The sequence below is a fragment of the Caenorhabditis remanei genome, chromosome X (assembly GCF_010183535.1).
Source record: "Caenorhabditis remanei strain PX506 chromosome X, whole genome shotgun sequence".
Taxonomy (NCBI): Eukaryota; Metazoa; Nematoda; class Chromadorea; order Rhabditida; family Rhabditidae; genus Caenorhabditis; species Caenorhabditis remanei.
The window spans coordinates 9,511,682-9,642,703 of record NC_071333.1 but is presented as its reverse complement, the minus strand read 5'-3'; the positions used below and the strand labels follow the sequence as shown (position 1 = coordinate 9,642,703).

The 131,022-nt window shown below is 37.9% G+C and overlaps 14 protein-coding genes across 14 annotated transcripts; 4 read left to right on the top strand and 10 right to left on the bottom strand.

Annotated features, from left to right (window-relative positions):
- Nucleotides 1-2,629: 2,629 nt before the first annotated feature.
- GCK72_023868 (uncharacterized protein) lies at nucleotides 2,630-5,406 on the top strand (the record flags this gene model as incomplete). Its single annotated transcript, XM_003109517.2, has 10 exons — nucleotides 2,630-2,677; nucleotides 2,859-2,900; nucleotides 2,950-3,014; nucleotides 3,751-3,828; nucleotides 3,877-4,417; nucleotides 4,463-4,609; nucleotides 4,657-4,733; nucleotides 4,971-5,120; nucleotides 5,171-5,253; nucleotides 5,312-5,406. 10 exons carry the CDS (start codon nucleotides 2,630-2,632, stop codon nucleotides 5,404-5,406), a joined length of 1,326 nt encoding a protein of 441 aa, XP_003109565.2.
- Nucleotides 5,407-6,250: 844 nt separating this feature from the next.
- GCK72_023867 (uncharacterized protein) lies at nucleotides 6,251-11,702 on the bottom strand (the record flags this gene model as incomplete). The annotated part of the gene is made up of 12 exons (XM_053735600.1): nucleotides 6,251-6,319; nucleotides 6,610-6,682; nucleotides 6,729-6,774; nucleotides 6,823-6,965; nucleotides 7,367-7,524; nucleotides 7,791-8,332; nucleotides 8,385-8,512; nucleotides 8,571-8,702; nucleotides 8,945-9,053; nucleotides 9,141-9,219; nucleotides 11,349-11,605; nucleotides 11,654-11,702. 12 exons carry the CDS (start codon nucleotides 11,700-11,702, stop codon nucleotides 6,251-6,253), a joined length of 1,785 nt encoding a protein of 594 aa, XP_053579166.1.
- A 26,265-nt stretch (nucleotides 11,703-37,967) lies between these two features.
- On the bottom strand, nucleotides 37,968-42,068 carry GCK72_023866 (uncharacterized protein; the record flags this gene model as incomplete). Its single annotated transcript, XM_053735599.1, has 3 exons — nucleotides 37,968-38,058; nucleotides 40,292-40,461; nucleotides 41,997-42,068. 3 exons carry the CDS (start codon nucleotides 42,066-42,068, stop codon nucleotides 37,968-37,970), a joined length of 333 nt encoding a protein of 110 aa, XP_053579165.1.
- Nucleotides 42,069-60,197: 18,129 nt separating this feature from the next.
- Nucleotides 60,198-79,246, top strand: GCK72_023865 (uncharacterized protein; the record flags this gene model as incomplete). The annotated part of the gene is made up of 23 exons (XM_053735598.1): nucleotides 60,198-60,286; nucleotides 61,505-61,586; nucleotides 61,658-61,802; nucleotides 62,212-62,295; nucleotides 62,491-62,599; nucleotides 62,648-62,738; nucleotides 63,962-64,072; nucleotides 64,450-64,566; nucleotides 65,266-65,334; nucleotides 65,495-65,644; nucleotides 66,028-66,169; nucleotides 66,597-66,694; nucleotides 68,759-68,878; nucleotides 69,340-69,408; nucleotides 69,461-69,586; nucleotides 69,633-69,758; nucleotides 70,106-70,189; nucleotides 71,938-72,075; nucleotides 77,776-77,880; nucleotides 77,925-78,163; nucleotides 78,212-78,728; nucleotides 78,782-79,129; nucleotides 79,181-79,246. 23 exons carry the CDS (start codon nucleotides 60,198-60,200, stop codon nucleotides 79,244-79,246), a joined length of 3,225 nt encoding a protein of 1,074 aa, XP_053579164.1.
- Nucleotides 79,247-83,203: 3,957 nt separating this feature from the next.
- Nucleotides 83,204-84,192, top strand: GCK72_023864 (uncharacterized protein; the record flags this gene model as incomplete). Its single annotated transcript, XM_003109522.2, has 4 exons — nucleotides 83,204-83,596; nucleotides 83,664-83,801; nucleotides 83,851-84,031; nucleotides 84,113-84,192. The coding sequence occupies 4 exons, from the start codon at nucleotides 83,204-83,206 to the stop codon at nucleotides 84,190-84,192; spliced, it is 792 nt and encodes a 263-aa protein (XP_003109570.2).
- A 192-nt stretch (nucleotides 84,193-84,384) lies between these two features.
- GCK72_023863 (uncharacterized protein) lies at nucleotides 84,385-87,205 on the bottom strand (the record flags this gene model as incomplete). The annotated part of the gene is made up of 7 exons (XM_003109556.2): nucleotides 84,385-84,579; nucleotides 85,441-85,580; nucleotides 85,628-86,391; nucleotides 86,441-86,574; nucleotides 86,619-86,754; nucleotides 86,819-87,074; nucleotides 87,127-87,205. 7 exons carry the CDS (start codon nucleotides 87,203-87,205, stop codon nucleotides 84,385-84,387), a joined length of 1,704 nt encoding a protein of 567 aa, XP_003109604.2.
- A 2,288-nt stretch (nucleotides 87,206-89,493) lies between these two features.
- On the bottom strand, nucleotides 89,494-90,099 carry GCK72_023862 (uncharacterized protein; the record flags this gene model as incomplete). Its single annotated transcript, XM_003109439.2, has 2 exons — nucleotides 89,494-89,705; nucleotides 89,754-90,099. 2 exons carry the CDS (start codon nucleotides 90,097-90,099, stop codon nucleotides 89,494-89,496), a joined length of 558 nt encoding a protein of 185 aa, XP_003109487.2.
- A 381-nt stretch (nucleotides 90,100-90,480) lies between these two features.
- GCK72_023861 (uncharacterized protein) lies at nucleotides 90,481-91,899 on the bottom strand (the record flags this gene model as incomplete). The annotated part of the gene is made up of 5 exons (XM_053735597.1): nucleotides 90,481-90,592; nucleotides 90,647-90,703; nucleotides 91,151-91,318; nucleotides 91,611-91,782; nucleotides 91,830-91,899. 5 exons carry the CDS (start codon nucleotides 91,897-91,899, stop codon nucleotides 90,481-90,483), a joined length of 579 nt encoding a protein of 192 aa, XP_053579163.1.
- Nucleotides 91,900-92,620: 721 nt separating this feature from the next.
- On the bottom strand, nucleotides 92,621-94,738 carry GCK72_023860 (uncharacterized protein; the record flags this gene model as incomplete). Its single annotated transcript, XM_053735596.1, has 11 exons — nucleotides 92,621-92,809; nucleotides 92,854-92,996; nucleotides 93,048-93,235; nucleotides 93,283-93,657; nucleotides 93,707-93,766; nucleotides 93,809-93,904; nucleotides 93,954-94,166; nucleotides 94,220-94,336; nucleotides 94,382-94,572; nucleotides 94,616-94,662; nucleotides 94,708-94,738. 11 exons carry the CDS (start codon nucleotides 94,736-94,738, stop codon nucleotides 92,621-92,623), a joined length of 1,650 nt encoding a protein of 549 aa, XP_053579162.1.
- Nucleotides 94,739-97,949: 3,211 nt separating this feature from the next.
- GCK72_023859 (uncharacterized protein) lies at nucleotides 97,950-98,998 on the top strand (the record flags this gene model as incomplete). Its single annotated transcript, XM_053735595.1, has 6 exons — nucleotides 97,950-98,015; nucleotides 98,065-98,190; nucleotides 98,238-98,420; nucleotides 98,466-98,564; nucleotides 98,653-98,739; nucleotides 98,846-98,998. The coding sequence occupies 6 exons, from the start codon at nucleotides 97,950-97,952 to the stop codon at nucleotides 98,996-98,998; spliced, it is 714 nt and encodes a 237-aa protein (XP_053579161.1).
- A 670-nt stretch (nucleotides 98,999-99,668) lies between these two features.
- GCK72_023858 (uncharacterized protein) lies at nucleotides 99,669-101,529 on the bottom strand (the record flags this gene model as incomplete). Its single annotated transcript, XM_003109567.2, has 8 exons — nucleotides 99,669-99,762; nucleotides 99,820-99,905; nucleotides 99,983-100,117; nucleotides 100,372-100,500; nucleotides 100,548-100,688; nucleotides 100,757-100,855; nucleotides 100,977-101,123; nucleotides 101,347-101,529. The coding sequence occupies 8 exons, from the start codon at nucleotides 101,527-101,529 to the stop codon at nucleotides 99,669-99,671; spliced, it is 1,014 nt and encodes a 337-aa protein (XP_003109615.2).
- A 3,839-nt stretch (nucleotides 101,530-105,368) lies between these two features.
- Nucleotides 105,369-108,133, bottom strand: GCK72_023857 (uncharacterized protein; the record flags this gene model as incomplete). The annotated part of the gene is made up of 10 exons (XM_053735594.1): nucleotides 105,369-105,494; nucleotides 105,550-105,820; nucleotides 106,030-106,124; nucleotides 106,202-106,810; nucleotides 106,861-106,960; nucleotides 107,041-107,187; nucleotides 107,236-107,329; nucleotides 107,757-107,876; nucleotides 107,928-108,001; nucleotides 108,102-108,133. The coding sequence occupies 10 exons, from the start codon at nucleotides 108,131-108,133 to the stop codon at nucleotides 105,369-105,371; spliced, it is 1,668 nt and encodes a 555-aa protein (XP_053579160.1).
- Nucleotides 108,134-111,841: 3,708 nt separating this feature from the next.
- On the bottom strand, nucleotides 111,842-117,331 carry GCK72_023856 (uncharacterized protein; the record flags this gene model as incomplete). The annotated part of the gene is made up of 16 exons (XM_053735593.1): nucleotides 111,842-112,026; nucleotides 112,075-112,186; nucleotides 112,325-112,441; nucleotides 112,488-112,611; nucleotides 112,658-113,272; nucleotides 113,321-113,448; nucleotides 113,496-113,632; nucleotides 113,678-113,762; nucleotides 114,244-114,485; nucleotides 114,548-114,706; nucleotides 114,768-114,857; nucleotides 114,907-115,068; nucleotides 115,115-115,178; nucleotides 115,224-115,340; nucleotides 115,688-115,774; nucleotides 117,296-117,331. 16 exons carry the CDS (start codon nucleotides 117,329-117,331, stop codon nucleotides 111,842-111,844), a joined length of 2,460 nt encoding a protein of 819 aa, XP_053579159.1.
- A 1,098-nt stretch (nucleotides 117,332-118,429) lies between these two features.
- Nucleotides 118,430-120,057, bottom strand: GCK72_023855 (uncharacterized protein; the record flags this gene model as incomplete). Its single annotated transcript, XM_053735592.1, has 5 exons — nucleotides 118,430-118,476; nucleotides 118,528-118,654; nucleotides 118,934-119,025; nucleotides 119,167-119,291; nucleotides 119,867-120,057. 5 exons carry the CDS (start codon nucleotides 120,055-120,057, stop codon nucleotides 118,430-118,432), a joined length of 582 nt encoding a protein of 193 aa, XP_053579158.1.
- Between the last annotated feature and the right edge of the window lie 10,965 nt (nucleotides 120,058-131,022).

Below are 131,022 nucleotides of genomic sequence, written 5' to 3'. Positions count from 1 at the left end.
GTCAATCTGAAAATATTATTTTTGCTTGATACCTGCTGTACCACAAAAATATGAGCGCATCGGTTATCACATTCGTCATCACATAACCCTCATAAAAAGGTATACGGTTGCCTAAAACTTTTGTTTCTTTCTGTATCAGAATTATTTCCGGTTCATCCGTTTCTCAAAATTTTATCCAACGTATCGAGTGTCTAGATTTGAAGCTTCAGACAACGCAGCCTTGATATATTTGAGTCTAGACTCTAGACATGTTTCACACGAGATGAAAGCCAGGAACATGTAATCAATGACCAGGGATCAGCAAAGGTCAATTTTTAGTCCGCATCTTTAGTTTCTGTGACATTGGTTCTACTGGTTAAAATGATTGGAATGCAGAAAGAATGCCCTTTTTCATTTTTGAAAAAATCACTCCAGGATTCCAACAATGTTATATTAAATTCTTGAACACATGTATAGTAGTCATCCTCATTATTCAGATAGTATCTTTGAAAAACTTTTCTATTCGACCTCGTGCCCTCAAATCAATCTATGTAATTCTTCTTTTTTTCGGTTTCAGAAATCGGTTAGGCTCTCCAGTAATAAAATTATCGGTTCCTGTCTGTACTTCTATCTAATTATTTTTTATTTCTAATGAGTTCGCGTGATGTTGCACCGGTGCTTGGTACGAATATCTCCAAAAGGGTCAACAGACATATTCATTTTTATATGATTGCTTTTTGGTAGAGAGCAGCAATGTGTGATTGTTACCAAGATAGTTCATTTGGGCGCGAAGCCTTCCCTCAGAGTTGGAAAATTTGAATTATGATCTACATGTCAACAGTCCAATTAGATTTTAATGAGTGGAGATATTAATGCGGATGCGCGAACACTTTGCTCATCGATATTGAAAAACGATTTCAAAATCGACATTTTTGGAATTTGAGGGATATGCACTGTACGGATTATATTGAGAACATGTCCTTGAGTTATCAATGCATGTCAAAAAATCAAGCTTTGTACACAAAGAACAACATTTGAGTCTACTTGTCTTTTTTTCAATTGTCACAAATTGTTTTTTTTTCAGTTTCTCACTGAATGTGAGCCAGAAATATCTTTGACCTTTTTGGAAAAATATGAGCATTCTTGATTTTTTCGGCAATTGGAAAATGAATTTATCTGTCTGCGAACGTACTGTTCAAAATAGGCTCTAAGCGCGATAACTAACGTGCCCTGTTTTGAAACAGGATTTTGTAATTTCTTCTTGAACCTGAACGTTACTATTGAATAGTGAACAGCTATGTTCAAATTTGAGTTGTTTACGAATGAAGGAGCAGATCATCATCCATCATACAAGTCTGACAATATACACCGCGACCCACTTTTGTACATTACAAAACAATGCGATGACCATCAGAATTTGGAAGCTTCTAACGAAGTACTTATTATTTTATCAGATTCCGTTTTTAACTAGGAAAACCTAATCTTTTCATTAAGTCCAGAAGCTCAGATACTATCAATCACAACAGACATTAATTTGATAACGAGTAAAGATTCTTTCAGTTCTTTAAAAACATTTTCTATTTCGTGATCTAGGTGGCTTTTACTTTGATCATTGCAGTTGCCAAAATATCCAAGCTGAAAATGTAGGTCAATTCTGTTGTGTTATCTCTTTCCGGTTTTTCTGAGTTTTGAAGTATACGGTACAAAAAATAAATCTATAAACATACCCATTAATTTTTATGATTGGTTTATTAGTTGGGCGGGCGCTACCTCGATAAATTCGATTGTGCATTCTACTTTTCGAGCCGCCTACTTTTTTGACCGCCCACTTTTTGGACCGCCTCTATAGCTGGTATAAATAGTTGGAGAGCCATCCTAACCTGTACACAATTTTTCCAAGCTTCCAGTTGTTGCCTCATTGACTATGGAAGCCAACGAGGGATTTTCTCCTAGAGCCATTCCAATTGCATCCCAATTCTGCTCAATTTAGATTTTGAATTTTTTTAAATTCAGGTTGATATTGAAAAATTACATGGTTACGTTAAGAAGAGGTTTTCTGGAAGTGTTGAAAACAAAGTTCTGCATTTTTCTTCCAATTTAATTTGTCAAGTCGAATCTATCTTTGAACTGGACGATTTAGGAAAGCATTTTCATAGTCTTCCTGCAACGTTTCATTTGTTTTGCCTAATTTTCGTCTTTTAATCATCAGTATCAGTGAAAATTGTAAAGGCTCCTTCCGTTGATAGCGTCATTGAAAAGGTTATTTCTTTTCATGTATAGAATATTCTTTCAAAAATTACATATCAGTCTCCTGAAAACAGATTTGACTCTCTCTGGTATCAAAATATCACAAAATTTAAGAAAAACTTATGAAATTACAAACTTTTTAGCTATAGTTCCGTTCACTGAACTTGTTCTTGAAATCCTTTCAATTCAAAATTAAAATAGTTTATCATCTACAACCTTTGTACCTCAACCTAATTCTGTTATCATCCTGTTTTCCGATAATTGAAGCTCCTCGTTTTGTTCTTCTCCTCAAAGTTCATTTACCTTGTTCTAACCACGCCATACAAACATTGATGTTATCAATTTGAAATCATTTAAGAGTCGTCAAGACAGATAACAAAGTCAGTTGTGCATGCGACAAGCCATGGGAGACGTTTTGAAGTTACTACTTCTATTTTGTATTGTCACTGCGGTAAGTATCAGTTTCTCATGGATCTTCTCAGAAATACTTATGATGCATTAGATGCTTAAGAATAACATAAACTACATTTTTTTTTGTTATCTTTCAAAATCGGTATGTATGGGAAACTTAGAAAGCAACACCAACTATTAACTTTTCAGTTATATTTGAAATTATATTTCTTAATTTACAGGTGGCTGGATCTGCTTTTCCAAGGAAAAATAAATGCCCTGAGGTAAGAAAAACTGTCGTTGAGAGAAAAATTCCAAAATGACGTGTTAAAGGGACAATACAAGTTCAAGAATGCCTGCTTCCAATGCACACCATGCGGAGACTTCATGTATGAACAGTAAGTTTACAATTTCTTCCGTCCTGATTCATTCCTCAACGACATTTGAATTTCTCTGCTGAATTCAACCCGTCTCTAAGTAAAACATTGATGTCAAATTGCTGATAACAGGAAAGTTTTGTCATGCACATATACACTCTTTCTTTAACACAGGTTGGTGTCATATGGTGCCTTGAATATTTTCTGTTATTGTATGCAATGTGATAAAATCTAATAGAAGTTTAGTTTCAAAACAGGAGTAATATCTGTTACTTTTGACGATCATCAGGCTTCTTTATGACTTCTGATTGAATGGAATGGTTGGAGGAACCGAGATGAATCAAATTCTCTCCAGTGAAACAGACAGTTGCGGTTGCTTCAGTTTTATATAGCCTAGTCGATCAGCTAATGTAGAAACAACTTTTAATATCTTTCTGCATCTTCCATTGGAATAGAAATACCGACTTGCTGGTTCAGTTAGCTGTGGCTCACTTACATACTTTTTGAAATTTCTGTTATTCTTGTGTTTCCAAATAACCATCTTCTGATAAGATACAATTGAACCTTAAGTATCCAAACCCATGACACTGGACACCAAAAAAGTTGTGATCATAGCTGATAAAAAGACACTGCATATTTCATCATTTTTGAGCACTAAAATGCATACCTTATCATATGATCAGAAATGTATTTTGTCCATATTTGTATCTCAACTATGTTCCGAAAAAAAACCAATTGATAAAAACACAAACTTCAGAGAGAAATGCTCGAAAACTTCAAACACTGTTTGCGGATGGTGCGGAAAGAAACCAAACTTGGATAACCTCTCACATGAGTAAGTTATCGATCGTTTGGATGAATGTCAAAGATCCCAAATTTACAGAATTCTTGCCTCTTATCAAACCAAATGTCTTATGTCTAGCTTGGAATTCATCGGAATGACCAAACTCAAGGACGAAATGATCAACGTCTTCAATGATGACACTGAGAAATTTTCCAGCAGAGATACCATCATTAATGGAGAAAACTTGGAAGTCATTGATGCTGAGGAGGATCGTTTCAAAATAGCCAAGGAAAGCTTGAACGGTTTTGAAGACAGCGAGGAACAAGAACTTCCGGATCCAACTTATGAGGAAGGAAAAGACTCGGACTCTGCTGAAAATGAGGAATCGAGAAAAGTTGACCCGTCAGTTAAAGTTGTAAAGTTGGATAAGGAGGAAGACTTCGATGACCAAATGGAAGACTTAGAGGAAACCGATGCTGAATACAAGACTAGATTGGAGTACGAACAAGAAAATGAGGATCTTTTTGGTTCACTTTACAGTGATTACTACAAAAAAAAGAGCGCGAGAGAAGAAGATCAGAAAAGAAAAGTAGAATCGGTTTATCCATCGTGGGTGAGAAAATATGATATGTCTCATGAAGTGAGTTGGAATCAAATGCCTTAAAAAATAATCTTTGAATTTCAGGTAGTGGTTAAGGTGTTAAAGGATCTGGGACCAAAACAACCAATTTTGCCTCATCCCCGTCATTCTTTCTCCTCATCGGAAGAATCAAATGAACGTGAAATCAAATGGGACAATTGGGTTGATGATGAAGTTAAAATACTTGGAAAGGTATAATTGAGAATATATTGTTGCGTAAAGAAATTTCATTTTTTTAGAATGTTGAGATTGTTGAAGCCGAAGAGATCAGCTCAGATGACAATGAGAAGTACGATGCCTATGAGAAGAAGCCAATGTACGTTTGGGTATTATAAGAGTATATTGGGCAGTTAACGGGAACTAGGGAAACTTTGAGTCGTTCGAAAAATACTTTGAGATTGTAAAATTTCTCAGAAAAAAAACTCAATTTCGAGCCAACATTATATATATATATATATATTCCGCCAATCTTGAGTTTTAGGTTTTGTATACAAAGTATGACATAATTTTTTTAAATCTGTTTTATCCCATATTTCAAAAAAAATCTTTGCAGGAAACGTTTGACTGATATCGAGAAAAGAGATATTATCAGCCGTTTGACTGAGAAGTTCTCAGCTGACCATGAATTGGAATACCCTGCTCGTCCACCACCACCATTCTTCAGCCCAGTCATGTTTGCTTGTATGGGATTTGTCATTATGTCGTACGTTCTTAAACTGAGAAAGTGCGGTTCTGGATAATTTGTTATTTTAGTTCCTTCATGACTTTTGGTTACATTCAATTGCGTCAAAATAACGTTTTCAACGGAGTTCCAACCGATGCGGAAGACTATCAAAGTATGATTTTCTATTTATGATCATTATAATTGATAAGATCTGATTATTAATCTTTCAGTGATCATCGACGCCAGCAAACGTATCGAGGAGCTTGAGAAGAAGGAAAAGCAAGCCAATCGCCACGTTCATATCAACCCAGTATTCGATGTCTAATTTGAATATGAGTATTCCCTGTTTGTATATGTAACCCTCCCGCATTCACTTAATTTCTGGAATCCCGTGCAATTCAAATACAAATTTCGCTTTTTTTTATTGTAAAATCATTTTCTTTTTTATTAAAATTCATCTTTATCAATAAACTTTTGGGAATTGGGAAATAACAATTGAAACCATGCTTATATCTCCTAAAATAGGAGGAAAAATACAAGGGAGCCAAAAAGATGAAATGGGTGACAACACCGCCTGAGGCCAAGAAACTTAAGTAAAAGAGCGAGAGGACAGGAAAGTGAGAGAGATAGCATAAAAAACCCGAAGCTGCAAGAATGGCTAACATGTTCAAATAAAAAGAACAAGGGACCGTTGGACGGACCTAGGAGGCGGAAGCACGGAAAGAAACATGTAAGGTATGACATATAGAGATTTAATAACGGATATGAAAATTATAAAACAGGTAACACAAAGGATATTGATGGTTTACACATAGTTGGAACTAGACGCTAGACTGGACAGAAGCCGTGCCTCTATGCGGTCTACTATTAATGGAACTGATAGAAATGGTGCTTGTTGGCTGTGCTTGACTGCGTTTAAGTTCGAGTTCTGCATAGTTAACACCCTCGTGAAATGCAGCAACCGTGGCCCGTTTCTTCTGAAGCGATGATAAGAAGGATGAGCAAAAATAGTTAAACTAAAAGAAAAACAAACTGAAATGAATGTAAATTGAAAGCTTTGATTGATGAGAGCATGCACACCAGAGTTAGAGCCTTGAGAATGAAATGAGGGGAGAGAAGCGATTAAACAAGTATAAAGCATCACACATAAACACGGCCATTTTAGTGTGTTAGACGGTAGACATGCGTGGATCGAAAGCCATATAAGCATCGTGAACTGCCTGGTCGTACGCGTTTACCTAAAATGGTTTGATATTGTGATAAGGAACAGTTTTTTGAGGGTACAATAAAATTAGAAGGATATAGTTGTAAATAAAGAGATGTGAGCAGGGAAAATGGAAAATTATCACAATAAAAGGGAGGAAACCGATAGCCTAAATACCTTTGATTACTATGACAATCATTTGTGAGAAGGGAATGAAATTGATTAGCAAAGGGATTCAAGGGGGGGGGGAAGATTTGGAGTTGACTGTCAAACTCAGACGACAGCTTCGCGACTCAAATAGACGCCATAGGCTGGATCGCATACCTCTGTTGGGTGTTGAGCGAACAATCGTGGAGCATCTTGGGTTGGGTCGAAGAATTCTTCCCGAGAGTTTAAGCTGTAATAACTCATGTTGAAAATGGGTTAGTTGATTCAAAACTTACTTGGCTTTTGATTTTGGCTCCTTGTAGTCGGCATGGTCCTTTGTCCCTAAAAGTAACTTTTTGTTGGAACAACCGCCTCGAAGCAACAACTCACGTCTTCTAACACAAACTGCAATGATACAAACGAACACAAGGATCACTCCAGCAGCAGCAAAAATGTAGATCAAAACTGGGGACATCATTCGTCCCACCATCGTACTATCCCCACCCAACAGCGCATCCATAGAAACTGGGATTCTGAAAAACAAACAAACACTAGTTAGTTGCCATTCATTCATTTCTTTTGTATTATCCATTATTACTATTCAGCCATTTTCCCATAAAACACTTTCTTTTAGTCACAAATACTTGACGTCTTCATAACCATAACGAGAACCTCCTTCCTTTGACAGACTTATTGTGTCTATTTGCATATCCCCTTCTTTTAAAAGAAAGCCCCCCTCCTAAAAAGGATAGGTTGACCCCATGTGGGATTTGACCCCTTCATGTCTCTCCCTTTTTTGTACACAATAATGCGACTCTCCTCTTTCTCTCACTTGAATAGGTAAATAGGAATGTGCATTTGGCATAGACCATAGGGCATATCTTATTTGAATAGTAAGGGTCCCTACACATCGTTTGCTCATAAATCTACTCACTGTTTGGATCCAAACTGGTTTTGGAGTTTGAGAGCGATTTGACGGTATTGGTCCTCCTCTCGGACTGGAGAAATTGTTAAGCGAGCAATATAACAGTTTGGAACGGTGTTATTGGTGACAGCAGAATCGAAGTGGAAGTTTTCCCATGTTTGACCAACCTGAAAATATCAGAATATTCAATATCTCAGTTTCTAAAAATTACAATATCCGAATTTTTGTCAAATTAGTATCCAATTTTTTTATTACTTCTAGGTTGAGTTTATACCGGGAATTAGGTTTTGTTTATTCATATGCATATATGCATCGAATTTAGGCCGAAGTCATTAAGTTGAGAAAAGAGAAAAGACGCGCGAGTTATTAGAAAGTGCACTCAATATCCCTTCTTAGTCTTCTTCTTCGTCCCTCTTTTCCTAATTATGAATACCTGAAGGTCGTTTTGATCTATGCTAAACACAATCTCGCGTGGTGGTCGTGGCATTGGTTCGGCACAGTAATGCACAAGAACAGTAGCATCATTTCCTCGTTGTTCAATACTTGGTGGAGCATCAGAGTTGCTTGGGGCTCCGATAACATTGACGTTGAGACTGGAGGTTCCAGGGGTTTCGAGGCTTGGAGAACATTCTGGTTCTCCTTGACTGACTTGGGAGCAAGCGGCACACCAGTATTGTCCAGAATAGGAATAGTTGGAGATTCGGAGAGAGCAGAGTGCAGTTAGTCTGACAATATTAGCAGATCTGCTTCCTTCTGGTGCCATTTCTTGGTATTGTCCCTCTAATCCTTGTGGACAGGCAGCATCCACCACATCTCCATTTTGTTTTCTCATTCTCCAGTAGACAATTGGTCGTGGATTTCCCTCAACTTGACATCCTAAGTTCACTTGTTGATTCATCTCAATTCTGTTGTTAGCCAAGAACGGAGAAGACGATTGCAATTGTTGGAAGTTGTCCTTCAAAAGTTTTGCAGATGCTGAAATGGAAAAGAAGTTTGAGAAAGTCTACGATTCAATTTATTTTCCTACAGTAAGGATCAATTTGAACGGCTTGCGACAGTGGCATGTTTGAGTCGTCGTGAAGACCGTTATTGGCTTGACATTGAATTGATTGCCCGATCATTTCCGTTCCAATCGTAATTTCGGCGCCTGTTCCGCTGTAAATTAATGGATTGCGGATCGATGTTGCCAAACAAGATGCGAAATGCAATTTACCTTGGACTTCCATTTTTCAACCATTGATATTGGGTGGCTGGTGGGTTAGACTTGACATTACATTTGAGAGTCTTTCTTCTTCCGCTCTGTTGGCACAATCCATCAGCACCACGGACGCATTCAACAAAGAATCTGTAAGCATCGAGTATAACCTAACCGCTATGTATAATTAGTTCGTCTATGAATAGGCACAACGATTCTCTCTTTTTTGTAACCAAACGAAATTGCACTAATTATTTACAACGTGACCCTCTTTTGACAGTCCGCGTACTGTGTACAGCCGTTTTTTAATAACCACTTTTCGGCAACATCAAAAACGTGTTTCTCTTCTTTTCTTCTTCAAACTATCTTAAGAATAGTCTCATTTCTCTTACCTATATCCCTGGTTTCCAATCAACACTGGCGATTGTCCGTTTGAATCGACAACATGGGGCTGTCGAAGATATCTCACATCGACAATTGCTGGAGATGAATCGACGGTACCTAAAGAAATGACAGTATTGCATCCATTACGCAATATGGTCCAGGTGCTTCTCGAGAGCACTTCCATTCTTTTTTTTGTCCTCTTACCTCCGTTAAGAGCCGCTTGGCACATGATCGTTGCACCGGTCCAATTAGTGTTCACAGCAATATCCTTGAGTGTGACAGCCTGAAAACGAACCATTGTGGAAATTACCATTATGAGTCAGCTTATGTCCTTTTTATCTAATTTTCTTTTTCCATTCTATTCTTCAGAAAACTCTTTGTGGAAAATGAGTGACATTGAAATGAGATGTGTGCGTGTGGGTTACACCGGCCGAAATTGGACATTAGTACAAAAAAATGTCGGTGTGGGCCGCCACAAAGAAATGACGCGTAAAGTGACATCGAATACATTTGGAAGTGGCGAACTGGACTGAACACTTAGACACATCCGTTACGGTTTCAGGGCAATGAGTCGGAACACTTGCTTCTTTATTTCATTTTGTCTTTTTTTCAGATTTCAAATGAACCCTCACATCTCTAAATATGAACAAAAACTTCTCAACCGTTTCTATTTTCCTAATATTATGTTTGCTGAGAACAATAGGGAGGATGGTACGAACACTCCAACGATAACATTTGAGAGCATGGGAACTAAACTCTTATCAGTGAGGCCTAGCCTCTTTTGGGCAATATATTACGTAATATTCCATGTGACCCCTCATCAGATTATCGCGCTCGATTGCGGTCCGGAGAGAAAGATGCACCATCTGATGGTGAGGGACGATAAAACTGTTAGCAAGTGGTCTTTCCCGACCTTCTCTCCCTCTCAAATTTATTGGAATTTTGTCGAGAATTCTGTCAAGAATTGTTTCACGAATGTTATCAAGACGTCGGCAACATCAAAACTTTGGTTGGCTGTCCCCCGCTTCTATGTGGAAGGTTTTTCTAACTTTCCTTTTTTTCTCTCTGCTTCTTCTTCTCCAAAAAAATGTATTTTGATTAGAGATAGAAAGTGCGTTGATCGGAGGACTAAGTGCCTAAACACGATAATAAACAGTTTCCGTTCCAATTAATCGTTATTATCAAATCAGTGGAAGACATTGCAGAATTAAGTGATCCGTGAAATCTTGACACATATATAGAGTTAACTCATCAAAATTCTCTTCCCGGTCTGTCTGTTCCCCATCAAAACATTCCTTATAGTGTTTGAGCACTCTGAGAAGGAAGCGAAGAAGGAAGCGGAGAAGACGGAGGTTATGAATATACACGCGCATCTCGTTTCTCCGTTACGCAAACATGAACGAAGCCCTCTTTTCGAAACTCCTTCCACTAACCGAATATATGCACCACTATTTAGAACAGACTTTGTCATACACTATCCTCCCATATGTCGAATAAGATACTGGTAGTTGAAATCGAAACTGTGTGTTTAGCGGAAAAGCAACAAAACTACTAACGAGAACAATACGATGGTTTTTAAGACAAAATGTGACCTTCTACATTTTCGATTTAAACGAAAAATTATTGAAAAATTCGAAGCATCTCCATCTAAAAGATATGAATGACCAAACATATTGACAGTGACGAATTGGAAAGATGATCAATCACGTAATGTGTCAAAAGCGGAATTTTCGTCTTTTCCGCTATTTCTATCCATTTATATTTAAAGGCTGAGATTAGTCGGACCACCGTGGTCCGTCAGCCGTCTTAATCCTACTGTGCGTGGCATGAAATGACCAAACAGACATGAGGGTAAGACCTTTGTGTTACATGCACTATGCCGCCGCCACTAGCCTTGACCTTTCCACAGATAGGCTTAATTCTTCTTAATTTCCTACTTCTGCGGAGAGTTACCGGATGTCTCAACTAGGCCTACTTTCATCTTTTTTCTGGCCAAGTGTAAATTAGAGACTTTCTAACGGGTCGTCAACAGCTTAATGATCTGATTTATGAATGTCATGAGTACGGTAGTAAGGGAAAGTGTAAAACAAGATGATGTCAGTGCCTCATTTTTTGAAGATTTACCCCCATTAGTCACTGTAGTGACTTGATCGATTTGAGATGCCAAAGCAAGAGAATAAGAGGAGGAAAGAAGGAAACAAGAATCACACAGATTAGATTATGTCGGATTTTGGCGTGAAGAATAAAGAGGAAAGAGAAAACTGAAGGCCGTGAAATAGAAAGAGAAACATTTGAACGTTATTTTTTATGAAGTGGCTATTGAGAAAATACCCGAATTCCATTGGAATATTGTCACCTTCAGAAATACAAAATACGAAACTACTACAACTCAAGTCGTGGTCAAGTACTTACCGGAAATCCAACACGACGAGTAATGTCTTGAGCTGAGTTGAGGATATTAACCATGTCGGTTATGTTCTTCTCAAGGCAATCGGTGCAAACGAATCGGAGTTGGGATACTGGTGCTTCGGAAACGCAGTAAATTGCTTCCTTGGTGGGTGTTCCGTGCATGGTCCAAACAACTTGATTGAGCTGTTCTGCATTGGAAACTGGGTATGGGGCATCGGTAATTTTGACTTGAGCGACCATGACTTGTGACATCATTTGAGCTAAAAAATTACTGGTTAAGAGATGTGACAGTACTTGATAAATCTCACCTGAGCTCAAGCCGAGCAATGCTAATAGAATAACTATTGGTAATCCCATGATCTAGAAATAAGAAAAACGTTTAGGTGAAAGATTACAAACGTTGCAAACGACTAGGAAGGAAACGATGAAAGTAAAAAGTGTAAGAGTAGGAAATGTAAGAAAATCAAATCAAATCTTCATGCTTTGGTTCGTTCGAAAAAAAAATACAATCGCATGCAAATGCCGAGGGAAAAGAAGAGAGAGAGAGGGACGAATGCGCCTTTGGATAGAGAGAACATACACACAATGAGACGGACTGCTGGCGTGAGGGCGGGGCGAACGGAAAAGGACGAGATAGGGAGGAAAGAATGAGACGTGCCCTTTCTACCTCACCATATACGGACTATTCCGTCGGAAAGGACCACGAACCGAGATAAGAGGCTCAAGCGGAGGAATGAATAGTGGAGAGGGGGCGAACTGTTTGTGGCAGAATGAGCGGGTCTGACGGATGGGTGGACAGGTCATAATTAAACTGATAACAGACGGAGTACGTTAGACCGTGAGGTTCAGAAGTTACTTGATGGTAGAGTTTTAGGTCCATAATGTAAGTGACATTAGCAGACTTTTGGGATCCAACAATTTTAAGAATTTCAAGAATGTTCTGGAATTCAAAAATACGTGTCTCATTTTTCGAATGTCTCAGAATCACAATCATCATCATATGATTTGCTTTCAGTTACGGTATGACCGTTACCTGATAGGAATCTTATTTCTCCCCGTAATGAAATTATAAAGGAAACATTGAATTAGAGAACCGTTCCAATCAAATTCGAGATTTTGAGAACGATAAGACGCGCAAAAATAGCGTAAAATTTATGAGACTGCCACATCAAATTAAAGACAAAGTTGTGTAGTTTAATTCAAAAATTTGAGAAATAGTTATAAGTTTGTTTACCTTAGCAAACATCGTTGTCCTTTTTATATGACCTCATCTCTAAAAAAGTAATTCTACTCATTAGAAAGTAGGTTCCACCGCGTGCGCCGTTTAAGGGCAACCCATGACTGATTCGGAGATCGTTTTTCTGCGTTTTTTTTTCACTGTCTAAATTGAAAAAGGGCAAGTGGTTTGAATAGCAACCGTTCTTCGTTCCCAGACGGTAATTTCAATTCGACAGTAGGTAAACGAAGGTGCACTGTGGCAATTATAAAAGGACCCAAAATAATTATGAGGCGCATCATTGTTTTCATGGGTGGTCGGAGGAAGACAGACATTGGCAACGATATAAAAAAAGGTGAATAGAAAGAGAGATTCGAAAATGATTGGTTTCGAGGTGTCGAATGACCGAAGATGGCATGGGAAGGCCAATCAAACTGAGGATGATGGACGGACGGTTCCGAGAAGTTTGCCGGTGGTGGCTTCTGTCTGCCAATGTGAGTGACTTTGTGTACGAGTACAATTAGTCACAATTATAGCTTTCAGAAAAAAGAGAATAGGGGAAAGAAGACGAGGAAAAGCAGATAGAAAAAGAATGGATGGTTGGCTATGAATAGCCGGAAAATGTGATAATTGTTGGAAGCGGAATTGTCGGACGGCAAGTAAATGTATGCATTATGATGACGCAACGCTAACCGTTGTTTTTGTTGCAATAACTCATAGGTGGAACGATGATGATGTGGTGGGAAGAAAGAAAGAGACCGCTTGACAAAAAAGTCAAACATATCTTTATGAATAATCTGATTGCCGTAAATATTGACGGTGAATTGTAAAAGTGTGCATTCTGTTGGAAAATATACAAAGGTAGCCGAGTTGTAAATTTGTCAAAGCAGCCAGACTGATGATGACTTGGGAACCATGTTTTGAGGACAGTGGTATTGTTGAACGCAGTTCAAACCCGCAATGACTCAAAACTTTATGTTGAAGTTGCAAACGAAAACTTTTAGGTTTCAAATAAAACGATCTCAAACATTTTTTGTCAGTAACTTAAATTCATTTTCTGAAACTTGATGTATAATAATTTCCTAAAGTAAGTTTTCATCTCTTTCCAAAAACACTAAATAATGAATTGAATATCCATGAGAAATGTGACACACCACTCCTACCAAAAACAGTCCCATTAACGGCAATACATCACTATTGTCTAGAGGGAGATGATTATCTTAAGGAAAAAGGTGAGATGTACTGGACAGAAGAAAAAACCAATTCATCATACTCAACACTTCATGGTCATTACTCCAAATTCTTCAGCTCATCTTTTCGTGTCACTCTTTCTTCCAATTCATGAGACCAAACGAGATGTGCGTGAAATTCACACTTGACCATCTAGGGCTGTTGTGTCGTTCAACGTCGAAAAGGCCTATTTTTCGCGCAGAAAGTGTCTGATTCTTACGCCTGATAGTGATCTCGGCGGTCGATTTCATTTGTACGAAATCGGCAATCGGTGAGGGATACGTTGAAGGAGGGATTGAATTCCGGGAGTAATTCGGACGAGGGGAAAATGAGATTTACGACTGACCAGTGGCCGAAAGTGCGTTGCAGACAAGTGGGGCTAGTCCGAACATTTCAGAAAAGGAGGAACATAGTAAAAAAACAAAGGTTTCCGATTTGTGATTACTTACTGAAAGAATAAAAACGGGTTTTCAGAAATTTGAAATTCCGACCGTTTTTTGTCCGTCGTCGTCGTCTTCGTATACGTGTTTCTGTGTCATGTATGTTGTCTAATTCACACCTACAATCGTTCACTCCTTGTTCATACATTGTTCATATAGTGAGAAAGTGGAAGTGCGTGAAGAAAAACTAAGGATTCACACCTAGGCAAATATCCCCATCCGGAAGAGAAGAATAATATTGCAGAGGTGATAAAAGCTGTGCCATTTTTTTTAGTATAATATATTAGGCTGTGCAAATTTCTGTGAAACAATTACTTCCACTTTCAAAATATTTCATTTCATTTTATTTGAATTCCTAAATACAGGTTACAGGAAAAATTGAACTGTTGAAGCCATGGAGAAGAAAAAGAATTGACACCTGAAAATTGTTTTTTTTTCACAAACTGTTTCTGAGAACAGAATCTTTTTCTGAAGGCAAGAAACGATAAATTGTGTTTGCGTTTTCCTTCGATTCTTTCGATGTGGTTGTATCATTTGATGACACAAAACCACCGTCCATGAGTTTTGTTGATTCAATTCCAGAATAAATCGAAAAAACCGGTTTCTGGTGGGAAAATTGAAAACTGAATGAGATGTAAACGCTACACCTGGGAAAACGTTTTCTTTTGGGTTTTAATTTTTTTATTGCAAATCAGAAAATAGAAGAAAAAATGAAAAAGGCTAAAATCACATGAAAACGACAGGATTTGATGAGAAACCATCATAAGGTAGTAAGAGCTTTAAGAATGAAGAAAATTTTAGACCCATCTGAAATTCAACGGTTTGTTTTAAGTTTTAGCATAGAAAGGAACTGAGGTGGCGCGGAGAGAATTAGCATAAAACATGTCTTTAAAAATTGAGGACTAGCAAATTATTTAAATATAGAAATATGCGCGACATGAAAATACCCTTTTTTCTGAAAGTACTGTCAAGGATTGTAATCCTAATTGAATATTAAAAGCTATGTCATGTATCAAATTTGGCAACAATTGAAAACATTTTAAAAATCCTAGGTGCAAATATAAATTGAGCGGTGAGTGATAAGTCAGTGAAAAATCAGTGCATGTGAAAGAGCGAGCTTGGCATTCAACAGATTGCTTACTTAGTAAGTACAAAGAAAACAATTTTAAAAAGAGCTAGAAAATAGGGCAACTATGAAACGGAAGGCAACAAATACGCTGTGATAGAAAGCGAATGAAAAGGCGGCTGTTTGGCAAGGCATTTGGTGGTAAAAACGGAATGGCTGGGACGGACGGAAAAATACAGTAGGGAATTTTAAGATCAGAGGAATGGGTGGGGAAGATGATGAGGTGTTTAGACAATGGCCCATCGAGGGTCATCTTCAGTTTCGGAATCGGACAATGGAATGGAACCTGGTTGGGCTTGAATCACACGAGCACTCGAACCTTCTCGATCAGGAGCCACCACTACGGTACTAGTGGGATACCGACGAGGTGATGCGGATCCACGATAGGACGGATAGATCTGAAAAAGTGAATATTGAACACTTGAATTCACCATGATCAACCTACATCGGGACTTGGCGACGGTATTTCGTAATATTGTGAGCTCCTCGGCGTGTAGTAACTGTGGCTCGATCTCGGTGAGATTAGTGGTGATGTGCTATACATTGGTTGATGTTGTGATGTGGAATGGTGCGAGTGTGGATGGCTAGTGTGATAATCCCGTTGGTACCCGGTTCCTAGACCTAAAACTTTAATTAAATCAAGCGAGTGAAATGCTATGATACCATAGGAATCATTCAGATGCTGGTTATATGATGGTTGGAATGCAGACTCGTAATGTGTAGGCATAGTGGAAATCAGTGGTAATCGACGAGAACGTATGGATGTAGGCATAGGGTCATCGTCTTCACTGACATCTTGGGGTGTGGAATCTAATAGATTTGATATTTGGAAAGATCACCGACTTTGTGATTACCTTGGTATCTTCTGAATTCCCTCTCCCTTCTATAACTTTCAGCAACACTTGAGTCATCCGAATAAATTGGACTCCTTGAGTATTGATTATGGTTCTGGTACATTTTATGGTGTGAATGTTGATGATGTTGAGAATGTTGAGGGACGATTGGTGGTTGATGATCTTGATGGTGATATTGAGGGTCATGAGAAGATCTTGAGTGTTCCATTGTGTTGTAACGATTACGCCTAATTATCGGGTCACGTATCGACATCTGATATTCCGATCTCGAAGATGGTGGTGATTCTAAAATATAACGTTCTATGGAAACAACATGTCCACCTTCCACAACATCGATTAGGTTTCTATTGTTTTCTTATTCTCGGCAAATTAGGAAACCTTCTCACCCGCTCATTCGCAACGCATCGGACATAAAAAGCGGGTCAATCCGATAAGTATCAGAATGGCATTTTTTAGTGGCGGCAAAACTGCGTAGATTGTTATCTCGAGGAATCTTCTACCTCATTCGCCCTCTTTTCTTCCCTCTTTTCTTCCTTACCTGTGCGATATCTGGGTGGATGACCGTATCGTTCAGCAGGACTCGGCGGTGAAGCACGGGCCATGCTCCGATATCGAGGTGAAGATGGCGATCGATTGTCTTGAGCCAGCAAATGCTCTGTCTGAAATGGATTGATTAGAACCAAGTTATGTTAGAATGCAAAGGATAAAATGTCTAGGAACAACTACACAAAATCTCAACTCATTTTTTTGAGTGACTGAGTTTGAGGGATTAGAAAAAAAACATTGAGATCAAAACCATGCAAAAAGTATAAGAGATTGAACATCTGTTTTTGAAAACTTTTGACAAACTTCCTTCTAAAATTTCTGGTTAGTTTTGAATTTAAAATTTCATAACTGTCCCTTTAAAACTAAACATGCTGAAGAAAGAGAAATGAAACAACCAAAAACAAGCAGAAAAGCATGCAGGAAAAGAGAAAAGAATCTACTGATTTCTATAAGCAAATGGCTAAAATCGTGCAAAACTATGGCACTATCAGCATCAAAAAACCAATTATTAAACATTGGGTAAGGTTTAAATAATGCACACAGGTTAAGGAAACTGATCGAAAAAATATCAATATATACGCGCATTATGACAATAGGGTAAGATAAAAATATACTCAAGCTTGGGCTGGGCGTTCGATTTTCTACAAACCTCATCATATCGAGAACCTCTATGGCGACTGTAACCGAAGCGGTGCGAATAGTTCTACAAAGAGGTTTGACGTGGATTAGATAGGGAGAGAATTTGTTAGAACATGTATGTGAATAATCGGTTTTTCTGTTCGTACTCTGTTTTAAAATGTTGGAAATTTTTTAAATAGATAACAGTGGATAGGGTGGCAAAGAGAGAACACATAGCACAGTGTTACCTTTGAATAGGACGACGTGTTTAGAGTTATTACAGAAACGGTATTCAAGACGTTCACTGAAGGAAACCGGACCGAGAGAAGGGACGGTACTCAGAAATAATCACACAGAAAAAAAATTTAGAACATTGAAAAAATGGAACTCTAAAAGGTGACTGTGCACTGTGCAAGATTTCTAAAAGGGACAGAACTGAAATGTTTTGATTTGGTTGAGGACATATCTGAAACGAGAGATTGGTTGGGGCGTTATTCCATACCTGGTGTGGATTGTGATCGGCGGATGTGCCCCGTCGAATTTTCGAGAACATATCCGACAAGCGTCTGCCTGCCGAGTTCATTTTGTCGCTGAAACAACACAATTTTATATTTATGGAACAGATTCGAGCTTGAGTTTTATTAGTTCTATCTGAATATAGTTTTTCTAGCTGATAAGCAGTGTCTTATTTTAAATGTTTGTGCTCATAAATTCACTGCAAAAGGCTTGAAAGGTGTTAAAAGTGCTTACTGTTGCGGATCAACACTCTGATATTGCACAGGTGTGATGTCTCCATCAGCTTTTCCAGACTTGATGGTGTCGACGAAACTGTTGAAGAGTGAGTACGGGCGCTGAATAATTCCAGGCTCTTTATCAAGCTCCATCTGAAGCATTACTTGACCACCGCCACCACTCGACCCTTGTCCTTGTTGTGACGACGACGGTTGTTGCTGTTGCACGGTTATCGGTGCCGCTGACGCATACTGTTGTGGATGTGTGATAATTGGAGTTGTCTCCTCTGGCGGTTGTGGAGTATGAGAGGAATGTTGGGACTCTGCAGCTTTAGCCGCTGCGACCAGTGATCGTAGCCCTCCACCAAACAATCCTTGACCTCCGATCTAAAATTTCAAAGTCAAAACTGCTCTCGTGAAAATGTTGCCACTAGGGTGGTTTGATACATGCCAGTTTTCTCAATCAGGGAAAACAAACGTTTCAAACATGTGCTAGAAAAAAGTTCTAAAAAAGAGAAAGCGAGAAAAAAAACTGTTGTCTAAATGGGAGTTGATGTGAACCTGTGATTCGTTTGAATCTTTCGAGAACCAGTGAAACAGCGCATTTCGTCGTTTGCGTAGAAGCTCGGCGGCACGCTGTCGTTTGACTGCCTCTAGCTAATTTTCACCTCATTTCAAGCTTTGCCTACACTTCAGAGAAAACATCTAATTACACACTATCTAGTATAGAATCAACTTAGAAATTCAATGAAAAGCATCTATTTCACACATAAAATAATAGTTTTTCTTCGAAAGGCTGGTTAATGCCTTATCTTACACTTAAACAAAAATCTGTAAGTGAGCAGGAATTGAAAGCTTGAGTAAATTAACGATGACCTCACATACCTCCGTCCCGCTTTTTCGAGCACGATAGTTTTCCAGAATCAATAATCCGGCGTAGATTTTTCCAACTGTCAGTTTTTGGAAGCACAGTTCTGGAAAATGATATAAATTTTATTCCTGACCACTGAAGTGTTCAATTTATACCATGATTTGGTGGAACAACAAGATCGACCATATTCTTTTTTGCTTTCAAAGGCCAGATTTTCTTGAGAGTCAGTCTCAATTCCTCATCAGCCTCATCCATTTCTTCGACTGGTCTCATTTTGATGCTCAAACTTTCACGAATCAGTGCAAAAAGCGTGGTCGTGAAATGCACTGTTCCATCTTCTGCTACCGGCATATTCATTCGAATCAGATGTTTGTAAGCCAACCGATACGGACATTTCTTTCCAAAACCGACTGGAGGTGCCATAATACGAAGCATCTCATACATTTCAGTATAATGAATTCTACCGCTAAAATATGAAACATATGACACAGAAAGGTTTATAAGGACACTCACGTTGCAGCTGGATCATAATCTGCCCAGACTCTGATGAACTCGTCAAGATGATGGGGACCCAGAATTGAAGAATCTCTAGTGAGGTAGTCAAAGTTATCCATAATAACGGCAACGAATAAATTGAGCATCAAGAATGAAGAGAGAAAGACAAAACTAGTGAAATAGGCATACGATACATTACTTCCACAGGTTTGTCCTTTTTCAAAGTTGATTTCTGCTGATCCAGCTCTTGCACAATCTTTTCCTTGTACTGCGGCCATCATGATATCCTGCCAACCTTCACCAGTAGCACATCGGAACAGTAGGATGACAGCATTGAAGAACGATTGAAAGTTGTTGTGTCTGTTTATTTCAGTTGCAGCATTCAACCAGATGTTTCCGAACACTTGCATTCCAACAATGGCGTAGATGAAGAATAACATTCCAATCAGAAGACATACATATGGCAGAGCTTTGAAGCTTTGAACGAATGTCCAAAGTAGGATTCTGATAGTGTATCCTTGTTGAAGAAGACGGATAAGACGTGCTGCACGGAAAAGTCGGAGGAAACCGAGTGACACAAAGTGACCACCGAATTCAGTAACAAGGGCATCAGTGATAGAACCAACGACGGTGACGAAATCAAAACGATTCCAGCCATCGCGAAAGTAGTTCTGAAAATTGATAGTTAGAAATATCCCCCAAGCCTTCTGACACTAAAACTTACTCTAACACCAAATGCCAAGATCTTCAGAATACTTTCAACGGTGAAAACAGCAGTCAATGCAGTGTTGAATAACCTCAGAATTTCTTCATAAAATAATGGATTGTTGTAGTATTTCATCATGAGAATAAGCGTGTTGCAACAAATCATTGTCATGATAAAGTATTCAAACGGTGGCGATGTTACAAGCCTCCATATCCTATACTTTGTTGAATTCTTATCTTCCGGCATGAATAAGGATCTTGGTCTTGCATTCAATGCAAAATCAATACATTGCTTCTGGTTCTTATCCAAATCTCCTTCACTCAGTTCAGCTTCTCCTTGTTCTTGGAACGTGATGATAATCAAAGCGACGAAAATGTTGACGAAGAAGAATGGGAACACAATGAAAAACATCACATAGAAAAGTGCGACTTCGACTCGAAAAAATGGACTGGGTCCCTGATCTTCGAATGTGGTGTCCATACTGTTTTGACGGATACCAGGCCATCCTTCTCCAGTTGTTACTACGAATAAGGTTAGCATGGCATTGATGGTATTGTCGTAGTTGAATGGTCGAAGTCTCCATTCTCGTTGTTCGACTCTTGGAGGATCATTTTGGTTATCATATACAAAGAATTGCCCGTGACATGTGTTTGCGAATTTCCGATTCTTGTCGGTGCAGAAGAAGAATTTCCCGTTGAAAAGCTGTACGGCGATTACAGCAAAGATGAATTGAAATAGAAAGTAGACTATGAGAATGTTGAATACATTTTTCAATGAGTTAACAACGCAATCGAATACAGCCTGAAAACCAAATTTTCTGGTTGAGAACATTTCATTCTATTTTTCACCTTGAGCTTTGGAATCCTTTTGATAGTTTTGAGTGGACGCAACACTCTCAAAACTCTCAAAGACTTGATTGTATTCAAATTTTTACCAGCACTTCCTTCGGTACCCCTGAAAAAAGAGTTCCTTGATTCGAAAATCTCCTGTCAAATGATAACTCGGAAAAAGCTATCATTCAGCAGGAGAACACACGAAAAATTGTTGTGCAATAATTGGGTATAAAAATGTGAGGCGCTTTAATAAATCAGAGGAGATTTTTTAGTGTTAGTTTGGAGAGATATGGTTGTGGATTATCGATTGATTTGAGAAGATGGGGATGTGGTTTCTTGATTTTTTTAGATCTTTCCGTCGAAAGTGTAATGGGTCATGAAATGTTGGGTATTTGGAGGAAAGGAAAATCTGATGTGTGTGAAAGGCGAAGAATAAAAAACAGAAAAGCAACTATAAAAATTCGATGATTTTTCTCTCAAACTTACGTGTCTGTACTTCTAAAATAAATATAGATTAGAAAAGAAAATATATAAGTTTTAATATTAATGAAATTCGAAATAACTCACGCAAAACCAAAAGCGAAGAGAGCGCATGTCACAACGATTCCGTCAAGAATGTTCCAGAAATCGCGGCAATATGATCCAGGATGGAGTAATATTCCTTGATCGATTAACTAAAATAAAATATAATTTTAGTGTTAAAACTTTTCAGATATGTACCTTAAGAAGCATTTCACAAGCAAAGACACCCGTGAAGCAGTAATCCATATACTGCAAGACTTTATTTCTAGGATTATCTTCATCTACTGGATCTTCTGCAGCAAGTGAGACAGAGGAGAGACAGATGACTGTCATGACCATCATTTCGAAGTATTTCGTACAAACAATACTGTGAATGAGGACTCGAAATGGATTGGTGGGAGAGAGAAAGAACATGGAACTGTATGGAACCATTGGTTTTGGACCACCGAATGGTGATTCTTCTTCTTCACATTCTTCATCCATATCTGGAAAATTGATACGAATTTGTCAATAATACCACCTGGTTCAATTTACCATCCATAGCTCTTGCCACTGCACACATGTCTCCAGCTGTTTTTCCTTCCATATCAATTGTACAGTGATCTCCTTCCTGGTATTGTTCATCAATTTCTTCAGATTCTTCTTCAATTTCATTTGCTTTCTCATCGGCTTCTTCAGCTGCTGTGAGTTCTTGAGCGTTTGCCAAGTTGTCGACGGCGATAGCCAAGAACACATTCAGCAAAGTGTCTGTAATTTTCAACAGGCATTCGGAATATCTGGTTTGGTTTTAAGACGTACAGTTACCGAAGAGCACCAAGACAATAAAGTAGATAGAATATGGCCATCCACCACTGTAGATACCTCCTTGGGACTCGATAGCAAGATACATCACTTCATTCCAGTCTTCACCAGTGAGGATCTATAACAAAACGTGATATTCTAGATTTTCACGTTTTTAGAACTCACTTGAAATACAGTGATAAGAGCAACAGGAAATGTATCGAAATGGGTGTATGGATGCATTGTTGGAAAATTGAATCTACCTCCGAAAAGTTGCATTCCAAGTAGAGCAAAGATAAGAATGAACAAGAAGAGAAGGAACAGAAGTGAAATAATACTTCTCATGGAATTCATGAGAGACCTGACCAGATTACGCAGAGATACCCAATAAGAAGTGAGTTTGAAGATACGGAGAAGTCTCAAAGCTCTCATCACAGAAATACCGAATGATCCACCGTATACTTCTGCCCAAATGACTTCAGCGGCTGATCCAACGATAACAACACAATCGAACCGGTTGAATTTTGAGGCAAAGTAAGTACGAGAACCCATAGCGAAAAGTTTCAAAAGCATTTCAACAACGAAAATTCCGAGAAAGACAAATTCAGCATATTCTGAAAAGAAAAATAGGGTGACACTCGGAACAAAAATAAAACATGTTATATACGTACTGAGAAAGTCGGTGAACCATTGTGGTTGGCCATAATGTTCACTAGCGACGCAACACGTATTGAGAAAGACCAAAGTGATAACAGACCAGTAGAAGATTTGAGTTTTTACCATAATACGGATTTGAATTCTAGAAATAATTATTGATGGACATTAGGACAGGGTAGATGTAAACTAACCTTAATTGCTTGATAAATTTTCCAACAGAGTGACAACATCCTCTTTTTTTTCGTTCTGCTGAAAAAGCAAAATTATTTTACTGAACATATCACTCAGAATGTCTATTCGAAAAAAAAACTTTCGAATAGACAAATGAGATAAGAGTCAAAAACAGCTTGAAACACTTCACTTCAAACGACATGCCTTGATTAGGAAAGATTGAAAAATCACTGAATCATACCGCAATGAAAAGTTCTGATTTCTAGTCTACACATTCTCGAAAAGCGAGAAAAATCACAAGAAGAAAAAGAGACGTTTTGAACCATGCTAAAAAGTGTGCTGTGATGGTAGGACAAAACTTCTGAAAGTATTCAAAAAGTTTGATTAAAACACTGTGAGATCAGTACAAATAGAAAATCATTAAAAAGAAATAGAAGAAACAAACTTGCTCCAATTGTGTTGTAAGAAAACGTGTCGTTTTACAAACCGACGTGCCGAACGACTCTGTATCACCGCAAGAAAAACGCGATCATGCAATCAATCAGTCAATCAATGTAAAGAAATCTCAAAAAACTTGTCAGTGTTGAATTAAAAGGCATGCGAATGAAAGTAAAATGTCCTTGCCGAATTCGTCCTCCACTGCTCCACCTTCGTCGACGTATTCTTCTTCCATCTCGTCTTCATCTTCTTCGAAATCTTCTTCTGTTTCTGTGGATTGTTGTTTTGAGGCTTGTTTCAGTTTCTTGTTGGCAGCTCGACGTCGTGCTTCCATGATTGCTGCTTTCTCCTCTTCGGTGGTACGATCCTCTTTCAAGATAACTTCTTCAGCAGTCAAGATCCATTCCAAATATCTTCAACGTTTTTAAATAATCCTAACTGAAAGTTATCAATTGATAACTTACCCGTTAAGCTCTCGTTCAATCTGTTGTTGTCTTCTGAGCTTCAAGAATTCCCGTCGATTTTCTACACGTTCTCTTTCTTTTGCAAACTCTCTGAAATTGATTGATGTATGCAAACTAGATTCAATGTACCTAAGTCATACCCAGACAACACTCCGAGAACAAGATTAAGCATGAAAAAAGATCCTAAAACAATGAGCGGGATAAAGTAAGCCCAATTGTAAGTGCTTCCTAATGAATCATTGGTATAATACATTACAGTGGTCCATCCTTCCATAGTAATGCATTGAAACACAGTGATCATAGCAAAACCGATGTTGTCAAAAGAAGTAATTCCTGAAAATTGAAATATTCTTCCACTGATTTCTTCATTCTCTGAACTGACCATAATTAGGTCCTATCCATTTTTGCAAACAAGTAGTTCCTTTGACATCACAGTTATAAACACCCATTGGGGAAGTTTTGTTGGTACATGGCATTGGTTTCTCGGATACGTTCTCGATTTCACCGCGCTCGTTGTAGCATGCGCTGTGAAATGCACCCGAGTAGAATTCCAGTCCGATGATAGCAAAGATGATAATAGCGAACAAGACAAGCAATCCAATTTGGAGCAATGGTGCCATTGCACACAAGATAGACTTGAGGACGACTTGTAAACCTATTAAGAACATATGATTTTCGTATTCCAGAAGAAATCACTCACTTGGAATTCCAGAAACCAATTTGAGTGGTCGAAGCACTCGAACGGCTCGAAGTGTTCGAAGATCGACCGTGTCCACCGGTTGATTGGCGGTTTGGGTGACGGTCCCAAATGGTAACATTGTTACAACTCTGAAAACACACAAGTTAAAAAAAACCCTATTTCAATACCAATCTCACCCAGATACAACAACAATGAAATCCATAATGTTCCATCCTGATCGTAAATATGAGCCCTTATGAAGGACAAATCCGAAAGCTATGATTTTTAATACACACTCTAAACAAAAAATTCCCATAAAGTACGGTTCCGTCCGTTCCAGCCATTCCGACAATGCCTTTTTGTCGTTTTTTGGAAGATGTTGCTCCATTGATAATACCACACAGTTGCCTATAATTGTCAATAAGATAAAGTATTCGAACGGTCCCCATTCTATGATGGCCTTCGCGTTTCTGCGTATGATGTTGTCCTCGGCGAAGATGAATAGGGACGACGGACCCTGAAACATTTGGTTGTTGACTTTCTGTCAAAAAACTGGGGTATTCCAAGTTTTGTTCCAAACATTTGTGAGATGTGTCAGCAAATAACCGATACTCTCCTCTTACATAAAAAGTCACACATATCACACTTGGGATTTGAGTTCCCTTTTTTTCAAAGCCCAACTTTGTCTTTCTGTTACTCGTTCTTCTCAACCAACAAGCCGAAAAAGAAGTTTTGTTTATTCGTACCCAGTCAGACAATGCAATCAAGACAATATACATATAGAATTGAAATTTTGCAATAATTAAGTTTTCCCTTTTTGTCCAAAATTGCAAAATTCTCTTCGAAGTCTTTCCTATCTGATTATTCTTGTTTGTCACGCAAACTTTGGTTTGAAATTGGGGAGAAAGAAAGTGCAGACGACCGAAATTGGTTGGTCCATGTTTTCAAATCTGGGAACCTGGGTTCCACGCAGTCGGACCAAAAAAAGGATTTGCTAGTCAGGATGTTTAGTGCAAATATGTAGATTGTGTGTGTGGGCTCTCCGTCCAAACTTTCCCATCTTTCTCTTCCCACCACTCGACACAATTATTCAATTTGTGGGTACTGGAAAATAACACAAAAGTCTAGTCATTTCTTATTAAACACTCCATACATATTGGGTACCCTTCTCACACCAATCCTTCCATCCCCTCTCACATTTTCTTCCATTTTCATTCAGAAACCATTCCATAGAGGATTGATTGCAAGTGCGAAAACGGAAGGAAAGATGAAGACGAATAATTATGAAAACCCATAATGGGATGAAAAGAAAATGGAAAGAGAAAGGGGAATGAGATGCGCACATCCCTCTTCTTCAGCTCATCCCTTCGGTCTCTTACGAGAAAATGTTGCTTTTCAAAATAGCATTCTGTGAAAGAAGATATATGTGAATGAAGAGCTTTCTTCACTCCTTCATTTCTAAATGAATCTGAGAGCACGGAAAGGACGATAATGAAAATGTATAGAACCCCCGACGGCATGAAAGACACGCTATTGAAACTAAACACGTATGTGTAGGAGTTTCTTGCAGGATACTGTAGTTTTTGCGTGGTTGGAAATCTATCCGCTGGTTATTCAGGAAAACGAGACGACTAAAACAATAGACCTGGCATTGAATATTCATACAGAGCTCCAGGAAATTGATACCTGGGGAAAAGTCCTGGGGCAACTAGACGAAAAAAACGTATTTCACAAACCCGATCAACATTTATAATCCTATCTACATGAATACCACAATCAGTAAAAGACATCAGTCTAAACATTTCGCATGCTCCCGAATACCAGTCCCAATTTTTCAGTTCATTTAGCAGTAATATCACTCGGCTCGTTTCTTCTCTCTTTCCCTTTTCGTTCTTTTTTTCTCTTTCCCGTTTTCTTTTTTCTCCTAGATTTCAACCGAAAACGATTCTGCGGCTACGGCTTCAGCTTCAGCAAGAGCATCAACCGAATGGAGAGAAAATTGCGTAGTAGTTGTACTGATTGAATTGTTGGTGGTGTAGAGACACTGCGTGAGGCACTCCGGGTTGAAGCAAGAAGAGATGCAACACAAGACCTCGGAGTCACAAAATTGTGTTGTCACTACACCCGGGTTGAACAATGACAACAACAATTGCCAAAAAAAAAGAATTTGAAGAAGAAATAAGAAAGGATTGGAACTGTATCAAAATATAATATTCAATGATACCAATCATTAAAGCAACTTTACTAGTGAGGAACAATAATTTCAGTCGTCCATTGCATTTTCGAACACAACAATTCCATGAGCATCGCCATATTTCAGAAATTTCCGGAATTCAAGTCTTAGTCCCCGTCTTCCACTACTATCTATGGTTCTTGATAAACACTATTGCGAGAATGCAGCGCAAAAAGTTCCCTTGGGAACTTAAAATGCATCTGATGTAAGTCAAGAAGCAAAACGTTTTCGACGTTAGAAGATGAGGGAGAGCACAGAAAATGCACCTTCTTGCATGTGCTCTTTCAAAGAGTAGAAACTACAAATCGGTCCAATAAACCATGTTTCCGTGTTGAATGTACCATGTTGAATGAATCATCACAATCCCGAACAGCTGTTCTCTTGACACTCCCAGGTCTCGGACGGAAGTTCCCTCATTGAAATTCACCTCAGCACAGGATGTTGTCTATATTATGCAGACGGCCTCTTTTCCGGACTTGTTTGTCTCCTCTCAGTGCTCTTTCGGCCCAGTGTTTGACGGGAAAGACGATTAGAAAAATGGGCTTCAGTCCCTTGTTGGATGCTACCTTCTAACACAACGTGCTGGTATTATTTTTCACCCATCCCTTCAATTTCTAGTAACTTCTAGAATTTCATGTCATCATTGGCCGCCCATTCTTTCCGTCTCTTTTTCGCTCCTTGTTATAGCATTTCGTAACGAAAAAGGAGCAAAATGAAAAGAAAGAGAAAGAGAGTGACCTTTTTCTAGATGCAAGCAACACACGGTTTCCGATGAGAAACGTAGATAATTATTCTCAATTTCAGAAAAGAAATTGGATGGAGTCAGCATTTCTACCCAATACCCCCGGAATCTAGCGAGTCGACCGAAAGGGCTTTTCAAGACAAAATGCCCTTCATCTCAAATGCATAAGCAAGTTGTCAACGATACTGGGTTTTTTAGCTCCTCATGTTATGCTAGAGCACACTGTGTCGAAACGTACACATTTTTGAATAACAAAAGAACACGTTGACAATGTTTTGTGCAAGACGACAAGGAAAACGGCCTCGGGCGCCGCTGTCGCGCTGAATGGATCATCATCTACATCCGTCAGCTTTTTGCACTTGAATGAATGCCATTGTCGGCGACAAAACGACTTGCGGCACCAATGCAACAGAGGGCTCATCAATTTTTCAACGCGGAAAAGTGAGGGCAAAAGTGCATTTCAAATATGTACAGCCGACGGTTTCTCACTCGTTCACCAAAACAGTTGAACCGGAAAGTTTCAATCTAGTTTAGGGGCACATAAGTATAGGTGCAGTCAATCACGTCCGGTCCTGGTGGTCACTACAATTTTTTCATCTCTCTCCTTTCGGTGGGCAGAGCTAAGGATCTCAACAAAAATATGTACATACTTCAGTCAAATACACCCACTTTTTATTCATTATTCATTAATATTCTGGTTTCTTGTGATATTGGGAAAAGTGGCGAGGTGGCCACTACCTTTTTATATAAAAACATTTTTTGTGTTTCAAACCAGGAAGATTTTTGGATTCGGATGGAGGATGGAATGCGTGACTCTTTTTCTTTAGAATTCCAGATTATTCGAAAACGAAAAGAAATGACGGGGGCTGGCATTGAACACGCGAAAAAATCTGGATAATCTGTCATGTATTATATCTAAAAATGCTCTTTCCCAAATGACATGTAAAGTGATTATCGATGATGGTGATCATCGTCATTATTTTCCCTCTGTCAATCTCATTTGTCTCAATTGAAAGCAAAAACAATGTGAGAAACGAACGACATGTCATTAGAGAATGAAAGGGTTCTAGATTAATGATGGTGGTTTAGAAATTGAGAAAAGTGTTTTTCCCTGCAAATTAATTTTCTCGAGAGTGGTCTGTCTGGGTCGCTTACTGAGACTGTAAGTTATTTTCTAGCAGATTTGATTTTGATGAAAGACGGAAGAGTTTAACAGTGAAGTGTGTTGCAATTTCTCATTGACTAGTCGCCTTTCTTGTGCTCCGGGGACCTTCTTTTTTTCGTTTTCTGTTTCTGGCGGGACGTTAGCCTTGAAACGTTGTGCTTGGCACAAGCAACAAGAAACACGAGCCTTTTTGCCCTGCTCTCGGGTAATATGAAAGAAAATTTAATTAGACGGACTCGCCTGTTGATTACGTCTCCCTACATACACACACGGCAAAAATTGAAATGCAAGAAAAACTAAAAGGGACCCAGGCATCTGACCGAGGACCACGGTTGGGAGGAAATTGTTTTCTACTAAAAGTCAAAGGTTTCTTCGTTTTTGAAAAACCGAAACTTTTTTGGAAGTGAGTCCTACAGTAACCTTTGGTGACTGGGAACATTTTTTATGTTTCAGAAAGACAAAGTTTTACGGGATTTTTTGAAAAATAGCGTAAAAACGGAAAAAGATCGTCAAGGATCTGTATAACTAACCTTTTCTTTGACAGGTGCATTTGATGAAAGTGTTGTCTTCCGGACAAACGCGCCAGACTCTGCTTTCTGCTCTCTTCGGGCTTCTTCTGCAGCTAGTCTGAAAATTTATATAGGTTAGGTACAGTAATCACATATTTCGGCATATTATTCGAATTTCAAACTTTTTGATATTATTCTGACACGATGACACTCAGGGATTATATTTTTTTTAGTATACTGTAGTATTTAGAATTTTGAGATTTTGAGAATAAAAAAACAAACCGGTCAGTGGGAACTTGACTTGATTTGATTAGAAACGAGAAAAAAATTCAGAACTGGGTGAGTGAGTGAATTGAGTTACTCAATCTAATTTGAACACAAGAAAAAACGGATTTCACAACAAAATAAGACTCTGGTTTCAAGGTTTTCGTTTTCTGTTTTGTAGGTACCTACTTTTCCAAAAAATCTGAACTGATTTGAAACGTGGGAAAGTGGATTCAGAAAACCTAGTCTGACCAGAAAAATTAGGAATCACAACATAAATAATGAATCATGCAAGAAATTCACAGTAGGATGGAAGAAGGGGGTGCATAAAAAGAGGGGGAACATTAGTGATTTGTCTTAATGTCAATTCGGGGGCAGAGGTCAAGTGGAGGAAGACAAAGTACCTTGCAATCTGGTCTATTCCCAGCATCGCTGGGGGGACAGATTCCTGTAGTGTCCTATCTTGGCCGACGGACTATCCCGCATGTGATGGTGTGCATAATGGCGGTTCGTGGTGAGACGGGTGGGGACCTGCTGTTGCCTGCTGCAGCTCTCTGGGAGGGAGGATAACTGAGTGAGGCGCTGATCCACGGGGGGCTGGGTTTCGCGAGTTTTTGAAAATGGGAGGCGGGTGTCCACGTCAAAGTCTTACTTGGGAGTCGTCGAGTAGGCGAGATCAATAGGAGAGGGAGAAAAGAGAAGAAGGAAATGCAGTGGCTAGTTGTTGGCAGCTCTCCCGACAACGACGCTATAGGCGAAAAGGGGAGGGTACAAACGACTAAGTCACTCATTGGAAGGATGTACACGAATATATAGATATGTATAAACATTCCTTCAAACATCTTAATAATCAAGGACGCCCCTTTTCGGCACGCCACATGCAGCACGCACTTCACCGTCAAAAAAGAATCAAGACAAAAAGTGTCCCTCACCGCTTATAAATCTGCCCCCCTCTCTTCCACTCACACACACACACTCTTCCCTTCTAACTCTCTACCAGTCCACGCCATAACATCTCATATCCTCATTTGCTTTGTTTTAGTTAACCGTTTTAGGCATTATTCAAACTATTTTTGCTCTCTCATAATCACATCCTGTTTTTCGCTTTTATAAAATTCTTGGCTTTCTTTAGCCATCCTAAAATTTTATTCGCTTCAGTTTTCCGCTAACCACAACGACCGAAACAAGTCCCGGGAGACTTCGAAACGTGGAAAAAGATATCAATCTTAAATTTTACAATTCTCCCTCCACGTGCACATGGGAACTCGTACAAAGTGCTTGGAACGAAATTCAAAAATGTTTCGTCAGGGAAGTTCTCACCCGATAGAAGTGATTGAATGCATAATTTCTGAAAATCGCTCAGTGGTTGAATAAGGATAGTCAGGTATCATTCCTTATAACTAATGACTATATAATTTTCAGAAAAAATTTGTTCGTCATTATCGGCTTTAAAGTATGGAGAACAATAAAACGCCAAGAGCATATGCCAAGGTTAGTCCTTATTATTTATGATTGTTTCAATATTTTTTATAATCAAATAAACTATTTTCCTTTCTTGTGCGTATTCTTTACTCATCGTCGGGTTGATTCATTCTTTGAGAATAAGTTATGACTGTATAATCCGACATTTTTACACAATACATTATTTCCTTAATAAATTCAACTTGATAATTGCACAGTTTACGGATTATTATCAAAACTGATCAAAAACTGCAAAACAGTCAGCATTATATCAATTTGAAATAAACTGTAAATCTACCCATCATTCATCAACTCAATTACATCATCTAGTCTTACAAAGTTAGTGTGTTAGATGCATAGTTCATCATTTCACCTGTTTTTAAAGTCTCAATTCATTAGTTTCATTCAAATGTAGTTTCATTTTTGTCTTCAAAAAAAAACCTAGTGTTTTGAGACCACCTTTGACTTTTCAACTTTACTAAAAAATCTGTCCAGAAATACATCTTTTGTGAAGAAGCTTTGTTTACTCTAAAATTAGGCCCTTTGTATCACGGTTCACTGGCTTGAAGTTAGCTTTTTTCACTTTCAACAAAAGATGTACATTTCATACGGAGAAATGAACTACAAAAGAATGCGAGTCATGATAGAAATGAGCTATATACTAGAATAAATATGAAAATAAAAACAGAAAAAGACACAAATCAGAATAGCAAATTCGCTACAATAATTCAAATCATGCATATTTGTATCAAATCAGAAAAAACAGAACAAAGCGAGGTATTTTAGAACCCAGAAAAATAAATTCAATAGTTCGAAAATAGGGAACAAAATTTGTTAAGTGCAAAATTCTAAAGTTAAGCAATACTTGTTAAAATCCGTGTGTAACTAGCGGAAAGTGAGAATCAGTTATTTCCATTTTTCAAAAAATATTTATTTCAAAGATTTTATTTCGAACATCGATTTCCGACTCCAAATACTCCTTACCTATCTCTTCTCTTCCACATATAACTGTAGTAGAGTAATGCGAATGTATTAGGTTTTCGATACGCTTGCTTATAATCTGGAGCCATAATTTCGCTAGAAAACAGTAATAGAATGAATGAATAGTGAAGAATAGAAGGTTCGGACCACTTAGTGAGTAGCCGAATGCAATGGGTTGGAGGTGCCAAAATGTGGGATAGTAAATTGGTAAAGCTGGACGAGAGCAAGTGTCAAAAACAATCATCCAATTGTATAATTTGACGCGATTTGCTGCATTTCCAGTCGGTACAGAAAGAAAGAGGGCCTTCTCTCCCCTTTTCGTTCTATTCTAAAATCGTCTCTTTTTATTGCTAACGCAATCTTGCTACTACTGTAGTTAATGAGCGAAAAATTTTTGGAACGGGAAAAAATGCTCGCCAAGAAACAGAACAATAATCGTTTTCTGGGGTTTATGTGTTCAATAGCATGATCATATATTCATGTCTCGTCTTTTGAAAACGATGCTATAGATATATGTGGTATCCCTAAATAGGTGTGATGCATTGATTTAAGAAATAGAGATGAAACAACAACAAGAAAAAAACACAATGCACATGCAGAAACAGAACAAAAATTATGATAGTCACAAATTCATGTTGAAAGTTTTTAACATTCAGATACAGCAAAAACGTGAGCAAAATTTTAAAAAAGTTCAAGAAGAAAGATGGTTAAGCAAGACAGACAAAACCTTCAGTTTTCTGACTGACACTTTTCAGAAATTTTTAATGTAACCTTACGTATGAAAATAATTAGTTGAATCCCAACGTTATTTTATTAAAACAAACCATACCTCGGCAGAGCTGGCCATACTGCCATCTGAACCGCTTCTTTAATCATTTCACCCGGTCTTGGAGTGCGAATTTCAAAAAGACGATCATTGATGGAAATTTTTCTAGGCTGAATCGGTGATGGTATAATTTCCGAGGCAGCAATGGGTATCATCCATGGTTGTAAACGATCGAGTGATGGTAATAGCCTAGTGACTGAGCCATTCGGCTTTGAGCCACTGGCGCCAGCGGCACCATCACCGTCGTGTCCCATACAGGAGTCAATATGCTCCACAGCTCCTGCTGTACCTCAAGGCCGCATGGCGTAAGTTGACATTTAGATGGAAGAAAATGACAACGGTTTGAAGATCTGAATATCAAGTTAATAGAAAAGTCAGTAGAAAAGAAGTTGGGAGAAATGAAGGCTACTCGAAGAGAAAATGTGAGTGGAATAAAAATGAGAAGTACCAGAAGCAAAAATGATTACATCCTCTACTAGACATCTGGTCATTTGCTAGCGATGGCCGAAAAAAAATTATGAAGAAGCTTTGAGGAGACAAAAATTTGTGGCACGGACTTTTTTTATTACATGACCCCAGCCTCGGGTTGGTATTCTGTCGCCGCATTAAGAAAGAAATAATGAAGATATATCTAGAAAGGAAAAAATAGAATAAAATTGTAAAGAAACGGAAAGAAGAATAAAAGAAGAAAAAGGAAAACAAAAACGAAGTTCTTTTTTTTTCTTCTTCTTTCTTTTTCAATTCAATGTAGTTGCTTTAGTTCAATTCAGTTCAATGTGCTCGGAAAGGCGTGAATTTCTTTCTGCCGTGAGAGCAGAGCACTCATCAGATGAGTTTAAAATGCATACATTTTTTATATTGAACACACACACACACACACACACGAAAATTGTTCACATCTTTTGAAACACGAGCAAAAGTTAACGTTTATATATTCTATATTCCTTTTTTCTCCAAAAAAATGGGAGAACAAAGGGCTCTACGCAACGGCTAATTGGTTATGGACCACTCATCTTTCTTTATTTTTTTCACTCCAGAAACAATAATTCTTTCTTTTTATTTACTCCCTCTTTTGAAAAACATCAAAAAACCATATCACTATAGTTCAAAGAAGCTAAACGTTTATTATACTTGTAAGGAAAACAAACCAAATGACAAGTCTCTAAAAAACCATTTGACAAAACGACGGAAATTCAAGACAAGCCCTAGGACATTTGATTGGCTCAAGAGAAGAATAACAAGGACACTTGTTTGGGATCTGGGGAACTTCGATTGTTTTATGATTTCGTTTCAAAGACTTTTGAAGCCAGGAACAATTCAATTCTTCAAAAATGCATGTTTTCCGTGGGCAGAAAACGTGTGTCAGTGTTGTGAGCTGCTCCAAAAAAACAGAAAAGGCCACACAACAAAAACAATACAAGAATTGAGATACGGCGTTGAGTTCTAATGAAAAAAGTTTGGTTGGCCGTGAAATGAGAATTGGGTTTGATTAAAATGTGTTATACGCTATTTAAAGCTATTTTAGAAATTCAAAGAAAGCCGAAAGATCTTAAAAGATAATAGGAACTGTCGTAAAACATTCAAGTTGGAAATATGTTTCCGTTAGCAAAATTACGTTGCGAACATCAGAATAAAAATTTTGTATATGAGATTTGTCCGTGCATTTGAAGAACCTCCACCTACGTGCTTCAAAAAATGGGAATGAGCTCAGAAAGAAATGGAACGAAATCAAAATACGTCTTGGTAGTATCAGAGAATCATGTTTCTCTTTTATTTTCTACGAGCTCTTTTTCAAGAAGAAAAATTCACTACCAGAGACGTCATTGAACAAAAAAAGAGAAGGGAGAACGAGGAGGGAAAATGAAACACTTCGTAGACATTGCAAGCGGGGCATTGACAATAAGGCATACATAATTGGTAGTAAATGCCTGTCGAATGATTGTCAGAATGATATATCACAAAATAAATGCGGTCAAGCCGGGATAGAATCGGAAACGGCCCGTCAAATTTATTTATTCGTCGTTTACTCTCCCGCCTACTCTCATGGAGTAGAATTTTTGAGAATGCTGCACTTATCGAGCTACTCAAGTACCTCATTCTTCAGAAGGACTTTCAAAATTCGTTTAGTCTCTGTCTATCTGATATCAAACACTTGAACAATAATTATAATTGGAGAGTAATATTCTAAAATCAAACAATTAACAGAATGAGTGTTAAATATTCAGATAATTTCTGTTTCAATAGTTGAGAAAAAATCAAAATTTGATCCAACGTTTGAAAACAAACGAAAAACTTACATTTGAAACAAATCACTAGCAAAAAATGAAACACGTTTCCATGGTAGATAATAACCATAGCTTACATACTCTTATCATAAACTATTTGACTCACTCATATGGGTTTTAGAATTAAATTAGGATTACTTGGTTACAGCTGTAAACTTAAACACATATTTCTATGATGTAGTTTTTGATATGACGTTTTGATTCTTTTTAAAGTTTGAATGGATGTTAATTATTTGTCACCAAATATATTAAATTAAAATTACAGAAGTTTGATTCAATTCTAAAAACGATCAAAACACAATTAGAAGAACATTTATTCTTATAAAGTCGTTTATGTCAAGAAGAATTTGAATTCAGACAACGTTGTCTGGACTCAGCTTAAATTTCAAAAAAACAACAAACCGAATCAGTGCAAATGTTTGATGCCAAAAACGAAAAACATAAAAAAGGAAGGAAACTGCTCATCGTAAGATTAAAAAAGGAAAGCAAGAACTAATTTCGTTTGGTAGAGTAGAGCAGAGAAACAGACATAAGAGAAGTTTCGGAAGAAAATTCCAAAATGCGTAGTATCTTGTTTCGGGAAAGCTCAAGAAGTGGCAGAAGACCTAGATCATACTTCTTCTTTTCCCACACACGCTATGAACTAACTAATTGAGGCTAAGAATGATATGGAGATCTCAAAGAATATGAGCTGGTAGCGCTAGACGCGCCAGGTGAGCAAGAATGATGCTCCGTTTGTGATGTGAATTTGAGGGTGTTTAGATGAACACGCAAACGTTATTCATGAAATGAAAGAAAAGAGCCTTCATTCTTACATCTTGTCGTTTCAAAAGACGAAGGACACCTATACTGAAATTCTAAGTCGCTAAGGTTTCTTGATTGGTTTCTTCAACGTCAGCGGAACATAAAAAAGTAATTGCCTTCATTCTCCTGATTTGTTCAGTTTTTTCTCAGACCAGTTTACAAACAAACGAACACAATCGACGTTTTGAAAAAGACCTCCCTAAGGGTTTACCTATCAGGGCACTCTCATCTTATTTTCCTAGATTTATCCTGGTTTATTTCTTCTATTTTTCTTTCCTTTTCACGCATATTGCACAGAGAACGAAATGTAAAAATAATGAAAATAATCTGAATTCTAGTGACAAAATGCAACAAAATTAGTAAAGACGAGTGAAAAAAGAGCCGACTAACTCGGTTATGAACCGGCACGCAGATGAAAAAAAAGAAAAGAGGGTCCCTAAAAGTGGGTGGAAACGATGAAACGAAGAGTCAAAAACGGAAAAAAACGTCTGAGAAAAGATGGGTCTATGAATTTAGAAAATGAATACAGATAGCAATAATAAGTTATTTGCTCAGAGGTGGCGCTCCATGAATTAAATATATTTAGAAATTCTTATATTCGGAAGTAGAAAATTTAAAGATCTCGAAAATACTTTTTTCGACGGCATCACTAAACAAATAGAATATTTCATGCCTTATCTAAAGTCATTTCAATTTTGGCCTTTATAGGTAGAAGGTTTGATATGAAATCAAACAATACATGTCAAGTTGAAAACACGTCTTATCTTGTTGAAAAGACACGAAAAAAGTTCCACTAATTGTTTTTGAGATATTGGATGAGAAATATGAATATTGCGTGAAAAAAGAGGAGGCAAGGATAAGTGGTTCGTATGAAGATTGCCGGAAAAAGAAACGGAAGAAAACGTATTCGTCGTCGTCGTTGTGCAATGGGAGCTCTGCTTCTGCTCTTGCTCACAACGGCGATGGACGATGAAACGAACTATTCCAAAACACCGATAAGTAACACAATTCTTCTAATTTATCAGAAATAAATCCGTATTTCCGGATGTCTCAACTTCTATTTTTTTGATTTCTGACTTTATATATATATAGCAAGAAAACGGAAGAAATTCTAACATATATTTAAACGTATTTGTGTGGAAGTTATTTGTTGACAGTAGAGTCTGCTTTTCAATTTTTGATGAATACTGGATATTCAGAAGCTGACAAAACAACTTCTTAAAATGAGGAAACAAAATTCAGGTCGTAGAGCGAAGAGAAGCATATTTTGTCAAAAGAAAAAAAGAAAGCTTGAGACTAGTCGGTAAATGGCCAGGAATGAGGAATGACCAATGGGTCGCGTATTTCGGTTTTTGAGAGGAAAATATTGAAGGGTCTTGATTTTTCCTATTTCAAAAGATTTGCAAACGGAAACTCATAACACTCAAGTACAATGGGTGTCCAAAAATTTTGAAGAGCTATAAGAAGTTATTGACATATATCCCACGATGAGAATCTTGAAAAGTATTTTGGAACCAATAGTGGGCGTCTATACTTCCGGTGTTATGGTCTTGAAAGGAAATTGGTATCGTATTGATGATGCTACAAATGGAAAAATACATAACTAGGAGATGTATTTTGAGAACCAACTTGTAAAATATGCTAGACTCAGTGACTTGAAAGAAACTTGCTTCTGAAATTCAAAATCTCTTGAAGAGATGGAAAAAACACCAAATCAGATCTAAAGAAACAAACACGTACACACAGACAGACACAAAAAAGCATTCAACAATAGTTAGCGTTTCACAAAGCGAGACAACAAATATAGCTGATGAGAGCAAAGCGAGACTATGATATGCTGCCGCCTCTCCATCTTTCGGCTGCTCCCTTTTTAAGAAAAAATGAAAAAAGAACACTATGGTCCCAAAGCATATTCCCTGAGTGTCATCATTGTGTCTTGAACTTTTAAATACCGTTTTTTGTTTAAAAAAAAGACTTACTGGCTAGGCGATGGCAGCTGTCTACTTGCCTCCTTCATCCTCGTCATTAACAGTGCACATGTCTTATGATCGCTGACATCGACTACTCTGAAATTGTTAGAATTAACAATGGAAAACAAAACATCCGAAGTTAATTTTTTAACAACTTCCCTTTTATCTTATTATGGGTCTGACGGTTTCTTAATAGTTTTGCTATGAAAGATCACATACACAGTAGAAACACTTTTTTTAATGAATAATATAACGTACACTAAAATAATAAAAACTACTTTGTTCAAGACCATACAAGAATCACTTTCGAAGTTCTCAATTCCACATTTTCCAAAAATTAATGTTAATGAAATCTGCTAATTCTCTAAGACTCATAATCTATGACATCCCAGTCGTGTGAACAGAAAGAATATAAGAATAATTCATTTGAATTCCCGCTGAATCTATTTTCATCATTAGTGTCCTCCATTCCATCCACCCAGAAATGTTTGAAGATTTGAAATTATTCTATTAACCTTCGAGGAGTTTCGAAAAACAACGCCGGTCCAATTAACCCCAGCAAAGGTGCACTGGACATTCGAGCATCCTCTGTACGAGGTAGCAACGGATGGCTCTCGTCTTCCATTTTCCTAAGTTTTTAGTGAATAACAAAAAATTACTAGTTTGAATATAATAGTCATGACTGACAAAATTTGAGAGGGTAAGAATAGTGGAAAAAAGAAGAGTATAATAGAAAGTAAGAACACGACAATCAATGGTCGGGGGGTTTTGCGGTCGTCGCCCCAAAACGGGTCGACGCGGGATTACCGCGCGCCACTTGCTCTTCTTTCCCATTTTCTTGCTTCAAATTTGTCAATGTGAAATTGTTATGCAGGTTTAGTAACTGGCCCTTATAAGTATTTCATACTTTAATTTTAAAACATTTCTTTGAGAAATTTGCATTTCAAAATGTCAAATGATTTAACCGGATATTCTTTAGATGAAAAGTATTTCAAAGTTGTACGTCAACTTTCAAACCTGGAATTACTATTTGCTATGTGAAACCAGTATCATAATTTTGATTAAAATTATACTAATCTACACTGCAACTAATTTAGTTTAATAAGCATGATTGTCCTCAAATTAGCAGGATACTCAAAAAAGCTTCACCTTTTAGGAGGACGATGACCTTTTTTAGGAGTGGCCGGTGACTTCTTACGATTGGGGGCTGGGGACTTTTTACGTTGAGCCGCCGGTGATTTTTTACGGTTTGGGTGCGGGCTCTTTGGACTTTTGGATGTAGATTGTTTTTTCCGGACTGGAGCAGGAGTTTTAGATCTAGCAGGACGCATAATGAATATCGATAAGAAGGAATGATAACTTCAAAATAAAATAGTATCAGTCTCAGTCTGATGTTTCCTCATGCTTCGTTTGAAACTTCTGCCTGATTAGAACTGACAAACAATTTTTTCTCAACATGTGGGAAACGGTGCGGGTAAAAATTTCTCAAGCATAACATTTCGACATTTGACTTTCTCCACCTCTTCATTATTTCTTAGATAACTAGAAATGTTTGGTAAGACAGGGTGGATCGACGTCAGAGAGAATGAAGGAGATAAGATTTAGAAACCCACTCGCACTCATATTTTGTTCAGCCCACGACTGGAACGTACTAGCAATTTCTTTTCAGTAATCCCTTTTCAAGAAAATATTCATGATGAGAACAAGCGATTATTTGAGTATAGAACACAAAAGAAACAGGAACTCTTAATGGATAAAAAATAAGTATAAAAAAAGAGATCATGAAGATGAGGCGAAAGAGGAAAGTACATCATAAATCTGAGGATAGGGCAAAAAGAAAGCGACCGATGTGCCGGTTTTCGTTTAATGGAGTCTTCTCGCTCATTTATTTTTTTCATTTTCATTTCGTGGCGAATGTCAAGAAAGGCTCCTCAAAACCAATAATCCGTGAAAACTCTCTCTTTCCTCCATCTCCTCCTTTATGTTCATTTGGGCAGGATGAGCCAACGTTTCATTGGGTGAAACTCAGAAATATATAGGAAAAAAAGCCCTAACGATTAGAACATTGAACCGCGGATTCGGAAATATGAGGCTATTCGGACTATGTTAAGCTTCCCAAAACGGCTTGATAGATGATATCGTAAAGTGTTTTCAAATTTTTTGCGTTGAATACAACTGGTACAGTCATAGGTAGTGAAGTTTCCCAAATTTTCGTAAGAAAATATGGGGTTTGGTAGTTTCAGATATCTATAAATGTGTTCATGATTGCCCAGACCACAGATAGATTTTCATGATATAGAAAAAATCTATCTAAAACGCTTGAACTAACCTTCTGCGATGAGGGCTGGAGAACTTTCGTTCGTCGTCGATGCAACTGGAATAACTGGTCGACGGAGAGCGACTGTTAGTATGCTCTCCTCGTTCGCTGCTCGATGCAGCTTCTGGAGCAGATAACGAGTCGGCAGCTGTTCGACCGAGTACTGACGCCCGACGGGCAGCCTGGAAATATTGGATTAGTGAGTGTTAACAGAAAAAGAGTTGGAGATTTTCAGTAGAGGTAGAGCTGGAATCAGTTGGATAATCCCGGACTCCACTGATAACGAAGTGATAATCTGCTACGCAAAGTACCAAAATGATTCAGTTTTTACAAACCTCGTTTTTACATTCTTAACTTTATATTTCTGATCCACTATTGGAAAAGTGAGAAAAGGAGAAGAACATTGCACACATTTTTTACACTATTTAGTAACAGTTCTAGAATTGAAATCACTGATTTGTCCGAGAAAAAAATGTAAACAAAAAAAAGCCACCAGAATTGCTGCAATCAAATCTGGAGCTCAGAAAACACTACTTCTCTCTTATTTTAGACACAAAAAATTATGGACTTAATGAATATAAATTCATAAGTGATGCGAGAGTAGGTAGGCGTGTTTCTCCTCGTTTTGTTGGAAGCGCACGCCTTTTCCGCTCTACAAGTTTTGAACAATGGTTAAGAGATTTCGGTTGGCCATCGAAATAAAGAGAATGAAAGAGCACGAAGTGCTTGCAAATATCGGCAGCCACCCCGACACAAAACTTTTTTCCTCCAATTCCCTATGTCCGCAAGGGTCCGTTTTCGTTTACCAAGTTGATGTGCATTCTAAGTTTGAATGCACCTTTACGTACTTGTAATATTCGGTTACAAAACGGTCGAAAACTTTTGGAAATATTAAAAAGTATAAGATTAAATGACGAGACTGGTGAAATGCAAATCCAGTAGCTCGGGAGGGTGAACTAGGTCCGAAACCGAAAGAATAAGAAAATGAAAACTAGTGAAAAAGCATCATGTTACGTCTAACCGGCACCAATCTGAAATGGAGTAGGGAAGAGGAGAGTGAGAACTACGGTGCGGTGCTGTTTCAAATTTTTTTTTGTTTGTTTTCATTCGACCTCTCAGTAAGGTGGGAATTTTGAAATCTAAGAGAATCGGGGACATCGTTGGAGCAAAGAGTGAGGAGTGGTTGAAAAAATAGACACTACTTGTGGAATACGGAATTAATGAAAAATACGTTCTGAACTCGGAACTTTCTCATCCGTAATAATAAGTATCGTTTTTCAAGAAGGCTAAGCTGTACACTGCTCTAAACAACTTATATCCAGAGGCTTGCTTCACTCATGCTGAAAGTTGTACGTCTCAATCTATCTTCTTTCGATTAATGATTCAGTTTCATTTCAATAGAATGTTATTTTTTTCATTTTGAACGATGACATAACTTCTCTGTGGAAAATTTACTTTTAATAAAGAAATTCCAAGAAAGTGGTGAGAAAAAAAACAAACATTTTCAGATTTTTGTAGAAAATTGGTTTATGAAAAAGATACCAACTACAGAAGCAGATTAAAAACATTCATTTTCTCGGAAAATGTTGATTATTTGGGGATTGAAAGTTTTCTGGCTACCTCTGGATTACCACATTATTTCTAACGACCTGGTAGCACTGAAAGCAATTTCCACCTGCTTTTCACCTGCCGAGTTGGCTCAGTATTCAACGGATACCTTTTTCAGCTCTCGCATTGTGATCAATATTTGACGCTGACGACGAATATCGGGAGATGAAAGTAAATGCATAATTTTCAAGCAAAGGAAAACTATGTCGACTGACTTTGGGTTAAATACAAAAAAAGGCGGTATGAAGTCATTAAATTACAGTAGTCAGTGTCAATGAGCCGGGAGTTGAAAAATGGTGTCACTTTATTAGTCGGCGTCCTTTGTTACCCGTCGAAATGCTAATTACAGTTAAATTAGATTGTAAATAGCTAGTACGAAAAAAATTTTGAACGTCATCCTAAATGATTATCTTCCCTAGAAGAAAGTGAGACTATAAAAAAGTATACAACCTACACATCTCTCAAAATGTTTACCTATCTCTCGAGACTAGAACATCTTCATCAGACAAGCCATTCATGCAATCCGAAGAGCATCAAAAATTATAATATCAAATAACGATATAGCAAAGAATTTTTTTCTGAACAAGTTCTTCTCACTTCTGGAGTAGGGATAGAGAACACACGAATACCCATATAATCCTTCGAGGTAAGTTTCTTCCCTTTTTGTTAGCCCTTTGAGGCGCAATTCAATAAGCCCATACATTGCAACTTTGCAGTGAACAGAAATAGATACTGAGGGGGTTCGATGAAATAGAAAAACCTGGGTGAGAGTTTTTGAAGCGTGGCTCCATGGTCAATAATTTTCTAAAAATTGACACTTGAACTCTACAGGGAGGATTAGAGACGGAAATAGTTTTTTTTTTAATTAAATTTTGAATTGTAAAGCGTTTATTTCCAGTTTTGGCACTTTCACCTAACCTTACGTAAAGCTGCTCGCCTCATTCGTTGTACTAGAGAATATTATGAGATGCAATATACAAAATATGACTATTTCTATACCTAAATAAATAAGCAAAAAGACAACAAGGGTTGAAAAAGCGAGATGAAGCGTTTGGACAGGAGAGGCAAAATCTAGTGCCGACGATTACAGAGGGTCCGTCTAATTTGACCAATTAGTCGTGTGTCCTGGCCCTTTCGATATTCAAAAATTCAGTTGACAAGGCGGGAGAGCAATTAACGAAGACAGCGATCGAAAAGTCGGCAGCATGAAAAGAGCACCCAATGGCATGAATTCAATCTAATGACATAAAGAGAGGTGGCTACGCGGCGTTGGACTGGATTCAGATAGCAAAAAGGAAGATATGAAGATGAGAAAAAAATGGCGGAGGGAGGCGTTGAATGGAATTCATAACGAGTCAAGACTTAATCAATTTGAAAAATTAAAAATAGCTGTGGCTCCCTGCTACTACTACTATTATTCTACTTTTTTTAGTCACCAACAATATCCGCCTATTGTATGATCATGCATTCATCAATTCAGCTGTTTTTTTTGAGTTACTCAAACTTCATCGGAGAGAAAGAGCGAACGAATATAATAGAAAAAAAAACTTAATCCGTTATGTGCATCAAAAAAAGTAAAGTGCTCAGATTAACTTGTCGCATTTATATCAAATAAAAGTTTAGAACTGTGCACTAATCAGCTCAAAAAACAATGAAAATAAAGCTGTAATATACATGAAAAAATCCTACTGATTTTCGATGGTTATACTTTTTTTCACGTCTGCATAAATAAAATACGCATTGTGGTTGTGGTGGAAGCCACAGAAAAATTGAGGAAGTTTAATAAAACACGAATTGAAGACGAGTGGGGTTGGGGTCGGGGGGCACACGGGAGAAAAAGGGACAAGGGGTTACGCTCTTCTGGTGACATAACAAGTATGAGCGGCTAAGAAGTAATGCAACTTTTCTTCTTTAGAAAGACAACTTTTCACAAAAATTTGAAGGATTTTCTTGTCATCTTTTTTTCCTGGGTATATTCTACTTTGGTTTTTGTGTTTCTGCAAATCTAGTAGGTGCTATCGAACCTCTCAGATTTCTGTCTCCGAGTAAAAGTTCAAGACGTACTGTGATAAATAATTGATGGACGACGTCTGTGTAACGTAGTGAGTATCCTGTTTCCCAAAAGGTTGACCTAGATTTTCTGAGCTTGAACTTTCAAAAGTAGGAGTTTTCTAAAGAACAAGGAATCACTTCTACATAATCAATATGACCAGAAAAAAAACTTCTGAAAAAAGTGACTGTCTTGAGGAGATCTAGGATTTATGAAAAGAATATGCAAAAAGTAAAGTTTTAAAATAACATGAATTGATTGTGAACTCCTATTGTTATGGTTAATCTCAAGTGAGTTTGATGTTAGCAGGAAGTCACATTCATGTTGAACTTTAAAATGGAAATTTTTGAGATTTTGAAAGTGAGTAATAACATAAAACACTGGGACATCCTAAGATTTATGGAAAGTTTCTGTTGATTAATACTATAAATATGTAGCTTGCAACAATAATTACCACTTATAATTATCAACTTTATAGAAAACTTATAGGTGAAGCATTGAAAAGACTAACCTGCAATACTGAACGAGAACGCCTAACCTATTACAATTGTGTTGAAGACGACAACGGTCATGATGTCGAATACTATTATGTGAAAAAAGTGACAGCTTTATTACTCCACGCACAAGACTTATCGTTGCGGCATTGACACTAACGACAATTGGTGGTTCGTGGTCGAAAGAGCACAAGGATGTTAATGCTGTACTCGTCTAGAGCACACTAGTCTACCCAAAGAGATTTATGTAAAACGAACGATGAGAAAGTTAGAAAGCGAAACTAGGAAGAAGAACAAAATGTGGAGAGCTAAGAACTAAAACATCGTGTTTACCTTTCTTATGAAATCCAACATGGTCAGTCATGTTTCGAAAAGCGCATGGACAGAATGGACGGAAATATTTTAAGGAAGAATGGCATCAGAGTTTGAATTCGAAAGTCGACTGACTTGCGACTTTTCATTGTTCACCGAAAACCTCATTTCCAACATTCCTACCTTCCGGTGCCTAATCGTTCTTGCTTTCATATTCCCCCAGTCTCTTTTCTACTTCTTTTCTACCTCATAACCCGTTAAAGTCAATTCATAAGTATAAAGTGGGTGGGAGCAGAGGAGACAAAATTTGGAAACTCAAAAATTAGACAATGAAATACCACAACACGATCGTGGTCGTACATTCTTGTCGGTGCTAGAAAACGAGGCCCCCCGAACAAGAAAAAAAACGAGCCGGACGCCGTACACGTTTTGATAACCAGCATTTTCTGGGTGGTGGTGTCAAAGGAGGAGAGGCAAAAAGAAAAAGAAAACAAAAAGATTTGAAAACGCGGAAAAGGCAAGAATAAATACTTTTGCGGAAGAGTGAACACGTAATGTTTCTCATGGGATACTCGCGCTTGGCCCCTCAAAAATAATTTGTGGCGACACAAACACTTCACCTGATAAGAGAAAGCACAGAACAGGCTTACCTCAATAACTGCTGTCGGAAAATCAATTGATGGTCGTGGAGTTGCATCTTCATAGCCAGAGTAACCTATAATATAGATTCTAGAGATACATGTTTAAACACTTCACAACAAAAAACATGTATCTAGCAACACAAGAGGCTTACCATGGCGACGTCTACCATACGTCATTTTTAAAGCAAATCGATTTAACTATATTTTACTGGAAGATTCTTAGAAGGTGTGTTCAAATCTAGTTCTGTGACTGGAGGAGATCTCATGCCTAGGTATCACTGAAGGTCCCGTTTTTGCAAGAAGGATAATTGCATAGTAAGACCAGTAGGTCGTTCAAAACGCAATAGATCCTATGAAAATGTGCACGCTATTCTCTATTTCCTATTCCTATCTCCCAAAACCCGTAAGCCCCCAATCATCTGCTCCAGGTAATTCTATGGAAGCATAAATCGATATGTACATCATCACGCAACCGGTATCCGTTATGAGAAATATAATTCTATCCAAACAAGAAAGGTAAAGTAAAAAAAGTCAAAACTCACTGTTAGAATTGTCATCTCGGCTTGGTCGTTTCGATTTGGTTGGCTCTGCAAAATATACCTATATGCTTGGTGAGAAGAGAAAAAAGCAACAGCAATATCGTTGCTAGGGGACCGCCCACTACAAGTGGCTCTTGAATCGGTATAAATCTTCTACTTCACTCACATACACACCGAATTTTAACTATCGCTGCCTAACAGAGCCGACAGGAAAGAGCAGTCGTATAGAGACGTAAAATCAATAAGATACAATGGGTTGTGGCCTGTTAGAGATGATGTTAATCATTTAATGCTAATGAAGACTCAGATTTTGAGAGTGAAGAAGCAGAAGCTATCTGGCTCTCTGGCTTATAGTAAAAATGAGTATCTATTGAGCTTGCGCTTTTGGGGAAAAATAAAATATGAAGAATGTATGAGAATATCATACGACTAAAAACTCAGGTTATGTAATCACAACGCGCTCGAAAGGGGAAAAAGCGACGAGTAAAAGGGTGTGCTTCCGTTGTGGAGAATGTGATAAATGTACTTAGGAAATTGATTCTGCAGTTTGGATATCTTGTGGCCGTCTTATTTAGTGCATTACCCTAAATGCGCTGGTTTATTTTAACTGAAACACAAATCTAGAATATTCTTCTCGCAGCCATATATATATCGCAGCATCAGAGCTCAGCAGATACACAAAATGACAGGAACTGTGTGTCTTTGTGCCAAATTTTTCAATAGAAATCAGGTCAAGCTTGACATGTTCAAAATGAGATTCCTGACATCAGGCACAAAACATAATTGTTATTTCTTGTTTTTGGACAAGCCCCTCTTCTGTTCCTATGAAAGCGATTTGTATTACACGGACTTTTTGATCCTAATGAAGACGATGTTGATGAATGAGTTATAGAAAAACTAGATGAATTTCTATTTAACTGAATCGAAGTTCTTGGTCTTGGTGGTCGTATCATAGCGAATAGACAAAATGCAAGTTCAATACATCATGGTGGATGATGTATTCAAATAGAAAACGCATTCTATTGCTTGTTTTCAATTGAAACCAATATTAAGCCTGTTGACATTTTTCTCAAGAATTCTTCACCAAACCAATTGAGATCACAATGAAACGAGGCACCAACAGAAATAATGCTCCTCTGTAAACCTTCGAAGTTTTCAACTAAACTAGAAATAGTAGGAAGAACATAAGATACCGTAAAAACTGTATTTAAGGTGCCCCTCAATTTGAAGTGTCCCTTTAATAGTGGTGCCCTCCGACGGAACGTTTGAACAATAAAGGTGCACCCTTTAATTGAGGTGCCCCTCTAATACAGTTGCCCTCCAGCGATTTAAAATTTTCTCTAATGTCATCATTAACTAACTCCGAACTGTTCTCTCACATTACTATTTCAGCATTTTTGTTGTTAAAAACTTAGTTTGCTATAAAAATTCAGGATTTTCTACGTTTATTACGTAAAAATTCGATGAATTCGGCATAAAAAACAAATAAAATCAAACAAATTCAAGAGTTAGTTGGGCATCGAGGTCGTGCGACTTCGTCGATGAAAATAGAAGAAATGCACCCTCTATTTGAATTGCCCCTCTAATAGAGGTGCCCTCCGACGGACCCTTTGAACAATACAGTTGCATGCACCTCAAATACAGTTTTCACGGTAGTTAACTTCGTATTTGGGAATTTTGGAAAATATGTAAAAACAAGATACAGTATAAGTTTCTCACCATCGCATACAAATAATTTTACTAGTCACTACAAATTCAATGTAAAGCTGTGACCACAATAACTTTGAATTATATTTTTATACTTACATACTACGTTTTCATTTTTCCAAATCAAAACGTGATCATCCAGAATTGATCAAAAGTTTCAAAAATCCGAATCAACTGGTTTGAGTTTCAGAGTATTTTAATCCCCCAGTTTTCAGTAAATAAATTATCAAAAACTTACGGTGAACATTTGCAGATGATGATCGCTTTTTAACAGCTATCGGCGCCATGGATTGGCGCCGCCTGGCAAAAGCCCTGCCCACCATTTACTACTTTACTCTTCCCATTTGGGCCGTGTCTGACAAATTAAACAAAAACAGTAAAGCGATCGATAGAAAAAGTGAAGGCGAATGAATATAATTGAACAGGAGCATAGAAATGTTTAGATTTTCGAGAAATTCGAAATGAAGAATAAACAATTAGGAGAAGCAATAAGAAATAGAACATTTTGTTGAGCAAGAATTATTTTGTTCTGAACTACAATTTTTTTGTGGTAAGAGATAAATAAAGAATGAAAAGGTGACGATGATAAAACTCTCAAAAGAACTCAATATAAAAGTTACTTCTTTCTCTCCGAATGTGCCCACACATTCCATGGAAAACGGAAATTGGCTGTGACACCCTACCCTGCCGGTGATATTGGCAAGTTTCTATTTCGAAATGTTTTGTTCAAAAATGATTACAAAAAACACAGATATCATTCCGAAAATGAGAAAATCATTTAAAGACAGAAATAGGATGAAGTTGGGAACAATTTCATAGTAGGACAAGGAACAAGGAGATGTCAACACTAACTATTCGCAAATGATGGTCAAGCATGCAACCTTGGAATTTTGTAAGATTCTTCATAAAGAGAAGTATACATTCCGTACATCTTTTTCTAATTAACAAAGATTTCCCATTGGAAATAACATAAGTTTCGTTAGCAATTTAAGTAACCATCTAGAGGATGACTTAATTAGTTAAGAAATTCACTATTTTCCAATTTTCGCAAAACAAACTAACCAGTAATAACAATGCGGATTTGTGCAGCTCGCGGGAATACCTCTACAGAAGTTTTCATCTGTTTTCTTTTTTGTCTTCAAAAAAATAGAGATACACCTGAATACTAGATCTACTTAGACCCAGACATACCTCTACGTTTTCAGCCAGGTGATAAGTTTTGCCGAAACCCCATAAAACCTTAAAAACTCAGATTTGACACACTCTCTCACACTACCAAAGCTTTTTTTGCACCGTTAATGTGTTAGAATCAGAAAAGGCCAGGTGAGAATAGTTTTTTTTTCTCCTCATATTCTCATTTTCTCGCCGACTTGCCCCGCTTGAAATGATCTTTTAACTTCACGACTCTATCCAAAATAATGGTATTTCAGAATTAAAAGCACTTTTGGCGGGAAAGTCAGAGATATAGAAAGATTGGTATGAAACATGGACAAGAACATTGTTGTCAGATGCAGAGTGGATTGAAAAAAAAACTTGAAAAGAGAAAAGAGAGAAAAGCAAAGGAATAAAGTGTGGATGAGTAGGAGACAAATATGAAGAATATGGAGCATTTTCTTCTCCTATCGGATTACATCTACATATTAGTAGACTCCGAGTTTTAAGAATAAAGAAGAGTTCTGCTCTTGTTTCTATTTCTTCTTTTTCCATGAGGTTCATGTTATTAATAGTGTCTTCACGAGGTGTCCATGGCAGCAAATTGCGTCGGAAGAAAGCGGGATTAGTTCTGCTGCTGCTTCTAGCTACATTTTTTCTGACAGAACTAAACCCATTGGTGTATATATCTAAAAATTCATATCTTCTAATGTTATGACTTGTTTTTCTGGAAACTCAAACAACTATTGGAATGATTGTAGTAATGAAAGTCGTCACATTGCTTTTATTTATAAAACCAAAGTATACGTCAAAACTAGCTATTTACTATCTTACAAGGGAAGTTTTTGGAGACGGCTATTTCAAACGACCTATAAGTTTGATTATAGGTATTTTCGACCACGGGGAGTCAATTTTTGCAGTCGAAACCTGCTAAATGTTTCTGCGAGCCGAGTTATGAGATCTAAAACATTTCAAATTGTTAAGCTTTTTCACGTGGAATTCCAAATCGATAAGTAGTATACGCAAGATGTTTTCATATTTGCAACGTACAAACGCAGGTGAAACTCTGGGGAACACAAATGGAACCGCGCGGTGAGGTATACACCGCCGATTCGGAATTCCATGTGAACAGGCTTACCCATATGAAAAGTTTGAGAGTTAATAACTCGGCTCGCAGAGACATTTAGCAGGGTTTTACAGCAGAAATGGACTCTTCGTGGTCGAAGATACCTATAACCAAATTTAGAGGTTGTTTGAAAGTGGCGTCTCCAAATACTTCCTTTATTAGTAGTTTTATCTGTGAAAATACCAATTTTTTTGATTAAAAGCTGAAGTTTGTAAAAGCAAGGTACTTATTTAATTAAGTAGCCAGCGGTTTGTATAATCAGAAAAATTTTCTAAAAAACATAAAACTCTCAGGGAGGTTTGAAATCTCAACAAGAATGAATATTCCGTGCATGTTTGATCCATTTTCTGAATTTCATTAATTTTAAAGTTTTGTTCTGATGACGCCATTGTACTTTTCTTTTGGAAATGTTTTTTTTCTGATAATGTAAAAGTACATTTACTATTGTTGGAATTCATGAAACATAATGGTCATCGCTAATCAAAAAAATTATTCTCAGTTGACTTCAAGATTTTCGCCAACAGAGTGATACAGAAATGCTTCGAGTTGATAAGAAAAAAGGAATCTGATTTAGTTTTCCGCGGAAGTAATTTATCTTTGGATAGAAGTCTATTAATCTGTGATCCTAACAATGTTGCGATTTCAAAAAAAAGAAGTCAAAAAGCAAGCATAGAGCACTTGCGAAGATGCGATATCGTGTAGTGTTACATTGTGCTTGTGTTGTTCTGTCTTACTAGAAACAACTGAAGCGATACAATTAAATTCAGATGCCAAACCTCAACCAGAATAATGAGTATACACATACACACACAATCCAAGAAAGGATGGGACAGCCGGCAGTGTGAAGAAGATATAAAGTTGGGTGGCGGAAAAAAGAGTTTCAAAACAAGCTTGGAAGTAGAATGGAAATGAAATAGATATAAAAGTAACATACTCTAAACTCAATTCTTCTTTTTTTCCAAGTTTATTATTTGGGGGCGTTACCTATAAGTTGCCTCTTTATGGAATTTACTACAAAACAAAAATAATTCCGTTGAGAATTTTTTTATTGGAATTACAAAAACAAAAAAAGGGTCAACAGATGGTTTACACTTCCGTGGTAGCAATACAAACTAGTTAGAAATTCAAAAAAAGTTCGAAAAAAAAATCAGAGAGTAGGACACATTAGGTAAATTAAAAAGTGCTGTTCTAAACTTCTGTGTTAGAATTGTACTTGATTTTATGATGGGTTAGACCACATCAGAGAAAATGAAATAGCAAGGTCAAAGTTTTCAGACCATCGTTTTTTGAATTTACTTTATTGGAATAGAGAGCACTTTCAAAATGAAATGTTCACTAGGTTTGTGACCACTCAACGTTTTAAGACCTACCATCTGCTTTACAGACCATGTTTCACAGATCAAAGTAAATGAAATAGCGAAATAAACCCTGCATGTGTTGTTGTTACGAACGCTGTATACTTATTGAAATCGAGTTAATGTAACTATATTTTTATCAGATTCGGTGGAATTCATGTCAACAATCATTTCTTAATTCAATATTTTTACGGTAGTATTGATTAAACAATCGACTGGGAAGGCCCAGCTTTAATCCTGATGAGGAATACATTTAGAAAAAGTAAACTTCTATCGATTTCAGCTTTTCAGCATTATAGTGGGAGTTTCTCAAGTCAAAAAAGTTCTGGAGACTAATTCAGAAAATAAAAGAGAAAAAAGTTTCAATTCCTGAATAAGTTATACCCTTTTCGTATACGAAGAAAATGAGAAGAGCATAATAAAAAAGCATGATGAACACATAGGCTTGACAAAATATAATAATAGCATCAAAAATACTGACGTGAATGAGAATGGAACGAAGACGGCGCGGGCGAAAAGAACGGAGCAGAATTACTCCAGAATATGTGGGGTTCGTCTAAGGCGTGGAACACTATGTATATTGTCACGCCAGCTATCGAATTTGTGAATATTTTTGTGATGAATTGGGTTCGGACCGAATTAAAAAAATGAAATTGAAAAAAATGTGCAGTTTCAAAAAACAGTGGAGTCTGGAAAATTCCTTTTCTCATAATTGTTCGTCGTTTTCTGTGAATGGATGACTCTTTATTCAATGAAAGTTTCAGAGGCACTCATGTGTAGTTAATTGTAACGAATAAATGAGAGTTTGAAGAATAACGAAGGATAGAAACAATTACGTATCATGGTCATAATTCGAAGCACGATGTCTGACACTCTTTTCAATATTTTATTTTTCCCACAGCTTACCTTGGAATGGAACTGTTGAACTGAATGGAATAGTAGTACTGGTAATAGTCACAAACATTCCGCGGAGTGAATAGGAATCACGAATTCCAGAGACATTTGTAGTGCGGCACGAAAAAGTGCTACATAATGAGTTATGAGATGTGCATAGCTCGAACAATACGTTCTTTGCGACAACTCTTTTTTTTGCGTTGCTAGCTCATTCACTAATCTACAAAAAATCTTCTCCACGGAAGTGTTTCCTCCAGACCCCTTCGTCTAACCCCAACCAAGAGGACGCAGTACTTTTGTTGGCGTCGAGAATAGAAGAAAAAGAGAGCACTCATGAATAATTGAGGTTTACCTGAAGGTTTCCTGTTCTTTTGAAGAGTTGACGTCCCGGAAGATTGAGATCGGTAAGAGAGTTCGATGTTGATAGTCACGGATTCATCTGATATTGATATGAATAAATTGAATGTGAAAATAAAATTGATTGTATACCTCCGGATCGTTCAGCAGAATGAGTGGATCTCCCACTGAGTTTGGGTCGTCTATGAGAAGCTGAAAGTAATTATTATAGATCAAAATTTGTAGCAAATTGTCAAAAATTAGTGAAATCAGAAAGAAATTTGAAAATAGTAAAATTGGATTTCAAATTCCGAAAATCTCATGAAGTTTTTTTCTTATAGAAAGTTGTTTTAAAAACTTCATAGTAGTGTGTAATTATGTAAATTAAGGTTTGCAAGTAATAATGAAAAGTTCTTGTACAAAAAAGCAGAACTAATGTTTTTGAAAGAATTTCTTTGAAAAGACAGATAGTAATTTGGTAAATTTTTATTTTCAAAATACGACAAGCTAAAGGAAATCGGTACTTAAATAACCTAAGCTATTGAAAATGCTAGGATAGAATGGGTTCCTTTTACGAGTGTCCAACTCAGTCATAACTCTATAAAAACTATGTTTTATTACTCAACAAGACTTGAAGCATATACAAACGATTATATTGTTAATAACCCTTATTACAGATGAAATCCTTTACCATTAAAACTTACGTGTTCTGGATAATGGTAAATATCTGTTGGTACGATTCACAGGTCGATATGATGAACGATGGAGAGGGTTCATTTGATTGTTTGCGAGTTTGCAGACAAATTAAAAAGTGGCAAAGTTTAGAGAATGGGTTACTTGGGACATATGGTTGCAATAAAGGATGTCGACTTGAACATTGTGGACACAAGATTTACGACATATCGGCCTGTTGCAAGGGTGAGCACAGATCAGAAGTGATGGGCCATCAAATCGAGAACAGTACTCACGAAATAATAAATTCCTTATATAAATGATAGGTTCATTTCTCAGAATCATACTGAAATAATTTGTCAAGAAATGAAACTTTCATTTGTTTACATTAAAAATGAGCAACAGCGTGATTTTATTATTCTCACTGAAAATGTTTCTCCCATGATAATAAGTATGTACTCGCTTCTCTCAAATTTCATTTCATACTTGTTTGCATATACATTCGCTCTTATCAGTTAAAAATTCCTTCCCCTTTTTGTGTTTTTTCTCAACCTACTGAATCCAGTTTTCTGTTTTAATCTGAATTCAGTTTCTATTTCAAATTCAAAGTTTTTTCGGCGAGATGTCTCTCCTTTTACTCAAGCCGAGCTAACTCAATTTGGGTGTTTCCCGGGCATTGCATGGCGAGCCGATTTCGAAATCTTCTCAACACTTCTGAGGCAATTCCCCCTTTTTCTATGCAAAATACATCTAGCTTTTATTTTACGTTTTGAGCCTAAATTTTGTTTTCAGAATATAGTTGATAATTAAGGTATTATCTACTGGGAATTCAATAGTAGCTTCATCGTTTCTGTTTTTCACAGTTCAAATCTTATTGCGAGTCGACATACCTTCTCATGGCCATTGTTCTTTAAAACAAGCTAGTGCGCAAATCGTGCAAGTTCATGCGGATGTTCGGTAGCAGTGATGTGCAAAACGATAGAACAAACACTAACCAAAAATACGGTTTTTCTGTGTGTTCCTATATTTGCCCAACCCCCATCTTTTTCACTTCTCTGACCGTTGTCCTGGATTAACTCCTGAATTGAATTTCGTAGACTCGATCCGTTCTCCTTCTCCGACACTACTGTTTTATGCCCCCGTCTATTTTTCTTTTTCCGTTTTATTCCCATCGTCATGTTCCAACTTTAACGGCTTGTTGTTTTTGTTGACAGGAATGAGGCAGAAGAAGCGTCCCGCACATGGAAGGTCTTGAAAATGCATTAAACTGGTAATGCGAACCCTTCAAAATAGGTGAAATTGTCTTATTGTTTTCTTTTTTTTCGAGAATATTTTGCCTGAAATAATTGCGAAATATTCATTCGTGCTCATCATAGCTCACATGATTGTGAATTGAAAATAGGAAAAAAACAACGAGAAACAAGAAAAAGAAATGAATTTCGTCTCTTTTTCGCCTATCGAATATTTCTTGTTCTCTTAGAATCTTTGAGAATCAGACAAGAAAGACACCCCAAAATAGGGGCTCAGACATCTCTCCTCTCGGTTTCTTTGACCAGTCTGGTTTTCTATTCTTCTCGTTTTGAAATCAAGAAACGGAAACAAACTTTTCTGCTCTCTCTCTCGTTTTCTTTTTTGAAGAAGTAAAATCCAAAATCAGATAATTATTTGACGTCTTTTGCCCTCAATATTTTTATTTTTCCGCTACTTTTTTATGCAACTTTCTATTTCTTGATTTTTCTATGAGAATGTGGTGAGAAAACGGAGAACGTGAATGAAGGTCATGCGGATGCTTTTTTGGTAGAGTGGGAATTCATCCAGAAGAAATAAGATTCTAGAGATTTTCTAATATTCACAATATAGACGAATTTTATTTCCAAGTTTAGCCATTTATTTGTGCTTCCTTAAAAACATTATTACGTGCTTTGACCTGCTCAAAAATAAGAGGTTACAAAAATTTAGCATTTATTAGATTATTGATTACACAAAAACGTAAAACTATACAGAACTGATAAAGTATTTATCTCCGTTCATATGATAATTTATGATTCTGACACTCCATCTGGCGCCCATATTTCTTCCTAAATCATATGTCACCACACCCTTTTTTGATCCGAGGTGATAAGTGTATCAAAACTTCCAGTTTTCGTGTGTTTTGAAACTAAATTCTTAAGAGGACTCTATTACACATGCATTGAAAGCTATCATCAAAAACCATGTTTGTTCGTATTTCGCTTCTAACCTCATCTGAAGTTTTTCCTTTTTCTTACTATTTGCTTTTCTTGAAGCGAAAACTTTCGATTGGTAATTATGAAACTTTTCCGTTTCTTTTCCTTTCTCATCTTTCCTTCTTCTCTTTCATTTGAGTGAATTGAGATCTTATCTTTTGTCTGCTGCTTGCTGCTATTGAGCAACGAACTCTATGTTAATTGCTCATCAAAGCCCTCTTTGCAAATTGCATTTCAATTCTTACGAGAAGAAGTGTTCCAAGTTGTTCGCTTTGTCTATTTCCATGATTTTCTTAGATTGCTCTGTTGAACACAAAGTCTTACACAATGACCTCATCTTCTGAATTCTGTTTTGAATAGTTCAAGAATGTTTCTCCAATAACCAATTTGAAAAAAAGTGGTTATCTTTGCCCCAACTTTTTTTAAAATTTTACTTTTCAATAATAATCAAAACCTAGTCGACAATATTTTCCATTTTTTCTCATCTCTCGATTTTGTATAGGAAAAATGATTATCACGTAGTCAATTTTCATTTCCCTTTCAAATTTCAATGAATTTTCATTTTATTTTATTTCAAAAAAGCAAAACGGATATTCCGTTTTGTTGGGGCCGAGGCACACCTACTTGGGATTTTAGGTGCCCACGCTCACCTTACACAGACAACGATTCAGAGAGGTTAGGGCCGAAGCACAACATCAGAACCGCAGCTAGGATCGAACCATAGAGTACGAGGACCTAAGTACCGCACTACTACCACTCTACCAAGCAGCCGCTGAGAAAGAGGGAGGTAGACGGGTAAGATATGTTAGGTGTGGGGGGGGGGGGGAGACGAGGGGAAGAGGCGGAGGGGGAAGAGGAAAAGAGGCAGAAGGACGGGTAAGAAGGAGGAGAGTAGGTTAGGTAGTAGCAGAGGAACTGAAAGGAAACTTCTCTTATTCCGTTTGAATCATTCAAGATTTGAGATAATTTAGATTTTTGAGATAAAAGTGATAGCAACAAAAACAATTTTTGAAAATGATAACTATAAGTTGTAAATTTCTGGAATTGACGGAAATTTGCTTTAGCAACTTTCAGTGAATTTTTACTCTTGGTTCGCTGAAATGCCAACAAAGAAAAAGATTGTTATCTTGTGAACAACAGTTTTGAAACTAAACAATCGTTTAAAAGTAATTTCTATATTTTCAAAGGTTAATGGAATTACCCGAATGTTATTTGAAGGAATTGACAAAAACGAATTCCAAGTTCTACCTAACGAATGATCATTTGCACTTGTGTCCTTTATATTCAAACCTGTTTATTCTACGATACCGATGATTCACTTGTTCTTTCGAGACTTGAATGGCATCGGTAGCGATTCCTTTGTGAGCCATGTTTTTGTCTGTGTACCCCAAGTGAGCCTACACCACGATGACTCCCTGTTAAGTCCCATGTTCCCAAATATAAGCTTATACCCGTGGTGTTCACCCTTCTTTTTTCTTTCTTTTCTTCTTTACCGCCGCTATCACTCATTCAGCATTGCTCCTTAGTTTTTGGGCTATTGGCACCCCGGATGGGATTCGAACTGAAGAGAAAGAAACGAACTGCGCTAGTGGATGGCTGCCAACACACCGAGACTTTTGGGTGAAATGTTTGTGCAAATCGCAAAACAATCGCTTTTCCGGGCAGCGCCCTTCCCTCCCATTTCGCGCTTGTTTTTCCGCGCGCTCCGCATCCGAATCGGGTCTGTGTGCCCCGTCGCGTCAAAACGGAAACATGCAACCATGCATTTTTGACATTGTTGTTTGGTACCTTTTGTGCATCTTCTTACTTTTCACATCGCCGCTTTCCGCCTACTCATTTTAATGAAAACCAGACACAAATTATCTGTTTTTGTAGGGAAGCAAATCAAATGATGACTTCTCTTCTTATATTCATGGTGGTTTTTTGATTAATGACTTTTCTGTACATACCGCGTTGATAATATCTTCTTACACCTTTTCGTTGAATTCAACCATTTCTTAACACGATCTGTTCCGATATTTTTTGTTTTTTGAAAATTGAAACTATTCTTCTCAAGCCGAGTGTACGCGATAGACTGTAGTGGCAACTATAATCTTTCTGAGCTTTCATCCTTTAATGTTTCTAGTTTTGCATTCCTCATTTTTCGTCACTAGTGATCTTTTGAATCTTTCTGATTGTCTTCCCATGTCAGAAAGTTAATTTATCTTTAACATTTTCACAATGTTTCCAAACTTTTTTTCTAATTTAAATTACTTTCTCAAGAAAAAAGATCTTCCATGTGAACTATTCTAATTTCCGTTATGAGAACATTGCTACTCATTACGTCAGGAATGTATCTTCTCAAGTCTAAAAATAATTTACTGACGTTTCGTTCTGACTTCAATTTATCTTTCAGTCTGATGATTTATAGAACGTATACTCTTGTTCAAAAATAGAAGCATAAACATTAAGTATTTCTTATTTATTGGTGTTGTGGTTTGTACTGAATATATTCATAATGAGAAAAACAACTTTATATTTTTCTAGATGAATATTCGCCAGCTAATCCATTGCTTCTTCTCTCCTCAATTTGCTTCTTTTTTTGGTTGTTCGAGTTATATTATTGAGAAAAGGAAAGCGAGCAATGAGCAAAACTTGTCTCGAAATGCTATCCAAGAAATGCTAATTAGTGTTTTAATACTTTTTTCTTACTTGTTTTTTTCCTTCTTTTCTGTCTAGTTACTTTTCTTTTTGTTCTGAGTTTCCACACTTCTTCGTTAGTTTTTAAAACTTTTCCGGTCAAATTGCTCAGCTACCACTTTTCTAAATTTTAATGAGTACCAAAGTCACATTGGTTCTCTGGGTTGGTGGCTCTGTCACGCGGGTGCTTGGGTAATAAAAAACACAAATTAATTCTGATGGAAAGCGAACTGATGCCACCCCAAGTTGGGAGAATTGCGAAAGACATGAAATTCAAGTCTCGGATTCCAATTCTTCCAATGTTTTTCGTTTGAATTTCCGTTTTCAAGCATTTCGGGCCTCTTTCGGTGGGCTCGAAAAAGGAGTAGTGTGTCCGTAATGTTGCTCTTTTGGGCACTCCTTCTTCTTATTGGGACATTCTGCTCATTTCTTCAGAGAAAAAGAGACAGAGACGGAGAAAACCTCTCACTAGTCTTTTTGTGGACGGACCCACCCCAACAAAGAGTGCTCTTCCTTTTTGTCGTTGCGCCTCTTAATTATTCGGCAGCTTCATTCACTCTGGCTCCCAACTCATCAGTCCTCCTACATGATACTTATATGATGTGCTCTTAATAAACAGTTGTATAGTCTGACTAGTTTCAGTGCATCTTCTCTCTCTTATCTATTTCTTTCCTCTCTCGTTCTTCTTTTCCAGATGTCGTCGTGCATCAGATGTTATTTTTCACATTGCCCCATGAGCACGTCTTCTACATCTTCTGTGGGCAGGAAGAAGAAAGTTCATTCATTCTGGTTTTGCCTCTGGCACCAAGCATTCCCTTTCTTTTCTTCTTCTTCTAGTAGTCTTCAGCTTCTTGACACTTGATATTTTTTCTTTTGGTTTTTTCACGTCATTTCATTTTGTCTAAACTGTGTGGCTTCTGTTTACTCTGTTTTCCCATCCATCAAAAATGCTTAAGCGATTTTCTATTCTCCTCGAATTTCACACCTAGCCTTTTCTAAATTCTCTGAAACCGACATTTTCGAAAAAAAAACTCTCCAAAACATGAAAAACAAAAATTTTGAGTATTCATTTCTCCATCAATCTCTGATTTCCGCTGACCCACATGCATGTCATGTTCTTGTCAAGTGTATAGAAGTATATAATTGACAAGGAGCCCTCACACAAAAGACCACCAACAGTAATTGGTAGGAGGATATGAAGAAAACAAAAGGGGTTTTCTATTCTCTTTTGCCCGAATTATTAGAAAGAATCCAATCAAATCGGCCCCTTCCTCCTACTACTAGTTTTTTTTGACTGCAATAACTTTTCGGCCGATCGAATTGTAAAAGTTCACATCAATATCGAATCATCTTTTGCTTAGTTGTCGGTTTTCTTCACGCTTATCGTTCGAAATTAGTTGTTACCAGGGATTTCCTCAAGGAATTAATCTTCATTCGATAAAAAGTTTCTCAAAATCTAGACAGAAAAAATTGTGTTTATCACCACGTTTCTGTTTTCACATTTTTATTCTTTATTCTATTTTTGACATGCGATGAATCATTTTTCCTTGCATAAATTATGGAGGGTCATAAATTTTTTCCAGAAAGAAAATAATGTTTTATATTTCCACAAAATTTTATATTCTTTCCTCGGTGGTCGGGAGCCGAAAAGAATGTTTCATACATATTCCTACCATTTCCATCCGGAATTCAATACATTCTTCTCATACAACTTTGCACTCTTCACTGTTTTCCATTTTTACCCACTTTGTCTCTTCCTTCTTCTCAATGTCTTCTTATTTTGCTCCTATTGATGAATTAATCCAATCAGTCACGCGCGAATGTCACTCACATATGCCCTTTGATGCCCACAAACGTTCAAAGCATCTGCCCTCTTCGCGGCACTTTTGACTCGTATTCTCATTTACTTTCTTTGCTCGGAGTCCTAAAGAGCAAAAAAAGTGAATTGAGTTTGAAAGTCTTCCTGAACTCTGTCTGATTTAACTTGATAGACTCCGAATTTTACGTTTTTTTCTCTCCTAGTGTCCTTTGTATCTTTTTACACTGATCATTTTTGGTATTCTTTTTCAACTCAGATACTGTTTCTTATTTTCAGAGGGTGGAGGGCCTCACGAATCGAGTGTTCGAAATGCAGGCGGCACCGTCCTGCTACGGTAGCATGGTTGCTAGCACTTCAGAAGAAGCCACGACATCTTTATCGAGAGGACCAATGACCATGTGAGTTTCAATCTTTTTTAGAGAGACCCCCCGTAATCATGTCCGACAATCTTGGTGTGGCGTGTGGAGGGTCCAAAAAGCGGCGAAAACCAAATTTGTTTATACCACCCCTTACAAAATGATCTTGATGCACATTTTGACCGACTCAAAATACATACACATCATGTTTTTTTCTTCTAACCCATCCCACTTCCACACCAGAATCTCTAGGGACAATACTCGCCCATCACTTCGGGCAAAGTTCGGTTCTGAAAAAAAGTTTGTGAAAAAAAGTGGCGGAAGTTGAACCTTTTTTATTTGCAACTAGCAACTTGTTAAACTAACAATTCCAAATCTTCAAGAAGAACATTTCCCTCCAGCAATGACTACTTGGCTTCTGGACCAAAAAATGTAGGTGGCCCTCGCAAAAAAAACTAATAGTGTCTAGTGACTTGGAGACAGCAAGCATTTTATTACAACTCCCTTTTCATTCTTGCATTTATTTGCACAAACGTGATCCGTAAATGGGGATTGAGGCAGAAAAAAATGAGAAGGAGAGTGAGAGAGTGGGATAGCTATTGGATGTGAGTCCTATGAAGCTTACTAGCACGTAGAACTTTTTGGTGTCCTATTTCATATGAAACCTGTTCTGCAAACAACGCTTCTCAAAATGGTATGAGTTTTTTTTTTAAATTCTTAGTTTCTCACAATCAATCACTGGAAATGCCAAAGTTTCTTTTTCGTTTTCCAAAAAGTGTATATATTGATTCTCGTTTCACTCTTCAAGTTTTAATCAAATTCAAAAAAAGGTATGGTAAAAAATTTTCCAACGGAAGTTGGTCTCCCAGACTACGGAAATTGTGTGTCATGGCAAGAAACAAAGTCATTTCTCACCCCCTCCACCTCGTCCGTTTCCACTTCAACTTTACGTTTGCCAAAAGCGAACATCCTTTAGTGAAAAACTTCATGAATAAATCTGAAACATGTTCATAATCGATTCCGTCACCTGTTGAAGTCTCTTTAGAATATCCACTCGTTCGTCAAAACGTCGAGTCGAATCAAACCACCAAGTAATTACCAACTGACTACATTTTCCTTCTTCCGAAAACTAAGAAAACACTTTATTTGTTCGACTACAAAGTAGAATAAACCGTTTAGATATTGACACTAGTGCTGGTGGATTGATTATATGTACTGATTACAATTTATTATAATTAAAATAATTGATTATTCATTCAGGTCTACTTCAAAAACTAGCAGTCAATTTATCGAAGCTCCCGCGTTTTTCTATGATATGGATACTGATCTGAAAGATTTGAAAGTAAGTTTTATACTGTTTTTAGCTATTGCAAATCCAAAATTCATGTAGAAAAAAAAAACATTTTTTTATAGACTGCATTGAAAGATGTTGATCTACTGAATGACTCTGGCTACCGATCGGTAATGGAACGATCCAGTCATCCATTTTCGACCAGTCTAGTTTTCCACGAAGACAATGGATTTGATTCTGAAGACGACGCTTCGGACGAGCATTGGGGTTGGTTTATGTTTTCATTTTCACTATGGCGCAACTTAACGTATCGTAAAATAATGACTATAGCGGACGTTCCCTCTTAGTTCTCCAGTTTTCATTCGGGTGACCAATCATCCGCTCTACGTATAGGTTATGGACAAAATAGGCGCGAATGTAGTACGGTATTGCGGGATTCCAATGCACGTCTAACTTTTAATAGTGCCGGTATTATACAACTAGCCAGGCCGGCTTGGCCCACTGCGCAGGTAAAGTTGGTCGCAACAGTCACTGCTACTTTCGGTTCTGCTTCATTCATATTCTTACTTTACTTTGACCAACTTCGGTTTATGGTACCTTCAATATTAGCATGGAGAAATTGGAGGAGACAAGGTTTTCGAAATACTATTTAGAGATTACCCAGTTTTCATTACAGATGGATATCTTACAGTGGGCGGTGACCGAATCAAAATTCGAGACATGTCTGATATTCTTGCAACACGATATGCATTTATTTCTGGTGAGTGCAAAGAAGGGACAATTTCTAAGTGGTATACGAGAAAGAGGGTAATAAAATGGGGCGAAAAATGCTACTAAAATGCTTACGCTCTCGGCTCAGAATTTTTATGTCGAGCATGCTGTTCTCCAACATCTCATACATTTCCAATATCGGCCCTTCATTTTTTACAACCCACATTCTTTTTCGCTTTTCTAGGAGCTCGCACTTCTGAAGGATTGACAATTGTCACATTCCCGGATTCGAGATCGACGCTTCCCTTTGAAGACTACTCACTTCTTGTCAAGTATCTTTTGCAAGTTCCTCCGTGAGTTTCGAAAATTCGAAAATAGTTCTCAATTTTGATTGTTTTCAGCCTGGAGGACAGCCATAAGGGTTTTGTGATAATCATCGATCGCCGGAGTGACAAGTGGTCATCAGTCAGAACATTGCTACTACAGATCTCAGTGAGTTTCAGCCAGTTCTCATTTTCAGCTGTGTATATTCTTCTCATTTCCACTCGTGTTCTGCTTTCGTGTTCATTTACATAGTTAGTCAGTAGTAAAGACCTATAAATCTTTTTCACTTTCCTCACTGTTTTCATTGGCAGAACACCATTTCATCGCCTCCAAGTGTGTCCACTTTCTTAGATCTGTTGACATAATCGGCACTCGATTTGCCAAATTTTTCGATGCTTTTCGGTTTCACTTTTGATGTTTACGTGAGACGCGTGGAGAATGTCAACGGCATGCGCAATCGAAATCGGTCTAGGGGTACCTATCACTGAGACCGGATATCTTTTTTCATCTTAGTGTGCACACGCTTTATGTTTACCATGCGCCTCCGAATTTTGATGGGTAGTATCACTTTACTTGCCAGACACAGACTCTTGGTCATTTATTGCTTCAATTTATCAATGGCTTTTTATACGTTCTCATTCATTTTTTGAGCATTACTTCTTTAAAAATATCATTATGTTATTCATATATAATCAATCTCAATATCAGCTAATTATTTTTTAGTTCTTTCCTTTCCTTTCTTTTTTCTGGTAAAATGTTTTGCCTATTGTGTACATGTGTACATAGAAAACCATAATGAGGGTGGTCCCATTCTGCCAGTACTTCCGGTGTTTTGAAACCGGAGCGTCGTTGGAATCCACTTCATTTCTGAAGACATCCGTACATTTTCTTTTTTCCAAAATTCCTATTCACTAAGTGCTTGCCTCTATTGCCAACCAAATTTTATGCGTGACAGAAAAACGTAATTTTGAAAAATTTCGAGAGCCGAAAAACCTAACTTTTTGACTCTTTGCCCTCTACCCTTTGCACTCATCTAGTCTGGCCACCCATCAAACTGTCAATTATTCATGCGCGCTCTCAGCTTTTTGATTCACTCCCATGTTTCATTTTCTGTCAACTAGTATTAGAGAAACTCATTTTTATTGCAGTTTTCTGCAGTTTTCTGATCCTGTGGAGAAAGGAAGCATTTGTGCCGATCCTAACGTAATTAGGGCTTCTCGTCGTAGCTTTAAAGACGGAAATAAATTGAAAGAAAAGAGTGCAAAAACTGGTGGCTCTTCTTCAGTTTTCTTCTCATTTTCCCTGCTGTAAAAAACATTTTGTGCCTTTTTTCACAGATGTGCTTGTTTTTCTGTTTCTATACTATCAGCTTGTATAATTCAATTTTTCAGTCATTCTTTCCCGGGAAAATCTGTGTGACATTCGTCATCAAGCCAGAAGGCGTTCTTCAAAGAGCTCTAGAAGTTGGATATCGTGGAGCTGCAGACACCTGCACTTTCAAGGTTTGTGTTTATTTTATTTCCTGTATTCTATGTACCGTGATCGTGGTTTTATTGTTGAAATTTTCAATTAGAGAGATTTATTATGCGAAGCGCATTGGGATGGAAATTACGGACATGTATGTTAATTGAGGATTTTTTCGGATGAATTTGGACAAATAGGATGGAAATACAAACTGTAAAATGATTAAGATTAGAATGAATGAAAAATTATATTATTTTCCATAGCAGTGGGTTAAATCAAATTTTAATGTCTGATATGTTGAACATGAAAAAAATCAGCTTCCGGCTTTTGGTGGAAGACAGAAGAAATGTAAGCGAGTGATATCAAAACCTGTACCGACCAAAAAAAAAATCATATTCCTACATTCGTGTTGCAGGTCATACAACTAGAATCTTCTGCCGAACTTCGAAAGTACATCCATCATGAACATTTAACAATGGACGTCGGCGGCCTTATCAAGTACAATCATTTGGAATGGGTGCAGCATAGAATGGTAAGTTTGATGATGCAGGTGTTATTGAATGACACCGCGTACCCTTCTCACGCATTTTTCCTTTATGAAAAGGGCGGCAAAGGACGCCGAAAAAAGACAAAAAAATAAAAAAGATGCATAAGAAGCCCGGCGGCCAGGTGAGGTGCGAATAGGAATAGGTGTGGCTGACGTTAGCCCAGGTGACCAGTCCCTCCTTCAATCGACGTATGCCACCATTCTCTTTTCACCGAAACCACCGCGTCTTGTCCACCTTCTCATAAGGGCCTTTCTGCCGTGTTCAGTGCACAATGAGCTCATACGCACACATGCATTCGCATTAATTCTCGGGAGCGTTCACTTATATTCACTCTCTACCTTTTCCGCCCAATTTTTCCTTTTTCAACTGCTTCAAGTGTATAGGTATTTACGTCGCCGGTCTGTCTTCAGGCCTTTCGACAATTTGGGGCGTACCCTGGTACTACTCTGTACATAGTCTTTGTTCACCCTTTTCTTAGCTTTTCAGTGCGTCCATTCGAACATCAAAATTGCACTAACGCGCTTAAGAAGGGGGCTGGCTCATTCTCTATTTCTCTCATCGAGGAGACTCATCCCCTCTTACCAAAAATCAGTTGTTATTAGCAACAGAGCTTCGAAAGGTCCCTTCTTGCTTTGTTTTAAAAATATTCTTACTATATTCTTAAACTATCCAATACTTTGAAGATGTTACGAACGTTTCAAGGATATTGGAATTCCTATTCCACTCTAGTCAATGAAAAAGATTATACCGAGGTAAGTGTATTGAATGGAAAAATGGAAAAAGTAGAGCAATGAAATGAAAAGAAACAATTGGGAAAGTGGAAATAGATTTCATTCTTTTTTCTCAAGTGCAGGTCTAATTGGCACGTCTCCTCTTTTTTCATTCTCAAACCTTTTCTTTCATTGTTTGCAGGACATTGAAAGAATGAAGGCGTCCGCTACAGCAATCGCAGCTTCTCTTACTGAATTTGGAAAAACTCTGAGGGAAACCGAATTGCCAAACGATGCAGACAGTACGGCTAGGATATTGGAGCTGCAGACCGTTGAGAAAATGGCTATTAAGGTATGATAATTCAGTTTTTTTTAAAGTAAAAAGTACATTTCTTTGTGTCTAATTTCACTTTCAAAAACACTTTTCCGTCTTCTGACATCCTCATTTTCCTCATTTTCCTCTTTTTCTTGCGGCTGTTATATCCTAATGGGATTCGTACGAACGTTTTTTTGCAAAATGGAGAACGCAGAAAACATCGCCAGCTGTTTTGTCGCGATAAACCAATCTGAGTAAATATAAAAACGTACAAAAAACCGGGAGGATCAGAATTTCGGAAATTCCAATTTTCCTGTGTTGATTTATCTTATTAGCCCAAACAAAAATTATCTTGGAAATTGATGTTTGTCCTGATGATTAGTGCCGTTTAGAAAATTGAATATCTATGGAATTTACAGGAAGAGTTCAAAATTGCTGTCCGGAAAGGGTTTACTCTACTCAAGTCCGTACGACAGCTGGACAAGAAGCCGACACCTGAACAACTATCGCCGACTCGGCTACATAATGTGACGGCTATCGAGCGCATGTTGGTCCAATTGGGTACGTACCACCAAATGGCAGTCATTAGTAGATCGTAAAAAATGAGAAACGGGAAATGGGCTTTCATGAAGAGATGAGATAAAGGGAACAGCAGCATTCAAGAATTGGGGAAGTATGAATGAAAAAGAGTTGAGAGTCAATTTTTTTGGGGAACAGAAATGAAAATGTTTGTTTTCTTGGACAAAAAGAGAGTTTTTAAACAATATAAATTTAAAACTTTTAATTGTCATATTTTTCAAAATTCAAGAATTTCTTACTAACAACACAGGTGTTACAGGCCTAATAAATCTGTCTCATTTTTTATTTTATTGTTATTTTATTACTCACAGCTTTCCATACAAGTACAAACAGGATGGTTTTGTACTAGATTGCACATTTTTAATGACCGAACCATTCTAAGATTTCCTCTACAATAATTTTATTTCAGAAGAAACAGAACGAAGCTTTGATTCATTCTGGTGTAAGCACGAGCGTCGACTACGATATTGCCTTGAACTCCGACAATTCGAGGACAGCTTCCGAAAGGTTGGTCGTTTCTCCATTTCCCTCTCACTTCTCTTTTATCGTAGATTTTGATTCAAAAAAATGCATAATTCTTTCCTCTACCTCCTCAAATGAATATCAATCTGACAAGGTCAAGAATAGACATCTCTCAGCAAACAGTCAATAGACCTTTTGAAAACAGTGCATTCACACATACAATAAGATGAGGTTGAATATGTTTTCCTCGTGTTTTTTTGCGGTTAGTACAACACCGTAGTAGCCGGGCGAGACACGTTGAGAAGCAACAAAAATGTCATCCCATGTCACATATATCATTGGAAACGAGACAAGCGGTTTTGTTTTCTCTTTGTGGTTTTTTTTTTCGTTTTCCGTGTCTATTTCTCATTTTGCAGCTCAATTTGACATTGTTTCTCACTTTTCTACACGTTTGTGTCACTTTTCTTCTCTTTGATGGCCGTCTTTTGATTACTTTCGGCCTAATCTATTAGCCGTAAATTCTTGTCCTGTAGGTATAAAAAAGGAGTGACCTCTCCGTTTTTCTGTATTACCTCTGCTGTTATCTCTCATTGCCATCTTCTATTGCGGGTCACTTAGCCTTCAGTTTTTGTCCCGTTCCTCAACATTCACATGTGTATTCATTCAACAGAAAACTTGCAATTTTCTGTTTCAAGCTTCCTATTTCTATTTTTTTTCTCAAAAATTGTTTGACGTCCTTCATAATCGAAGATCTATTGTGTTGTCATGATCTAGTTTATGAATAGGTGTTAACAAGACAAGAAGCGTCACTCATTGATAGCATAGTTATCAGTTTGTTGACAATGTCTGGTCAATTGGGGGCATAAAACAAAGAATGAGGTTGACCTTACTCCCTTGGCAGGAAAACGAAATTAAGATAATGACTGAATTTTATGAATGCTTCTTCCTCTTATTTTCATTTCTCCTAGATGTTTTTTCCACATTTCAACAATTTTCTCGTCTCTCGCTTTCTCAAATTCTCAATTTCTCATTGAAGAGAAGAGAACAACTCGTTTTTATGAACTTTGTTACAAAGTTCTCCTCGGAAGAAGCTAACTCTTTCTCATTCCTCAATTCTAAAATGTGAGAAGAGAAGCTTCAAACCTGATAAATGTTCAGATCTTTTTGACACCGGGCACCGACATTTCAACACATTGCAATCATATCTCTTTTGTTTATCAAGTTTTTCTGTTCCACATCTCTTTGGATCCTCTCACCTGGCATGATAAATATGAAAAAGATCTTCATTCTGACTTTTTTTCCTGAAGGTTTTTGTCGGCTAAGATAATTTATTGGTGTTCGACGACCAGCCTTTCCACCACCTATTTCAAATGACTTCAGTCACAGGGGGTACTCGTACTCATCGTTTCTCACTTTTCACATTTATCCCGGAGGTTTTCGACCACCACTTTGTTGGAAAGTACAGTTCTTATTATTTTGCAAAAATAAGTTTCCTGAAAGAATGTATTACTCTTATTTTTCATGAATTGAAGTCTATTTGTAAAGCTATAAACGTTCAGAAAACAAAATTTATTCGCTTCCGAGATGCGAAAATTGGGTAGCACCGGTCACTTACGACTACTAGTAGTACTAGTACAACTCTTATATATTGTCGGTTCAAAAAAACAGGAAGGTGTCAAATTTCGCGCTGACCCTTACCGCCCTCTCGACTTCACACATCTCACTGGTCAAATCTGTTAGACTAGTCTGAGATTGAGAGGCTGGGACATAAGACATTGTAAATAAACAACTCAGCATGGAATGAACCCATTTTCTTTGTTAGTAGTCGTTTCAGATTTTGTAATATACTATATCATACATGATCAGTTGTCTATTAGTTCTAGTTCCTGTTCCATCATGTCACCACAATCAGTATCAGACTTTCTTATTTGTTTCCTCATGTTCATATTCCCCATGTCATATTTGTTTTTCGTCTTTCGGCAGGAAGGTTTTGGTTCCTCTCCAGAAAAAAAATGAGGAGAAGGGCCACTCAATGAGTTAATGATGCATAAACTAATTGTTTTGTTGATTCTATTCAACTATATAATAATTTATTGTCTTTTTTTCCAGCTACAAGCCGCATTTGCACGCCACATGCTGTATTTGGAGGAGCATCGAGAAGTCGGCAACTGCACCGAAAAAGCTTTACATCTTGCCGAGCAGCACAGACAATACGCTGAAGGAGCGATGGTGAGTGAAAATGATTGAAAAACGGTCTATCGGACACTTGATCCTTTTTTCTAATAGCCTCCAGCTATTTTTAATATTCGTTTATACCTTGGTGTGTGTGTTTACAACTTGAATTGAGAGATAATCAAAGATCTATTCTTCATCTTTTTCACACATTGAGGATCCCTTTTCTCTCGCTCTTCCGCATTTCCCTTTCATTTTTCTCTCACTTTTTTACTTATCCTCGACTTTTTGAAGATGAGAAGAATTTCTTTGCGCAGAGCATCAAATCCATTTACCGAAATGACCCGACACAATGACGAAAATCGTTGTGTTTATGTATACTCGAAACCTCTCAAGCGCATCTTTTTATCTGTTTGGAAAAGATCGGCGCACAAAAAAAGGAGAACACAGTCCAAGGACTAGCTGGCTACCGAACAAAAACGATATCCCCAAAAATCAGAACAATCATGTCTTTGCAGGAAGAAGTCGAGGCTTCACGGAATCTCAAAAAAACTGGAGAAGATCTCATCAACTCAAACGAGGCAGAGGTAAACAACACGACTAAATGACACTTTTTGACAAGTTGTTCATTTTTTACAGCTTTCGGGAAGTTTAGAGCCAAAGTGTGAAGAGCTGGAGAGAATGGCGGCCGCGTTGACTTCAGCGTTAGAACGACGAGGAGACTGTCTGAAACGAAGTGCCACAATGCATGAGCAAATTGCACAGGTAGCTTGGAAGAGATCAGTTATGTTTAGAACAAAAGTGATTGCAGGCTAATTCGTGGTGCAGTCGTGGAGCAGACTTGTTAACATCTGGAATGTCAGATTTTACCAATCCAAGTCCTACTACTTCACTCTCAGCCCTTGATGCATTCATAGAAGAAGGAAACCATTTGAATGTGAGTACCGTTCCGTGTAAAATTAATTGGAAATTAGAAAAGTGTACCATGTCTGCGTCCAGGCTTACAGTATTTCCATTGAACAAACTACAGAGTCTATTTTTATATCGGTCATTGATAAAGTGTCAAGTATTTGTTAGGCGGAGCTTGGATAACTTTTTATATAAGTTTCTTGATTTTGTTTCCCATGGGATCATTTTCCAGTTCTGATGGAGTATAAGTTTGTGCTTTCTTTACGAAAAATTAAACACAATAACATGAAATTTCAAGTGTTTTCGTTGCAGTGAACACACACACTACTCATTGTTTTTGAAAGTAAAATGTTTTTTCATGATTTATTATTACAGATTGAATTCCTAAAAGACACAACTTCCCCAATGAATCAATTATTGCTTTTGACAACTATTGAGACATCAACTCTTCTGAATTTGGTAAGTTCACCATTGCTGCCGGTTGAGTTACATTCTAACAATTCCGTAAATTTTTCTCTCCGCTCGACTTAGCCTAAAAAGCGGCTTAGTAAGTGATAGTGGTGTGCCCCTGCCAACTGATGATAATCCGGAAGAATCAGTTAAAAAAGAGCAAACAACGGAAGGAGCTTGCCCGGTTCGCTAACCGATTATCCGGTGTCTTTCGATCACACTCCGATTTTTCTTCGGAAAAATCGAACTCCTCTATTCCCATTCCAACCTTATTCTGTGCTTGTGAATTTTCCAATAAAAAAAGTGGGAATTTTCAAGATGTGCTAGAACATTTGAAATAGCTGAGAAAACGACTATTCTCTGATATATTTACTGCTACTCGATAGCTCAACATCGACTCTGCCATCTCACAAAACGACACAGATAAAAAATCCAACGATTTTCGGTTCGATTCGTGTTAGGAGTCATAAAACTCCGCAATGATATTCGCAGATGTTTTGGTGCGTTTTTGCAGTACTTTCGATATTTCTTTTTATGACCAACCAAGATGCTCCCGTGTCACCAAATGGCCAATTTCTGCCGTTGAGAAGGGTAACCGACCCCCCTTATATAAAGTGAATTAGTCCGGAGCACCTTTCTCGTTTTTCTTCTCTATTTCTCATTCCAGAAATCCTAACGATTTCCTGCAATTTATTCCATAATATCGGAACCACATCTTTCAACATGACGCCTTTTGTTCACTCTCCATTTAACCTCATTTTCTCAAATTCATTACTCTTTGTACTTGACCGACAACCCCGGCGATATATTTCTGAGAGTGTGTTCACTTCAAAAATAGCGCTTCGAATAATTCAGTGTGAGAGTAATTTCAATTGTGAAAAGCTTGCGTCGCCAGTCATAAACCATGTTGGCGTCAGTTCTAGCTGCCGACAAAACACACTGTCAAATGCGGTTATGCTAATTCAATCAAATTCTCCGAAAAGAAACAAAACACTAGGCGATCGTTGCGTTTGCAAGATAATATATGCTTACATATACTCTGTTTTTGTTTTGTAACTTTTGAATGAGTTTTTGAATATCAAATCTTTTCAGAATGCTGAAACGTTTGTATTAGAGCTCACACTTTTAAGAAAAAATTATATTAAAACTCAAACTAGAGTTTTTCGAAATGATATCAATTTTCTGTTTGCTTATCATCTTTAGGTATACATTACTTTGCAATATAATCTAGGGGAACGGTGCACTCCACAAAATCAAATAATTACTTAAGAGATTGATTACCGATGAGTTTGTTTTATTGGAACAAAAGTGTCAAGTGATCCAGTTCAAAACTCAAAACTAGATCAACCCGATCCCCATAATGATTCTCCTCATTGAACGATGAATAAGGAAATCACTTGAGTGTTGGACCTGGTATGATCGAAGTTCGATCATGCATGTAAATGAGAAGAAGAAAAATAAATGTTCGCGTTCAAAACGAAATCATCTTCTTTTCTCACTTACATCGTGTATAGCGATCTTATTGTTGTTTCGCAAAAAGTTGCGATCTGGGAATTGAGAATAACTTCTATCTTTCTCCGATTTGAATAGAATACTTCTCGGAAGATCTCCCCGTTAGGACATGATAGTGTAACCGGAAATGAAGCGTGAGATATAGATTATAGAAACTTATGGAAGAATAGAGAACTTATTCAACTATATATGGAATCGTTTAGTGAGAAAAGAAAGTAATCACATTCAACAAAAAAATCTTCCAGATCGAGGAGCGCATTGGCGATATCCGAAGGATGTCCCTTGCCAAACGTGACCAACTCACAAAGCTTCACTTACAAAAACCACCGCCAGTTCAAGTTGTCACTCCGGAGAAAAAGAGCAAAAATAGCAGCAAGTCCGAGGTGAGAATACATCATCATACAGGGAGAAATGCCGCCGTACATGACAAACAGAAGGACCTCCCTCATGATTCATTAGCGTTGTCGCCTGTCACGTTTTTAGGTACCACAAGCAAATGCTTTTTACAGATATTGAAGTCCTTATATTGTGAAAAGCTATTTTGTTTTTTATTGACGCATTGCGGGAAGTACTCTGACCTATGGGAATTGATCATATTTATCTTTGAAAGTTTTACCAGTAACATAATTAAATCTTCATTATTTTCTGTTTTGAAAAACAGCGGAAGCTTTCCCAATTAGTTTTTTGGTGTATCTCTGAAAACATTATGTTTTTCATTTTTCTGAATTCTGTATCTACTCTTTCTCCTTATTGCCGATTTGAATAAGAAAACTGAATTGGACAACAATGACGTCACTAGAAAGGTGGAAACAGCTGGTTAGTTCTGAAGGTCGCACAACGGGACACCGTTATCCGGTATGAGAAAGTTGCTTCAAAGGATTGCTTTTCACTTTGCTTCTCATTTAGTTTCCTCTTTTTTCCTTCGTCTTCTTAAAATTCTGGTTGGTCATAACTTTTTTGTTCTTTGCCTACCGCAAATGCCACCCCAACCACTTTACCCCCGGGGGGCAAAAATAGGGCACTCACGTTACACTATATATATTTTTATTTATTTCCAAGTTCCCACGGTCTAGGCTAAGATCAAGGTTGGAGCATTGAGCCAGGAGTCATCTGCGGTGAAACGGAGAGAGGGCATATTATCTTCCATTATTTGAACAAATTACACACGCGAGAAGAAGCTCAGCGCTACAATCGAAAACTCGTCAGGGTGGGCACTGTTTCATGATATGCTCCGTTGTTCTCACGCGAACACTCGAAAAACACTCATCCTCTCGTCCCGATAGGAGGAACCCCCTTACCCCAATATTCTAATGGCTTTGATGATACTGGTCTCTCCACGGCTTCATCACCTTTTTTGTTAGCTTTTTTTTTCTTCTCCTTGCCTCTGGTCAACAAGTTTCCCTCATTTTTTTGGAAACTGTACATATTGAATACCAATCTCTTTGTCGTCAACATGTTTCCTTTTCTATTAATTTTTTTCGTTGTTCGGGTAAAATTATACTTCCGTTCGTAGGATACTGTATGTTTACAGTTTTGACCATAGATCAAATCCAGACAGCTTTAGAAACATTTTCAAAGTTCATTTCTGTCTTAAACTATACACCTTAGAAGATCATTTAGTTTGAAACAATGCAATTTCTAAGAGAGCCTCAACACAACTTTCAATTCTCTCCGCCTATTCTTTTTCTCCCTTCTCAAGGGAAAAGTGTTATGATTGTCTTCATCGCTTCATTTTATTTGCACTTTCATTTTCTGCTTCAAAAACGATTCGCGATGACCCGTACCCTGTCACCAGTTACAATGTGTCAAGAGGAGCAGTAGCCTATAGTTATTTGGGGAATGGACACAAAACATGTGGAAGCACTTTTGACCAATCTGCGACAAAAAGTCGGGTCGGTTAAAAATTTGCGTAGGAGAGTCGGATGGATTGGTTGGGCCGAAGGGGCCATCTGTCTTCCTCCCACTTATTTTAATTCTCATTCCATCTGCATTCAATTTGTTATCACAGGTTTGAATATTTTTGAATATTTCTATTTTCTTCCACCCACACTTGTGATCTACGTTTGAGAATCCAAGAATTCGTTTCGAAACCCTCAATTTCATATTAATAATAGAGTAAGTGATAATCAATATGGTAACTGGGCACATGTTATGCATAAATTGTAGTTGTATGTCATATGAATCTGAGAAGAGCCTAGAAAAGAGAAGCGAATACATCAATACCCAACCACCACTCATTTTGTTATTTTTGTTGTTCCCTGTTTTCCGTTTCTCCATTCACAGTATAAAAAGAGAAAGGCAGAAGCTGCGCTTCATTTTTTCACCGCCAAATTAAAGCAGATCACTCGCGTTAATTCCTCTCTCTGTTCTCCTCTTCCGACCGCTTCGTTTCATTTTTTAGATTGTTTTTATTTCTGTGCTTCTGCTGGCGTTTCGTATCTTTTTGGGGAATGAAAAATTGCCAACACTCTTCTTCTTCTTCTTCTTTCTTTTCTTTCAAAAATCTGAAGCAAAGTGGAATAATGGAAGAGAAAAGGAAACGAAGCATTTGCCCCTTTCCTTTTTTAAGGTGACTGCTCCATAATTATACGGCGCCGCTCTTTTTTTTATGGCCGACAATTGAGTGTTCATTTAGTGTCAATCTGTATCAAGATGAATTTTGTTGGTCTTTGCCGTTCAATCTGTGCGCAAAAGGTTTACTTGAAATGACTCCTTTTGGATAAATTGAACGGAACGCGGTTTACTGCTGCCAGATGAGTTATATAAACATATCGAATGTCGATTCCTTTCTCGGCCCATCGTATCGAATCATCATCAACCGTACGGTCAACCGTTCAACGGGCCTTTACCTTTTACCTAATCTGTCATTCAAACCATAACACACATACACACACACACATACCCTCTCTTCCTCCCTTTATGGCGGAGGATATACGAAAACACCTCGAACGGTCTGCCCTCACCTCTTCCCGCCAAACTATGGATATGGTGTGTGTATGTGTCTGCGTCTCTTCGCCTCCCGTTGTCTCTCCGTCTCCTTGCGCGCGTTCGGTTGTATTGCGTCGTCTCCTCCTCTCCTCTGCTCCGCCCTTCTCACACCATTCTCCATTTTTGCGGTCTATCAACCAACCCGTGTCTCATTTTTCCTCTTTAATTTTTCGATTTTGTCTTAGAATTGGTGTATTTTCATTGAATAATTTCTAGTAACTAACAGCCACTCTGGATCAACCAAGTACATTCATGAAGCGCTCACTCCCGAGATTTTTGTCGTTCCGGCGCTCAAAGCGCAGACTCATCACGTCGGTCTCCGCACCGCTTATTGTGATGAATTACGATGAACATCAGTATGAGGTGAGTTTTTTTTTAGTTTGTAACAAATCGTAAATTTGAAAGCTGGGGTGGACTTGGGGGTGGGAAAAAGGAACTAAACGCTGAAACCGCAACTCCCGTAAAATTGAGTTTAGATTTCTTTGAATGGAGGACATTTTAGACCTTCTCTGTTGCGAAAAAACGAATTTTGATACATTCTACCTAATCATGTTTCTTTGCTCTCTTCCGGTTCTGTCTTTTCCGAGTCAAAATTTCAAATTGCATGCAACATGAAAAGCCTCTTTAATCATCTCAGTGAGGTTAATCCAATTTCTCATTAGTTTTTTGTTGACGACCTCCCTGTTTACTCTTTATCAAAATTTGCTCCTCTTCTCTTGACATTTTTTGTTGCGCAGAAGAGAAAATGAAGGTTTAATTTGCGGCGGCACAAACAGTATTGCAAAACGAAGAACTAGTTCATTTACTGATACCTGTCATTGAGTCCAAGTATCAGTTCATCATTAAAGTTCCATTTCATATGAGTTGGGACGAAACAGATAACGAAGTGCATACAAACATATCTATAACACAAAGGAAAATGGCCGCCGATAGTATAGCTAATTCTGTTAGTTTGCCTAGAATAGTGTACGATAAGGGGGGCTTGTTTGGCGGTGTTTTGAGAAGAACACCCAGTTGAATATGGGCATTCAATATGAATTTCCTCTTGGTCAACTTTAGAACTATCTGCCCTAGGTAACACCATAGATCCTCTATTATTCTTTGTTTTCACTCAGAACCATGTTGCCTGGAAGATTTGCTCTTTGTCACTTATTGTTGTTTATTTGCTTTGCATTTGCCACGTTACACTCATTTACACCCTGTTTTGGCATAATCAAACAGTATAATCTATTAGTTAGGAAGGGCAGAGTTGACTATGAGAAAACTGATTTTATCACTCCCGTTGATAGTAATTGATGGAGAAGAAGAAATTAGATGATGAGGGATATCACTTGATGATATTGGAAATAGTAATAAAAAATTCTTGTCGGAGATGGCAAAAACCACCAAGAAAAGATAATAAACGCAAACAGTAAAGTAAAGATAATTGACCCTTGGTCGAATTGTTTCTCTTGCGTGTTTCTCCGGTGGTGCCAACGATTTGCGTAGCTCATCTCGAGTGCCACATACACACGTACGTACAATATGTGACAAGCACTGAGCAACCACTCAGCTAGCCCATCCCTTTCCCAATTTCTTCCCGTGCCCATGAAACATTCAGACCAAGTTATGAAAATGAGGGAAGAAATGATAGAAAGGTGATGATTCGACGGAAGATAGGCAAAGTATCCATACGGTTGGCGCCTTTCGCAAATGGCCCGAAACGTTTTCATTTCCCATTGTTGAACCACTTTCATTTTCGCGCTTTTGATAGGCTATCGTTTCATTTCCTTCCCTTTTGACAGGGCGCAGTTGTAAACGTTTTGAACCGACTTAGGTAACAGGCGGCTATAAAAACATTTCTTGTACTAAGATGGACTAGGCGACGCCCGCCTTTCGAAAGCCTTCCAAAAAGACAATCCAACTTGGGGTGGACATGAATCAGTACGAAACGGAGGGGTACTGAACACGTTTTGTTTGAAATATGATGGACGATGAAGTCGTTCTTCGGTTGTGGCAAACGATAAAAATCTGTCCACAAACAACTGAGGCTGTTTGTTTTAGTACGCAAAAACTTGGAAACTTCAAAACGTCTTTTTTGTAGTTATTGCCATTGGAGTCGGAATAAAAAATGGCATTTTGGTATTCTTTGCCTTGAAACCAACCACCATCTTAAGAAACCAACTCTGACTAATTGCGGGTTGTCGTTTTGGGAGGGAATCTTGAAGTGGCGCATCAGTGTCAAGAAGAAGAAATTTATAGGTGCACACGCATAGCCCCATCCAAATGCTGCCGTATGCGCCTTGTTAATTACACCGACATCCGAATATGTCCTTTCGTTTTCAAGGTCCTCTTTCGCTTTCCTTCTAAGGTTTTCCTTGTGCGTGATGACTTGCAGAGCAGAAATAAACTAAGAGGGAAAAGAATAGTCACTAGTAGCAGATTTGGGTGTTTCGCTAATTGTTTGCGTTTAGAATTGGTGATGCTTTTTTGCGAAAAACGGCAAAGTTTGAACAGTTATTCTTCTCTTGTTCATCACCATTTCTTTCTTCTCTAACTTACTTCATCGTCTTCCTTAACCCATGTCTCTTCCTGTAATTCAGAATAAATATGGATTTTGGGGTTCATTATTTTCCAAATATTGCTTTCTGTGGACACTTGTCAAGAAGCGGAGAGATAAGGAAAGCGTGAAGATTCAGCAGAAGGTACCAGTTGCTGTCGGACACCCGTCTCTGCTTTTTCCATTTTCGCGCGTTCAATCTCAACGCCCAATCAAATAATTGTTGTCAAACAACGCATGACAGATCAATTTGAAGATAACGTTATGAGGGCAGAGAGGGGGCCCAAAATTGCAAACATTGTGTACTATTGTTGCACTCACCATAATGACCGGAGCATCCTTTGCCGGCTGCTTGAAATGTGTTAAAAAGACCCATGGGACGCGTAAGGCGCACTTCATTTTCACGATTATTAGCCATCATTTGTAGGAAGAAATCCCGGGGTAGTTTTGAAGAAAGCTGGATGATGCTCTATTTGAAAATGAATCATGAGGGAGACAGGCAAAGAAAAATTTATGGTTCTTTGCAGTTTTACTAATTTTACCTCAGGTTTTTCAGAATGACGGAAAAGATGTTCCAAGCTGCTCAGGAGAGTCGACACCAGCCGGAGCACTCAGTCCAAGACGTGAAACCAGAGAAGTGACAAACGCATACGATGAAATGGTAAGAAATAAAACTGGCTAACTCAAAAAATATCAATATTCCAGATTGCAACTGAGATCAGTTACGTTGCCGATTTGAAGGAGATCATCATGCATTATTTGGAGCCGTTCGAGGCCGTTGAAAATCAGAACAGTCTGCCAGAAGCACTCCGCGGAAAGCCGGATTGTCTCTTTGGAAACGTTCGTGAACTCTACAAGTTCCATCATCGAACTGTCTTGGAGGATTTGGTCGCCGCTCGTTCCACTGCTGAAATGTGTCGAGTTCTCATGCAACATCGCAACCAGTGAGTTTATTTCAAATTGAAATCAAATCCTAACTTATTTTTTGTCAGGATCTACCTCACCTACCGCACTTACTGCCAAATTCATGGATCCAACCAAAAAGTGCGAGACTCTGTCAAGAATCATCCATTCTTCAAAGACTGTCAACGCAAAGCCCAACACAACATGGACATGAGCTCCTATCTTCTGAAACCCATCCAACGCATCATGAAGTATCAGTTGCTTCTTGGTAACATTATGGATGATTGCCCCGCAGATGTCAGAGATGAGGTTGCCATGACTCGTGACAGTATGGTAGAGCTTCTCAATCAAATTGATGCCTCCATGCAACAACTCCATATTTCCGGCTACAATGGAGACTTGAAATCTCTCGGATTGCTCCGTCTACAAACTGAATGTGACGTGTTTACATACAATAGAAAGAAGAAGGCCAAGTTGTCGCGTGCCCAAAAGAGATTCCTCTTCTTTTTCGACGGAGCCGTCATGTTCTGCAAGAAGCGTGTCAGCAATCCAGCATCCGCAATGAACGCCGAGCCAGAGTACTTTGAGCACAAGTTCTGTATTCCGGTGAGTTACCTTAATTCGTTCTCTTTCGTTCTATTAAAATTTCCTATTTTCAGATCATCTCTCTTGGATACGACGCGTCTTCTCGTACTGGTGCCACTCGATTCGAAGTTTGGGACGAGGCTAAAACTGACGCCTATGTCATCGAGACCGTCGACCAGTCTGCTCGTACCAAATGGATTCAACGTCTCGGAAAGAGCGAGTCATCGCAAGATACCTGGCTGGAGAACAACAGACAAAGGCCAAAGAGCTGGGCGAGCACTGTGTCGAACGAGAGCTCTTGCTCATCGAGCACCCGTGAATCGGACAGTACTGACAGTACCATGGACACTAATGGAAACACACAAACTACACAAGTTGATGTGCCCTACTCGCCGACATTGGACGGCTCTTTAGATCTGACTGTGAGTTTAGATTCTATATCTGAAGTTTTCAACAAAAATGCCTTATTTCAGATGGATACCACGCCGTTGAGAGCTGCTGAAATCAGCAACGAGGTGGAACTTGTCGACAGCTGCTAGAATCTTATGATTAAAAATTACACCAAGCGGAAATCAATCGATACTCGTCAAAGTTAAAAACTGTTAATTATTTGTAATCAATGCTTGTAAATTTTCTTCCCCTAACTTCTCTGTGTCAACTCTCCGCCCCGATTATTTTTCACACATTTATATATCTGATATATATTCTTTGAACCATTTCAACTTTCTCCTAACCCCAGTTTCATAACACCCTCTCCCATGGTTTGCGGGTTTTCTTACATCCATTACTAACTAGAATTCTTTCTTCATGGAAGTCCTACACCCCCGATTCATTGTCAAATTCCATAGAGTTCCAAGATGCTCTGTATAGATATTATTATCTTTAATCCTTTCCCAAAATTCTTATTTTCCCCCGGTTATCAGCCGGTTTGTGAATTTGTACGTGTTCTTTTCCCGTAGTTCCCCCACCAGCTCCATTCATGAGTATTTACTTTCTTTCTAACAATTTTTTTGTGAATGTGAAATTCCTGTGCTCAGCTCTTCCAATAAAATATTTCTTTAGGTTTGAACTCAATCAAAAACCCAAATCAAAACAAATGACAGACAATTATTGTTCAGTGATTTATTATAGCTTTGAAGTAGAGGATGATCTCTAAAAAGACAAGTCGAAAATGGAAATTCAAGCAGCCCCTAGCTTTGTTTTGGCTGTCGTTGTCGGTCGGCAGTTTTGATGCAGTGAAGCGCTGTTGTGGTCTCATGTATGAGCCAACAATCGTTAGGCCGTTGGCTTAGAATTTTGCATAGCAGAGGAGTTAGTATATTCAATGGCGTTCAGATTCAAGAACATCATTTCCAGTCATTTCTTTAATGTTTCCATTTCCAGAAGTGTTTTTTTTCCAAGTTTTGAGAAAATTATACTTAAATATATACTGAGCCTCGAATTGAAACCAAATATCCTTTTTTTAGAACCACTTACAAAACCATGAATCCATCATATTAATCGCTTTAATGTTCTTTTAGAGATAAAAAAACAGACTACAAATACATTTTTACTTTTTGGTGAAACTAGTACCTCTTTTTGTAACAGCCCTGGCGAAATACATATCTGTTTTTTTTTGGCCAAAACTCCTATATCATAGGGATTTGTGTATGTACCAATCTACTCAATTCTATAGGCCAAATCATCGTAGCTATGAGCTGTCCGATAATAAGAAATTCGGATTAGCGCAGTGCGGAGTATAATCCTCATGGCTTTGATTGCCATATGTAACAGATTTTCTTATTCGATTCTTTTCTAAAGCTTTCCCCCTTTCAGGTTCATCCACCCTGTCTGAGATATGTACATTTTTCTGATGTACTACTTTTAGCACTGTTATGACGTATTTGTTTTGTTTTGTAGTGCTGAAATAGAATCCTATAAACATAATTTCATCAGAAAATCAATATACATGTACAAACAAAAATGTATTTTGAGGACGTCATTCCAGCTTTGAACTCCAATTCATGCAGGTGAATTTTTGATCAAAGATTCTTGTTGTTTGCGCATATTTTTGCTTAAATTTTGTAGATGAACTTGACGATATATCCTAATTTGGTGTATAAATTGTTTGCTTTTATTTATTTCATGGTTGTCAGTCACAGTAATTATTGTATAAGTATTCAGCTCATTCCAATCACTTCATAATTGTTTGTTTTATTAGAGTAATTGAGTTTCAGAAGAGAATATGATCCAAGTTTATTGGCTCTCATCAACGGCGCTCATTCGATGACTGTTACAATTTTTTCATCGAAATAAATTTTCATGCATTACATCAAGTTAGTATATGTTTTTCACAACGTTTAGTTGTTTAGATTCTTATCAGAACGACAATATTTCGGTTTGTCTAGTCTATAAATCTGTTAAAAACAATGGATATCTTTAAAATTCTTAAATGCTTTTGAATACACTGATCATCTTCGAAAATGAGATATCCTTGAGGATCTTAGTTGACTTTCTTACTGGGATTTTCAAAAAACCGTTGAGAACCGTTTTACAGTTAAAAACATGTATTACTTAAACGTAATCAAATATTCCAATTCTTCATGGTCTTTGACAAATCCCTCTCTCGAATACCTCGAAAAATGCTCATATTCCAAGGCGTTTAGAATAACAATTATGTTTTGTGTTTGGTGCGGTTTGTTGACGTTTACAATATTTAATAATGGAATTATGTAATCTTCTAGGTTCACTGGTCTTGCATCCATCTATTTTTGTTTTTTCACCATTCCTCTTGTGAGTTGAGAGTTGTCGAGTATTTTTGCAAATACACTTTTTTTTTGGTAATCAGACTGCTTTGTATAAAAAGTTTAATTGTCTTCAGGTAGTGTATAACATTTTCAAAATCACCGAACACAAACTTTTTTCAACATGTTGAAATGTTGAGTTTTTCAATAAAGTCATTCAGCCGCACATGATTCGAATTTGTATATCTGTCACAATTTTATTCCAGTTTGATGAATTAGCTTAATTGAATATAACACTTCTGATGTTTAAAATTGAAAATCACGTGCCAAGCATGCTGTTAGACCCTACCAAAATCTTCCATTTTCAAAGTATCTTAAGAAACAAAACAAGATGGGCAACCTCGTTAGTGCCCTCATCAGAAGTAGATGTTGCGCTCAGAGACAATACTTTAAATAAAGAGTACTTCATTGAGTGCTTTGTAGTTTTAGATGATCAATGCTCATATATAGCAGTTGCGAGAGTTGTATAGTTGAACTATAGGTGACTCCAGTAAGATTTGACTTCTCGAAAACATAGATTTGTATCGGAAATTGAATGTCGTCTGTGTATTTCTGGCAGGAAGCTTTCATAATTATGATAGTCTGAAAAGTATGAACCGCCCAATTGGAATGATTGTTTTCAGGTATACTCTATAGAACATAAATTTTATATTATCTCAGTTAGATGTCTGTTTTTGGTATCCATGAGGCCTGCTCTAAGTAATTTATTTAGTTATCTTTTGATATCATATGTAGATCATTTAAAAAATAGGTGTTAAATTAATAACTCTTACTCAATCCACCTGTTTAGGCTCCACCAAACACTATTCTTGTAGCAATTGGCTATTTCCAGTACAGCTGGCTAGGCAATTCGTGTGTTGTCTCCAATAAAAAAATACACTTAATACCAAAACTCTATTATGTCTTTCTTCTTTTTTTCCCACCAATGTTCTCGTCTAGCAGCTTTCTCCTCCCGTCGCTCGGAATAGTCGTCTCTCTTCCGCTCTGTTTCTCCTCCCTCCCAGTTGCCACCTCCCTTCTCTCTTTTCTTGCGCCCTTCTTGTTCGTACGGCCTTCACCCTCTTTTCCCCCCCCCCCCCCCCCCCATTGCCGCCATTACACCACAAAAATGTTTCACTGCACTACTACTTCCCCTTAAATCCGGTGGTAGTCGCTTTCCTGATAGTATCAGTTCAAGGACAGAAAGCAAATTGTCGATACTCTATATCTTCTTCACCATTTTTCTTCTGATGGTCTAACCATCAAATTATTATGGACGAATGAATAAGGCAACGGAATACCATATTTGTATACTAGTAGACAATAGAGTAGTCCATACTTTGTATTCCAAACAAAGAAAGCATTCGATTTCCTACACCCGACCCCCCATGATTGTCTCACGTGTGTTACTTTCGTTATTCCGCCCTCCTGGGGTGTTTTCACTTTCCGACAGCTCATGTGATCTTTTTGGTGTATACACTACCCATGGTCACACATCGCCCTCCCCTCCTCCCTTTTCCTTCCCATCCAGAATAACGATGTATCCGTCCAACGCCCTCATAGTGTAACGATTCCAGGTAATATTCATCTCTCTTCAAACCACACGTTCTCAACAGAATTGTAATAGTTTCTGAAGCAATGGCTGACCATCCATCAATGAAAAGAAGGTCTAGCGAACAAGGCATGTTATTTCATCATAGTCTAGAAAATCTCATTGTCTAATTGTTTGCAGACATGGAAGATCAAATACAAAAATATATTATTGCTAAGAAAAAAGCAAAAACTGAAGACTTGAATTTGCCGGGAGCTTTAAGTCACGGCAAATTCGGACCGAGCCCAAGTGCACTCAATCGAAATATGAAAGATGCATTTGTTTTGAGAATCAACCCACTTCATCTCGACTTGCCAACTACTCATCTGCCAACTGCGCATTTCAATCACAATGAGTTGAACTCCCGATTGAATAGACACACTAGTCGGGAAGAGATGACTTTGTCTGAAGAGTTCGGTGGAAGAGCCCCATTTTTTCTTCAGAATATGTCTTATGTTGATGATGACAACGAGCCTCGGAAACTTTTCACTTTGTATGATATTAAGAATGATGAGACTTCAAAAAGTGCTTTAGATGTGAGTATAAGTGGTCAAATCAGCGATTCCTATGTTGTTTGAAGTGTGCTCAACTATACGATTTCAGGCCAAACGTCGTCTCAGATACACCAACGTCAATCTTCTAATCTGCCCGCAAGAGAAGATGTTTTTGACGACAGCATGTGACTACTTTCAAGCCATTTATGATGAGTTGATAGAATATGTGGAAGCTATAGGGGAGTTGGTTAGTTGACAACATACACCTCTTGAACTCTCCGACCTTGTTATTCTAGCGAAATAAGCAAATAATTGTCGATCACTCCTACTACAAGTTGTATATGCACACTTTGAAAATGTTCTACTACACTGACAAGGGTTGGCGCTTTGTTGTTGAATTCGATGAGTTCTTTAGCGGATATATGCGGAAGTACAAGGAGCCAATAGTGAACCAAATGACTCAGAATTGGAACAACGGTGGGTTGGGATTACGGATCGGATATGAAATATACAGAATTGGTTGAGACTACATTTTCAAAAATAATGTTCTGATTTCAGCCAAGAAGGCAGCAAGGGAGGCAGCCAAGCAACTAGCTCTCAAGAGGGCTGCTTTGGAGGTTGAAGCTGATGAAGTTTGAATGTATTATCTCTAATCATTTTCCGTTTTGACAACGATTAATATTGCTTTTCTTACTGCATGCATGTCTGGATAATGAGCTTGATATAATAAAACATTTTTATTTTCAACTAGAGATCAAAGAAAAATAACAAAACAGAAACAGAACACTGGAAACAAAAATAAAACGCATATGATGCGCATACAATGAAAATTAAGAGGAACCTTTACCCTCATCTGGGAAGAATTTCCCAGCTTGATACTGTAACAACATAGTGGTTTCAAATTCAGCATTCGGAAGATTTTCATATGGCATGTATCCAACAATTATGTTTGCGATAGTGTATCCACAGTTGGCCAGGAAATACTTATACATGTTCACATAGTGTTGGGCTTGAGAGTGGTCAGACTGAAAACAGAGAATGAAAATATGATTTTGAATGCATAATGCATGATTGCAGAAATAGTTTTTGAGAATATATTTCTTCTGAAAATCAGATTGCTTCCAACATCATTTTCAACCTTAAATAATCCAAGAGTACTGTAGTCAACTAAACAAACCAAAAATCAAAAAATCAGAATCAATTTTGTAATGTTTATCAAAATTAACCAATAATTGCAGTACTTCACAAGAATTTTCAAACACATTTTTTACAACACCGTCTGACTTTAGTTAATAATGCAGGTACGCGAAAAAGTACTGTCATTTTCTCAGAACTGCTGTTTCCCAGAAAACAGTTATATTGCTAGTTTGTGATGTGATTTGATCAAGTATGTCTGTGGATCATAACTAACGCTCATTTAACCAACATTTCCTAGTTTCCGAACTTCAGAACCAGTTTAAGTTATGGACCTTCTAGTTGTTAGTTCTACGAGTACCTTCCGCTTGAATATATTAAGCGATTTAAATACAGTTCGGCTGATATAATAGATAACAACACTCAATCAATTTAGTGTTTTTTTTTGTAATCTAGTATTAGTTTTGTACTTCCGGCTTCGGCTATTACTTCAGACTATATTACTGTAAGTTTTATTGAATGGTCTAGCGCTGCAGCAATAAAAGTACAACATCTATTTTTTTTTCTTCTTGACCTAGTATACTAGCAGTGGTTCTTCAATTTCATAAAGCACTTTTCCATTCTGTATTATCACCTACATTCATGGTTTTGGTTGACCCCTACTACTTTCCATTTTCAGAATCTCTTCATTTAATTGTAATAAACTTTATACGAGCTAAATATACTTTCAATTCATGTTTCTTCAGACTTACATTTTTCCAATAATTTAACTTTTGAATGATGTATTTCTCTGCCTCATCCATAAGTTGTTCTTTCGACTTGGTCGGTATTTTAGTGGGTACATACACCTCATCAGTCATTTCTCGAAGCTGTCCAAGTAATCTCGTGTTAGCTGAAAACATTATTTTTATGTTAGAGCTATTCAACAACCAACCCTACCTATATATTCGAGACTACAGTTCTTAATGATGTGAGCTTCTAAAACGCTCTGGTTTTCTCTGTACTTTTGATAAACACGTTCATCTTCGCTCCCTGGTTCAAAATCAGCGGATTTCCGAGTCAAAATTTCAAAAAGCAATTTGAGTTCAACTTCAGTCATTGGTAACTCCTCTAAATGGTTTTCAGACTTCTTCTCCTCTTTCTTCTCCACTGTTTTCTCAACCTTCTTCTCTAATTTTTCTTCGGCTTCTAGTGGATTTTTTTCTTTTTTCGCAAGTGCTGCGGTTTTCTTATGCGTCAGTACATTCACAGCTTCAGCTGCAAGATGACACTGACGAATACGCTCCTCTTTGTCTTCAATGAGTTTTCTTTCAAAGTCCAACGCATCTGCCGCCTTTTTAGCAGCCTTTTTCATCCGTTTCTTCATTCCCTTTGACAAGTTTTCGTTGTGTTTCCATTCCTTCGATGCTCGCTGTTGAACCTCGTTTGCAGACTGTTTCAGCTTTGATTCCAACTTCAGAAGATTCATTTTAGTTATAGTATTTTTCACATCATCCATGCTCTCGGCATCCATCTTCTCAACGTTGTCCAAAGCTTGTCTCACTTGCGCCGCTGCTTTTGCAATGTTTTCAGACAAGGCGCTGTTGAAAGCAACTCCAGTTACTGATAAGTCTTCAGAAGAGCAGGGTTCTATTTCTGCCTCCACGTGGTGGACAATGTGTCGAAGATACTGTAGTTGCGTTGGAGGAGTGGGATCACCAGTACTGGAATTGGAAGATTGATAATAAAAACAGTTTGACCAAATCGTCTCACCTCGGTAATGGAATGTCATGAACGCTGACTGTGGTAGTAACCGCTGCCGAACTAACGTAAGTTGTCTGTTCGTTTCTCGCAATTTTTTCTTCAGCCTCAGTGATCATTTTCCGAATTGCCAACTGCTCTTCATACTGAAATCGAAAAATATTTTTGGTTTGCAAATATGTTTGCATACATTTTGAATAAGAACTTCTGGAAGGTCAACCCGTTCATATACAATTGGCCGCTCACAATGAAGATCTTCCATGGGTGACTGTGATCCTGATTCAATTCCAATCGAACCGTTAGTGCTTTCTGCTCCAAGTTCAACTCTGAAACCCTTCTTCTGCTTATTAATCAGTCCCCTATGCACTTAGCCCTTAACCGTCTACTTACACAGAACACGGTGACTCAACATCGGTAGCCTTCACATGTTCTTTCTCCATTTCTTTCTGTTCAGCTGCCACCCTCTCCAACATTTTTGGGTACAGCACCAACTTCTCGTAATCGTGGAGGGCATCTTCGTTATCGGTTTTTAGCATCAGGAAGAGAATGCGGCTATGTTCTTTTTTCACGTTCTTGTAGGTCTTCCACCCTTTGAGAACAGTCTCCAGGTAAAAAACATGTTTTTCGATTTCTTTTTCGCATTGTTCTAAAATGAGATGTTTAGAGCGGACAGTAAATTTTTGAAAATAAAAAATTACCTTGCAGAGATCGATCATTAAGGCTCTTCATTTTTGTAACGAGATCCTGTGGAACTTCCATCTTTATTCTGACTGTCATGGTTGCCTGCAATAACCGTACTATAAAAATAACAAAGGAGAGGCACTGTGAAAAACGGAGATTAAGAAAATGGAGGAAAATAAATGAGGCATCAAAAGCGGACTTAAAAGGGTGCACAAAAACTAGATATATTGAGACGCAGCGAGATGAAGAAAATTGAAGAGGAAAGAGTCACAACACTATTTTCTTCAAAATACGGCGTCGTTACATATGGCCCAAAAGCAATGGCGCTACTAGAGACCACGTCAATATGAGAGAGGATGCACAAAGAGTATGTGCTTTTGCTTGAAGCAAGTGAGCACGACGAGCCGTTGAGCTGACGACCCTATTTCGAATGCGTATTCAAGAAAAGACGCAGTACACTGAGGTGCTGTGCGTGTGCAAGAGCAAAGAAAGCTCTCAATGTCATTTGAAATGAGATTCGAGAGTGAAAAAGTGAGGAAAGCAAGTGGATTTGAAAATAAAAGCTAGAATCTGTGATAAATAAAGTTTTTATGGGGGTTGGCAGTGGGAGATTGAATAATGAATTTTTCCAATCCCCGGCAAAATGTTTCCGGAAAAAGTGTCGAGAGAATCGATAATTTTGTTATGAGCACAACTTCTTACTGAAATAGGCATCAATACCACATGTTTTCTGGAGGCAGACACATAATGACTATTTGTAAAATATCAACAATTTTTACAGGGGACAAAGCTGGAAAAACAGCAATCGATGAATGAAACTGGGTTTTTCACAAAAAAAACAATCTCAAACCTCACACACACACACACACATTGAAAAGCTGAGAGATGATTGTTGTTATTGCCAATGGTAAACACATTTTCCATTTGTTCATTGGATTGATTTCGGCATTCTCGGATTTCTCGCATTTCTAAACAGTCGTTCACACCGAATCATTCCAATTCAAAGTAAAAAACAGAGAGTTAATCGGAAACAAGTTTCAAAAATTTCTTTTCGGAATCATAATGCGTGTCAAATGTGTTTCAGGAATCAGAGGTATTCGGAAAAAAAAACCGATGAAAAAAAAATGAGTACACGAATATTTTTATATAAGTCTTACACACCAGAGCTGTGCGGAAGTAAAATTTTTTGAAAAGGAAGAAGGAAGAAGGAAGAAGGAAGTGAAATTTTCAACAAGGAAGAAGGAAGAAGGAAGAAGGAAATACCTTCTTTAAAAGGGAAGAAGGAAGAAGGAAGAAAAAAGTGAAAAAAGCACGGAAGAAGGAAGAAGGAAGGAAGAAGGAAGGAAGAAAGAAGTTGGGTTCCGAACCGGTAAATCGGAAGTTAATTTTGAAAATGACAAATTTGAGGAAACTTTTTTCTAGTCACCTCTGAAAACGAATTTTGATGTTGTTTCATACAAAATTCCGTCAAAAACCCCCCAAATTCCGTCGAAAATTACAAAATTTTAGTAAACTTTTCAACGGAAGAATGAAGAAGGAAGAAGGAAAAAAAAACATTTTCAAAAGGGAAGAAGGAAGAAGGAAGAAGGAAGTAAACTTTTTAAAAGGGAAGAAGGAAGAAGGAATAAAAAAGTGAAAAAAGCCCGGAAGAAGGAAGAAGGAAGTCGAAGGAAGGAATTCCGCACAGCTCTGTTACACACAATATAATCGGGAAACCGATCCGACCTTGCGCAATATGAGCAGGTGTTTCTAAAAAGCTCCAATTATTTCTTTCTTTTAGGCGGAAAAGACGTAAGAAGGCAGATGGGGAAAGAGTCGTTAGCCATCTGCACGTCCCGATTCCAATTTTACGAAGGAAGACAATCCGTCAAACTAACTACCGTTTAGTAGTCCATCTACGGAAAAGGTCGATCTGAAGAACGAACGAACAAAGAGAAATTAAGAAAACGACAAATTTTATGAACATGTCAGACGAAATTAGAAAACGAAGCAACATTATGTGGAAACAACTGGGCATTTAATTAGAGTTTGAAAACTTGACTGGGAATGGTAAAGGGTAAGAAAGAGAAAACATTAGATAGAAGAGAAAAGGGGTGAATAGTGAAGTGAGAAAAAAGTTACAAAACAAACGAAGACGATGGAAACAGTCCGTTTGTGTCTTCCCAGAGGTTATGTTGTGATGTTGAAGTAGAGTTGGGCAAGAATACATCGTAAACCACGTAGTTTTATCTGAAAGGAACACTTTATGCATACGCAAATATTCACATCACTAGTTTTCCGAAAGTGTATTAGGTATGTGCAGACTTATGGTAAATTTGAAGTTTACTGCAGTTGTTGTACAAACCATGCATTCTATTGAAGCACTCTAGTTTCAGAAAAACTGATTACCTTGGATTTTGCCTCCGAGCGTGGTCGTCTTCCTCGACATTCTCCATATCTTCATCATCTTCAGTATCAGTTCCTATACCGGAAGAGTTGTCATCCTCCTCTTCGTTTCGTATTGCTTCTCTTAGAATATCTTCGATATCCTGAAATCTTTGAGGATCGGCGATTACTGGATCTTCAAAATCTTCAAACACCTGAGGATTCATTCGTGCTGAAAACATTCCTAAATGTTTCAATGCAACCGTATATTTATCCTCACCTTCTACTATTCTTGGTTGAAATCTGACTAGTGGACCCGGACCATAAACTACTTCAACGTTTTGAAAGTGATGATTAAAGAGTGCGTTCTCCAAGGAAACATCATCATCCTGTCTAACAAATCTTCCCGGTGGAAGATGATTGAGTTCCTCCCGTCGAAGGGGCAGTTGTGGTTGCTGTGGAACGTTGTTCAATCTTGCGAGATATGCTTCAACTTGGTCTCCTCTTATACCGGGAACCGCTCTTCTATCTTCTGGTTCATTCGCTTCTACTTCTCTTCCTCCCACCGGTTGCTCACCATCTTCGTGTACATTTCCGGCGTTTTCACCCTGGTTTTCCCGAGACATTGCTGTCTGAAACAGGATAAAAACGTTATATGCAAGATCAATAATAGAAAATATCAAAATATGCTTGTATAGCATTGACGAAAATAAGAAACCATGAAACGGAACGAATGAGTGTGTATTAATTTCAGGTTTCTCAAAAAACACGATTGAAGAGAATAAATGAATACATCCGGAATTTAATGGAAAATCGTATAGAACATTCGATTAAACAGGGATAAGTCTGAGTATACTGGTTGGTCGTCAAAGGGCAAAATAATCCTGGAGGAAATTTAGGAAGCAAGTGAAATTGAAGAAAAATCTGAATTAGTTGGAGAAAAAAAGCTGGGTATAGTCAACGTAAACGTGAGTAGTCTAGCGGAAAGTCTAGATTTTGTGCAAAATTCAACATTTTTGGAAATAAGAGTCGTCGGTAGAGGTTGCCATAGTCCTCTTGGCAGGAGGAGCTTCTTTCAAAGAAAATGACATCTTTCTTTTGACTGCTGACAATTGCTCACTGGAAATTATAGGTTGTTTTATTCTGTTGAAGTGTATTTGTATTGGTACATACCCAGTTTGATTGAAAGACGAAGAAGAATTGTTCGATGGAGTTGAAGTGCTGTCAGTTCTGAAAAGTATCATCTTTCTAGAAAAAAATTAAATTTATGGCTAAAGTTGTGGAAAGTAAAAGGTAGTGTAGCGAAGACAATGAGTTTTTTCTTGTGGGGTTTGTATGCCTGTTCTTAGTGGGAAACCCATGAGAAAATCCCAAAGCGACTTATATTGTCATGTAAGAACTGAATTGTATTCAGATAAATATACTAGATTTTTGCTATAAAACGTGCAGAATTTATGAAAAATTCCTAGCCGGTGAACTAATGAAAACGAAACTAATTATTGATTTAATAGATATTTTAACAAATGTATTCGTGAAGTTTACAGAAACTAAGATTGGTAATTTGTGCTCTCTTTCTAAATTCATGTGCGACTGAGAAAAATCGAAATCGTATCTAGTGACAGCACAAACCAGTAATTTAACGACCGTCTGACCCTCAATCTTAAAATAAAAACTCACATTGCTGCACTATTGTTCTCCTCGGAGTCACCCACTTCCATAGATTGATCTTCCTCGTTTTTTTGATCATTTGTTGATGTTGTCGTGAACTGACACAAGTCAATTGGGTATGCGAAATCCAGGTCAATGTCACTGTTATCCGAGTCAGTAGATGAATCCGAGCTTGTGCTGAAAAATATTATTGAAGCACATCAGTTGTAGTAGCATTTATATGGTATTGCCTGATTAATATTTTGTCATTGTAAAAGTATAATTGTCCGAGTTTTTTTTCTGTTTTGACTACATAGAAGAGTCAGATGGTTTACAAATTTGCATGTCAGTTTGAGATAAGTTCAGTTTTTGCATACTCAGCTTTCTCCTCTCATTTTTTGTGGGTTGCAGAGTTTTTTTATGATCACACGGGATACTCCACTTATGTTTGCATATAAATACATGTCTCCTTGGAGGTAAACCAACTAACCGCCTTCGACGATCTGCGGCTTGTCTGGCAAGAGATGCTTCAAAAGAATGTCTCATTCTGCGTGCACGAACGCGAGTGATCTCTGTTGTCAACTGAGTAATATGTTGAAGAGTTGCAGTTCTCCACTGATCCCCGGAGTTTTGGAAGGCTTCTTGCATTCTGTCGAAGCTGTCTGAAAAAGTGAAAAAATAATAATCGTTTCGAAAATCATTAACTTACTAGTCAAATCGTTAAGCATATCAGTCAACTCTATGTTCATTTCAGCCATTTCTGCTAGATCCGCGTTCATTTCTGCAGCAAAAAATATTTCATTAAATTAAAAATATCAAAATTGAAAAGCACTATTTCGTGAAAGGCATTCTTTTGCTATTTTATGTGTTTCCACTTTTAAAAATCTGTAAAAAAGTGTCTAAATAAGTTTGAATTGATTCTCCTCACGCAAAACGCGCACAAGTCGGAAACACGGGTCATCTATCCTCTTGGCGCGCTTTGCGTGTCAACGGAAAATTTATTTTAGGAGGGAACTGGTCACATGAAAAGAAGAATAAAGACCAATGAACAAAGACAACGATTCAAGGAAAATCGAAGTATTATAAGGTGAACTTTTGATTTTAAAATATGAATATGAAAAAAGAAAATAATGTAAAGAACTTACCATAAATAAGTATTTTATAGTAAAAAATAAAACAAAATCTACAGATCATTGCTGCTTGTTTCAATATCATTTTTTGATACAAAAATTGATGAGATCACAAGAAGACAGTTGGAAGTAACTTTCAGAATCATTTTACTGCCGAGGAGAGCAGAAAAATGTAATCATGATTTCAAGTGATGTGTAACACTTGCTCCGCTTTATTTTGTTTTATAAAACCCTAAAAATGTCAACAACCTAAATATGGATCCCCTCGCCGAGGACTTTTTTCGACTACAAGAAACTCACTCTAGACCTTGGATCATTTTTCGAAAGAAAACTTTAAAAAAAAATTGTTTTATTGAAAAATAACAAAAAATTATAAGTCCATCTCGAGAAAATAATCTTCGTGAAACAGGTTTAGGAGCACCTCCTCAATTTCTAGAAAATCCGTGCTATTGTTGCATAGGTAATTTAGACACGCACACAATGAAGCAGAATCCGAATTGATTTTCTCCAAAAAGAAAATGTACATGTACGAAAATTGCATGAAGTTTGGTGGGCGAACCTGAATACTATTTGTAAAACAAGTTAAGCAAGCAGTGTACATACCCTGAGATAGTAATCGCGACGTTTTGTACAGAACGCAATGCCAAGTCGGAGTAGAATGAACTCATCCATTTTGTGAACGACTTCATATTCAGATACCAGTTGAACAAGTTTCAAAGTGTTGCTGTTCCGGTACTCCAGTTCTTCTGCAAATTAAATTAATAAATTCAAACGAGTCTATTCTTTACAGAACTAACTTTCTTCCTTGGCATCAAATTCCCGGTAAGTAACCGCTGCTTTCCTTATCTGAGAAATTTGTCGCTTGTTCAACGACTCGCCCGCCGATTTGATGGCAGTTTTCACATCTCGTTCAACCAGTTCTTCCTGTTTCTTCCTATTTTTCAGTTCTTCCTCGTCGAGTGTAACAGGTATATAATTTTCAACCCTGAAAACCAATATTCACTATTATTTGCAGTTAAGATTTATCCTCACCGAGCGAAACTTCTCCATCTGTTCGACTTCGGCCAAATGTCATGCATCAGTTCATTTGAAATTGTTTCCAGAGTATCACCAGCAGGGACATTTATTGATGCTAAAAACTTCTTGGTCTCAGCCTCCGCTATCTTTCGTACAGTAACTGCTTCTGTTTCTTTCAGAACTGTATTAGCTCTACTGATGAAATCCTGCAATACACTGTCATGCACAGTTGCAGACTCTCCCGATTCCATCCGAGTTCTTATCAGCTCTTCTTCCGTTGAAATATCACTTGCTAATCTTCGTAAACTGTTTCTCAGTTTAGTTGACTCCTGACTGATATACTTATTGCCTAATGCTACCATGAGCTCCTCTTCTTCTTCAGTCGGTTTTCTAAAATTCTACATAATTATTATTTCTTTTAATAGAAAGCGGTTAATACGTGTTAGGAGTGCTGCTTAAAAGTGGCTCAATGAACAAATCGTCATTGTCGAACGGATTTCTGAAAACGAAACCAGTGGGGAGGGATTAGTGAATTACTAACTTGATTTTCTTTTTGGGCTCAGGATTCTCAGTACCAGTGGAAACCGGGGAAATTTCTGAAAGATATGTTGTGATTGAGCACATTTCCTCAGAATGGCTTGCCTTTGTTAATCATCACTTCTGGTTTCAAACAGTCCTCCGATAACTGTTCGGCGTATTCTTCGATTTCATCTCTCGATTTTTTGCCGCTTTTTGATTTTGGGATTAATGGAGCTTTGAAAATGACCTCATCTGCATTTGGTGGAGGTGAAGAATGGGAAGCTTCGTCTTGTTTTTCATCAGTAGTTTCATTTGTATTTTCCGAGTTTGCACGATTATTTGAGATGAGGGCAGTGCATTCAGCTTTGGCTTCAGGTTCACTTAAAAAATTCAAACTATTTGTTGTAGCAGTAAAATAGGAAAATTTTCATACTTGGCTGAATTCAAAGTAGATGTAGAGCTCTCAGCGCCTTTTTTCTTCTTCTGTTTCTTCTTACACTGGCTCTTTGTTGGTTTGTTGGTCTCCACTTGTCCTTTGCCGATCTCTGACCTACAATTAGTATAACTTATCAAGCATACAATCAGTAACACTCACTCGTTGCTCTTCTTATCTACTCGTACTAATTTTTTGGTAATCAACTCGTAGGTCTCCACTGTTTCAGCATCACCCAAAAAATTATTATCTTCAAAAATCCGTATCTCTGGTTTTTTGCACTTTTTGAAAAGGTTATAGAGATGTGTTGTGTTTTCTTCTGTTAATTCAACGTTTTTCCATCCCAAAATGATCTGAAAACATTGTTGTGCAATTTCAAACTATAAAAAGGACTACTTTTTCATGCTCCGCAGTTATTTTAGCAATTTCCGAATTGACAAATTCTGAAACTTCGTGATAAACTGAGTGATTTTTAGATGTATTCCAACCTTTCATAGTGAAAATTACCGGTTTAGACATGATGATCTGAAAAAATAATTAATCTGCTTTAATTCATTGGGCGTGGTTATCGGACAAAGGAGAGATTAGAAACTAATGAGAGACGTCTTTATTTGAACGAAGAGACATGACTTCTAAAAAGAAAAATGCGAAAAGAAAATTACACGACGCAAAAGAATTTATGAGCGACGTGTATAAGGTCCATTTAGAAGAGATGGGTGGCAATAATCCTTTCTGATGTTCTTACGTTTGTAAAGAATAATCTTTACTAAAGGTGATAAAATATCTACATCAAACATATTGAGAGTCAAGAAAACGAAATTATGACATTTTGGGTCTGCACTAAGAGGGCCCATTCATATTCCCGTTCTCCCACGTTGAGACGGCGAGAGAAATCAATAGACTGCATTTGAGTGGCCACGCCAAGCAAGATAGACATGCGAAAAAGGGAAAGAAGAAGACGAAGAAGATTGGATTCGCCAGCTGCGAGTGCGGCTCATTTCCGCACCGTGCTCATTTAAACGCGCACATCCAGTATGAATGTTTGACATTTGAGATGAGTGAACTTTTGAATATACTAATAGTGTTTTAAACATTAACTGAATAAAATCAGTAGTGTGACTACAAAGTTTTGATGATAAGCCAATAAAACCTACTAAAAAATGATAAAGTGACAAATTCGATAAGGGTCAGTAGAAAGAAACTATAAGTAGTAAAAGCGAGAGAGAAGGAACCTTGAATGAGGTGAACACTGCTTTGTCGAGAAAAGGTCATTTTGCGTCGCGGATATTACATGATAACAATCACACAAGAAATACCTCGTTTCTCTTTGTGTCAACTTGAAAGGACGTTCGTCACATGCATTTTAGAAAGTTTTCCTGATGAATAGAGAGATAATAAAGAAATATTGTTAGATGAAGACACAATACAAAAATGGAACGACCTAGAAAAAACCGCTGTCTGTGAAGATGTACAACATATTCAAAAGATACAGGGCTGTATTTTGTGTGGAGTTTGCAATATGTTTCAAAGTGAGCACTATTTCGCTCAACGTTATGGTAGAGAAATGTTATATTTGAGAGATTCAACACATCCACACATTGCAATGGAAATGTTGACTAACAGACTAATTACCTTTTAGTTAATTATTCTGATTAGGTATACAATGAATATCAATTTGATGTGCGTACAAAGACACCAATGGATTCTTTGAAATATTGTTTTTGTTGATGATGTTTCTTCCTTACTTGAGAGAATTTTTCTATTCATTTAATTGTATTTAGTTTGAATTCGTGCATGTGTCATTTGTTTTTGGGTTATGTGTTCTATGAAAAGTTGAGAGGAAACAGAGGAAATTGGTTTATAGTTCGAAACTTATAATCATTTCAAAAAAGTTTTCAACGTGATAAAATTGCTTTTATGCCGGTTTCAAAAGTTACTTTTCTGAAAAATCCAATTTCCTGTCGGATTTCAGCATGATGGATTTTAATTCAGAGTATTCGCATTTTTCTTGATACATCAATTTTGTTTCAGATTGGTACACTTTAAGTTTGAAAAAAATGAATAATTTTTCTATTCATAGGCTGTTCTGATTATCTTTTCAAGTTTCTTCGCACATGTTACATTTATCAACAGAAAAGATTCTGTTTTCGTGGAATGATTGTTCTCTGTTACTTGAATATTTTTTCCGTCGGTACATGATTCATCAATAAAAAAATTCAAACTGTTTTTTCAATAAATAGTTTTCATATGTTTTGACTGCTTTTGGCATTGTTTGTTGTTTTGACAAAACATCCGCAACTTAAAACTAATAAAATACCAGTAAAAACATGTGAAGTGTTCAAAAGAGCTGTTTCGTCTGCTTAAGGTAACGACTCAGTTTCTTATCACAAGTTAGTTTCAACTTTTTAGACGTTTGAAGAAACTGAGTAGAAAAACAAAAATAACTATAGAACCCGTATCTACGCACGTTCAAATGAGTCACAAACCCCATTGTCGTCATTTCAATTTTCACTTCATTATATTTTCTCATTGAGTTCCCGTTCAGTTCCACCGTTCGATGAGTCCTTGTGATTTTCTTGTGATTGTTCGTATCTGGTGTCAAGGTAACCGACAGACAACACACCCACCGTTGCTTCTACTTCTGATGCGAGAATCTCTCATTTCGAAATGCGGTGAGGTGTACATATCACCAGTGTCTGGCCTTTTCCGTTTCCGCGAGCAAGCGGGCGGGTGGTTGTTGTTATGGGAAACCGGAGACTACTGATAATGCATTGCCACCCGTATAAATTCTATGCGCACTTTGATTACTCTTTAGTACAACCCTTCCTTTTCCACCTAGTAGCTTAATTCGTTGATTCCAATGATTCTGATCTAAGATTCTTTGTATAGTGCAGGCACTTTGACTCACTCAGCTATACAACAATTCTTTAATCCGTGTACATTTTTCTGTATTCAAAAGACATTTTTTTGTGTTTTTCTGTCTTGTAAAGTGGATTGTAAAGTAAAAATCGAAAAGCAGATAACGAAATCCTTTCTCTCTAGACTATATAATTTTGATCACAAGCATCAGCCGAGAGTGAATTATCACGTACCACATCACTTTTTCGTATTTTGACAAATATTTCATAATTCTCTAGTTGGCCAAAATACGACTTTTGGCCACTCCCACGGTAGTCATTCACATGTGAAATCAAATTATCAGCTCGTGAGTTTTCATAACTTTTTTTCGGCTTCTCTTTTCTGCTTGTTCAGTTTTCATTCTGTTTCTTGACAACAGCAGATGTTTTTTGTCAAATGGTCATGAGCCAACACAAATCTGTTGGGCGGTCCGATAACTCGATAAATACTTAAAGGTGTCAAAATGAATGTTATATTCTTTGAGTAATGTTGAATGCTCCTTCTCTCAAACGTTAAGAAGTTCCCACGAATTTGTGACGAAAAAGTGAGAGAAAGGAGTGGGGGCACATACTTGAGCAGTAAGATGGCCAATTAGCATTTCTCAGGCAATCTAGTCCTTCTTGCTCAATATCGCTTTTCGGTTATCCTTGTTTTCTCAGTGCCGCTCTTTTTCACTTCTTCTTTCTTTTTTTGTTGCTTTCTCTTGTTGCTCGTCTTCTTCCCATTCACACCCACATTTGCCGTTGTTCATCTTATTTTATATCACATACATCCGGTTCTCTCTCTTTTCATTTTTTGCAACCTATTTTTATTCAGCCATCTGTTCTTCACCATGGTTCAAGGGTGTGGAAACAAGTGCGTCAAGTACTTCTTCTGGATTATTAATCTTTTGTTCTTCGTAAGTTGCAGAACTAATCACTGTTAGGGTAAATTTAATATGATTGAAGATTCTCGGAGCAGTTGTTGTTGGCCTCTCCATATGGATGCTTGTTGACAAAAACTCGCTTGCTACCGTAGCAAGTACGGTAAAAGTGGATTTGTCCCAGGTTCTAAACCAAGTTAACATCCAGCAGGTAATCAATTTTCAGCCTCATTCATACACCATTTTTCTTATTTTTAGTTGAACACATTCTTGTACGTTGCCATCGCTATTGGTGGAGCCCTTTTGATTCTCGGATTCTTTGGATGCTGTGGAAGTTGCTGTGAAAGTATCTGCGCTATTTCTGTCTACTTCATCTTAGTCCTCATTCTCTTCGTTGTTGAAATTGTTGCTATCGTTCTCTACTTTGTCAACAAAACCAAAGTATACTTATTCCCCTTATCTGTTACAGTAGGCTAATATTTTCAGCTTCAACAAGGTTTTGTCACTATATGGCGTGACGAGCTCGTTTCCAAGTACACTACTCAACAACAAATTCATCAAGTCCTCGATCAAATTCAGTCTAGCGTGAGTTTTGCCACACCTTCTCAACCATATATTATCATAAGGCTCTTTGTTTACGTCTTCAAGAAATAATGAGTATGAAAGTTTTCAGCTGCAATGCTGTGGAGCTGCCGGATGCAGTGACTATGTTCAGTACGGAGCCTTCCCAACTTCTTGCCAGTGTGCCACTATCCAACAGGTGAATATTCAAATAGAGAGAATTCATGAGACTGGAGGTTGTTAATAAAACGAAAACACGAGAAAAACAGCGTGACACTCAGGATGTAAACAAATCTAATTTTCAGCCGGGATGTGCAACGATGCTTTGGACCGCTTTCGAGAACAACCTCATTTATGTTGCTTTTGTCGGTATCATCATTCTTTTTGTTGAAATTCTCGCTATGATCTTCTCGTGCATTATCATTGGAGCTGTCAGAGAAAAACGCGCCCAAGCTTAAATTATTGCAGTCTGACGATCTGCACTTCTGATATCATAACACACAAGTTTCTCATGTTTTTTTTAATATCAGAAACGTTGAAACTTGATTCTCTGAGTGATTACCGTTTTCTTGTGTATCACATCTGTCCTAGTCTAAGTCGCTCATCAATTTTCATTTCCATCTACAATTCGAAACGTTTTTTAAATAACCAACGAAATTCTACTACACTTTTATTTGCACTTTTGATGTTAATCCCAAAAACATGATGTCTGATTCCAATTGTAAAGATTCCTTTTCCCTATCAAAAAGTCATCATATTCTTACAAAACGTCTGAACCCTTTCATTTATTTGAACTTCTTATGTATTCCACTACTTTTAACATTCCATTATCTCAAGTACGCCATACCCGTCTTTTCATCAATGTTCTCTGATTCATATTTTTAAAAATCAAGTGTCCAAAATCGTTCTGTCCCGAATTTCCCGAAGCAACCAATGACTTTATTTGAATTTACATTGAAAAACCTTCCAGATTCATCACATAACATTCTTCACGATTTTTTGTCAAATAAATGTTAAAGAAAAGACCGAATTATATTCCAAAATTATATGAATAGGTTCAAACGAATTTAAACTGGATAGAAATATGGGCGACAAGTGACGATGAATACTTTTTATGACAACTATTATTTATTGAATTTTACAATCACTTTCGTCAACCACTTCCTCGTGATTACTTTTCTCTCCATGGCGACGCATTTTCAGGGAGAGATGCTTTGTTCTCCTGTAAAAAAGTGCATAGTATAAGTTGACTTGCAAATCCATTTTTCCAATTACTAACCGAATGAGGCTGGAGCTGCGTGAAATTTTCGGCTCATCCGACAACTTTCTCTCCACTTGTTCTTTGTCGCGACGCGGTGATCTCATCTAAATAAAAGTGCCATCACGTGTGGGAATATGCATATGTGTGGGGATTTTTTTCGTTTGTTACATTCTATACATACTCTCAAAGAAAGGTTTCGCTTCAAGTCGCCAATGTGGAGAGGGACGGCGAGAACAGGATGAGAAGCCTGCTTGTCGAGTTGCGGCTGCTCGCGTGGAGATTGAGACCCGTTCTTAGGAGTGCTCTTGTTCTCGTCCTGAAACGAACACTAATTTAGTGTTGAATGAGAAATGTGTTCGGTTTATTGTGTGCTGGGAGAATGCAGCGTAGTTAAAAAGCTTAAGGATTAGATGAATGATGTCAGAATTTAGTTTCTTGAGTTGGGCTTCCATAGAATCAAAAGTCCAACAACAAACTTTTGAGGGAAACCATATTTTAAAGACTAATCATTATTTTTCAATATTCTGACTTTCACTGTCCGTGTTACCAAAACACATGTCAGTCACTCACATCCATAAGAGCCCTCCGCGGATCCCGTTTAGTTGTAGACTTCGCGCGCACCGTAGCCGATCTTCTGATCGATGGACTGCTTCTCGTTTCCTCGTCTTCAACAACATCGTCCAATCTGCCACCTCCTGCCTGAATTACTATAGCGGTTAATCCCGCAGAAATTGTGTATCGCTCACTTTGCATCGTGGGAATCCGGATAATTCGAGAAGAGTGCGGAATACATCAGTAATCCTGATATTGTCTTTTGCAGAGACCTCGATATAACGCACGTCGGATGACAAACGGCTAGTGAATGCTTTTGCAGTCTCCTCATAGATCTGAAAATGAAGAGCTGAAGTTTTGTTTCCGAAATACGTCATCTCCCGAATCAGGGGTTTCTATTCACCTTCTTGTTTTCAACGTCGCATTTGTTTCCCACGACCACTATTGGCAACTCGTTAAGATCACTACGTCTTGAGCATATTTCTTGCCATATATCCGACATCTGAAAATGTGGATCAAATCTTGTCACATTAGTGTGAGTGATGTGCCCACGCCTGATAACTGAACGAAGACTTAGTCTATTTATGTTCTCAACATGTCTCTAGTTCGGAAATGCGGGTTACGGTATTCAGATGTCTTGCCTCTTTAAAACTCGTGACGTCATCCACTGAAAAAACGAGAAGAAACGCTGATGCTGATGTAATGGAGAGCCGTCGCATATCAGGAAAATTGAAGTTGGTATCCAAAATGTCCAGTGGTAATGGGACACCCTGAAAATTAGAAGTTTTCAAAGTGAATTCAGTACACGTCTCTTGTTTGTTAAAGAGAAGTTGAAAGGATAGATTTCGTTGAATGCACTTTGAACTATAGTTTGATCTAGTCTGACAGTGTACTTATGTTTTCCAAATATTAGAATTTCATAAACCAAAAAGACTGAGAGAGAAGAAGAGAGCAAATGATGAACAAATTCTTCTACAAATAGATTATACTCACCTGGATGCGAAATTCTCTCGAATGCAAATCCTCGATGGTCTCCTTGTACTTGCTCGAAAACTCATTGTAGAGATACCGACGGATGATATTAGTCTTGCCAACTTTTGCAGATCCGAGTACCACCAGACGGTACCGTTCCTCGCACATTTCGTCTTCGGTCTTCGGCTGGAAGCAGTTAAACATGATGCCAAGCGGACCACGAATAGACAAATAAAGCAGGCAAAGGGGTTTGTTGGAATATTTGGAAATGGAGAGAAGGAAGTTTGACAATGAATGAAAACGTTTTCTTTCTGGCGTTTTTTATGGTTCGCGTACCCTCTCCATAGCGATTTGAGATTTTTATGAATCGTGTCCAGGATATTAGGCAATAAAATGCATTTTCGTCTTTTCTGTCATTCTTTTAGATTTCAAAATTTGAAATAATGGGAGACAATTGAAGTTGACAGAAAGACTTTGGAGGATCTGAGTATCCAAATTCAAGGGAAAGGGATTAAATCAAGGTTGGAAGTTTCACCGATGAACATTCAATGGTGAACGTTCCCCTAGAGAGTTTCACTTGTTAATTCAATCTAGGAGTTCTTCCGTTTACCTTTTTTCTTTTCTACTTTCAATTTCCGTTTAGCAGAGTAAACGGTCACATTGTTAACGTAAAACAGAAGAAAAAAGCACTGAGGTAGTTGGATGGGATATCCGGTTTTCTGAACCTACATCCTTCCAAAAAGAGCTTAGTCGAGGGTAGATCAAAGGGGTGTGTCTAGACCTGTCTGATTTGTTTTCGGAGGGTTTTTTTTCTCACGCCTTTTGTTTCTCATCCGGTAAACCTACTATTGTTGATGATGGGCTAGCCGAAGAGGAGTGTGAAGCCATGTTGGTCCCGGCAAGAAATTACTGATGGACAGAATATGAATTATAGGTTGAGATGGCCAATTGGCCAGACTAGTTCCGAACAAGTCTTTGAAAGAATACGTGTTGCGTCACTTGCCTTTTTTGGAGAAGCCGTGAATGAAAGAAACGTGACTTCTCACTTCTCTTTCTTTTTTCTCGGAAGATACTAACTGATAGAGAGAGAATATGAGGATGGATATGAGTCTTGAGAGGGAAAATAAGAGAGAAAACACTCCTTTTTTCTCTCACCGGAATTATATCTTTTTATCCTCGCCTCTTTTATTTCTCACTTTTTCCCCTTTCAGTGGGATCTGGATCCAGAAAAAAAAAGAAAAACGAGAGTAGTTAGTGGTTGGCGGATTAGAACCACGGGGGCTTGTAATCTACATATTACATGGCTCTAACATGCACATATATCCTCCCATCCTTCTCAGTAATAGCCAAATACCCCGCAAAACAGTATCAAAAACTGAGAAAAGCCTATTCTTCAAAAAAAAAAGAGAAAAAAAGACGGAGTATTATTGTGAGCATAAAACGAGGACAATGGATGCGCAGCTAGAAGATGCGTAGGTACAATGTATAAATAACCAACCCAAAAGCACTTTGGAAATTGATGCTTGCAAAAAGGAAGAGAAGAATAATGGGATAACTACTACTCAGAAATTTCTGAATAATAGACAATGTGGAATATTCGTTTTGCTATTAGACAAAATATTTCGAACGACAATTTTTGTTGCAAGAAAAACGGGACCTCAGAGTAGACATTAGGGAATAGTCACCGGTGTGCAGGAAAAGAGATGGATATATTCTTAAAGTTAAACCAAAACAAATATCTGGTGTACCAACTACCGTATGTGCACTTATCCGCAGATTGAAAACAGGAATAGACCAGAATTTATAATCTTTTTGTATTATCCAGACCACACAATATCAGGAACTAGTAATTAATGGAGTGCAGAACATAATTGAACGCAAAAAATAAGTCAAGCATTCTGAGCCTTTGAACTTTTCTATAGAAAGAAGACAACAAAAAAGACCGAACTCCTTCCGCTTTTTTTGAAAAGTGGTCCAAAGCCAAAAAAACTGCCGATGGATAGATTAGGACTTGATGAGCATTGAAGCAAGAGCACTCTTCGCCACGACAGAGCAAGCATTTCGACCATGTTTGACACCATTAACTTGGTAATGGTTGGATTGGAATCACAGAAATAGACGATTTGATAGGTTTGTTTTTTGATACAGCTAGTTTTTGTTTATTTTTGGAATGAAAAAGTTTGGAAATCTGTTCCAATTCTAACAGAAATGAAGAGAAAAGAGGAGAGTGGGATGTTGGTCATTCTGCAATGCAATGCATTTCAAAGTAAGAAAGAACTCTACACAGTTTGGTCATATAGTTGTTATGAACTTTTGTCTTTCTATTCATCTTGAGCACATCAGAAAGAGCATTTTAAGGAACACAAAATAGCCGGGAAGAGAGAAAAAATGGATGGGGAGGAAGATGCTTCAGTTTGGAAGGATGATAGGAGGACACAAAATTGAATGAGAATTGGATATTACACCCATTAAATAATCTTTGGGGGAATGTATATGCTATGGAATTATAAACCTCCGTAGTGGGAAGATGCAGAAATTTCTTTTTTTTTTTACTATTCTTGAATCCGCAGGCTTTTAAAATCTTTGTTTTTTTGCTTCTTGTTAGGCTTCTGCCACGGATGCTGATGCTGTCATGAAAGGAAAAAGAAAAAGGAAACCTGGGGGGATAAATGAAAATGAAATTTCAGTTGGACATCAACATGAAATAAAAGCTTCTCAATTTTTCTAAAAGGTGATTTTGTCCGCCAAATCCTGGATTACGAGCTTTGCACTTTGTTTATCCAATATCAATATGATAAGAGAGCTCTAGTCACAAGACAACGGCCGAGCTCACATTGAATACATTTCTATAAATTTCTGGATTAAAAGAAAATATACAAAATGAAAGCAATCTAGTGATGTCAAAATGTCACTACCGTAATTTCTTTTCTTTTAGTCAGAGACTATGAAAGATGATTTGACATAACATCATGCGAGCTTGAGCCCTCAGAGCTTATGACGACAACCACAAAATATTAGGATGAATGAATTGAAAAAAGCAACTGGATGTCCATTCTCTTTCAATAATGAACCCAACTGCCTCCCGGCAAACTTATAAATTATTCAGGTACAATGGTCCACGAGCACTGCACACGCGTCAAACCTGTCTAGAAAAGACGTAAAGTAGACAAGAAGAGGTAACAAAAGGTTACAGAGCCCAGGAAATCCATGACTTCAACGTGGCTTCTTGTGTTTTTTCTTTTCTTTTTTTTCGGTTGTCATTGCTTCAACAAGACGCCGGAATATTATTATTCTTTCTTTCTCACTCCTCTTCACTTGTCGCCAGAATCAAAAGTTAGGTAGTAGAAGCCGGTTGGAGTAAATAGCGACAAAAAATGGATTACCCTAAACCAATTTTCCGGCCTACAAATTAATCATTGGAATGTAATTATTTTTATTTTTCATGTCCGTTTAGTCAAGGCAAACAATGTCTTTTTGTTGGAAGGATGTAGCAGGTGAAAACTTGAGTCGTCATTGAGTATGTCTAGCTGCTGAAAGTTAACATTTTTACAACCGATTTTGTTGAAAGTTAACATTTTTTACCACCGATTTTGCTGAAAGTTAATATTTTTACCATCGATTTTGCTGAAAGTTAATATTTTTACCACCGATTCATTTTTCCAAAAAATAAGACAACATATTTCATGATAAAAGCTAGCACAGCTGCAAGGGAACTCTGATAAACTATATTCGAATCGGAACTATTTTTCACTAACAAAGGGAAGTTAGAGAGGGGAAGAAGGAATGAATTGAAAAAATTCAGTGAATGAAGTATAATGATGTTACACACGTTTGTGTTCGGTCTTCAAAAGAGAACAAGTTCAAAATAAGGCTCTTGGTGGAAAAGGGGGAGGAAGAGGTGAATAGCAGAAAAAAGGCGAGTTGAATAGAATTCATGAAGGAAGAAGGGTACATTATGTGAGTTAAAGCAAGTCAATTTGAAATTAGAAAAAAGGAGAAAAGCTGTGAGTGAAGAGAGAAAAGTGGCGCCTAGTTCAACGAGTTTAAGCGGTGTGATCGACGAATGCCGGTGCTGGAGTGACAACGTCCTGGTGTAGTGGCTCCGCAGATATGTCGCCAGCGTTCGAAGATTCGTCGCTGCCCGACTTGGTACGTTCACGCTTCGTCGCCTGAAACACCTCAATTATTGAATACGATAACAAGTTTGTGCAAAGTTAAACAGACCTCTCCATCACTGCTGCTGCTGTTTGTTTGATCCTCATCTTCTTCTTCTTCATGACAGAAGGTTTCTTGATCGTTCAACGTTTTCTTGTTCCATCCACGAACTTGTTGACCAACACTTTGTTGACGTTCCAAGGTGTTAGATCTGGATCTCAAAGTGGATGCATGGTCGACGGTGAGCTCGTGTGGCATACACTTCATTGGTGCACGGAAATAGTAGAACGATGGATAGTGTACCAAGTTGTAACAGGACGAGGCATAGACGTCAGCATATCTGAAAATAGTTCTGGTTTTTGCGCTAGTTTCCTAATTATGGCTAGATTCAGTGAACCGGAAACACATCTAATTTGTTGAAGATTGTAGTTGAAACTTCATAAATAGAAAGTACTAGCGATCAACTACATATTTCGAGTAGTTCTGATGCTTTTTAAATCTTCCGTTTATCCAATTAGTCCCCAGAAACATTTCGTTTTCCTATCTCACCTTTCAACCTGAGCGGCAAAGAAAGTAGTTCTTCCACCGGTTCTGAAAAGACTTCCCAGACATCCGTACTCTTCATCCATTTGATTTGTGAGTTTCTGAAAATATGTTAATGACATTTTATTCGATATCCGTTTCTGCTTCCGTTCTCTCCGACTGGAAACACTGCACTTACTCTAATCTGATCAACGATATCCTTGACAACTGGCTTGTGACGGGAAGCGCCATCAAGATTCTTGTAAATATCAGCCAAGCTGCTTTCCATACGACCCATTTCATCGAACAATGGCTTGCTGTCGGTCCAGACAGTCAGCTCATTGACAAGTTCAGGGACGACCAAGAAAGTACGCCATCCTCTGGATTTCTTGGAGCGGAGAACATCTCCGAAGATGTGATCTCCTACGTAGAGGACTTCCTTTCCGCGGCATTTCATCATTTTTTGGAAGGCATCACAAGATCCTCCGGAGTAGACAACTCCCTCTCGGAGTGGTCCGGTATGAATTCCAAGCTTGTATGATCCTGTCTCAATATTGACCTCTCTGAAAACAGTTCCCTCTGCAAACCATCTTGGCTTGCAGGAGTCGACAACGATAATGTTGAAGTACTTTTTCCAGTCGTCTCCGAGAATGAATTTCATCATCACATTAGTGTAAGCCCAGTCGCTGTTGGTGAGAAGGAACGTCTTCTTTCCATGCTCTCTCAGTTGGCTCAAGAAGCGTGGTGCACGCTCATCACGAATGACATACTTCTCCGGATCATCCATCACTTGCTTCTTCATTGTGCTCTAAACGTTCTCTAGTTTAATCCCATGAGAGTGGTTTGTATCAATCTCACCTCAACATGCACCCAGTCAATGACTCTTCTCAAATCTTGGAAGATCGACTTGTATGACATCATCACTTCGCCACCCTTCACTCCGGTCTTATCAGTGAGTCTGGAATTTAAAGGTGTTGAATGCTGCAGCCTCTCCAAAACGTTTTGGAAACAGATAGCTGTCTCGAGAACTTCACTTACTGGGCATAATTGTCCTGCTTGTCGAAAAAGTCGATGAGTTGACAGATAAGATGGGTCTCCGGCATGTTGAATAATGTGTTCAAGACATAGACACGAGAGTCAGACAGAGGAAGGTACTTGTTTGGGTACATCTCCTCAATTTCATGGCTGAAATGAAACAACATTTATATTTCTTCTTTTTGAGAGGTGTCCTACTTCTTCAAGAAACGAAGCCCGTGAATTCCTCCAAGAATGTTTCCGAATCCATCGACCTTGAGCAAGTTCCCGTATTGGAATTCAAACCAGAGACCTGAAAAAATGATATGAAATTTTAAGACGATTATAATATCTTCAACTTCTAATACCCCGATTACATGAAGATTACACACACTTCAACACTCGCCTTGAACTTTCATAAATTTGTAAGATTAGGCGTTTTACGAGGTCACTTAATCTTCCTAATGTTTTCACTGAGCGCCTAACGATATCTTCGTTGTTGAGTAACATGTCAAGGAAACACGATCTGCAGCTGTTCGCAGAAGAGATTTAGATTTACGACTTTGAAACATTGCGCACTAGAATAGTTCACATTGTCATTGCAATCCTCGTGTCTTGAATCAAAATACAAAAAAATTAATGGTTTCGCATGACCTGTCATTCCAGTTGACAGTTTTCTGGTCAAGAATAGATTGACATGTGAGCAACTGAATACCATCGGAATTTGTTTTCCAACTCACCGCGAACTGGAAAGATCGGATCATACTTGAAATTCAAGATTTCTTCTGGGTAACCAGTGTCAACCAATCTTTGAACAGCCATATTGAATGCAAGATACTCCATATCTGGTGTCTTGTATTCTGAAAACAACCAAATTTGGATTTCATCAGACCATGAGAAATGTAACTTACGGATGAGAGTGTAGTCCATGTCAAACCCAAAATGGGTGATCTTCTCCAAACGGAGAGAACGATTGACGAACACTCTGGAATTACGATTTTCAGATTGTATCATATATTTGACTTAACCAAAAGCCTCTACTGTCACTATATTGCTAAGCAAAACAGATGCATCTCAAATAATACCTTTCGTCGGCATTCGATGACCAGTTAACCATTTTTGCTTCTGATTACTTCAAGTAGAAATTGATTCGTTTCAATTTGGTTCAGTTTGAGCGGCGCCAGAAAAAAGTTAAGTTTTTTAAAGAGTTAATTCTACGGAAAGAGCAGAGAAACCAAAACGAAAGGACAGAATAAAAGTCATGGAGATAAAGCAGCCGGGTGAAAAGTACTCTCACCCCCGACTTCAAAACCAGAAAATGATAAGGAATGATAACGGTGAGGTTGACACCTGAGGCCTTCTTTCTTTGTGTGAAAAAGTGGGCAGACCGAGGAACAAACCCCATTAAAGAACTTATCAACTTTTTTGTCAGGGCCATAAAACACGTCAAAGCCTCTGCGCTTTTTGGAATTGAACTGATTCTGTCCGCCTCCAACCACCACCACCAAAACCAAAAAAAAGATGGAAGGAGAAATTGGAAAAGAAATGGAAAGGCGGCAATCGGAAAAATCTCAATCGTCAGGAACGGAACCGATGCGCGGAAAAAAAGTGACGGATAAATTGGGAATGCACTTTTGTTCCTACTTTTATGAATCTTTGAGCGCATTCTACGATACTTAAAAATTGAGAATAGTGGAATAGTAACCTTGAATTTTCACTCGTCCATAACGAATCCTCACAACTTCGCATAGTTCGTAGTAAAACTGTCACCATAAATTTTCATATTTCACCTCAGATTTTCGTATCTGATTCACCTTTTCACTACCGATTCACGCATGACAGAGCAATGATGTTCTTGCAAGAAATAACGAAAAACTAGGGGGTCGAAAAGAGTGTTGAGAGAGAATGAATAAATACATAGAGGGGGAGGTAACAAGTTCATGCGAGTTTAGTTGAGAGCAGAGCACCCTTTTTTGCTCTCATGCTCCTGTGAGCATTTCTTGTTAAAATTTCTTCTTCTTTTTCTGTTGTCTTTTTTGTCGACTTGTTTCTTCCCCATCTTCACCCATCAATTCACGAAAGACGTGTTCTTGTTCTCGTTCTGGAGAAGAACAAAAATGACGTTTTTTGCAATTCTACTGGTCAACACTAGTAAAGGAAATAGCTTTTTGCATTTCTCAGAAGGGCCTATTCTTTTTTTTCGTAAAAAGTTGGAAACTAGTGGCTACCAAGTGAAAATATTGTTTTGGAAGCTTTCAATTTTTTCTGACAAAATATTGTCACAAGTTATACTTATTACTTACCTTTCCGATGGGTTCCTTTTGTAGAACGAACGATCTGCCGACATGATTCTATTCAGCCTGTAAGAAATGAAAATTTCAATAGAAAAAATAATATATGAAATAAGAAAACAAAGAAAAAGAAGACACAGTGAGGAACATTTATTGAAAGAGAAAAACAATTTTTCTGTCAAACCCCGTTCTGGAAAAAAAAGAAAATGCACAACAGAAGAATAACGGAGAAACAAAGTGAGTTTCTTCCCATTGCCTGGTTTTATTGGCACTCGGGAAGACAAAGAAAAAACGATGAAGTCATAAGAATTGCGTATCACATGCTATTGAGATCGTCAAAGAGGACGAGAGGATCATTTTGATTATCGAAAGTTGCGGAATGTTTATAAACAACAACATTCGCATCTAGAATATATAAAAAGTGTCACGTCATCTGGCCTTAATCAAGTTGGTCATCGGAAGGCTTTCCTCTTTTTCTCTCTTTCTGAAACGTCAGAAGATATTTTATGAGAATATTCTAGAAAACGGATGAGCCGTTGTGACGTGCAAAATCAAACAAAATCCGGTATATCATTAAAGAACATCTGGAACATTTTATGTCCTAATGAGTGGGAAACAACTTCGAAATGAGGGGTTCTTAGCGCATAGAAAATCAATACTGCTAGTAAGAGGGAATGAATGCAAACCAACAACGTCCCTCCCCCGTCCTTTGCTCCCCCCTCTCCTCACTTTCGTTCGAAATATCACCCGGCCTAGCCTTGCTGAACAAACGTTAGCTATTTCTAAATTGCTAGCCATCACAATTTCACATCAATGATCTAGTCACAAAGTGTATTTGTACTTTTATGGGAATACATTTCTTTGGAATATTCTCTTATGAAACATTCTCAAAACATTTTGCATATAAAACTACTATCACTATCAATTCCTGAATACAATGGTGGCGCGTCGTTGACAAGTGCAGTGGAATGATTGTAAATGGAGGGCAGAAGAACAAAAAGATAAGAACCTTTCAGAAAAGATAAGAACACAACATTTTTGGCTGGAAAAGAAGGAAGAAAGAAAAGGATTTAGTAGATAGGAAAAAGTGCGTATTAGTCTGGGCTCTGTTGTCCTATCGACCATTTCAATGACACTAAGAACAAAGTATTATACGATAAAGCGTGCAGTCGAACTTTTGCACTATTGTTGTCTATTGTCCACAAGTTCACGTCTTGGACTCATCAATCTCTTGCAAGAGCCGAAAATTCGCGAAGGATGAAAAGAAAAATGAACTCTCATCGAAAACGACATGAGGGGCAAAAAAACTGCGAAATTGTTACACACTCCGGTTGCGGACTAACCGACCAGCTGCGATAAAGATAAAGATAAAAAATTTAACAAAAAAGTGTAATAAGGAAAATGTATGCGTTGAATGGTAAGGAGATATTGCATTTGAGCGAAGAGAGATTTTTATTAGAAAAGATTTTCTATGAAAAGTGGAAAAACAATGACGGAAGTAAAGTTGAGAGAACGAGAACTTGTCGGAAGATTTGAAATGCGATCGGATGGTGCGCAGTTTACTCAGTGCTGCAGTAGCAGACTATTTGAAAAATAAACCGTTTGTTAAGCTGACCAATCCACAAACCCAATGCTCTTCTGTACATAAAATTGGAGTTATTTTTGAAGATTCTGAAAAGAAGAAAAGATCAGTTCAACATAAGTCATGTTAGAACTGATTGTCACAAGAAAAAAAAATCTGGTCTGGAAAAATACACTTTTTTATATAAACAAGAAGGTCGATTTGAAAGGTTCACAACATCAAAAAGTAATATCACGAGACAGAAAAACACTAGACGTACAAGTAATGACAATTCAAATGTGGGGTTGACTTAGAATTTGTGGATGGAACAAGGGTAAAATATTTCGGAAAAAATTACAAAGAATAGACAAGGTTTAAAAAGAAAAATGTTACAAAGTAGGAAAATAAGTGAAAAGAAAGACACTAGCGGATGGATCATCGGTTTCGTATCAGAATTTGTACACGCAAAACAGGGGTGGTGATTGAAGTTCTTGCGAGCTTTTAAAGTGAGTTGACCTGAAGGGAAAACTGACATGATTCTCGATATCTTAGAACAAAAAATAATTGAAACATTTGAGAAAAAGGCGGCGGAGGTTGATGAGCATGTACATACAATAATAAGGCATACGCAATAAAAAAACTACTGTTGTTTCTGATAATAACTAGCAAGGTTAATTAATCTAATTCAAAAATAATAACAATTATGAGGTTTCATTTCTTCGAGTTTACCATTTTTAGTGGTATTTTTCGAAAACACAAACTAACAGGAAATGAAAATAAAATAATACTGGACCATAATGGCAAACACCCAAAAACTCAGAAAATTTGAACACGTTTTACAAAATCAATGAAGTAGTATTTCGCTAAGTCAGACAGCGCACAGGACTGGTAAGGATAGGATTCTAGGAATGATTCTAGAGGGGTTTTGAGATGTTCAGTAAACTGGTTTGAAACGAAGAAAGTATTAGTTTTTTCACTCTGAAATAAGAGTGGGATCAATGTATCGCAAGTGAGATATGAGCTGATCGCAAAGAAAATCGGAATTTGGTGAATCATTGTTAATAATCGCAAATTCGACGTGAGACTTGAGTTCTGGAGGTAACACTGCAACACCTATCTCCACTCCGGACGGTAATGACAGACGTCTCATTTCTGTTGCTGAAATGTATAAAGTTGTTAATGATCTAAAATTGCAAAATAACTAACATTCTGATTCAGGAACCACTTCATGTGTTTCTTGGAATGGAATCTTCATCGAATTCAAACTGGATTTGAGTGTATGCACAACTTCATCAAACGGTAGTATAGTAACACAACTCTGAAGTGAAAATAGAATTAGGATAATTGCATGTATTTTATATGTAAAACAGCAAAACATCTCAATTCACTTAATTGAGCATTAGAGCCAACATTGCTTCCGTATTATAATTTTGTAGAAACCAAAGATCACTCTTACCTTAATTCTATCATCAGTGGATTTGGTGGTTTGCTCCGGTGTTGACATTCCCGAGAACGAAGTTGACGAGAATCCGATGGCCGTTGCTGGTCGTTGGCCAAAAACTACTTCTTGTGCCTGAATTATACATCCTCAAAAATGAAATAGAAACATTAACACCTACATTTTTCTGGAATATGCTAACGGGATCAAACGATGATGCTGATGGTGCAATGTTATGCTGTCGATTGTACTCGTCCGTTATGGAGATTTGTGGACAAGCCAAAGAACTTCCCTCGTTTGTAATTCTGAAATAAAACACACGTTGTGGATGTCATTACTCAGTAATCTTACTGTGATTGTGCACATCCATGAGAAAGATTTTTGAACTCCTTATGCAGACGAGATATGTCACTGTTTGTTTGTAATGCATCTTTGAAGATCTTCTCAAGATGTGTTTGCTGTTGAGCTGATAATGAAGGAGAAGCCCAACTACTCCGTCGTTCTGCTGGTGGCGCTTTAGCATATGGTGTTCTTTGATACCTTGGAATTGGATTCTGGATACCTCCTCCTAGTTGATTACCAAGACAGTGTACAGTATTTCGTTTCCCTCCATACTTGGCAAGATACGATCTTCCTTCTTCTTCGACTGTCGGAAAAGATGCAGGATTCGCAGAAAGATTTGCAAGATGTTGTTGCAAATCAATATTCGTTGGAAGAAGTGTTTCTCCTGCTGACGCTCGTCGTTCACTTTTTGGTACGGGTAACATTTTTGAGTAATCCGCGATGGGAAATGTGCCAAGGCCCGGATGAAGGGAGGGTAGTGGAAACTCAGCGGCTTGTCCTTCTGGCATCGGTGGAAAACCAATTGGGTTCATCATAAAGTTATTGAGTAACAGATTCGGTGGTGGAAACTGTCCCATCATGTTTGGTGACAGGAGTTGTTCACTTGCACACAGTGTATGTCGTCTGAAAATTAGAGAGTTCAAAATTTGTGTACAGTATATTGAAACATACCTGTTCTCAAACCTATTTCCAAACACTTCCAGTCCTCTAGGCAGTCCAAACTGACGGTCATGATTTGGTTCCATTGAACTGAGCGGAGAATCATCGCACAAATCAGAATTCGATGAGTCATCAGAATCCTAAAATCAGAAACTTTCTCATGAAAACCTAAAAACAAACAACATACACAATCGGGACTTGAAAGATTCAATTGTGCAAGTTGGTGGGCAGATATCGTTGGTGTCAGTGGTTGTTCATCTACATTTGCTTTTCCACTCAATATTGAACCCCTAGAGCCCCTCCTTGGATACTCTTCCCCTGTACCTGTAATTCTCTGTCATCATTTCCATGAATGTCATCAGTTCAAACCTTCAAGAGACCCCTTCTTGACCTTATCAGCCAAAAGTTCGTATGTTGCGAAAATTGGGCTTTCAAAGTCGCGTCCCAGCACAGCCTGAAAAAGAATCTATTCTTCTTCTTATCTTTTGACCGCCTTTTATGCGTTTCTCGCATCTTTTCATCCTATTTATAGAACATCTTTGTGTTGTTTTGTGTTATTTTTAAACTTGTTGGCCTGATATGGTTTGTTCAATTCAATTCTAAAGCACACTGCAACACAGAATATGTGTTTGATAATGCATCAAGTGTCTGGTCGATGAAACCTGATAAACGGGTTCAAATCGGAAATGATTTTGTTTATGTGATGATTTATATAAACTGAACAAGCTATTTTCTTTCAACTTTTGCTCTTTTAGTGATGTATATAAAAAAAACGAAAGAGCAGAACGTTATGGTGGACATCTTTTTGTGAGAGTTATTCAACCGTAAAAGTATTCCGAGCAGAACGAATGTGTGCTTTTTATCAAATGGGCTGCTCCTCAAAAAACACGTGTCTTTGAAGGATCGCACAAACATATCGGAAGTGAATAACTCACATCAATAATTTGCTCTTCACTCCATTTCCCATGTTGTTGCATAAACATCATAATCGTTGGGTTCAGTTTACTGGACTGCTGTCGGATGTCAATTGAACTTGCTGGTATTGCTTCCAGAAGTTGCACCTGGGTTTTCTTTGCGTCATTCCTAATATACATCCATCTGTGTTGAAGAACATTTTGAATTGAATATCTCTTCCCAGGGTTTAACACAAGCATCTTCCGGATGAAATCAGCGCATTCTAAAAAAATAGGTCTACGTCATTTCATCCGGGGCCCTCTTCGAGAAAAGGCGGCCACATACCAACAGAAACCCAATACGGAATCTTAACGACGCCGGAGAGAACGGATCTCTTGAGTTTGTTCACTGAATCACTCGGGAAAGGAAATCCACCAGTCACGAGAATGTATAACAACACCCCCATAGACCAGATATCAGCTTTCATGCCATCGTATGAGTTACCTGCAAAAATGTTACATACGATTGTTTATTGGATTCTGAATAAACACATCTAAAAACAAACCTAATAACAATTCAGGTGCAGCGTATGGAGGAGAACCGCACCATGTATTCAACAGTTGATCGCCAGTTTGGAAATTTGAAAACCCAAAATCTAAATAAAAAACAATGCTTCAAACATCTTCTGGTGGAATCATACTAACCAATAATTTTTATCTTTGAATTTTTGCCTAATAGAATATTTTCAGCTTTCAAATCTCGATGAACAATCCCTTGCGAATGCAAATATGAAACTGCTGATGCTGTCTCTGAAAACCAATTCCTGGCAACATCCTCAGCCACTCTTCCTTTTTCAATCAGTGTTTCTGAAAATAAGAATTTCTATTTTATACAGAACACGGGAATTCTAACCATATAACTCTCCACTCATACAGTACTCGCTCACAATGTACAACATGTTGTCAACCCTCATGATCTGAATGAATTTTAGGTGTTTTTTATTATAGATACAGTTTTATACCTCATAACTTTTGGCAATGTGTGGATGATCAATTATCTTGACAATCCTCACCTCTCGTTCCAACTTTACCAGGTTCTCTCTATCAAGCGCCGACACATCGATACTTTTGATTGCCACCTAAAAATAAAAATAAAACTAGAAAAAACAGGATTTCGGTTGAATTAGAGATTTTGAGAAAGTTCAACAAAAGTGCGTTGTTATCAATGAACACTCGGAAAAGATTAGAAGATAACGTTTATCTTTGGTTCCGATAGTCTTTGAATCACGGGTTCAAACTCAAGACAGAGAATACAGTACCCTCAAAACACGTTAAGACCCATTGTTTTATATTTGAGTTTTAGAACGCATTTGGTTAAAAATTTTTAGTTTCGTTTCTTCAATCACACAAGACAGCTGTTTTTTATTTTCTCTTTTTGGTTGATATGTAACAAATGTAAATCCAAATTGGTAGCTCAAATACAAACCTTGGTCTTTGCAATCCTGTGCCGTGCTATCCGAACCGTCGCAAAGTTTCCCTTGCCAATCGCCCGGCCAACATCATATAGACCTATCTGAAACGAAATAGTGTTCATGACTGGAAGCCAAACTGTCTTTCTCTCGTTTAGTCTACATAACATTTTCGCAGTGTTGACTATATTAGCAATATTTGTTTTGTGAATGAATCGTTCAACCAGGCGGTCGCCCCGCTCTTAACCCCCACATGCGCCTGTAGCAGGCGCGTGCAAGAGAAAAAAAAACGAATCCAATTATAATCGACCCCGATATTTCGACTCATCCTTTTCATCATTATGATGATCATCAGATGAGAAGAGGCTAGTCAGCCCTACAAGGGAAGAAATTCACTTCAAATACAAGTTTGTCAAACTTTGATCATGCAAACAATCCTACTATCACTTCGAATTATATCATCACTTTGTTAGGCCTACACGGGTGGTATTGTGTAACATTTGTTTTTGACTACTCCTTTCATCGATACTGAATCAAAGCAGAAGGTTGTTCAGAGAAAAACAAAATATGAAATGAAATCAAAACAGAAAGTGCTCCAATTTACATGCAACATAATAACCGTTGGGAATGGTGCAGTCATTTTATGTGTTTTTTTTTGATAAATTTATGTTCACATCTTTTTTCTTCCCGTCATAAAATTGCAGGATTGCATGTGTTCTTTTTTGTTCTTGCAAGTGCTCACAAAATTAATCGAGTTGCTCTTTCTTTCGTTTTTTTTTCCGTCCACTTAATGAGATCCACAACATCTTAGGAAATTGGCAATAAAAATGCAAAAGCACGCGAAAGAGAGCGTGTGCTTCTAGAATAGGCAGTAAATTTTCTATGCAACAAGTAAGTACATAATCGCATCGGAAGCCGAGTTTCTTAGGAGGAAATGGGAGGCAAAAAATTGACAAAATCACGCAGTCGTACATGAGTGTTTAATCGCAAAAACGATTGATCACTTGAGCGTGAATAATCGCATAAGAAACTAAAAACCTTGTCAACCCTTTAATTCAGTATACCGAAAATCAAATTGACGGAAAGGGTGGCAAATAACTTGTGGAATTTAATTAGAGCCTTCTAGAAACTTTTTATATGTAGTTACTTCATCCTATTTTAGGCTCCAAATTTTCCACAAACTTCAAATATCTTCGGATTGAATGACGTATACAGATCGGAAAACTTTTCGCAAAAAAATTCCTGAACGGAAAAGAAAAACTCTCAAGCATCCTAATGTCTTGGCGTTTAACTCGCGGCGCTTGCAGATTTATTGCCCATCATCCGACAGATGCGTGGGTATGGGAAGTGCATTAAACCACTTTTTTGTAGAAAAAGAAAACCGAATAGTAGATGTAAATGTTATGGGTTTTGGAATATTTTCATGTTTCAGATGTTGACCTTCATCTTTCGCGTTAGAAAGGAAAGGTATAAACATAGGAGATCAAGATTAGTTGCAATCACAAGGTGAGCACTCAATAAACAACGTCGTTAAAAAGTAATTACCTAATTAAACTGGTGAACGAGTAAAGTGACATAAGAGTGACGACTAAGAATGTTGTGAACAGAAAAAAGAGAACACCCACCTTTTCAAGGCCCATACGCCGCCGTGGCGCAGCCATTGCAGAGTTGGTGTGGCGCCTGAATGCGACAAGATAGTGTCGTAAGTTAAAACAGAGAGTGCATAGAGTTTTACCACCAGACGCACATATACATACATACACGCTCTCACCCACTCACACACTAACGCTCATTGCCGCTCGGCGTCTCTTCTTCTTCTTGTCTCACGGCGAATACTCTCACTCACGCTCACCGCCAAGGCGCTCGCACACACTCGCCTTCTATTTTCTTTATCGCACTATGTTTCTCGATTCGCCCCTTTTTTTCTCCTCCCACCATTTTCTTTCCACTCTCTCACACTTAGGCCTACGGCACCCCGACCAGGGCCCGCACACAAACACACAGGCAAAAACGCACCCGTCGACCGACCACTGTCTCTTTTTCCTTCATGTCTCGTTTTTCTGTCTCTCCACATGCACGGGTCCGTTATGAACTCTCCGATTCTTCACGATCTCTCATCCCGACTCACACAATGCCTTGAGGAGCCCGCCGGTGCGGTTGGGTTGCGTGCGTAAGTTCAAAAAAGTTTTCTCACTTACCTCTACGGTTCATTGAATCACATTGAATTAGCTCCAAGAATATGTTTCCGTATAGATGTGATTAACCATGTGAGGGCTTTCAAAAATTCGATTTAAGTCATCTACTTGTAACAACAGAATTTGATTAGTTTCATATATAAAATACTATGATTGAGACCTCATGGAATGTAAAAGAGCAGAAGTTTCTGCAACACAACATAAATCCACTAGAAATATAAACCAAAGAAAAACGTTGAGATTTTGAGTAGTGAAAAATACTACGAAACATTATGAAAATAACATGAATAAAATGGGTGAGAACAATTCCAATGATCAAAATGCAACAGAATAATATGGAAAAACCAGATAGATATAAAAATGGGTACACCGAACAGAAATACGAATCTTGGTGCCCTCACCCCCTCTTTTCCCTTGGCGATGAGAAAATGGCTTATCTAATAAAACGAGATTGAAGAGCATGGAAGCAAAGAGGTAAACACAGAAAATTGGAAACGTGGTGGTGAAGCAGCATGCATTCCAAAAAGGAAGCGACAAAAAGCAGCATCTGGATATGATGACGTATCACTCGCCTTTGAAAAACATCCATGAGCTAGCAGAGTCCACGAATCCTGCAATTATTTTCAGTTTAAAAAATCTTGTTGTTTTTTGATTCAGCTAACCAATAGGTTCATCAACAGCAAGATATTCTCCATGACTTTCGAAAACGTGATGTTTGATGTCAGAGTACTCACAAGCTCGTTCTTGACAAATCGGGCAGATATATCCCTGCTCATTATTTTTGTGATCCTGAAAATCAAAAATGAATCAAAAGTTCATTAGGATGAATTCGTTGAAGAAAGATCATGAAACGAAAAGCTTTACTCTATTCTTTTTGTGAAGTCTTCTTTGATTTCAATGTCGTAATAACATTGATTTATCTTGTTATTCTGTTTTATACTAATCCGTGACGATCACACCCAACCATGCTGTCGTCTATCACATGTGATTATCTTATTATTACATAATCATATTCAGGTGGTCAGGCGTGTTCATGAGCGCAATCCCGGAAAAAGGGAAATAACAAACCTCCATAGTGGTAAATCGGTTGGCTCGGAAGTTGCATACTTTACACTCAAATTTGATTATTCCAGTGTGAACTCGTTCATGTTTATGATTACCTGAAACAATTTCAGGTGTTTTTGTGTACAGTTTACCGCAACTTCACTAATGAAGATCTCTTCACAAAAATGACAAGCAAAAGTTTTGGTGAACACGTGAGACATTTTTTGTGCTTGCGAAGCTTTCTTGGTGTCAAAAACTTTGCATTGCAGAAGGAACAACAAAATCCAGAACTTGCGCCTCGATGAAACTTTCTTCGATGGCTGACAAGTCGTTGATCAGTGCAAAGATTTCTGATTGGAGTGCATTCAAAGCAAACATATGTCTGTAATTTCGAAATGGTTTTGCTTAACTTCTGGAAGTATCTAGTTTGGTCATTCATCATACATAGCTGTAATTCTATCAAAAATCTGATGTAAACAATTAGACGTTAGGTCCTGGGACTTGTATGACATTTTGTATTTGTACTCTCTGCCATGCACAAAATCCTCAAATCGATGACCTCACATGTCAAAGATCTTGAGATATTCTCAAAAGCAGAAATAACTAGATTTGAAATCACTAAAGAACAATATAAGGGCTGTACACTCAAAACTTTACCAGCTCACAGTTGTGAGTAGCTAGCGCTGCCTGGTTCTCAACACAGTTATAGCACTTCAAACAATGTTGGAAATCCAAAAGTTCTTCATGCTTTTTGAAAAAATGCTTCATCGAGTTCATTTCTGAAACGTTTGTCACAAAACGGACATTGTGGAGAAACTTTCTTCTTGTACGCACGTCGTGTTCTTCGAAGTTTGTCAAAAAAGTTTAAATTTGAGTCCCCTTCTTCGTGATTTTCTCTATTAATTGGAATGCTAAACGGTATATTATTTATCTTGAAGATGGTAATCATAAACTTACAGATTTGGATTGTCAGAATATTCAGAAATTTCGTTCTCGGGTGGTACGAAACCGCCAGTTCTCAATTCTTCAAGTTGATTAGCCTCTATTTCTTCTATTCTTTGAAGTTCAGCTTCCTCTTCTAATTCTTCAATATATTTGATATGAGCGTCATGAGCGTACAGGACTTTCTCAGAAAACGATTTTTGCATATTTTACATCTTATCATCTTCTGACAAATAAGTTTTCTTGCAACACAAAGTCTGTCGGTCCAGCTGAAGCTCGAATGTCAATACCTTCCTGGACAGTTAATGCCAGTGTCTGTTGAATTTCAGCAATTCGACATGGTGGATATTCAGACGCATCTCTATATCGGAACACAAGTTCATTAAGAACAACTCGTTCTTTTGTGAGCTGAGTTAATCTCTCAACGTATTCGCTTTATTACTTTGGTGAAGACAAATCCAGACAATTTTGCTCGTTCGATTCCACCTTTTTTAAGTTTCCTCCCACAGCGTCTAGCTCAATTGGTATCTGAAATGAAACTTTTGATAATAAAAGATTCAATTTATTACCTTTAATATATTAGCTTCAGATTACTATAAAAAAGCCACAGAAAATGCTTGTAAGACGAATGGTCAGCTAATAATGTAGCTCAAAATAACTGTGCATAAACATATCCTCTGTACTATTCAGAATAAAGCAATTTGATTAACGTTTTGTACCATGCAACTAATCGCTAATTAAACACATTCAGGTCACATATATATATATATTAGGCTGATGCATAAATTTCTTTCTTTTTTTGAGGTTGAACTTTGATTCACAATTTCTAGGTACTGTGATTGTTTATCGACCCAAACTTTTTTGCATTCTAATGACTCAGTGGCAAAAAATACAATTTTAAGTTAGTGCCTAGAAAAGGGTTAATCAAGTGTTTTGACGTGAAACGGCTGAAATCAAGCAGATAGCAGACGTCAAGTCACAGGTATAATCACAATAAGTTATAGGTACTAACTAACTATATTTCTCATTATGTGAGTTATTAGCCTTCAAGAAATTTCATGACAAAAATGATCCGAAAAATGAAACAAACTTATGCATCAGCCTGATAGAATAAATTTTCAAGTTTCGAATCTCTCAAAAAGTCCAAATAATTGATAATCAGATTTGAATTATTAACTTTTGCGCCAAAACCGTTTAAAGGGACGTGCCTTTTCCTCCGAACAAAGGTCTCGACTGGATTGAGTATGAGAGGGGGAAGGGGGCTTGCATATGACAGAGGGCCTATTGTCTCTTGATTCCTTCCTTCTCCTAAAATTATTCATTTAACTTTCCTTTTTTCCAGTTTTGTGGATGGTTTCCAGTTTTCTATAATTTTTTAGAATATTGAAATTATTAGTGTCTAATACTGGCTCATTTTTGAATAGATAATCAACGTAGTATTGAGTTGCAGAGAAATAGGTTATATGATGTAGTTTACCTCGCATGAACGATAATTCGAGATTTCAATTTTGAAGAAAAGTTGTTCTTCAGAAACATTCAGCAGCTGAAAAGCAGCTGAAAAAAATTATCTCGTCAAAAAAAACTTATCGTCAAGTTCGGTGATTTGTCCGTGATGATTATTCCTTGGTGCATTGCACTTTTGTTTACATTCGATTTCTAGCTTGTTTTTGAAGACTCTTCTTAGGATTCAAACATAATAAATTTTTCTTTGTTTCAGAGTGCTTGAAAAATGGAGGAAGAAGGAAACGATGAATTTATGAAGCAAAGACTTGCTTTCGTAAAACTTCTTGGAGATTCCGATCCAGAAGAAACATGGCGTCTTTTTTGTCAGGTAATCACTGATGAACAGTTAGATGCTTGGAGTCAATCGACTCAGAAGAATAACATCAAGGAAATAATAAACAATGAACCACAACACGTTCCGGTCACTGTCAGGTATGTTGATTTGTTTTGCACTGGCTGCTTATTAATTTTGATTATCGGATCATTCAAAAAAACAGTATCAGCAAACGCAGTTAAACAAAAAATACTCTCAGACACAAAACACTTACTGTATACCGTAAAAACGTAACATAAGCACATGTGCCCCAATTTTTCAAACCTCTTTCGAAAGTTCCCCTCTATTACAGGGGTGTTCCTATTACAGTTTGTACGGTATTTCCTATAAAAGTTGACGAATGATTTTTCAGCGACACTGGCAATGACTCCAATCAAAACTCTCACACGTTGACAATAATTTGTGGCGATATGATTAAAGAAATTGCTGACCATGTCGACATCGAAACTAAGTGAGTGAATAATAAGTTCCAAAAACTAGAAATTTTATTGTAGAAGAGCGCTGCGATTGACTTGTAAAAAAGTAGTGGAAGTCATTGACAAAAGCTGAAAACTGGAAGATGTGCACATTCATTTGGATTATCATAAAGTTATTTTTCGAACTACTAAAATTAAGAATCTTGAGTTTTACGATAGAAAAAGAAAACTGCAAAATGACGACCAGGAATCGAATTCATCGCAAAAATGTTTCCTCCAGGAAACAGCCGACAAGTTCGAAGAGATTATCCGAAACCCAAAGACACAATTGGGAAAGCTGTTTATCACACGCAATGGAGAACGTGACCTGGCAAAAAAACAAGAAAAGCTTCTGCATCTTGTTTTCGACAAAATCAAAAAACCGATCTACGTTGAATCTCTCCAAATCGAACTGCCATGCACGAATGCTCTGGAATCTATTTTGAAAAAAGTGAAAGTGGGAAGTCTGACCAAACTGGATTTGTTATATTTCTCAACAAACGGATCTGACGACTCTGCCTTGACGAATATTGTTGAAAATCCACATTGGGTGCACTTCAAAACATTTGAGGTAATCGGTGCTCCGAAGACTCGGATGCTTCCTTATAAAGATAAAACGACAATTTTCGTCAGAATCAAAGATGTCACAGTGGATGAGATTGTGGAATACAAAAATGTTTGTTCAATCATCAAATATTATAAAACAGTTTGACACTTGTTTTTCAGGCGCTGGTAATGGGAACAGGTTATCTATTGCACCAGTTTCTCGGACTGTTCGACGTGGAAGAAATAGTCAAGGAACTGAAGCCTTATAAGGAACTGCTGGGAGAAATGAACGAAACAAAAGGAATGTTTCGGCGTGAAGACGGAACACAACTCATTTTCACACTAAAAGAAAACAAAATAACTTTTTCGGGCAAACGTTTCCAATAATGTTTTAAAACCAAATGCTATTTTATCCGCTTTAAAGTTATTTTTTTATTTCTGTTTCACAACGCGTTTTTAAAATTGATATATCTGTGTATTTTGATTATAAGCGTTCCCTTATGTATTTGGTTGGAAGGTAAATTTTTCAACAGTTCTCTTTAAATTTGAAATTACATTTTTGCATGTTTTGTGATAGGAACATTTTTCACATGTCTGATGTATGTATACTAAGTTGCTTCTACTGTTTCACAAAAATTTTGTTAAAATTATATCTTTTAGTGTTTTGTATCGTAATTGCTCCGGTTTGTGTCTGGTTATTAATTGAATTTTTCAACAAGCAGTTTTTAAAAATGTCATTATATATTGTATAATTCACCTTCCAACCAGATATTTTTGATTTCTCTCATAATAAATATTTGTAATGAAGGCTCATTCGAACAATAGAACAGAAATGCTTTCTCAAGCAAGCAGCAGACAAGTTCGAACAGTCTATTTCAGACTCGATGGAAAAATTTGGGCATTACATTGTGGAATGGAGAAAAAGAAAAAGCCTATTCATATCGAATTTATCAAACTTCATGTAACTTCTTCGTATTGTTTAATAAAACCCATTTAATAAAATAAAGTTGGGAAGTCTGATCAAACTAGTATTCTAATGTTTCTCAACAAACGGGTTCGACGTTTTTTAACATAACAATTATTGTGCGGGAAGTGATAGTTTCCTTTCAAAGATGTTTGATAATTTTGTATATGAAGTATGAAAATAATTGTTAATCTTTTCAATCTGTGAATAATTTGTGAAATAAATTTTTTGGAAGAGGAAAAATAGCGTTCATTACCTGATTGGCAACTAGTAATCCTCCGCTGCGGATTAATCGGATTGCGTGTTCTGTCATACGAATCATGCGAGGCGTAAACAAAAACAGCTCCAGCTGTTAAGTGCAACATCTGAGGAAGAGAGATAAGAGATAGAAAAAGAAGAGTCACCAATCAGTCTTGCCTCCGGCAAGCCACCTGGCTGGTCGCAGAGAGAACACCTCCTCTGCTCGGCCTTTTCGACATTCTTTCTTTTAGTTTTCTTGTAGTTTTCTTTTACACTTAACCTCCGAACGAACGATAACATGATTATGTGATTTTATCCCTTAGCTAGACCAATTATATATGTACCCTTTTACTAACCGTTCATAAATAAACTCCATTATTCTAAATGTGTACTGTTGTGAATGTATGAAAAAGAAACTGCCTCCTAGACCCCACCAGAGGTCTAGGCCGCAGTAAAAGACAGACTGGAAGACATGACCCAACCAAGGGACATGTAACATGGAGGTCCCACACGGAACTCACCCAACGGGTTGCAGAACCGAGAGCCCACTGTGCTATTATTCCACCCCAGTCCATACATTCATCTCAGTCACACCATAGGAGAGAAGCGACATTAACCACATTCTCTCATCCGGCCCATTCTAGGAAATCGCCTCTGCGCAGTAGACCCAGTTAAGGAAGTAGTTCAGAGATACTTCCACCAGAAAAGGACGGAGTAGCTAACCGTGATTTTCATATTGGATCTCCTCTCTTCAACAAAACCGAAGCGGAGTATGCCAGAGTATACTGTATAGGGTAAGTTTCGCCGTACCGAATTTTGAAAGTCCGTTGTAACATAAAAAGAGAGTGAAAAACATGCTAACCGCAAAATTTTTTTTGCATAACCGCTACATCTTGGAACCACGTTTTTCTAATAACCTCTTGGTGTTATAACTAGTTGTATCGTTTTTTTTGTATGACAGTAATGTTCTTGAAACCCTCACTTATACAAGAACCGTCCGTAATTGTTTTTTACTAACACGACACCTGGAGGGATCTTATTCTGGGCCAAATAAGATACCCGTATCCAGCGGAAACGAATCAATAGTTCGCATCCGATCCAGGACATGTACGAGCCAAAGAATACATTGAAGATCCACGAAAAAGAAAATGAAGAAATCTCCAATAGATAAAAAGCAGGCTGGATACTGCAGAGAAAAATTAAAAGAAGAAATCGTGGACGCCGGCAGAAAAAATGAATGAAGAATTGTGTAGGGAGATGTAGTATAGAAAAAATTTACGACACCCCCACTGGAAAGAGGATTGGCCTCCTTGGAACCTACTGGAAAGGACGTACCTGCTGGCTAGAAGAGGGCTAGCCTTCAGGAAAATGAATGAGAAAAATTGAATGAATGCTCGGTCGTGAAAAATTATTTTCATATTAGTTTGGACTTCAATCGGATACCATCGAACACCTCGCCACCGGACTTAACTGTTCCGTAAGGGCAGCAGAGAAATTACTAGAACGGACTGGTAGAAACTTATTAGCATAGTTCTTTTCTCTAATTCTCTCTAATAATTCCAACAATAACAAACCAATCAGAAAAGCCACCGTAAGCAGATAGGAGGAGCCAAAGAGTGGAAGTACTACGGTAAGACAAAAATAACATTTGTTCAGTCATTACCAGAATAACAATAGTACAAAGTAGTCAACAGAAAGTCCCACCCGCATGATATGCTTAGGGAAAACAAAAGGATAAAGGAAAAATCTAATGGAATCAGAGGAGTGTGATAGCACAAGTGACGCCGCGGTGAAGATTTATGATATCAAGAGGATAAAAACAAACTCCGCCCCACAGCGATGCAATCGAGAAAAGCCAGTCGAACACATATTCCGGATCAGAGACGGCTCCGGAAAATTTCTTGGAATCATTTTTTTTTTGCATTTTAGTTTTAAAGTTTTTTTTCTAAATCTTCAGTAACCACGACTGCTTTTAAATATCCCTAACAAACTCTGAACAATTATCGAATGATTTTAGTTACCGAACTCGAACGCACCCCACACAGCCGTCACAGCCACACCACTGCAGTGCAAGCAGCCATTGAAGGAAGAAGCAAGGACTACTGACACCATCGACACATCTCCTCCACTGCTCAACACCGCCCAACGCCCCACTCCACACCTTCCAGCAACCAGTCGAAAGTTAGTTTATTTATCTTTGGTTCAGAAAAAAATAAATATACTGTTCCCAATTTTGAATAAAAATCAAACCGTGGATTTTTCGGAAAAATCAAACAAGGGAACGCTCTAAACTTTCGGAAAAAAAGAGCTATTTTTCAAAACAAAAACTCCAAAAACTTCTCAACAAATATTCCCTAACTGACCGGACCCCCCTCAGCTTTAGGCAAGCTGAAAGCGTGGATCCACAGACCCCACCGGTGATCGAAAAACCGGGAGCAGGATCTTAGTTGAGCCGGACAGCTGGACCCCACGGGAAACCGGAGGCAGGGTTAGGCGTCCGAAAAATAAATAAATCAAAAAGAAGGGTTACCCCCCACGGTGGACCCAAGAAGAAAGAAGATAGAAGAAAGAAGAGGAACAAGAACAGAGAAGAGTAAAGGAAGCAGGGAAAAGAAGACAGAAGGGATTCGACAAAGCTCAACAAGAATACCACAGAAGGTCACAGAGAAATAGAAGAATCAGGAGAAGAAGGCTCAAAGACGAACATCACTGGAATAACAGGAAATCGTCCAAACTGCTGCCGAAAAAGAAGAACCCACGAGACCCCACGTCGGTGTCGGACAGGATTCTGAGAAGCCAAGTCAGAAGAAGAGTTCACCAAGAAGAAGAAGAAGAAGAAGAAGAGAACGTGACATCCACCACTGAAGAAGCCTCTACCATCGTCCGGAGAACTACCCCAGAAAGAGCTCGCCCCACCGACCGGACACCCATCACAACCCGAACTCCCACCACCGTCCGGACTCCCAGATCCAGCACACCCATACCAGGCCATCGATCTCCAAGATTGGAAGAAGCATTCCCAAACTTCTCTAGTTACACAGGAGAAACAGAAGGTCAAGAATCATCATCAGAAGAAGAAGAAGAAGAAGAGGAAACGCTGATTCAAAGAGAAGAGGCTCCAAAATCATCATCAGAAGAAGAGTCACTGTCCCGCGACTTCTTCACTCCAAACGCAACCATGTCAAGAAGTGGAGAAGGCAAAGATGGAACAGGAAGACTTCCGCAAGAAGCTCCAAGAAACCAGATGCCGGCTTGGAAGGAAAAAGGCGAGCTTGCAAAAATGATGGACCCGAGAATCAAAAAATTCTCGGAAGGGAAGTCTTCGGACCTACATCGCTGGTTAAAAGAATACGCTAAGCTTGTGTATAGGATGGAGATCCCCAGAGAAGTGGGCACCGAGCTCCTCCCGTTCTTCTTGTCAGGAACTGCTCTACTCAAATACAACAACTTGGACCCGAAAATCGTCAAAGACTGGGAGAGAGTCACGAAACAACTGATGCTGGCACACGACTGCCCGACGGACAGAGAGCTGTCGCTCCAAGAATTGACTTCCGCCCAACAAGGAAAGAAAACGATCAGTGAATTCGCCAGCCACATCAAAACACTCGGCGAATATTGCTATCAAGGAATTCCGGAGAAAAGCAAGGAGCTGCTCATGTCATCACACTTCCTGGCAGGATGTGGAAAGAAGGTGAAGACACGACTGCGCCAGCTTCAGAATATCCCGAAAACACTGAGCGCCATGGCAGCAGAAGCGGAGAAAATTCAAAGACTTCTCGATCTGGAAGATGAAGAGGATACGTTGGAAGCCACCATTGCTGCAGTTCAGGAGATGAACATCAGCCAGCAAAATCCGGGAAACTGGAACCGAGAAAGAGGACCATCCCGTGGACGCGGATTCTTCAGAGGAAGAGGATTTCAACAAAGAGAAGCTTATCCACAACAAGACTTCCAGCAACAACAAGAAGATCACTTCCCAGATTTCGATGCAAGAGAAGACTATGAAGAGGAATTTAATCAGAATGAAGGATACCAGTTCAGTGGAAATCACCCTTATGCAGCTTATCAAGATCAAAATCAAGGAAACTGGAATCAGAATAATTGGAATCAAAGAAGCTGGGACCAAGAAGAATGGGACAATCAGCCACAACACTGGAACGAAGAAAGCGACATCTCAAATCAATCTGGATCAGGACCCTCAAACCAGATTCCACAAGAAACGGAAGAGAATCGGAGAATCGAATGGGACCCGTTTACTGGCAGACCATTTATAGTCAACAGTCTCAACAAATATTGTCTGGGAATTCTGATGATTTTGATTTTCATTGGAACTACCAATGGATCCGAAACCAGAAACTGTTCAGCCCAAATGGTTATTGAAGAGATGATTGAGCCACGGATAGTCAGAAATACGGATTCAATGTTTCCAGAACCAATCGTTCTTGTGAGAAAGGACGACAAGCTGAAATACAGGATGACACTCGATTTCAAAGCTCTGAATGCTTCACCATCACCAAAACAGAGCATAATCTTCAACTTCCAAGGAAGGTCGAATCTTTCAACTACTTTCGATTTCCATCAAGGCCTTCATCAAATAACTGCTGCACCAACATCGCCCAAAAGAAAATTTTCAAGATGGAAACCACTGAACTACCCAAAGAAAATTCAAGTTCGATGTTATGGAAAACAAGCATTCCACTACAAGAGATAATGGAAAAACACATCGAGTATACGAAGTTTCGGGTAGCAAAGATCTCAGTAGAAAAAAGAAGAAAATGTAGCAAAGCAACTGAAAAAAAAATGAAGCACTCGGATGAAGAAGGAAACCGGATCGAATAAATCTTGTCAAAAAAAAAGAAAAAGGAAACATCAGAAGAAGCAGAAGAAGACAATGCATAGCTGTTCGGAAAAGATCAAGAAGAATATCAGGAACGAAAACCGAAGAATACAAATTGGAAAAAGAAAGGAATATGGAAATGTGGAAAAGTGATTTTGAAGAGCAAAAAGAAAAGGAAGTGGAAAACCCCTAAATATAGCACCAGGGACGGTGCTAACTTTTGAAGGGGTGGGATGTCATACGAATCATGCGAGGCGTAAACAAAAACAGCTCCAGCTGTTAAGTGCAACATCTGAGGAAGAGAGATAAGAGATAGAAAAAGAAGAGTCACCAATCAGTCTTGCCTCCGGCAAGCCACCTGGCTGGTCGCAGAGAGAACACCTCCTCTGCTCGGCCTTTTCGACATTCTTTCTTTTAGTTTTCTTGTAGTTTTCTTTTACACTTAACCTCCGAACGAACGATAACATGATTATGTGATTTTATCCCTTAGCTAGACCAATTATATATGTACCCTTTTACTAACCGTTCATAAATAAACTCCATTATTCTAAATGTGTACTGTTGTGAATGTATGAAAAAGAAACTGCCTCCTAGACCCCACCAGAGGTCTAGGCCGCAGTAAAAGACAGACTGGAAGACATGACCCAACCAAGGGACATGTAACAGTTCGTAGTCATGGAGATAGTTTTGTCTTTTAAAATCACTAATGAACACATTGGAACACCTCTGGTCAGGAACTGTAAATTTATTGTTAAAGAATAACGTGTTTTGAGTAGTTTGATTACCACATGTGTCATACTTGTGGACGTGGATCTTAAGGAGTGGAAGTCACTGCGATTTTCTGCAGGTGGTCGTGTGAATTTTTTGCCTGAAATTGGAACATCAATTTTTTGTGAAACACGCACTTTCCGGCCGTTGAGCTGAATACTAGTTGAGATTCACTAGGTGGAGTAGGATTTGTCATGGTAGTTGTGAATGGCTCTTCCGGAATCGGAAGGTCAGTAGGTACTGGCATTGGTGTGGTCCAAAATAACGATCTATGTTGCGCGTTCTGGAGTCACATATGGTGTCAATTTTTCCAAATGACGTTTCGAATATTAGCAGATGGTCGGATAAAATGTTCGGTTAAGCTAAAAAAATAGTTTTGTTGTTAAGTAGAACTGAATAAAATTTCAAAACCTTGTCAATACGTCAGGTGTTGATACGAATGGTCAAGTTGCGATTATTGAAAGATTGCATTGGTTTAATTTATGCTGTCTCCAGACATTGCCTAATGGAAGATTTACAGTGTTATTGCAACTCAAAATAACATGAATTTATCTTTTGTACTTTTCTGAATAAAAAATTCAACAAAATGTTTGTACCATCAATAACTAATTAAACAGATTCAGGTCACATATGTCAATTGATTTCCTCCAACGCAGCTAAGTCCTCCATTTTCTCATCGGTATTCTTTAGTAACTACAACTGCTTCCCTTCTAGCTCGCTCATCTCCGTGTCAAACAATTCTAGCAATAAAGTCTCCTCCCCAACAGCTTCTGAGCTGTTTCCTCCATGGATCATCGAGAACACGTTACGTCACATCCCTCCCCGTTGTGGTTTTGCTATTCATCATGCCAACTTCTATATCATAAGAAACTGTGCTAATGCCCTCGCGATTCCGTTTTCAATAATCTACTCTGACTCTTTTCTCAAGTCACACGTATCTGCTTCTTGGAAACACACTATCATCATCCCAATTCCCAAAAAAAGATCCTTGACCTTTCCTGAAAACTACCGCCCGATATCGCTCATAGACCCGTTTTCTCGCATATGTGAGCGTATTTTGTGTAATTATATAAGAATGTATTTTTTCCGTAACGTTAGCAAGTTTCAACATGGATTTCTCTCTAAACGTTCGTACTCTAGTTCACTTGTCCACTCTATCTCGGAATATAGATTGGTCCTCTCCAATCAAAAGTCTCTGGACGTTGTCTATTTTGACTTCCGAAAGGCATTTGATTGTGTGGATCACCAATTTCTTATTTCAAAACTAGACAACTTTGGAATCCCTATCAATATCACTTCCTGGTTTGCTGATTTTCTCTCAGATCGAACTTTCTCTGTCAAGATTGATGACTTCGTTGACGCTTCCTCTGCATCTATCCCCTCTGGTGTCCGTCAGGGTTCCGTGTCTGGCCCCCTCCTTTTCTTAGTATTTATCAATGATCTCCTGTTGAAACTTGAGGACATCCCTTTGCTACATATCGCAGGATTCGCTGACGATATTAAATTGTTCTCCCATGATCCTCT